This window comes from Melospiza melodia, chromosome 1, assembly GCF_035770615.1.
Source record: "Melospiza melodia melodia isolate bMelMel2 chromosome 1, bMelMel2.pri, whole genome shotgun sequence".
Lineage (NCBI taxonomy): Eukaryota > Metazoa > Chordata > Aves > Passeriformes > Passerellidae > Melospiza > Melospiza melodia.
Genome location: NC_086194.1, coordinates 84,045,112 through 84,189,290, shown reverse-complemented (window position 1 = coordinate 84,189,290; position 144,179 = coordinate 84,045,112). Strand labels below are relative to the sequence as shown.

The 144,179-nt window shown below is 41.7% G+C and overlaps 2 protein-coding genes and 1 long non-coding RNA gene across 3 annotated transcripts; 2 read left to right on the top strand and 1 right to left on the bottom strand.

Annotated features, from left to right (window-relative positions):
* Window positions 1–33,545: 33,545 nt before the first annotated feature.
* LOC134420221 (uncharacterized) lies at window positions 33,546–81,290 on the top strand. Its single transcript, XR_010028281.1, has 3 exons — window positions 33,546–33,818; window positions 77,977–78,109; window positions 81,223–81,290. It is a non-coding gene; the product is annotated as an uncharacterized LOC134420221 (long non-coding RNA).
* CD83 (CD83 molecule) lies at window positions 63,883–78,338 on the bottom strand. Its single transcript, XM_063160140.1, has 5 exons — window positions 78,212–78,338; window positions 77,966–78,096; window positions 67,580–67,796; window positions 67,368–67,471; window positions 63,883–65,607 (listed from the first exon to the last, which is right to left on the bottom strand). Exons 1-5 carry the CDS (start codon window positions 78,252–78,254, stop codon window positions 65,449–65,451), a joined length of 654 nt encoding a protein of 217 aa, XP_063016210.1. The 5' UTR covers window positions 78,255–78,338; the 3' UTR covers window positions 63,883–65,448.
* Window positions 81,291–102,296: 21,006 nt separating the features above from the next.
* Window positions 102,297–136,382, top strand: RNF182 (ring finger protein 182). Its single transcript, XM_063160126.1, has 3 exons — window positions 102,297–102,450; window positions 123,372–123,452; window positions 129,186–136,382. Exon 3 carries the CDS (start codon window positions 129,393–129,395, stop codon window positions 130,128–130,130), a length of 738 nt encoding a protein of 245 aa, XP_063016196.1. The 5' UTR covers window positions 102,297–102,450; window positions 123,372–123,452; window positions 129,186–129,392; the 3' UTR covers window positions 130,131–136,382.
* The last annotated feature ends 7,797 nt before the right edge of the window (window positions 136,383–144,179 follow it).

The following is a 144,179-nucleotide window of genomic DNA, read 5'->3' as shown; positions in this document are numbered from 1 at the left end:
AGATTTCCTTGATTTGGAGGCAGTTTCCTCTTCCCCAGCAACAGTGTGCACAGTCATCCCTCTAATTGCAGCAGGAGCACTGTCATACTCGGCAGACACAGAGCTTGCAAGCTTTCAAAACAGGATGGTGCTCTGGGATCAAAGCTTGCAAGGGTCCTTTTTAATTAGTATCACTTCATTTTTTGTGGGTCTGTCTCCACATCTCTAGCTTTAGCCGGTTGTAAATAAACACCTTGGAAACCTGAATTAGGTGTAAACATGATTATGTGAAACAAAAGGTTTGAGAGGTGTGAACTGCTTTATGCCTCCAGGAGAGGTGAAGCCTGACACTTAAAATAATTATTTTAATGTCAGCATTGTATGGTTCACAGCTGATTTTAGCTGAAAGCTCAGGTAGGGAGCTTCACATTGCCATCCCAGGAGATGCAGCCCCATATTTAATGCCCGCCCTCCAATGTCACAACCCACATCTTCTTCCCAATCACTCCTGTATATACAATCTATCTTGATGCTTGTGGTGCATTAAAATGGCCCTGGCTGTGGCTGTCTCCTGAACTGGGGTCAGATCTGAACCCAGGGCAGGGGACAGAGCCGAGCAATGTTGCCTGCTGCCAAGCCATGGGCAGTGGCTTGTTTGTTTTCAATGGGAGTTTCGTTTTCCTCCTTTGCTCCTTTTTCCTCCTTGTGTTTAGACATTATTTTTCACATGTGCCTCTGTTGAAGCTATATTTAGGGCTTGTTTTCTAATTTGGCACTGTTTAGGTTCTCTCACATAGATCTTCTTGGTTTTTTATTTTTATTTTAAGCGTGTGATACCTTTAAACGTGTAAATATCCGGCCTAATTGGAATGCCTAAACAGTCACTTCCCAAACTGCCAAGATGTTAAAATCTGTTGATGTGTGCAGTCCCGAAGTTACCATGGCAACCACATCCATTGCTAGAGAGACATGCTAGATCCCCTTCAGCTTGTGGAGGGCATCCCTCAGCCCCAAACTTTAGGCAGCATGTTTATTTCCAGCTCCTGAGCAGCTTGCTGGGCTATAGCAGCATCCTGATGGTGAGTGGGAAAGGGGAGGGAGCCATGGCCTGATCCCAGGTGGTGAAAGCCCCTCATATGCCCAAGTTTTGCTGCACAGGAAGCTCAGTCTAAGCAGCCCAAGGGTTGCCCATCATTGTCCATCACCCTGGCTGAGGCAGGACACAAGCAGGACTCTTGTGGGATAATGAGATGTCTGACTTTCTGTGGCAAATGGATGAGAACCACCTCGAGTAACTGAGAAAGTGTGTTAGTGGGTGCTGGCTTACCCTCACTGTGCAATGGTGAGAGTCTCAAATCACAGCCCAGGTGGGTCAGGGCCAATCACCACCATTGCTGCTGGGCAGCTGCCAAGCAGCACAGAGTACACCCACCATGGTGGCCCACCTCCAGTACGGAGGGGTGATCCTCTTAAAACCTGAGTACATTATGGGAGAGGCACAGAGGGACACATTCAATGCTTCTTTATGAAAAACAGCAATCACCTTTTTGTCCTTCAGTTTGTTCTCTGAGGCAACTTCTTCTGGAGCAAATTTCACAAGCTGGTTTTGTTCTTTGCCCAACAAACTACAGTTATATGCTACCATCAAGGTAAGCATGTGGAGTTTGCATTTTTTCCTTTTGTGGTAAAGCATTATGTAAGTAAGATGAAGTTTGCAGTTCCTTTTTCACATCCTTTTGTCCTTCTTTAGTCTAAGGGTTTTTAGCCCTGAAGGGTCCATTAAACTTTTGCCAGAAGACTTTTGAAGGGAGGCTTGAGCATGTGCTGAGTTTCCTGCACTGAGGCTTCCATCAAAAATACACAAGGATAGACTCAATGTTTGCTGCAGCTTCCTGGGTATGAGAACGTGTTTGCATTTTACATTTGAACTAAATTGAAGAAAAACAACGTGGCTGTGCAGAAAGGTTTGCCTTTTGTCTTGCTGCTTCTGTGAAAGCTGCCTGGGCTTTCCATTAGGAGTGAAGAGCTTTTATGATTTCAGTGTCTAACATCGGACAAAATACTTGAGAACTTTGTGCTTTTAATAGATTTGGTATTCCTACCATCTCTGACAATTGCAATCCGTGTAACCATTAGGTTTATTTTTACATCTATAAATATTTATTTATATATATGTGTACATATATGTGCATATATCCCTTCATTTTCACAGCTGGACAGATATAGTATCAGTCATCATGAAAGTATGCTCCTGCAACACTCTGCTCCTGTTTAATAACCTCTCAAGATTGATTTACTCTCATCAGCATTTTCAAAAACCACATCAAAAAGTCTCCTTGAAAACTCATGTCTTGCTTAAAATTAATAAATATATGTTTAGAAAATAAAAAGCAGGCTGGGTTTGAAGTTTGAGTTTGATTTCTGCTATTTAAAAAAAATGCAACTGTACTTTGATCTTTTCAGATTTGCACAAGCCAAGTTTAACTCTGCAAGAATGAGGATTAGAAATTAAAAATTACTGACATTCTTGTGAAAAAGAATTATTCCAGCCACAAGAGCTAGAAGCCATTTGTTTCTGTTCATTGTGGCAGCTCCTGACACAATGTTGAGTTGCCAGTGATCCAGGGTCCAGCTGAACAGGAGAACTGAAACCCCTTCAGCATCTCAGCACGTTGGGGGCTGCTTTCTTCACGTTCCCTGAACAGGGCATTTCTGTTATGCCATGTTTACTACACAAAACTTAACAATGCTCTGCAATAGGTAACTTTTGTTGAGGATTATGTCAGGTCAGGTTCTTAGCAGATGAGCTGTCTTTTACTGTGGCCACATCAATATACACTGGTTGTCTAAGGAGGAGCACTGTCCCTTGCAGCCTGGCCAGCTCTGCTCTGCCTTTGGACTCCTGATCAAGGGAGAAATTTGTACTGCGTTTCACAGAACTTTCTTGGTTGCTGTGAAAGCATTGTCTGAGGTTTATAAGATAAAAGAAAAATAAAGTGGCCACCCCACTACCATGGGGTAGTGGGTTGGCCACTTAATTTTGCCTTCACCTCCAGCAAGCTCCCTTTTGTTTCTGTCTTCTGGGTGATTTATCACTGGGATGTCTTCTCAGGTCCTGTAGCCTTAATAAGCATTAAGCAATATTTAAACAAATATTTTGTTCAAAATTCGCTAAAGATGCTGTGTCAGCTGGGAAATGTAGTGCACTCTTTTCCAAATATGATACCAAAAATTCCACCTGCCCCATGGGATAATGCTTCCAGAGTAACAGGGAGGCCTCAAGGGCAGGACGTGGAATGTTTTATTCCCCTCTAGTCCCAAACACCTGTTCTTACTTTATTCAGGGTCAGACCTGTGGTTCCCAGCTGCTGCAAATCAGAATAGTTTGGAAGACTTTCAGCTAATGAAGGGAAAATAATCAGCTGTAATCCAATTACAGAAGAAAGAGATGAAAAGATCAGGGAGGTTTCCTGCCCCCTACACTAGGAATGATAATTTTAACTATACGTTTAATCCTAAATATTTTAGCAAATGAGCTGCATGAGGTCACCATGCTGCTGACTCTTCCCCATTCCAGTCAGCTTATTGCCTGCACAGCCATGCAAAGCATCCCCCTCTAAAATGGACATCCCTGTTCTGAAAGGAGCTCTTCTTTGTCCTCTGTTTTTCAACTTGATCACCCTGATACAGGCAGCCTGGGAAGAAGAAACTTTACTGCCAGCTGTCTCACTTTTATGAAAAGAAAGAGACATGGCTTCTCCATTCCTTGTGTCTTCTCCTTGAGCTCCATTAGCAAGAAGGATTGCACAGATATCTGAGCCCAAACAAGACTACAGACAGTTTTATTTGTCCACCAATTACTTCCCATTTGTCATTAATTAGGGCAGGGAAGGACAAGCAATTTTATTTTTTATTTTAGCCCTGTTACTTCCCTGAAAATTTTCACTTTGGAGGAGATGGAGCATGTTTTCCCCTGAATACAAGTTTCAAACACAAAAAGGAGAAGAGAGTGCCCTTCAAAACTCTGAGGATATATGTCAGAGATGCTTTGAGGTTACCATACATCCTTTTCAATCCTATGAGGGTTCCAAAAGCCCTGGGGTCCTGCAGTCCCAGGTTAGGTCAAACCTGGTGCATCTCTTTTGAGCAGAGCTGTGCTTGCGCCTCTCTACCACATAAATGGACAACTCTGCCACAGGCGGGTCTGTGGGCAACAGAGTTCTGTGTGACCTAAGGCTCAGTCCTGCCTTTCCTTTTTTGGGTTTCTTCACCCATCTCTTTGGGCTCTGAGCTTCCCAAGGCAGAGGCTCCTCTCCCAAGCCCATGGAGTGCTCTCCACAGAGGTGGCTCAGTACAGAAAGGAAAAATTATTGTAGTGGAGAAGGAGCAACTGCAAGCCCAGTCAGAAAGAAAACTACTTAGTTTCCTTTGGAAAAAAGCCCCACAACATCAAAGGATTTTAATAGTGTTTAAGTAATGCTTTTTTAAATGTGAAGATACTTGTTTTCTCAGTCATTTGTAACAAAACCTATTACATGTACGGCAGTGCAATCCATCATAAACACAATGAAACATGTAAGGTGGGAGGAGGAACTCATGACATGTTTTTAATAGACATTTCTTCCCTTCCCCCTCCAAACTGAAGGTATTTGTTATGACTTTTACTTAAAATGGGGAAAGAGGAGAGGGAGGGGAGAATGTTTTGAATTCACTGGAGAAGAAGGAAGATTTGTTTTATTTTATTTTAGTAGCTCCAGGCTGCCTTTGAGTAACTAGGTATTACAGTCCTGGTGCATCTCTAATTAATAAGATCAACTGCCCCTGAATTTTCTTTTACAAACTAATTTAGATATGTCAAGGCTGCAATTATTTTGAGAAAGATCTGACTCCTTGCTTATTCATCTTTCCTCCTACTCCATGAGAAAATAAAACCATCAGCTTAAATGCCCTTTGAAGTCTGTTTTAGGTACTTGATTGAAAATTAAACACTGCCTTGCCACTGTTAAAAGTGGTGAATGTTCCCATTCTTTTTTCTTTTTCCCTCACTGCCACCCTACAATTTGCAAAGGATAATGAACCTTGGGATCTGGCTTAGCTCCAGATACAGCCTGGGACTGCTGTGGCCATCTGGGCCCCTACCCCCATGTGTGATGGATGTCACGGGTGAGATGGCAGCACCACCGGGGTCAGTGGCGAAGTGCCTGGCGTGGGAAGGGCCTGACCCTGCAAGGTGCTGAGCGTCCTCTGGCTCCAGCTGACTTCTCAACCCCATGCAATCAAGCTCACCCTTAGTCCCAGAGAGCCCTTGGATTTGTGGGGAATGACTCTGAAAACTCATAAAGATCAAACCATTTATTAGGGTGAGTGGTTTACCTTTATTTGGCAGTGTTTGTGGAGCCCAGGCACCGGGCTTGTGTTATAAAAGTTATTGCATGTCAGGTGCCTCCCGAAATCCTGCTCCAATAATCCCTTCTTCTTTCTGGAAGCCTCCAGAAAGAAAAAAAATGAGGCAGGGGAGAAGAGAATGAGGGAGAATTTGAGCTCCCACTTGTTAAATCCTATCAGTCAAGCTTTCATCTCTTGACTGAGGCTGTTCATCTGGAATAGTCCCCTCGGGAAGCTGAAATAAAAGGCTGAAACAACAGGCCCAGCCTGGGCTATGCATTTCTTTCTTGTAGGAATGGTGCAACAAGGCAGAGCAGCAGTTCCCTGACCAATACAAGAACTGGATCCACCAGCAGAAGGAAAAGCTAATCATGCCTGGGTTTTACAAGAATATCTAGTTTTTGTTACAGATGAAGTTGAGCCCTTTTAAATGAAGAAAAGCAGCCTGGTTATGGTTTTGTTTTGGTTTCCTATACAGGCAGCATGACTTCACAGTGACCTCCCTGCCACAGAGGAGAAATGTTTTCCCCCTTCCTCCCTCCCCCTCCTCTTCCCTACCAAATTCAAGCAGGATCAGCAAAAAGCCTGGCAGGAGGGACACTATCAGGCGGGCAATTCTCTGACACCCCATTGAGCATCCTCCACCCTAACCCCTGCATGGTGTGGTTTACAACTTAGACTTTATTATCTGCTGACAAACGAAGACTTTTCTGGAAAGCAAGCTTTATTTTCCCAGCAGCTGACAGAGCCTGACCGGAGCACAGCAAGCTCTCAGCAGCGCTTTAGCCGTGCCAATTCATTTATTCGGAGGTCTCAAGCTAGCATTACATCCTAGGTGATCGTAAATGCCGTCTGTCTGGAGGGGTGAGAGGGGAATTTCTAGCCCAGTCCAGTCTAGACCAGGGTTTGTCATGGAGAGAAAGTCACAAAGGGGACACTATGAAAGTGCTCTACATGATGGTGCCATCGCGGCGGCATTTTGGACATATCTAAAGTGTAAACCTGGCATCTGGCTCTCATTAGGCTTGCTGGAAATAACTGTTCCACTGCCTTTCAGTGGTCTCTGAGAAGCTCATAACCTGAATGCATGTGAGCTTCTGGTAGCCAGATACTAAAAAACACTCAATTTTGGGGTTTTTTCTTAGATCTGAAAGTTTCAAGGCTGCATTAAGGTGAAGAGCAAGGACCTAACTGTAAGAAAAACATTTTTTCTCTTCAGTCCCAGATTGATGTTTTACCTGTGTCCAGCTCCACATAAGAAAGTGGGAGAAATAGATAAGAAATTAATATGATATACATGTATTTTTGCATAGCCATGTATACAATGTGGCATCCATGCCTGTTTGAAACTGAGTTAAATGTCAGATGTGCTGTAAGATGTGTTACCGATGCAGAGGGCACAGTGAGCAGTGTCCTAAACCCTGATCATAGCAATCACTCACTATGTGGAGAAACTTTACATTGAAAGCATGCTGACAGTGCCTGGGAGACCAAAGAGTAAAGCCCTTGTAGGATGCTGTTGCACATTTATCTGTCAAGTCTTTCTGCCATCATCATCATCAACTTTTGCTTGAAATGTTGTCCCTTTGTGCTCCGTATTTTGAACAAATGACATGAGAGTGGTTTTTCTTGATCATGTTTTGTGGTTTTTCATGATCACGTTTTATGGCTGAAACTATTTTAAGTACTAAAGGGGTCAGACTAGGAAAATGTTAGTATGGAATGTGTGAAGACCACCGTCAGGCATCTCTACCCTCCCACTGCATCCTTTCACGCTCTAACTCTAGTCTGGCCTCTTGCAAAGTACTGGAATATCATGTTTCCTCAAAGTCAAAGTTTTGCCAAATGAAACACAAGCCTCTTTAGATCAATTTTCACCAGTATTTGTTTCCAATTATAAAAACATGGCTCCTCTATTGAACATACTCCTTATTGTTGTTTCTCGGTGAAGCTAACAGTTTTAAGGCTGAATGTGAGTAGGAAATGATGACTTATTTATGAACAGTTTTCTGTGGGAAAAATACGGCTAGTCCCTGATATTTTGAAACATTATCTGCCCCCTCCTCCCTCTTTCTGATGATGATTTTAGGAACTTAAACCCTAACAATGTGGCATTTTCCTATCTGTGCATGCGGTGGTTTGTCTGTCAGATGGTTACAGAGCAGGATCTCTCACAAGGACAGACTGCTGACACAGACCTGCCCATGCTAGAACGAAAATGGCCTTGCAGTTTATATTACAGAACATTACTTTCAGTCATCTGAATATTTCTGTAAATATTTTCCATTTTTACAGAAACTTCTCTGTTTTGACCCAAAACATTCTGGGTTTTGCAAAGCCAAGTATTGTAAGCCTGTGCTTGTTTCTCCTTCAAGCAAAAAGTGTGTTCCAAGCCTTGTGCAGAGGGTCCTCATGAACATCACTTTATTTTTACTGAAGAAACACCCCTGCTTGGAGAAGCAAGATATCCATACTTCTTATGTGCCTAAAAATAATCCAGAATTAAATATATATTGGTGCACTTCTGTAATCTGTGTCTTAGGCTGTTATGTATATTATCTTTGTACATCAGACTGCACAAGTTATTTTTAAGTCCAAATTTTCTTCTCTTTATCCCATTCCAAAAACAATAAACAAAGCTCACAAGAAAAAGGAATAATAACATATAACCTCCCTGTAAACACATGGGTATCACTCCAACAGAATTCCTCTACTGCCTAGCAGCCACCCCAGATCTCACCTCCTCTTGCAGGTCACAGCACTCTATCAGATTGGGGGTTTATGCCAGTAGGAACCACTGGGTATTTATAGTGCTGTTCTCCACAACCTTGTACAAGGCTTTCTTTGGATGAAAGCTCATCTCAACCCACTGAGGCACTTTACACCCATGCAGCCCAGCTAAGGTCACAGCCATGCTGCACAGGGTGTCCATACAAAGGATGTGATGTTCCTGCTGCTAGCCCTCAGCTCTCAGAGCTGGTACTGGAAACCCCAGGTGGAGGGGGGTGGGACCTTTCACCTTGAGAAACAAACAAAACATTTCTATCTCTTGCAGTTCTAGGAAAGAAATGGAGGCACACTGCAGGCCCATTGCAGCAGAGGAGCCAAGCACCCAGGAAGAACCCAGCAAGCCACACCACCTTTCCATCTCACCCAGGAAAGGTGCATTTTTGAAGCTGTATTTAGCAGATGTTGGTTACAGCACTGCAGCAAGATGCACACCAGACAAAAATAGCTGCAATCATATTTCCTCCTGTTGGCCTTGTAGGCTGGGGGATGTGGGAAGATTTCTCTCTCTGCTGGGGTCACAGCAGGGCAATATTTGTTGTCTTCTGCCTACTGTCATGTGCCCCATAAAGCCCAAAAGAGGCCTTCTCACTATTGAAAGAAGTACTTGGCGTATTTGGAGCACATGCTGACACCAGTTGCTTTTCAAAGGCTCTGTAAATTCCAGCTCACTCTTCTATCCAATTTTCCATTCAGAGACACAGCAAGGGGCATTTGGCAGACCATGAAATAAAACTGCACGTGCTGTAATCCTTTCCAGGGTGAGGCTCAAGCTCTTGCTCCCTCTCCTCCCTCCCTCCCTCTCCTTTTCATTCCCAGTCTCTTTCTATACAAGTGTGACCAACTACAGGAGCACCTTGCTTGGATTAGACAAGGTCATAGAAAACGCTTGGAAAATCTAGGGCTTGTTATGAACTCAGCAAGCAGTGATACTGACCTTACCAGTTTTAATAGCACAGGGGTTTTATTCCACCCTATGAGCTGTCTTTTGTTTTCTCCCCCTCCTTCTGCTGCTAGCCAAGGTTAACTCTTTGCAGGCTTGGCAAAGGCTGCTTTGTCAGCTATAACAGAGTAATGCAGAGTGCTTAAATCACTTGTACTGTGCTTGTGGACAGGCAAAACTGGCAGTTCTCAGAGGTGTGACTGAGCCCAGAGGGGTGTGCAGTAGATGTGCCAACACCTTCAGTGTACTCCTGGATTAATTTGATAATCCCTTCTTGGCACTGAAGGATCCCTCTGCTCCACTCAGAGTATAAACCACGAGAGTAAAAAGAATGTTCCTCAGCCTCAGTGTCTGTCAGGTCCTACTCTGCAAGGGGACCTTTAGAGTGTACCGGTGCAAAAGTGGTGCAGAACAAGGCAGTGGAAGTGATCCTTAGGAAAATCAAAAGGAGTGGGGGAGAGACTTCATGCCAGTAACTCATGAGCTTTAGGAACCAAACCTATTTAGTTACTTTAAAATGGCTTTGTTCCGTTGACTTGGTTTCTCACTTATGTGTACCTCTGTGTGTTTCCAGATCCTTTAATTTTAGGCCTCTGAGAAAGAAAAAAAAAAAAGAAAAAAAGTCTATCTGATTTCCTGATGTCTGTTTTCCTGAGCAAGATTGCTGTTCCAAGCATCCCATGGGTCAGTACTGCTGGCTGTCACTTTGCTCCCTCTTCTCCTCCTCTCCCCTCCCACCAGCCTCCAGCCACTTGCTCCCATTCCACTTCTCAGTTAAAACAGGCAAATGGGTGCTGAAGGAACGAGCCAGGCAGTGGGAGAAGGGAAGGAGAGGAGGGGTTGGAGAGGGGGAACGGGCTTCCCTCTGTGGTACTGGTTAGGTGTTGTGTTGGGTCATCCCAATGGAGCCATCTCCCGTGATATTAATGACTTATCATTGGAGAATCATTTGGGTTCATTGAGCTTCCCCACTGATGAGGCGGCTCTTGTGAAGTCATGTGTTGCCACAGTGATGAAGAAAGTCCTTTTCCCATAGAACTGGCATCAGGAGATGAGAGGTGGCCAGAGGCTCACTGACAGGTAGAAATCATCTGTGGGAGAAGCAGCTGCCAAGGAATGCACGGTAACATGACTATGGCAGCCAGGAGGTGAAGGCACAGATCAAAAGAAAATGGAGAAATGCCTGTGAGGAAAGGGAAGACTCAGGAGGGAAGGATGAATTATTTACATTAACACTAACCAAGCTGTATTCAAAGGGGCACTTTTATTTTGAGTAAGTAGTTTTCCAGTATATGACTCTGGCATGACTTCCTAGCCTTATTTCTCTTAATTGAATTTTAAAAAATCCATTCTCGATTTGCTTTCAGCAACTTGGAGAGAATTCATATCTAGATGCAAACCTCATGGCTCAGTCCAGTCCTTTCTGCCTTTCTTTTCACTTGTTTAGTTTCCAGTTTAGAGCTTTCAGATGTGGGTAAGGGATAAAGCAAAGTTGTTTTGTTAACCTAGGCCCATTTCAGCTGCCTTCTGGTAGAATAGTCTTCAAATACATATTTGTACATACTTGTATGCCAGTACTGCTTTGGTTTAGAAACTTAGAGAAATAGGTTATCAAATATGAATACATTAATGAATATAAGCTGTATTTCTCCACATACCTCTAGACCAGTCTCTTTGTACTGAGCAGAGATACAGTTTTTAGTTGCCTTGGGTTTTAACTCAGTGACATCAGAGAAGAGGAGAAGCTATAGTGATGGGCCCCAAGGTGTGTTTACTAAATGTCTTTGGAGCTGCTGCAAATCCATGCCTACTACTGTCTCCTGTAAATCAGAGGAGCTGTGTGGAAAGGGAAAGCAAAAACTGCTGATCTCAGCAAATTTGATATAAATTTGGGCAAAGGATCAAAGATTCTGTTTTTATGGAAACCAGTTCATCAATCCTTATCTTTCATGCAGCAGATCTTTTTCTCCCTGCCCCCCTCCTTTTTTCTTCTTCTTCTTTTTCTTTTTTGGTAATTCTTGTTTAAAACATGAAATGGGAAAAAAAAGCTTTATCACTAGCCAGAGACTGACTTCCACCAGCACGTGATGGTTTCTTTGCCTTGGTCTTTTCTAACAACCAGTAAATATCCAAACACATCGCTGTGCCAGATTAAAGAAGAAAGTAATAATGCTGTATAAAATCAGCCTGGGCAGCTAGCTAAGGAGTTGGCTTTAGTTTTTTTTCAGAATTAAAGGAATCAAATCCAGTTCTGTGCTGGTATTTACCGTCAAGTGGCCTACTTCAGATTTTAATGATCTCTTGAGACCCTGGCCTGACCCAAAATGCTGTTACAACGTGGCCCACCCCAGCATAATAAACTAAAATACTGTCACATGGTGCCCCTCATTCAGTAATTAGATATGTCCTAAGAATGGTATTAAGTACTGTGCCTAAAAACAGGCTGAGCAAATGCCAGTTTACAAGGGATTCATGGTCAAGGTGCTGAGTGAATTGCTGGCTGCAAAGGCATGCCTCAAACAAAAAGAAATGAAAAGAAACCTTGCTAAGCTCCCTTAGGGAAAATCGTAGCAGCCTCCCCTCTGCATAATCAACAGCTGCAGAAGCAAAAGTGTTGCTCATCTGTTTTCCTGCCAAGTGGAAAATATATACTATATGCATCATGGAGATGGAGAAGGGTTATAACAACACTATAGATAGAAAACATTTATAAATGGCTAGTTGGATGCTGCTTTTCAGGCAAAGAACCAGAGAAGTAAGAAATTGTTGCAGAAAATGCCAAAATATGCTTTAAAAATGGAGGAGTAATGAATACACTCTCTTGTGCCTATACATTATGAATGCAGGATTAATTTATATTGCATTTCAGCAACGTTATACTCTACTTCACACTTAATTATATTAGATAAATACCTGGAGTGAGGAACACATTGCTGACACTTGCAGCTAAGAAAGTCTTTTGTCATAAAAATAAGGACTCCATTTTTGCAAGGTGGAGACAGCTTTAAGTGTTTTCCTAGTTAACCCAATCTCTACTGCTATTTCTAAGCAGGCTATTAACACCCTATGGTCCCGGAGGCTTTTCTGCTTGAAGACCTTACACATCACCTCATATGAGTGAGATCAACAATTTGCTGCACCATTCTTACCCTGAGCAGCTAAGCCAAGTTCAGGATACTGAAGTGCATCTTCATTTCAGTAGGTTTCTTGGTCTGCCAAGGTGGAGTGATATCCCAGGTAATGTGAAACCTCCAATAACACCATCAGTGGTGCAGCTCTTAGGTGAGAAATGGAGCAGATGCTTTCACAGGGGCCCTTGCATGTCCTCTGACAGTACAGAGTTAACTGCGTTTGCAGTATCTTTAACCCCACTAATTGTCTAACAAAAAAAGCCCCAAATCAAAGTGCCCTCACACAGCTCAAAAGGCACTGGTTCTAAATATATTTATTGAATCTTTACAACTGAGTGGATCAGGAACATATCCTGTCATGCATCTTTATGCCTTATAAAGATGCACAAGGATCATGCATATGCAATTTATTATTCCTTTTTAGGTCATCTCTGGGGGCAAGGGAGGTGGGTCCAGGCATGGCATTCCCTTATGTCTGGGGTTATTGACCTCCAAGAGGACTTGGGGTAGGCTCACAAGTGGGAGGGAAGGAAGCCATTGGAGGAGAAAGGCATTTTTTAGAGATTTCACTGTGTGCTGTCCCCCAGCTCAGTGAGTGATGTGATGCAGGGCAGGGCTGTCACACCTTTCCATCATTCTGCCACTCTGCTTCAGGAGGGAGGAAAAAAGAAGTGTCTGCAAGCCTTGAGCCAGGAGGCCTGGTGCATCTTCTATCAAGGTGAGATGCACATGGCTGCTCCCAAACCCTGTCAGCCTGCCTGGCCACACCACTGTTGTGGAAAACTTGGAAACTGCAGAAATTGTTTCTTTCATTGTCCTGCAAAATGGAGCCCACAGGAAGAGGCTGCTGTTTTCCAAAGTGACCCTATTAGGAGCAATTACCAAAAATGGAAGATAAAATTAGCATGTGATAAGGTTCATGTAAATCTCAGATGACTATTTGGCGATACAACAAAAGAGCTGACCTGATGCATTAAAATATTTTTTTTCCATTAGTAACAGCTAGATTATGGTTTGAATAAAAAACAAAATCACCCTGTGCAAGGCTTTAAGTGTGTAGTAAATAGAAACCAGCTTTCAAACCTGACATGGAAATAATTTTGTTGTGTTTTGAGCTTGTTGTACATCTCTGTCATTCTGGCATTGGTGGGATGGGTTTGATCCCACAGACATGGGCTTAGACACCCGGTTTTCTGGGGCCTCTTGGTGGCAATTTTCAGTGAAGAGTCTCACCAAAGAGCTCAGAAACTGATACAAAGGTGAGCTGGTGGCTGCCTCTGGCAGGATTCTCTGCTGTAGAAATGTTTAGAGCTCAGTTTTGATGTGATTTGATATAAAACATGCCACTTGATTTGGAACTGCTATCTTTTATATTATTCTATGAACGCTCTTAGAATTAATATCCATCAGATTAGTAACTGCCCAGGATAGTACTTAATCCACTTTTAATTTGAATGAGAGGATTAAAAATCTCTAAGTAAATTTTACACTACTGCCCTCTGGGTTTGGTCCCTTTCCCAAGGACATAATTTAGAGTGTTATCAGAAGATAAATAGGTCACTGGTAGGACAGCTCTTGTCCATTGGATGACACTGAGCTGGCAGACAGAGATGCCAGGTTTCAAGGGACTGAAAAGAGGGCAGACACTGATGGAGAATGAATGAATGCATTGAAATCACCCCAGCTCAATCTGCAGCTGCATCTCTCTGTAGCAGGCACCCTCAGGAGTTTGCTTGCAGCTTTATCCAGACATCCTGCTTGAGAAGTCTACAAACTCAGTAGTCTCTTCATGGGGAAACAAGCTCAGATATCTTATTTTGGGATCACCAGAAACCCAGCATGGCTGGAGGATAATCACACTAAGGGAACATGTTTCCTGCCTTTCTCCATACTGCTTCTCTCTCCATTAGCTCCTTGAAAACAGTGGTGTGTGTCTCCAAGTGTAACCACGTGCCATCCTTCTCAGGGAGGAGTTGTTTGCACAAATACTATAGAAGAGAAGTACGGGGTTATTCCTCATGCTTGAATGCTCTAGATTTGGAAAGAGATGCTTCACCATCAGGTGGGTCAGAGGTGTCCCTAGGTCATGGATCCAAATGATAAGGTGGATAGGAAAAGGAAACAGAGGCTTTCACAATACGTGATTTTAATGGATGTTTAGATTGGCTGTAAATCTGCAAGTGCCTGTTTGTTTAGAGTTACCAGGATATGAATCAAAGAAATAAAAATAGCAATGCATTAAGGCTTAGAGAACCTCTTGGGAAGGAGCAAATTACTATTTCTAAATGTAAATATTTTGACCCAACCTATTAATCATGTTCTCATGCTACAGTGGGAGAGAATTGAGTTGGATGTGGAAACTTGTCTTCTGTTTTCTGCAGGAAGAGCACATTGTGCTTCATACACCAGCACCTTGTCTGACTGATTAAGCAGTGCTATTTTCTTCAAACTTTCCTGTGTTATGCCACTGGGTTATTGGTTTTTTTTTTGGTAACAAAAACATTAAATCAAAACTTATTTTCCCCAGCTTTTCTGTTTGTGATGTGTGGCACAGCCAGCAAATTCCAAGTCTTGGCATTTCTTTTAATGTCTTTAGTACTCTGAGAAATTACTGGAGACCTTAAGAATACATCTTAATTAAATCAGTGAATTTCCTCATCCCTTTTTCTCTATTCCTTATCATTCCCATGGTCTTATGTAGCTCAGATTTTTGAACAGGGGTGGTGATGTATAAAATGTTTAATAGATGACTAACAGATGTCAGGACATTAGCAGCATGTTATATATTATTAAGACACATTGTCATTCAAAGATGTCAACATAGTCTTCTGTCAAGTTTTGAGATACTGTATCATTTTATAGCAGTTGATATCTTTCATTACAACATCCTCCTAAGACATTTGCAAATATAAAGCTAATGCTAAATATGTATGTACATATGAAATTTATTTACAATGATTTATCAAGTTGTTAGAAGCAATGATAATTGGAACAATTATCTCTGCTACCAGATGTACATCCAGAAAGATGATAGCAATGACTTTGTTTGGCTATGTCTAGTTTTTCTAAAGAGTGCTGCTAAGCCAGAGGAATCACCTAAGGTTTGTGCAGGGATAGTCCCTAGCCATGGCATTCAAGCACTACAGTTCTGGGGAGAGTGCTGTTAGCAGCTCTGTGCCTGCCTCTGGTGCCCTAGGTAGAATTAAGGTCCAGTCTGAGGGTTGTTTTCTCCTGCTTCATCCTTCTTTTGTGAGTAAGGATTTGTGATGTCTACAGCTCACTTTGGGTAGCACAAGCCTTGAAGCACATTCTTGTGTTTACTTTGTGCTGTTAATTAAAGTCTGTAAAATGAATGCATCAGTGTTTGCAGTGGGCTCCTTATTTCTGTGGAGCAGTCCAGGCTGTGGGTGATGTCTCTGTGACCCATGTTGCTTTGGCAAGAGCTGGAAGTGTTTAGACCAAATCATTATTATCAAATGTATTACAGCTTAGACTTATAATCTGGGTTTGTAAAACAGGCATTACTGTAGTGTGGTGAACCCAATTGCTGGAATTTCCTTTTTCCATTGGTCTGAAAAAAGCAAAGCCCATGCTATGAAACCTTTCTACTTCCTCCATTTCTGCCCTACAGAACAGCTATTGTGAGGAATGCAAAGTTTTCTTCCAAGGAAGTAGTCTAACGAGGTTTATAATACTTGTCAATTTACATTTTTTATATGTCCCCGGAGATGTTGTAAAGAATACATTTTACAAATCCTAAAACAAATAATGGAATTGTGAAAAAAAACTACCCACATTTGCGTGTCAGAGCTATATACTTTGCCAACCTTTGTCTTGAGAAGAAATTCTAGGAGAAATGAAGAAAAGATTCCTTTTCCTGGGCTCACTTCCAGCCATTTGGCATTTTGACTACATATTAAACCAACCTTCTTTCTGAAATTTTTGATTCTTACAGAATTTATAGGCAAGGAATAGCAGTAAACAGGAGAATAACAGTAGCTACTACTGACAATAAAGTGTTACCAAATTTTTCCCCATTTAATGTCTTTAAGGTCTCTCTAATTTATTTATTTCTTAAGTCTTTCTTGGATGCCTGTCAATGTACAGAAAAAAGACAACTTTCTGCATTTACTGAATATCTTGATGGAGTATAAAAGATATTTTATTTTCCTTGTCTATCTCTGACTGGCTGTTAGCTGACTGAGTAACAGTAGACAACTCTGCCTCCTTCTGCCTGTTTTTTACTCTTTATCAGAGATGCACAAAAGTACTTATTTAACTTCGTTTGTGCAACCTTAGTTTATCAGATAAGAGGTTAGTGAATTGTACAATAAAAGTACTGAGACTGAAAACTAGTAAGAGATTCCCATGGATAAAGGATGAGACAGTGGGAGGTCAGGCCGCATCATATGAGAAGACAAGAAAAAACCAAAAAAGTTTCAAAATCGGGCTCCTACGGATCATTATCGACCAGTGCAGGTAGTAAAATGTGTCACTTAGCTCCAGTCACTATATCAAATCACATTAATTTTACCACAGCTCTGAAATCTCCTTCCCAGATTGCCTCTCTCTTATACTGTCCCCTGAAGACTTCCCCTGACTTTGAGGTGACATGCTGATTTCCCACTGGAGTCATAATTCAAATGAAATCACATCATGGTGACACCAGCACAATTAAATCATAAATAAAGGCCATGACATGTATTTCTAAAAGCTATTATGAAATATATATAGAGAGAGACATATAATCTGCATTAGATAGTTACTTGAAAGGCGTTTTTTAAAGCTCAATTCAAGTCAACATAGATTGTACATATTTACTACTCTTCCTTTCTAATCTCAGGGTTTAGCAAACATGAGCCTGTGTCACATCCTCTATTACATAGATAGGAAGACTGAGATATTAAAGGTGACTTTCTCCTGGTCAGAAAGCTGGGGGCATGGGAATTTTTCAACTCTCAGGCTCCTTAACTCCTCTGTCCTTTCCGTTGCGTTGATATGTTTCCGTACTTCCTTTTTTTTAGCTATAGACTAGAAGTGATCCTGGCAATCCTTTATTAAATCTAGAATCCTACTACTTCTATTCCCACTAGGGCTGTTCTTCAGCTTTTATAAGCATCCTTACTGTCCACTGCCTTCCCAAAAGTAACTGGGCTAATTGAAGGTTTTACTGTATCTGAAGAAGATTCTATTAAAATTAGACAGGAAATTGAGTTTGTAGGAATGCAGTTACTGGCATTAATGGGCATTAATTCTGAGGACCTAGAGGCAGCCAAACCACACCCTGTTCCCAGCTCAGTAAAGAGCAGCATATAACAGAAAAAGAAGGGAAAAAGCACTCACACAGTTCTTCCCTGGGGAATTAGGAGTCTGCAAGAGACATCAGCTGGTCCCAGATCCTCAGGAAATGGCTTGAGTGTCACTTGTTGGCATGTAAATAGTGCAGAATAATCGTGTGCCAGATGCCATCTTTTCCTACCACATCTCAAACAGGAGCTGAGATGCATTAGTGCCATTGGAGGACGGATGCCTCTGAAGGAAAAGCCAGCATTTGCACCACCCCACAGGCTAGAGGCACACAGTAAATGTGGCGTCTTGCCATGACGCATGTGACCACATGTGAGTGGAGCACTAACTGATCTCAACATTGGAAAATTTGGTCCCAAGACTTACTGTTTTGAAGCTTGTCCTTTTTTCCTAATCCATGTGACTACGTTTTCAAGAGTATTTCATTTCCTAGGCAAGCATTATTTCCTTTTTTCTCTATTTCTGAACAGTGAACAGAAATCAACCAGATTGAAGTTACCATACAAATAAGGGAAAAAACAACTACCCACGTGGTGATGACCTGGAGATTCAGTTCCTAACTGGCAAAGGCCAAGAGGAATTGAGATTCTGTGTCTACAGGGTCTTAACCAGGGGGAAAGTAGGGATGTAGAGAACAGCATCTGAGACTACACGGGCTCACATGAGCCTGGCACCTGTTGCATGTCAGCAGCACCAATGGATGGCACAGGAATTCAGCCTGTTTTGGCTCCACTCCTGCAAGGGTTTAGGCCTGCACTTAAGATCCACATATGAAGAGTAATAAAGCTTGGAGTATGCAATGTTATGAAAGAGAGGCCTTTTTTCATCCAGAAACAGCCTTTGCTGCTCAATTTTTTTGTGCCTCAGAATATCAAGCAACAGCAGAGTTAAACGGAATCATATTAATAAGCATGGATAATCTCATCATCCTGGGCGGGCTGACAGCAAAGCAGCTCCAAATACATGCAGCTGAGTGAAATGTTCCTGCAATTAATTGGATTTGATTAAATTTCTCCTTTAATGGCTGGAGGAAAAGAAACAGACCAAAGACAGTGAGCAACTTTCTTGCTAACCTGGAGCTTTGAGTAATGGCTGTGGAACACCAGGTTCCCCCCTGCATCCCATGGTTAAAGTGTTGCTCTGGGCATAGGGGCACAAGAACCCAGTTTCTCACAACCTTTCTCTTTGTCCTGACCTTCTCCTTTCCTGAAAGAGAAGAACGAAAATTTTGACTCTGAAATAGCTTTTCTGATGCTGCTATGTTTCCTTTAAAAAAATTTTAACCTTTTAATTTTTGTTCCCAGGAAGGGGGAAAACCAACTTGAAGGCCTTGAAAGCTAAGGGGAAAGAGAGCTCTCAATCTCCAGCTAGCTTTAGATTATGATCTGTGAACTTAGATGGAGGCACAGAGCTACTGATCCCGTCCTTGTCCTTGCTTATATAGGGTTAGGCTCTACTCAGAAACATTGAATCTTGATTAAAATCTCTTACAGCAAGATCCTCAAAAATCCATAGGTAAAACAAGGAGTTGCTTTTACCATCTTGCTAAAATTGTGCCTGACACATGGAGGCTTACATGGATACAGATTGGGCTCGGATTCAGCTTAATTTTTCATTGTATGATCAAATTTTGTTACCTGTTGAAAATTTGATTTATTTTATACAAATGACTTGAGTCCTTTTTAGTGTGACTGTGAATAAAGAACTAAAAAGGGCAAAGGAATTTTCCATGGAAACCCCACAGGATTTTACAATTATCCCAGCTGTGACATATAAAACAGCTTTTTCAAAACTCAGTGAAATTCTTAGTGAGCTTTGTTTTGCATAATTTTCCATCATGGGTAACACCAGTGACATAACAACAGTGGGAATTGACTACATCTTCTAGATCACCTGATTTGCACATCATAGTGTTTAATGTAAGCTTTCTGTCACAGGGATCCTGCTGTCTGTCCAAGAAGTAGCAGTGCTGGATTAAAAATTGGAGTCAACAATCTGAAAGGTTTTTTCCACCTAAAGAGGACCTAAGTGGTCCTCTGAGTCGAGAGAGAAGCAGCATCACAGCTCAGTCTCATGTGCACATACAAACACATGGAGTCAAGTGCATGCACACATGTCTGCACGTACATGTGTGAGCACACCCCACACCACAGTACCTTAACATCAGTACAACTTTTTCTCTGGTTTGTGTCACATATACATGGATCATTTCTAAAACCTAAATCATTGCTGTTATCATTGTAGGATAACAGAACTTGCAAATTACAAAAAAAAAAAAAAACAACCCAGAACCCTTGGGTTCTTAGGTGTGCCAGTAAAGCAAGACCCAAACACCTACAAAGCTGGCCACCCTGCAACTTACAGTGGTGGTTCTTAAAACACTGGTCTAAGTCAACTCCCACAACTGTACATGAGTGAAACTCACAGGGGATCGAGCCACCTGCTTTACCCTTTGCCACAATAACTAATACTCCATTTTGGAAGGTTTCCAGGCCAAAAGGTGATTTGCTCCTGCATTGGCTTAGTGGGGCACTGACAAGCACTCCAGGGATACCCTGGTTACTTCAGCTTCAATCCTCACCATCTCAGCAAGCAGCCCCCAGCTGAGGTCTCCAGAAGAACATGCCCATTCTGTAATCCTGCTAGACCCCTGCTTCATTATTTGTCTTTCCTGTCTGGCTGATTTAATCATTGTCTCAGTACTTTAAGAGTTCACCTTGTTACAACCACCCAGGATGCCAGGCAACATTCAGCCACACCCAGCTGCCTCTAGGCCAAAATCTGGCAACATCTGCTGCCTGCCAGGTGCTGGTTCACTGGTGGGACTGCTCCTCCTGCATGTCCACCCCTAAGTTTGCAGTGAAATAAATGCCTTCTCTGTCCCTCTTGGCAGTAGGTGGGGGCACTTCACCAGTATGGAGATAGATATTATTCTGCCACTGAAATGAACCTAGACTGGAAAGAGCCATGCTGGCAAGGATGTGCCTTTTTTCCCTGTTACATTTTTGGGTAATGCAGCCCATACAGGCAATATACTCTAAAAGCATAGTTTAGTGCTCATCTGTTTGTTTTTCTTAATTGCTGTGTAGCAGCTCCCTGTCCATTACAGAAGACACCATTATCCTTTCTTCACAGCCAGGGATTTACAATGTACGGATTTAGAGAGGAATCCAGGCCATGCTGAAATCCACAGATGAATTCCCAGGCCTGACCTTGGCAGGCCTGGCATTTCACCTAAAATGACTTGTGTTATGTATCATGCAGAAAGGCCGTGGCATATTATGGGATTAAAGACTGGTTTGGGGAAAATAACCTGTTTAAAACATTCCTCTTTTTAAAAAACAGACACACTATACAGAAATAAAAAGCTGTTTGGTCTTATCTTAAATAAGGCGGTGATTTGTCAACATATTTCTTCAAGAAAAACTAATAATAAAGTGGTTGTTTTGTTATATTTTGCTATGAGATTGTTATTTTTTGATTGAACATGTTTTTCTGAAATCTATTACACATTATTGCGAGAAACACCAGAATTCACTCTTGCTTTCCTGAGTGGACAATCGAGTTGAAAAGGTCAGAACAAATATGTGTTACCTCAGCTTTTCAACATGTAATACTCAACTTCAGTTGAGCATCCAAGTGAAATAATTCAGACTTTCTGCACCACAAGAAATTATCAGCATTTCCGTGCTCTTAATTTGGAGGTGATAAAGTACCCAATCATATTTTTTTCACCTTATTCTCCCAAGAAAACATAATTTCTGTTTTTCAGACAGCTCTGTCAGTGTGTGGCTCTGTGTGGTGTTTGAAAGCTTCATCCTTGTTTTGGCATGGGAAGGATGCCCTCCCTATTCTGCGTGGTTACTGGCACTAGATTAATCCCTCAGAAACTGCCTGGCTGGGGCTCGCCCTTTGCAATGACCCACCCACCAAACAGAGTGACAGGGATGTGGGCTGGACTCCTTTGGGTGGCTGGCACGGCCAGGCTTGACTGGAATTAAGGAAGAAAATGCAGCAGGCAGGCCATGTTTCTCGATGAAGAGGTCTGACCATTATTCCTTCAGGGACAAGCCCAGGCTAACAACTTATTTCATATCATTTAGTGCCAATCTGGCATCTGAGGGGCTGTGAGAGCTCTGCTGCTGAGAGCCTGCATCAGATTCAGGCAGCTGACCCTGAGGTGAAAATCTCTCTATCCCATTAAACACCCCCTGAGACATCCAGGCAGGCCCCATCTACTTTTTCTCTGCTCCCTGTCATTTATTTTCATCTCTTGTTTTAATCTCCTTAGCATGTCATGTGTGCCCATCACAGAGATGTGTTCTGTGCAGTCTATCAAGCACACGCATGGGGTTCCTTCCTCTCCACGTCTGGGTACCAGCGGTACTTTTTGGCCACTTGTCAAATATTTCCATAAAGATTATCTTTCAGGGTTTCACATAATCACATTAACAGGGCAGACATTAAATAGAAGTGGGGAACAGGTGCTAAGAGGGAGTGGGGGAAGAGAGAGTAGTTCTAGGAAATGGTTTGGTTCCTTCATTGCAAGGAAAAGGTGACTGGGGCAGAAGATGATTGCTGGACTTGTTTTCACACTAAGGCTGAGAAATAAATAAACTAAGGTAAGGATGAGTGACTTTAGCCCTCTTGAAGCTGGGATGAAAATATTCTGCAGAAATGACCCAGAAATTTTATTTTGCAAGTAAATGGGGGGGAAAAAAGCCCTCAGGATTATGCTACAAGAATGCAGAGCAGCCGGGAAGAATAAACCTTGTCAATATAAAAGGCTTTACTCATTAAGAAAGAATGACCTTCATTTCTGTAGGGCAGACCTTTGTTAGGGCTTTCTGGACTACTGTGGTCCCTAAGTGAGGCTTCTTTCCACATCTGGCTTTGCACAACATGGCCCTGCAGAACACAAGGTGCTCCTGAGGCTGTCAGGGGCAGAAGCCCATGGGGCTGGTTGCAAGGTTCAGCTAAAAGACCCTTTTGTTTGTTTTTTTGTGCCTGAAGGGATCAGTTTTATTCAAGGTGAGGAATGTCAGCTCTTGATTCCTCTTGAATCAATCTGTCCACAACTCATTAGCTTATATGTAAACTTTGGATTTTAAATAAACAGCAGTACACCCTGATTTCGTATCATAGAATGTATCTGAAAATATACATGTTTTTGTTATGAACTGGAATTCACAACATATTAAGGGCAGCTCTGCTTTTTGACACTTACAAATGCCTTCTATTTTTGGTAAGATTCCAGATGTTTTTTTTCTCATGAAATAAGACTTGCATCTGGAACCTCTGATTCTCCAGCTACCTACCCACTTATATTCCTTATGCTAGGAATTACCTTTGCAGGATCTTGCTGTTGTCTCTTGATGCTTTAAGAGGCAGTTCTACACTTTGATGCTTTATTCCAAATACTTTGTCCAGGTAGATGAATGCCAGTATATTCAACACTGCTGGCTGTTCTACTTGCTTAGTTGAGGAGAAGTGAATAAAAGACACCTCTTATAAAAGAAATAAAAGAAATAAAAGAAAGTGGATGGTTTTATTTCTTATAAAAGAAATAAAAGAAAGTGGATTATTTAATATGATTTTTTGCTTGTGCTGTGCAATTTGTGTTGCTGGAAGTTGCTGATAGTACAAAATTTGTTGAGTTCTTGGTTAAATATTAACATGTGGGGGGTGTCTGTAATTTCCATGTGACACTTGATACAACTCCTAAGTATTGTCTGAGGTCTTTTTGACAACTTTTCTGCTCCATGAACTCTTGCATAAACATCTAACTGGAGAATTTACTTGCAGCGTATTTTATCCAGGTGTTTTCAGTGGTGCAGGAAATTAGACAGCTCCTGTACTCTGATGACTCTGCCTACCTGGGGATGCAAAGGGCTTTGACTTTTGCCCTGACTCTGCCCCACAGTGGCTCTGAATGCCAGTCCTTTGCCATTTCCATGAGGTTTGAAGCAGCACTTCATGTACCCCTGGCATTCCACTGCTCGTGGGTTGTACCTAATGATGTCATCTTAAGGAGACTTCCAAACTGCTCTTCTGCCATCTTTCTTCCCTGTTTACAGTAGTTTCTGATTTGGGAAGAGTACTAACTGAGGAGGGGGGTAGGTGGGAATATTGGAGGGTGAGTTTGAGACGGGCAGGCACAAGAAAGATGGGGAGAGTGCTGTTAGCAGAGGCCCGGTAGAAGCTGAACTTTGTGCCTTGGAGCACCACAAACAGGAAGGCAGATAAAAACACCTGAAAAGACAGGAAAAAATATAAAATGCTAGAGGAAATTGATGCTGAAAAGGAGGGGAAGGGCTGCAGTTGGGAGTTCTGCCAAATGACTGCAGTGCAAGTTGCACAGCTGGTGTTGCTCTGAGACCAGCAAGGACCCAGACACACTATGGAGTGCATCCCATCATAGCCTGGAACTATGGAAATGCTGCCACAGCTGCCAGAATTCAAATATTTCACAGTTTGGTATTAATTTTTGTTGTGTGGCTAGATTTTTCTGCCTAGAAAATATGTTTTCTTTAACTAAGCAAGTGTTTTTTGGGTGTTGTCTGATCTGGTTCTTGATGCCAAAGATGTCACAGGATGAATACACCTTTATGTGTATCATGAATCAGGAGAGTAAAGAAGGCAAGGAAATACTGAACAGTCCTAAATCCTGATTGCTCTTCTGCATCATTTCCAAATGGGAAGGCCAGGTTTGGCCCTGGCCCGAGCCTGTAAAGTCTAAGTGAAACATTTTATGATAGAACTCTAAAAAGTATTTTGCAGACTTTCTTAGTAATGGGTTTTGTTTGCTGAGGTTATATTTTTTTTGTTCCCCTCTATTTTTTAATGTGGCCAGCATTGGAAATGTTATATGTCTGAGCACAAAATCACACAAATCAAAGGTAGGATAATGAAAGCCACCCTTTCACCAAGCAAATGAAATAAAACAGTCCAAGGAGGAGCTTGTTAATACAGCCACAGAAGTTTTGACTTGGATATATCCTCAATCATCTGCATGTAGCAAGTCTGAGTTTCATAACTCTGTCTGTGAAGACTAAACATTCTATTTTGTGGAGAACCACAAAAGCCTTTTAACACAGGTTTAATTATGAAGCCCAGAAAAATGGTTTAGCTCTAGAAAGAAAGTAATAAACAGCACTTCAGTTGAAGGAGGTTGTTTCATAGGTGAGAAGAAGCATACACAAAAACTTTTTTATTATGTTAGGAAGAACATTAAAATAATGGATGCTGTTGTTTTTGTGTTGTGCTTTGTGATTAGTACTGGAGAAAGTACTTAGATAAGTTTAGGTCACTTGCAATAAGGAAAGCACTTATGCATATGATATAACTTTATACAGGTATTAAAAGCATCTCTGGTCCCTAAAGGATTTACTGAATTGAATTCAGTATTTATCAGTAAATTGTATTAAAAGCTACTTTCATATACACCCAGCTTGAGTTCTCAAAACCAAATAAGAAATAGAAATATTTCCATGATTTTGCATTTAATTGCATGATAGAGAAAAAAATAACAGTTGTAAAGAGAGGAAAAATAGTTCCCCATAGAACAATTTAAGCTTTTGAGCCCATATAAAGAGCTTATGGGTAATAAATAGAATAGGACAGTATACTTACTACAACAAGAAACAGAAAACCAATAACAAAGGGTAAAAAGTGGGAGTTTTAAACCTTTGTCTTGGGAAGCTTTAGCTGATTATTGGTTTGCTATCTGAAAAGTGTCTTAAATCAGGCTTCTGCCTAACCTTCAATGCACCTTTGTGCATCTTGAAGGGATCCTTGCAGTGCAGCAGTATCCTTTACAACAAAAAAGGACCACTAAAGCCTGGCACTTCAGAAACTCAGATCCCCCTCCCTCCCTCTTGAGCAGTTCTCCATCCTGAGTAACAACCCTCTAAGTGTTGTTTGTAATGAGAGTCAAGGCATTCCTACATACAACTGGATTTCAGTCTTTGCAGCTTCTACTTCAGTTTTCAAGGGAAAACATTAATGTATAAAGACGCCCTCTGACAGATTCAGGGCATGACTCTTCTACATCTCTTGAATCAAGCAGAATAGTACCTGTTATGGCGTTATTCTCAAGAACAGGAATGTCAATATCAACACCAACCAGCCTGGAGGAAAGCAAAAAGCTGGGAATATAGGAAGATATCTAAGCAAAAACAAGTATATGGATTAAATGTTATTTACAAAGCAAAGAGCTCGGACAGCCCATGCTATAAGGCCACCATTTGGGGCAGTAGGTCCAAGCTTTCTTGGTTCCCCCTAAATTTTTCTTCAATTTTGGAAATGTGTCTGCATACACATCTCAATCTTTTAAATCTCCTTGAAAAGGGGAAATTTTGGGTAAAATTTCAAAATTTTACCCAAAAAACAAAAACAGAACAAAACCAACCCCCACCAAATGTTAAGTTAAGTAAAGAAGCAGGTGACCATGTGTGTTTGTGTAGCACTGAGCATGGAGGGTTCACAATTCAGAATGAGACAAGAATAACACAAAGTACAGCCAGAAGAGAGCCAGTGATCAAACTTACACCTGCTTTGCCTGTATGTTTATGTATTTGCTGCAAAAACATACAGCCCATACATACAGAATGCAAAACATTCTTCTCTTGTGCCTATATAGGCATGAGAAGTCTCCATAGTAAACAGAACAATACCAGAGGAAGCAAGGAAACAAACTGGTCTATTTATAATTGTTCTGTTACCAATATATTCCTTCAATAGCTTGCCAAGATTAGACATAATTGTGTATTTATACTCTCTGGGAGAGTGGTTCTGAATAATTTTGTCTCTTTTCAGAAGATGGTTTTATAAATTCTGTATTTGTAACTGGATTCTACGCATCCTATTCCATGGATACTTTAATATTAATTACTTTGACCTCTGTTTGACTACCGTGTAAAGGGAAAGGGGGCTTTTTCCAAAAACATAATCCTTTTAATTTTTCAGGAGAAAATAATTTTGGTTTAATTTTATTTCTCTTCACTTACTGTAACATTTGTCTTGTTCCCAGGGTCCTTTTATAAGAGGAAATTATCTTTCTGTGTGAGCTTTTTTTCCCTTAAAATTTTCTCTCAGACTTTCTACCAACAGAGAGAGTAGAAACTCTGGCACTCTTGAAAACAACAAAAAACTCAGGTTCCTGCAAGTATCCTGCCAGGCTGTGGTCAGGTGCAGACCACCACAGCTGCCTGGCTTTTCCTCGAGGCAGGCAAGGCAAGGATGCTGTGTGGTGCTTCTTTCTGAAGAGGGAGGATTTGACTGCTGCCAGCGTTTATGTGGAGCAGCACCCACGTTAAGTGTGAGATTTGGCAGATTTGGCAGAGGAGGACAGTTCACACTGTGCCAGGAGACAAACTCTCTCCTGCAGCAGGTCAGAGGGGAAGCCACCTTGCTGTGATCCCAGACCTTCCTGGCACTGCTATTCCCTTTTCCACCTTCCTTCTGCCCTGCCTAATTACAGTGTGGGCTCTTCAGGGCAGTCTCTGCTGCCATGTGCCCAGTGCACTGGGGCCCTGATGTGGGTCAGGGCCCTGGGGCACTGAGTGCAGTAGAAGTCATTAATAGGTCAAGAGAGAAATTTTGAAGTATGTGGTAAAGATGGAGAGTGCACAAAACCCTGAAAATTCCCAAATGTTTACTAATCTGAGCTCAGAGCAAAATGTGCTTTGAAATCTTTGAAAGATCTTGGCTTAGTACTTTGATGTTGCTTCTTTTTCCTGACTGAGGATCCTTGGGTTTGGCCAGTCATTGCTTCCCTCTTCTCCTCCCTTCTCTGGTTATTCACTGACAAAAATCCTCTGGTATGGATGGTATGGGGGTTTGGCTGACAGGGGACAGTCTCATCTCCAGTGGAGGAACTGGGTTGTCCCACTTCTCCACTGCCACCCTCTGGAGTCCACCACTCCAGAGGATTACAATGGAGCAGACACTTTACTTTACAGTAAAACAAACATATTGACAATGTCAGCCATTCCCATACTGAATTCAACCATTTAAAGAAAGCCAAAACCAAAAAACCAAAAACAAAGCAAAAAACCACCAAAGCACAGCAAACAAAACCTCCTGTAGCTAAAACCTTTACAATGATGGCTTCAGAGGCTTCTCTCACCTCACTGGAAGAGGGGACAGGGAAGGTGCTGCATCGCAATGAGTGTGTTACGTGCTGCAGCAGCAGGCACTCATCTGCTGGTACCCATGAGGGAGCTAATGTTCCCTCATTTCCCCATCCCTCCAGTGCCAGCTAATCTGTGCCTGCCCGTCTCATTTCCTGGCAACTGTTCTAATGCACAGGCTAATAATGTTTGCAGCAATCCTGGGAGACGCCAGTGTGCAGGCTAACTGTGAGGTTGTGGTCCAAAGGAGGATTAATTAGGGGAAGTGTGGCATCTGGATAGGGGGAGCTTTTGAGAAGCCCTTCATCCAGGTGGTGTGAGCAGTCCAGATAAGCACCCAAATATTTCTGTGAAGAACTGGGATGCCATCCCTAATTGAAGTTCAACCTCTAACTAAGTCCCCTTGATGGTTTCTCCCCCTTTCTTCCTCAGAGTATCTTTTTTGTTGTTGTTTCCAACTATAACTTAATGAAAACACATTTGAAAGTAAAATTAAGGATTTCTCAGGGACTCTGACCCTTAGGGGCAGCCATGGAGATACTGCAGAAGGAGCTGAGTACACAAGCTCCTGTTAATTAGAGCAGAGTGAATGATTCATAGGAAATAATTTATTCAATTAATTTAGCCTCTCTTTCTTTTGCAAATTATCTGTGAAAAGTTTGCAGTTTTATTGCATTCAGCTGCTAGACAGCAAATTATTTCTCTGCGTGTAGTTGACCCCTATGTGGCTTGAAATGCAAGGTCTGGCCTTCAGTTTTTCAGTGGACAGGGGTACTGGAATTAGTGTTCTTCCTTGATTAAACAACTGACTTTTAGTATGTGCCTTGAAAAATGGATGTTCATTTTTACAAATGTAGAGGTGACCTTTATAACGAATGTTATTAACCATGGCATAGACACATCTCTGCCAGTGAACCCATTTAATAGAACAGTGATCTGGAAAGTCTGTCCAGCACTTACCCTCCAGTGTCCGACATGGTGTGTCTTTGTGAGCCTCCCCCTCTGGCATGCTCAGGGAATTTTCACTCTTTCTGCTTCACCAGTCCTGTGCAGAGTCCTTTGCTTAAGCTTCTCTCCACGTGGAGGCAACCTCTCCAGAATATCAATTGTCTGATCAAAGCAGCCATGAAGCACAGTTGTTAAAGTCAAAGTCATAAAATTCATTGCCAATAATCTGATGCCTCTTTGCTGAAGTCCTTGTCAGCAAGGTGGGTATTCATTCACTGAAGAGCATTCATGTTGCTTACCATTTTCCACAATAAAGGTTACAGAATGCTTCACAAGCAGGAGAAAATCCTAAATAGCACCTGCAATGCCCCATCACCACCAAGCAAACAGCCCTGCTCCATAACCTTGCAACATTTCCCTTTGCCTGACTAACACACATAGGATAAACTGAATTGGCACTGACCTTGGGTGTGGGCAGCTGAATGTGCAGGTCTGTCTGTCCTGGTTTGGGGCAGGGCCGTTGTCTCCAGCAGACTTCTGCTGCCCTGGGAAGAGGGATGTGCAGAGAGCCCCACCCACGGCAGGCAGGCTTGTCTGGAGATGCCTCCAAGCATGGGGCTGTGACTCTGAGCTCAAGGTAACACCACTTTCAGTAACAGCTTTTCACACTCCATCAAAAAGCGTTTTTAAAGAACGGTACTGCGTGGAAATTAATGCATGGGAGCATTCTTGTAACAGGTGCATAATATTTCAGTAATAGGCTTGTGGGATGTTTATTCACTAGCCAAATTCATTTATCAGGTATTGGATTCAAAGGATTTCCCAACAGGATATCTGCAGAGATTAGTGAGCTAGGCAAATGTGCTTTGAACAAATGCATCCTTTCATCAGGCAGTCATTTGGATAATTCCAGCATCAACATGCTCGCTGCTGGAATGGGTCTGCTGGTAATTGCATTAACTATTTTTCCTGTGGTCATTCGTATCTGTGCCTTTAGGTCCTACAAGGGCAGAGTTTGGCATGCACACATGCAGTTTTGGCCAACCCAGTCTTGCCCAAAATAACCTTTCTTGCCTGGAAAGACCTGCTGAACCAAAAAAAAAACCAAAAAACACCCAAAACCAAACAGCTTTGCCAGCACAGGTTGACAATACTTTTTTTGAAAAGAAAATGAAGAAAAATTGCTTGCAAGATGTAAGAACATTGTATTTCAAAGTATTTTATAATAAAGCACACTTCATTTTCTTGGGTTTTAGTACATCTTTGATTTCGTTCTTGAAGTTGGAAGTAAAATTAAACTTGGTTTTACCAGGAGAAATTTCTCATCTGACCTTACTCTTGAAAGTTTAAATAGATTGTCATTTTGATGGAGGACAGGAGTCAATACTGAAATAAAAGGAATTACCATGAATTGAAAAATTCAGAAGATCATCTTTAAGATGGCAAGTCATTCAACAGCTATATTGGAACTCACGTTTTATCATCAGATTAATGAAGAAATAGCATAAGTTTTGTTAGTCCTGTTCCAGCAACTAAGTGCCCTGTTTCTTCTCTTATCTGCTGTATCCTGTATTTCTGGTCTTAAACACTGTAGTAACTAATTGTGGAAAAACTAATCAGTTTGACTTATTAAATGGCCAATTACATTTCAATAAATTATTTTTTACTCTTGTTAGATGCCTGGTCTAATATAATGAGTCTGTATTTGAGACAGCTGAAGTAAAGAACCATAATTCTTCCACTGATTTTTGAAAATGTGGGTCACAATATATAATGCACCAAGCTTAAATCCTGTAATGACTTAAGTGTGGGTATTCTGTAGAAGTAGGAACAAAACTGAGGATTTTAGGGTTACCATATCACTTTTCAACTCAAGGTGTGCTTTTTTGTCACATTTTTTGAGCCTTTTAAATTGTGGAGGGCTGAAAGAACATTCAATAAATTTATTTTCAAGTGTACCAGTGCTTCCCTGCCTTATGAAATGAAATCAAGCCTTCAGCATGAAGAGAACCAGGGCCATGGAGACAGCACAAAAGCTGGACTCTGAGAAACAGAAAAGGGGAAAAAGGAGGGTGAAATTGTTTTGGAGATTTGGGATGGTGGTCTAAAATGCTTGTGGTTTTCTTTCTTTTTAATTGTTTTTTTTTCTTTTGATTGTTTTGGGGGGGATTTTTCTTTTGTTTTTTTTTGTTATTTGTAAAGCATAATATTTTGCTGTGAAAGAAAGCAGTGGTACTCTCCCAGCAAGCCCCTTCCCTTCTTTGCATCGCTTAGAGGTCCTAGCTGCTCACACACACTACAGAGCAGACCCTTTCTTGTGCTCATTTTGACAACACAAGAGCAGATGTCTCAGGCTGTGAACCTCAAGCTGAGTTCTGCAGGCCCCAGGAATGGTGAGATGTGATACACATCTGTGTTTTGGGCTTGGCCTGCTCCAAGGATGCGTCAGTTGTGTTTTCCACATCTGACTTCAAGTGCACATTCCCCTGAAAGCTCTGCTGGGAGCTCAGGGTTGTTCCCAACCGCAGGCATTGCGTGTGCCCACCTCAGTGCATTAGGAATGGCATGGGAGGGGGTGACAGCCCTTCACACACAGTTTGCCATGGGGATTGCACAAACAGGTAGGACATCATCACCTCCCCATCTTCCCCTGCCATGATGCCACTGAAGGCATCAGCCAGGCAGCCGTGCGGGCCATGATGGGCCCATACTAGTAGGGCCATGATTTCTTGGCTCATCCCGCCAAGATTTGCCCCAGTGTCCCCAGGCTGGGCTCTCCTGAGGGACCAGGACATTGTGCCCCATGCGCACAACCAGGGCGACTGGTAGGAGGCAGCAGGGGAGGATGCTGGCAGCTGTCACCCTCTCCATCGTGAGCAGGCTCCTCTGGATGTGTCTGGCATGGAAGCAAGAGCATGCAGGAGCTCTTCAGCAGTGAGGAAAGGAAAGCCAGAGCACACTGCTGCTTTCTGTCATGGAGAGGTTAAAAGCAACTTGCCAACTGACAAGCAGCAGCTGCAAGGAAATTTCCCCATCGCTACCATCACCCCTGTTTCTCTCTCTCGCGTGCTCTCTCTCTTCTTTTTTTTTTTTTTTTTTTTTTTTAATGACAGCAACATTTTAATCGTCTTGGGCTGAGCATAAAAGTCTGAGTGGGAGGTAGGAGGAATATCTGGGGAGGGGAGGAGGAGCAGAAGAATGGCTGGCTGCTGGCATATGTCTGAGCTGAGGGATGCTCTCTGCCTAGGAGGACAGTTAACCTACACAAAATGTTCTGGCTTCTTGCCTATATCAGCCACATCATGCTGCTCCATCCTTTCGTGCCAGATCCCTGAGATGGTGACTGTCACTCTGACAGAGGGAGAAAGAAGGAGAAAATATAGAAGAGATGAGGGAGGGAAAAAAGCAAAACAAACTCACAAACTCAGCAAACCTAACACCACCACCCAGTAATAAGCTTACTGTTAAGGCCAGGTAGAGCAGTTGTATTTTTCAGAAACGAGCAGCAGTGGAAAAGTAGCGAGCCAGCTGTTTGCAGAATAAATCGAGGTTGGATGGAAGGCCTTGGAGAGTAAAGTCAGCAAAGCTCCACAGAAATGGCTATGAACATATAGTATTTAATAGGGAGCCTGAACTCATAGAGTCTAGCTGAGAGCAAACCACAACTCAGGCTGGGATCTTTTTTCCCCTTTAAATCCAGGTGGAAGAAATTTACTGATTTCTAGAAGAGAAAAATTAATTGTCAGAAATGCTCTGATAACACCTTTTTTTATATCCACAGACTTTCTTATCCAAGGGATACTATGATAGCCTGTTGACCAAAACTGCCCCTGGTCTTGGGTGAAATTCCCTGATTTCCTTAAGCCAGGACTTCTGTCACCTCCTCCCTTACACACTTCTTAAAATCTTCTATAGAAGGCTGTTATCTGCCACAGATAAGAAGCTGCCTTTCCAAATTATTCCAGAAAGCCAAGTGGCTGCTCTCCACCCCAACACATTGCAAGTGGGAGCTGACAGACCCATGTCATTACCCAGTCCACAAAAAATCTTTTATTATTAGCAACACAAATGCCATTCCCAGCTTACACCACAGCTCTCACAGGCTGCTCCAGCTCCAGTGAATTAGCTGGACACTGCCAGTGCAGAGCAAAAATGTTCTCCTTTGTCCTCAGATGTCTCCTGAGCCTTGTGGCCTGAGTTTGAAGCTGGCAGCTCCCTTGGCAAAGCCCAGAGGAAGGTCTGCCTGCACCCACTGAATGCTGGGGTGAGAGCAAGGGGGCAGAGAAGCTTTTTGAAGCATTGAGGAGATTTACAGCTGATCCAAAAGTGAGTGTTCAGAACTGAAGAGACTGGAAAGTGCATCTTAATAGCTAAAAGCTGTGTGTGACTTCACTTTGAGAGCTGGCTGCTGACCTCATAGCTTGCACTCAAGTTGTGCTTTCAAGCTGTTCTCCAAAAGCACTTACCCACTTCAAAAATATTTTTGATGGAGCCCGAGATTCTCCAGCAGTTTGAGTTCTAAGGGAAAACTCCAAATACAAGATGACTCATGTCAGAATAGCACATTAGTCCAGGATATTTGAAGATGAAGACCTAAGATCATTCAAATGAAAGGATGTGAGGTGGGGAGGCTTGAGCATAATTTCATTTATTTTACTTAGACTCATCACATAAAAGAAGAAAAGCATCTAGGGACCCTTAATGTGACTTTTAAAATCTGTGTAAGCCACAAATCAAGAAATTTGTTGGAAATAAGTAGACAAACGGTTTAAAGTACACATTAGGTGCATATGGACCCACAGCTGCTCTTATTCCAACTGCCACCCAAAGTTCAGGTCTCTCCATGATCCAGCCTGTCACACAAGGACTGTGCCAGATGCCATGCAGAAACCCTCTCAGCACCTCCCTCTCCAGTGCTGGCAGCTTCTGAAGGGCAGAAAGAGAGAGAGAGTGCACAGGGGGTTACAGCAAACACCTTCCAGCTGGTAGGAAACTTCCATTGTCCCCAAATGGATGGTAAGGCTGCTTAAATAAGCTGTGCATTTATAACATATCTCCTCAGAGAATTATAGAAGTGACACTGCTGTATCTCAGTGGAAAGGCAGCAGAAGTTGAAAAAGTAAACAGAAAAGCCTAGTGGATGGATTAATAGAAGGTTCAGACCTTACCGCTTTCTTACTACAGATCCACAATATCTTGCTGCAGGTAAGCAATGCAGTTGTTTTGGTGCCAGCTTAACACCATGCATTATATGGGATGTAAAAGTTGGAGGGAAAAAAATAATTTCTGTGCTTTTTGCCACTTGCTTAGGGTTGACGTGTAAAGAATCATGAAAAATGTTGTTTTCAGGGCTCTATTTTCTTCCCACCTCTCTACTTTTGGCAATATTATCTGTGTCAATTTTGTTGTTCTGCTTCCTCTGGTGGAAAACCTCTTGCAGGCATCAACATCAAAGATCCTTCAAGACTTAACTGGATGTTTTAGCTTTTGAGCAAAGGCTCCTTCGTCTTGTATCTGTTAATAAAAAATACAAGCCCCTGGAGCTTTTAATAACTGTATAGATATTAGGATAAGTGAAAGATGTTAACAGAAGCAGGAGGGTTGCTTGTTGGTGCGTCTTTCACTGTGAGAATGTTACAGGCACCTCACCCAGCAGTCCTCTGTGTCCACCTACACTGAAAAAGACTTCAGCAGGCTGGGGCTCCTTGGGTTGTAGTGCCCAGATGTGCCCTGACAGTGGCCTCTAGCTCTGAAAGCAAAGGTAGAGGGGAGAGTTCTGTAGGAAGATGTTAGCAGTTGGGAGTGGCTTTTACTGCACCCACTCAAACTCCATCAAACTCAATCCATGAGTCAGGCATCAAGACCAAAACTGTGACCATGAGGTCCCTGGAGAGAAGCTGCTCATCCTGATGCAGACACAAGTTCTTCTTGTGTTAAACACCCACCTTACAGTGCTGTGTCCCACTCCCCATAGGTTACCCCCACACTGGGCATTTTCCCGGCCTAATCAGCTAACTCTGACTTAAAACTACACTTTAGGGTAAGTAAAGTTTTCGACAGTAGGATAAATGTCATCTCCGATTTCTGAATAACTAAAGCAATAATCAATTGTTAAATAACGAGTGCTTTGCCACAATGGCCTTCCAGCAAGTCCTGTGGTCAAAGCAGACTCCAGAAATTAGTTTTTTGCCATCTCCCTGACAGAAAAATAGAGTATATCATGTCATTTAATGGATAAAATTGGACATCCAGAGAGAGGTACTGATGTAAAATGAGCTTTGGTCGAATCATCATAATTGGTTCAGCACTTACTGAGTTATTATTCCAGTTAGATACTGGAATAATCTGCATTTTGAGCAGGATGAATTAAAGTGTGGCGTAAGTGTGAATACTCCATAAGGTGGTGCACCTCATTCAGCTGATGAGGGATATAAAATCAGAATTGCCTTCAGAAGTATCCGTAGCCATCCACAGAGCAGCTTTTAGACAAACATCACTTGAGAATGTGTTTCATTGAGACACTAGATGTGTCTGAGGGAGGCTACACGGTACTTGTAAAGCAGAGCAGAGCATAACACTGCCCTCTTTTGTGTGAGACAACACATGGTCACCTGGCATCCTCAACATAATTCCTGGGAAGTGCTGCTTTTATGCAGCAAGTAAGATCAGTCTTACACAGAGATCCTTTCTGCTCTGGGGAAGAGGGAATGATGTATGTACTTTTCAGCCTAAATAAAGGAAGAATTATAAGTTTAATTTTACCTGTGAAAATTACTTGAGAATCAGGTTACACAGGTAGACCCACTGGCACTGGGAGGGCAAGACTATAATTCTCCTATAGCCCTAAAGAATTAAAGTGCTTTGATCAAGAAGGACCCCAAAAAACATGAATGTGTGTCTGCTGACCACACGTGCTGGGTCTCAAGCTCATGTCAAGCAGACCTCTCTGTCACAGGGTAGATTTGGACCTGTTCAGGGGCTTTAGAGAAGGCAGGAACTTCTGTTATGAAATAGGGGTTTCTACTGCTTGTTAGAGAAGTGCCAGCTATGATGTTCCATGTGTGATTTCATGGTCACATTTCATGGTATTAAAGGCCTGTTTCTTGGCAGTCATTACAAAATGAACTGAAGTCTGAGTCTGCTTCTGAGCCCTGAACACCACCAGTAACATCCTGTCAGCTCTCACTGGTTGTGAGGAGAGAGGAGGGATATTTTCATTATCCCTAGTTCAGTCTTCAGCAAGAATGAACAAAATAATTATCAAGATCTTTGGCTCATCCCTTCCAGGTCCACATTATGGATGCACCAGCAATGTTCTTGAGAGGGTCACGTGTTTCCTTTGGATGCTCAAGATGCAGCGACAGGCAGGAGAAATGCTTGCAAGGCAAATGCTTTCTGATGGGCCTGCCCCTGAACTCACCAGTCACAAGCCATTTGTATGGAAATGACACTAAAATTGCTATCCTAGAGCTGCATCCAACCTCAGCTTCTGCCAGCAGAAGATACAGGCTACCAGATGGCAGAAATCCTACCCGAGCACCAAGTGGTTTAAACTGCTCTTTTTGCTAGGAATTTAAATAGTCCATATGCTGAAAGTAAAATGCTCAGCTGCACCCTGGCTGCCTAGTGGAGGCCTCTGCTGCCTGAGCTAAAGGGGATGAGCAATTAGCTGGTAGCAGCTTGGAGCTTGTATCTCCTGTACATCCCAGCATCAGGCTGTGCTACAGTCACACACACACCAAAATGTCTGATCGTGCATCTGGAGGAAGATGGTGGAGTCTGATTGTCAAACTGGGGCTGTCGTGCCAAAGACTCGAGAGGAAAGCAGACTGAGCATGGTCTGGGTATCTGATCTCTTTTTCTCAGCTTCTGGGATCACCTGATGAAGCCCAGGCTGAGGTACACCAGGGGCATAGTTTGTCATGGATTTCAGACCCAAACAGCACAAATAGAGCTCTCTGGGGAATTTGCAGCCTCAGATTTCCAGGTCCTGGTGAGGCACCAAAGCTGCTTTGCAGCATGATGCAGTGCCTGGAGCAGAAGGTCCCCAGCTCTGGTCACAGGTTGTGCTTGCCATTGTGCAGATAGGACAACTCTGCTCTTGGATCCTCTGGGTGATTTCATTTAGCTGCTGCAAAGGGCTTGCTTATCCCTGGGCAGATCCCCTTCTTTATAAGTCATCTTCCAAAAATCTGCCATCAGTCTGGCTAGCTGAGGCTGTACCTGTTTCAGGGCAGTAATGTCCTTTTTTGTGTTGAAAAGCTGACCAAGCAGAGTGTTTCAAATGAAGAAGTGCCCTACCAAATGCAGAAATGTTATCCCTTCTCCTGGTTTATAGTCTTTTCTCTGATTCATCCAGTTTCCCATTGTCTGTTGTGCTGGAGTTGAACTCCAGATGGATGGCTCAGAGGGCTTTGCTAAAGTATTCCCTGGAGAAAATTCCTTTCCTGGCCGGATCACTCTGAATTACTCCTCTGCTTAAAATGGACTCTCACTGCCTCTACATTTATTATGTAACATTTTTCTAATTTAAATTGTTTTCTATTTACTGGCACAGTTGCCTGAAAGTTCTGCTTCATCCTGAACCCAGCTACATTGGTCATTATTCATCTTTTCCCTCTCCAGTTGTGTCATTATCAGCAGCCATTGGTATCTCACATCTGACATCCTTATCTAAATCATTTACGTACATTCATTTAAAGGATAGGGAGGTCAAATGTTTCAAAATCTTGCAAGGTCACTGAAAATAAAGCTAAGATGTCATTTGGGGTTTTTTGCTTGTGCTTTTTATGTGGAAAATTGTATTTTGGTATTCATAAGGAGACTTTTATTAGCAAATGTAAGAGTGCCTTGAAATGGATATTTTAATTATGCATGTAATTTTTTATGATTGTGACTATTAGTATTTAGCATGCTTGTTATCCTTGATTTTTTTTATTCCTAGAGGGTCTCTAGATGAACAAAGCAGCTCGTATTTTAGAAAATTATTCTCTTTGTATCTGTGATTTGCTGACCCTTTTAAAAACATTTTTGCATATATATAAATATAATATACATTTATAAATAAAATAATACAGTGGTCTTTCTAATAAGAAGAGACATCAAGAATTTCCCAATGTAAATTGCTCTCTAGCTGCTCCTTTTAGCCCTATGCCAGAGCTAGATAGCTTCCAAGGGGGCTCCAAATCTGGAACTTCAGGAGGTTCAGCCCCTCCTATTATGTAGGAACTTGTCTGCAGTGTTTTACTGGGCTCCAGGGCAAATTTGTTCATTTCAACAATAATTATGTCTCTTCCCAAATGCAGCAAATTGTAAGGAATCCTTAACAGCAGACATGAATCCATTTTCACAGGTATCAGGTCTTACATCTCAGCAAGTAGACTCCATTTTCACAGAATATGCAGATAAAGGGGTTGAGGTTTGGAAATCTCCAAAGAAAGAATCACATGATGGGGTGATGAAAAACTTTCTCACATACAGCATGCGCTGAGCTGGTGTCTCCACAGCTTGCTTTGCCGTACATCTCCTCACACTAATTATGTCTCTGAAGTGAGAAAGCACTGATATTGTTACTGAATGCATGGGGGTTTGTTTGATGATGGACAGATGGGAAATCTGTAAGAAAGCTAGAAAAAAAATAATTCTAGATTTTACAAGTTGTGGACTAGGAAAAGCAAGTTAGGGAGTTAAAAAGTGCTGTGGATTAGAGAATAAGTGCCCTGAATAGAAGAGGGGAATGTGTTTCATCAGGGATTTATTGCATTTGCTCTTTTTCAGCTTACAGTGGTGAAATAAAAATGTCAACAATTGACCAAGAAATTAAACTGATCCAATATCTATTCACGTAGTATACTCCTCAGGTGGCACTAGTCACAAAATAACCCTTTATTAATATCTGTGCTAAATATCAACAGTAAGTTTCTGTATTTGTCATCAGAGGGCCTTTAATACTGAAGTTATGCATGCACAGAAAAGTAAAAGGAGAAAGTAATGCTTGTAGACAGCAAGAAGAGTAGAGGTGCCATACTAAATACAAAAACAGCCCTTCAGAAAGCCACTCTGGTGACCAGTAAAAGAGAACTATTAGAGACAAAAAAAGCATTAAAATGAGAAAACTAAAAAAGACAAAATTTTGCACGTTAAATGCTAACTGTAAAAATAAATTAAGCAGGAATAATAGATTTTCAGGAGATCTTTTACAAAAATGTAGAAGGTAGCAATGATAAAAATGGCAGCAGAATCAGCAATAACAAAAGCAACCACCTTTAAAACAGAAAATGAGTCAATAAAACCAGCAGATAAGCAAGAAGCAAAAGAAGGATTTAAAAGAAACAAGGTCACTATGGCAAGAAGAAATTAATTATTGGTCTCACTACTTACTACCTGTGAGAACAGATTCTCACACCAGAATTCTATTTGGTGTTGAGTAGCCTAAGAAACTATTTAAAACAGGAGTGTGAATGGAACAGATTGCTGGACAAATCACAAGAACAAGGTCACTGAAGAGTTATAAAAGAAGTCAGATGTGAAATTGTTCAACAACTAATTGTCATGTGTAACCTACCATTTTTTCTTCAGAATAATGTACAGTGACAAATGTGTCACCAGCCTTTAGTAATGGCTGCAGGCTTCACTGGGAACTACAGATCAATAAAACCACTGTCAAACTTGTAGAAACAATCATGAACAGAATTCTCAGACACAAAAACACATACACTGTTCAGAAAGAGCTGTGCAGATTTTGTAGTCTTACTTGGAGACTTGGAGGAGCTGGCAATTACCTGAAAAAATGTGATCCAGCTGATAAGTATTGAACTTATGTTTGACAATGCTTTTGAAAGACCTCTCACCACAAGACTCTAAGGAAAGGAGGTTCTCATGGAGCCCACAGGGCCAGGGACATAGCAGGGAGCAAAGTTCTTGCTCTTGCTCTGTGTATTTGTGTCACTTTCCAGCAAAGCTGGGGAATCTTGAAGTGACAAACTTTGCAGAAAAGATCAAATTACTCAGAATAACAAAATAGGAGACATGTTCTGGGGGAAACCATCAGAAAAAATCATTATTTTGGTCAGTTCCAGACCCATGAGGTACCTAATGAAAACTATGAATTAGCAAGACTGAAATAAACTAAAATCGGTTTTAATAATACATATAAACTCTTATACTGCAGTGCTCATTACCACTGAACATTGCAGGTGCCAAGTAAAAGCATGTTGAAAACCAGATCAGGCAACTCAGAGCTATCAGTGAATACATTTCAGGTCAGATCTAGTGTGGCAGTTTCAAAACCCTGTGGAAAAAAAGTCATGTTGCTGATGGTACAAAATGGTTCTTGCATTAAAGAATTCTTACATGTAAAATGTGTCCTTAGATGGTGAAGTAGCTGTCAGGGTTTGGTTCTTGGCACAGTTGGTCAGAAGAATTGCAGAAAGTCTGTATTGACATCAGAAATCAAAACAGTTTGCAAAAGAGGATTGCTTTCAGTAGATTCCTGGAAGAAAATCACTGAAAAAAGTGCTAACAGTGTAAGGTTGAAACATCCCAACCTATTTTTTACTTTTAAACAATTCTCTGCCTTGATTTTTCTTTTTGTGACTTCGTATTAGCTTTTTTGCTATAACATAATATTAACCTTAAAAAGTCAAAACAGAATGTTTCAGTTTCCATTACAACAAAACCTGTCAATCAACTTGAAATGCATTGAAGTTTGGTTTTTTTTCAAATTCCCCTTTGCAGAGAATTTCAGACTCTGGAGGTTTCATTGCAATTCAGAATAAAGTTAGCTTTTGAAACCTGAAAGATCTGTGAAAATCAGAACTCTCGTTCTTTAAAACTTGGCCAAAATCACTCTATTTTCTTTCTCTTTCAGTTTGCTTATCTGAAAGGTGGCAAGAATGTTGCAGATCCATTTTTGCTAAGCCCTTTCAGACTGAGCATCCAAGAATCCCACGTTTCTGTGTCTGAAACTAAAATTGTATGCTTCCCAAGCACCATCCCAATTCCACCACCTTCAGCTGAGTCTCTCTCTCTCCCTCAGTCATATTTGAGTTCACAAATCTCAATGGTACTTCTTTTTCCCCTCTCCTTTTCTTCCAGTCCCCATCTAACATTTTTGGTTTGCCTTCTTATTTGTGCAAACTGGGAACTGTTCCCTTCTGGGATGGGGGATGAGTTACTTTCCAGAGGGCTGTTGCATTTTGCCCTTGTCCAAGATCTTCTCATGGTTAATGGCTTATTGAGTGGGGCATGCAAACTCCTGAGAGCCCAAGCAGAGCTGAATCAACTTTGGCAGGACAGTATGAGGAAGTTCACAGTGCCGCCACTTGTGCTATAAATACAAAAATAAAAGGAAGAGCTCATCCTCTAAACTATGCACATGACATCCTCAGACTCAAGCATGCTTTGTGCTGTGCTTTGGCCATCTGCACCAGAGGGAATGTCTTCCTTGTTCTGTTCCCAGGACACATGCATCAGGATTGCTACAAGATAGCGTGAGGCAGGGAGAGTTTTCTGGATCCTGGAATGCCAATAAGCACTTCAAACATCTTTCTTGGCTTCTGGAGTCCCTGCATCCAGCACCCTGGAGCGTGATTTCTTTTTATAAAAAGAAAGCCTGTGCTATTTTTCATACCAATCACATGCTGTTCTAAATGGCTTAAAAGTTTCAAGGACTCCAAATGCTGAAAAACAGCTGTATGCTGATGTGAGCAGCATGTGTAAGGATGATTTAAATCTAGTTTTTATCCTATTTAACTCCCAGTGGCTTTTATGTTTTCCATAAATGGATGAGAAAAGTTCTTGGCTGGAAAGAGTCATAAAAACATGCAATAAATTCTTTGTAGTCTCAACATGAGCAATTCATCATATTTTTGTTTGTTTGTTTTCTGAGATTTTGTTTGCTTTCTGTGACTCTGACATGTCTTGGATCTCTGACGAGTCTCTTGTTCCTCACTACATGCTAATCTACTGTGATAAACTGTTCTTCATGTTTTGGTGACAAGGTGGTGACCTGCATCCAGAACAGAACATCCACTGCCTGGGATGGCCACAAGGACAAGGACCACCTCTGTCCTGCTGAAATGTGGGTCTTCCTAAAAATCTCTCCTGTTGGCTAGTTATCTCTCTGTTAAGGGCAGAAGGATTTTAGCTAATTAACTGGTGGAGCTCATTGAGAGGCTGGCTTTAAACTAGGTTTGAAGGGGGAAGGGAATGCAGCTGGGCTGTCTGGAAGCAGGCCCAAGGGTGGTAAGCCTGAGTTAGGGGTGAAATGAGCAGCCCAGCTGAGCTGCATGTATACTATTGCATGCAGCACAGGTAAGAAACAAGAAGAGCTGGGAGCCATGGTGCAGCAAGACAGCTATGATGTAGTCACCATCATGGAAATGTGGTGGGACAACTCACATAGCTGCAGTGCTGCACTGGATGGCTACAGGCTCTTTAGAAAAGACAGGGAAGGGAGAAGAGGTGCAGGGGTGGCCCTTTATATTAGGGAGGCTTTTGATCCCATGGGTATTGAAACTAAAGACAACAAAGTTGAATGCCTATGGGTAAGAATTAAGGGCAAGGCCAACAAGGCTGACATCCTACTGGGAGTCCTATTGTCCACCCAACATGGAAGAAGAGGTGGAAAACTTATTCTATAAGCAGCTGGAGAAACTTTTGGGGTCACCAGTCATTGTTCTTGTAGGTGAATTCTACCTACCAGACATCTGCTGGGAACTTAATACAGCAGAACAGAAAGAGTCCAGGAAGGTTTTGGAGTTTGTGGAGGACAACTTTTAGTGACAACTAGTGAGTGAGCCCACCAGGAGAGGGACTATGTTAGACCTGTTGTTTGCAAGCAGAGATGGGCTGGTGGGAGATGTAGTGGTTGGAGGCCACTTGGGGCACAGTGATCATGAAATTACAGAGTTCTTGCTATTTGGTGAAATCAGGAAGATTTCAATAAGACTTTTACATTGGACTCCCAGATGACAGACTTCAGCCTGTTTAGGAGGCTTATTAAGAGAGTTCCTTGGGAAGCAACCCTTAAAAACAAAGGAGTTCAGGAAAGGTGGGTGTGCTTCAAAACAGAGATCTTGAAGGCACAGGAACAGATTGTCCCTGTGTGCCCAAAGATGAGTCAGTGAGGCAAAGGTCCAGCCTGCATGGGCAATGAGGTTTTGAAGGAAGTTAGGAATAAAAAGAGGATGTATCATCTTTGGAAGGAGGGTCAGGTCTCTCAGGAAGTATTTAGGGGGGTTGCTAGGGCATGTAGGAAAAAAATTAGGGAGGCCAAAGCTCAGTTCAAACTTAATTTGGCACCTTTTGTAAAGGATAATAAAACATGTTTTTACAAATATATTAATGGCAAAAGGAAGGGTAAGACCAGCCTTTGTTCTCCACTGGATGTGGGAGGGAACTCAGTAACTGCAGATGAGGAGAAGGCGGAGGTGCTTAACAGCTTCTTTGCCTCAGCCCTTAGTGGGAAGACAGTTTGTCCTCAGGACAGCTGTCCTTCTGGGTTGGTAGATGGTGTCAGGGAGCAGAATACTCACCCTGCTATCCAGGGGGAGACAGACAGAGAACTGCTGAGCTGCTTGGATGTTCATAAATCCATGGGCCCAGATGGGATCCATCCCAGGGTGATGAAGGAGCTGCCAAATGAGCTTGTGAAGCCACTCCCCATCATCACCAACAGTTCTGGCTCACTGGTGAGGTTCCAGATGACTGGGCCAGTGTGACAGCCATTCACAAAAAGGGTGGGAAGGAGGATCTTTGTAATTATAGGCCAGTTAGCCTGACCTCAGTACCAGGTAAAGCCATGGGACAGTTTATTTTGAGTGTCATCACACAGAACTCACAGAATGGCCAGGATATCAGATCCAGCCAGCATGGGTTTAGGAGGGGTAGGTTCAACCTGGTCTCCTTTTATGACCCGGTGACCCACCTGGTGGATGCAGGAAAGGCTGTGGATGTTGTCTATTTGGATTCTGCAAGGCCTTTGACGCTGTCTCCCACAGCACACTCCTGGAGAAGCTGGCAGCCCGTGGCTTGGACAGGAGCACTCTTTGCTGGGTTGGGAACTGGCTGCATGGCCGGGCCCAGAGAGTGGTGGTGAATGGTGCTGCATCCAGCTGGGCCAGTCACCAGGGGTGTCCCTCAGGGGTCTGTGCTGGGGCCAGTTCTGTTCAATATTTTTATTGATGACATGGATGAGGGTATTGTGTCTTTTATTAGTAAATTTGCAGACAACACTAATGCGGGAGCGTGTGTTCATTTGTTGGAAGGCAGGAGGGCTCTGCAGAGAGACTTGGAAATTTGGATGGATGGGCAGAGTCCAAGAAGATGAAGTTTATTAAGTCTCAGTGCTGAGTCCTGCATTTTGGCCACAGTAACCCCCTGCAGTGTCATAGGCATGCATAGGATGGTGTGGCTGGACAGTGCCCAGGCAGAAGGGGACCTGGGGGTGCTGGTGACAGCAGCTGAACATGAGCCAGCAGTGTGCCCTGGTGGCCAGGAAGGCCAGTGGCATCCTGGCCTGTGTCAGGAACAGTGTGGCCAGCAGGAGGAGGGAGGTGATCCCTTCCCTGCACTGGGCACTGGTGAGGCCACACCTTGAGTGCTGTGTCCAGCTCTGGGCCCTCAGTGTGGGAAGGACATTGAGACCCTGGAGCACGTCCAGAGGAGGCAACAAGGCTGGTGAGGGGCTTGGAACACAAACCCTGTGAGGAACGACTGAGGGAGCTGGGGTGTTTAGCCTGCAGAAAAGGGAGACTCAGAGGTGCCCTTGTCACTCTACAACTCCCTGAAAGGTGGCTGTAGCCAGCTGGGGGTTGGTCTCTTTCTCCAGACAGCAACTGACAGAACCAGAGGACACAGGCTTAAGCTGTGCCAAGAGAAATATAGGTTGGATATTAGGAAAAAGTTTTTTAAGGAAACAGTGATAAAGACTGGAATGGTCTGCCCAGGGATGTGGTGGAGTCACCATCCCTGGATGTGTTTAAAAAAAGACTGGATGTGGCACTCGGTGCCATGGTTTAGTTGAGGTGTTAGGGCAGGGGTTGGACTCAATGATCTTGAAAGTCTCCTCCAACCTATTGATTCTGTGAATTCTGTGATACTCTCAGCATCCCAGAGAGCACAAGAGGCAGTAGGACTCCTTAGCAAGAGCTTGGCAGGTTAGAAGTTTGGGGGTTTGACTGTCCCTTGTTGCTGATTTGAGAAAGCGCTTTGTGGCACCCAACCCGGCCCAGCAGAACTGCTGACAGAGGATTCCAGGCCCTCCTGAACAGATCCTAGTGTGTGTATTCTCATCACATCTCCAGGGTCAGATTTAGTGATAATTTGACTCAAACTAATATCTACATAAGGGGATTTTGCAAATTTATAATTTCCAAAGGGCACATCTGCTAATATTCTATTATAATTTCTGAACTCCATTTCTTTCATTAAGGAGCTAATTTTGTTCCCAAGAGGATCATTAGCTTTTACCCATTTTGATTAATTTAATTCATATTACCAATAGCTACCTAAGGCTTTATGAACTGGATGGGAACTTTTAGCTTTTGCTTTAACGCAGTCTCTCACCATGAGAAATCTTGTCACCTCTAATTGCATTTAGAGGAATTTAAATTAATTTCCTTTGACATTTTTTTTTTCAGATCTATACTAAGTGCATGTTACGCTCTTCACAATGTTCTTATTCTGCCTTCATAAAAATGTTAAGCATGGAGGGCTCTTTGTCCAGGATTATCCCAAAATTATTCTCAGGAGACTTGTTCCCAAGAGATATGGGATTTTCTCAACTCCTAGTGAGTTACAGAGCAGACATAAAGATTTTCTTTTCCTCATATCTCTTTCAACAGAGTTTAGCCTTGGGGTCTTCTCCTCCACAGGTTTCCCTGGGGTTCTTACATCCAAATTTACAGCTGTCTTGGAAGATTTGTGCCGAGGAGAGAGAAAGTGGGCAAGGGAATTACCTTTCACCCATGATGGACATGGGGATGAGGCAATTACAGCAAAGAGAGGACCAGAGGGTGCTTGGTGTGTGGCACTTGGGACAGTATACCAGGTGTAGGCTTTTACAGATGTAGGAACCGATGCTGTTAGTGAGTGGGCCAAACAGGGCTCTCAGACACCTCTGGGGCTGCTGCTCTCTCTGCAGCTCCTGCCAAGCAAAAGCCAGCATGCCTCCTCTTTCCCCACTGTCACATTCAAGCTCCAGGTGATGCCTGGAGAGGCTGAACCTGGAACAGAGACTAGACAGAGCTAAAGGAATAAAGTAGGTATCTATTGAGACCCTAAAGGATACACTTTGGCCAGGGCTATGCCTAAGATAGACCCAAAATGGCCACAAAAATGGATTACGGGTCACAAGGTCTCACACTTTAATAAATTTTGGTCCATTTGCATATTGGAGTTGATTGTCCAATTACAGTTTTAGGTTATGAAATCCCATCCTCTTTGTTTGCTCTTCTTCAGTTCCCCCTTGTTTATACCTTTTGGCCTGGAAGTTGTCCTAGGTCTCAAGCTGGAAAAGGATTGTGTTGTCTACCTACCTTGTGAAGAGAATCTACTAACACTTAATATGAAGCTCAGAGCTACACCCCTAGGCAGCATGGAATCTGAAAAATATGAAAGCTAAAACTTAAAGCATCACAGGCCATGGTTATGATCATATATTTCACCATTATCAGCAATTTCTTCTCAAATCATGATGGCGACTTGATTGCAGAATGTAAGTGCATGTCCCTGTGATCTGCATTTTCTTCCATTTCTACCTGGATTTGCAAAGGCTACAGTGTTGTTCTATTTTCCTTTCGTTTGACTGTAAATGGGAATTCACCCTAGCTGGATGAAAAAAAAAATAATCAGTGTCCTCAGGCTTAAAATGCCACTTTGCATGTTCCTAATAGCTTGTTATTTTTGGATGCTTAGCTTCAGCCATGGGCATTGTAGCTGTTTCTTCAATTCCCTGATATTACTGTTAAAACTGGTGAGTTGTGATCACAGGTAAAACCAGGTGATATATAAAGCAGGCCTTCAAAGCCCATTAGAGTGGCAGCTATAAATGGCAGAAATGCAGTAAATATTCTGCATGGGCAAAGTACAAGCAGAGGCTGCATCCTCCAAATGGCACATCCTTGGAGACCACACAGTTGCTATTTAGAGACCTTGAGCATCCACTCAATCCAGCAGGAGCTGTGGGCACTATAAATAGTCCATGCTGGAGCTGAGGAACAGTGCTGCACAACCCCTGGGATAAAGGAAGGGATGTAAAAAATAGGTGTGTATGAGGATTCTGGCCCATGCCTTTGAAGCTAAGGTAGCCGTACCCACCACTCAGTGAATTCCCTTGCTGTGTGTGTATTTTGCAGTGCACAAGCAGGACGTGGCCTGCTGAACTTTACCTTGTGGAGTGCTGATTGTGAGCTGAAGACAGCCCTGAGCAGAAGCACAGGCAGGAGGGACCTCCTCAAGTGGCCGGCTGCCCTGTGCATGCAGCACAAAGGCAATAAATTCCTTATCTCACCAGCCTATAAATCTTTGTTGACCATCTCTGTGCATGTCTCTAGAAGAATATTTGATCTAATAGCCTTTTTAAAAATTTCCCTTAATTTTCCTGCATAACCCCCCAGTGAATCATTAATGTAACAAGATAAAGATCTCCAGCTAAGGAATTATTCTTATTACAAAGTTCCCAAGTTCTAGTAGCAAACCTCTCCAGGGTATATATTAAGCCAAAAAGGTCCCACACAATCATTTAAATCTACAAAATTCAATTCATTTCTGACTCCCTCCAGGCACTTGTTTTATAGTGATCTAATAAAGGAGAGTTGTGGCTGTTAAATGACAAAGTCTCCAAAGGGGACATGGGAACTCTGCACACTAGTCCCCAACATTTCCTGGGAAGCTTTATTCCTCCATCTCACCTACATCCCTTTTGACAAGGAAACCTTTCAAAGTCTTGCAAAATGAGTAGGCGATTCTGTTTTTAAAGGAAAGCAAAGTAAAAAAAAAAAATCCTTACATGAATATACTGCCCAAGGATATAGGTTACAAAAAGATTAGGCACTTAATTGTTATTAAGAAATTATAAGTGTGTCTTCACTGAATCACTGAAACTAAACATGGAGCAGATGCACATCTGTTCTATTTCCTTGCTGGTGCATACCTGAGATCTTTTTCTGCTACTTCCTCCAGCCTAGTTCTAAATTACCTGTGAAGTTATCAGTGGAGCAATTCTGTTGTGTGATAATGCACAGAGATTCCCTGCAAGACAGTCTCTGATGATTTGGGGATTTTTTCACATAGTCTTGAGAATAGAGAGGTAGAGATAATACAATACTAGCTCTCCTGATTGTATCAAAAGTATGACTGCAGGTATATCAGCATTATCCACTAAACTGCACTCGGGAGGCATTAGATACTTTTTTTTTCAGTTGGAAAATATATTTACATGAAGTTTTGTGTTAGAAAAATAATTCTCTTACATGATGTTAAACACAACTTTTTACCTAATGCAGAGGCAGGGCTAGGTTGAACTTGATACTACAACAGCTAGTTACAGTCCACCTGAGAATCCCCAGCGTTAATGACTATCAGGTAATACAGGTTTTGCAGTATCCATTTCTGTCCATGCAATAAGAGATTATTTATGCTCATTTTTAACTATGTGGTAACCACTGTATTTTGCAACACACAATATTTTCGTTGCAAAGATGAGGCATGAAAGAGAAAAATGGAGCTTCCTTCCAAATTGCAAAAAATAACAATTCTGAGGTGGATTCACAAAGACCAGGGGAGAGCCAGCTTTATTTTCAAGGAAGCCAATTCAATTTGTCCTCCAGTGCCCACACCTTAATGCACTAAGTGTTTTGGGGGTTTCCCACTGGGACTGAATGTATTTTTTTCAGCCAAAGACAGTCTTTGTGAGAATGTTTAAAGAAATCAATATGTGAGGTTTGTCTAAGGTTACATATTTGTTAATGTTTTATTGATTACACTATTGGTTGTGAATTATGTAACTTAATAAAGCTGTGGACTCTTTCTAATAAAGACAAAGACATTATTCCATTAGCTGGCAACTTAAGGCAAAGTAACTTAATAATATAGCACATTATTAGACCACAGCCCAGAGACTGACAAATCCAATTCACTGTGGAAGTGGCTGTGATGTTGCAGACTGGGCTGTGCCCTCACACAATTAGGCTGCGCAGGTCAAGTTTAAAAGAGGGTGAGGTCTGCTCTCTGAGGCTGTGATGTGGCCATAAAAAGCAGAGGAGAACAATGAAGTGGCCTGAAAGGATACACAGAGTAGCTCTGAGTCTCAGGCACCCCACACACAGTTGAGATGGCACGTGTGCCATCGCAGCCTTCTGTCACACGTTCATGTTTTTAGCTGAGACTTCTGTTCAGCGTTAGTTTCCCCAAAACTGCTTCTCACATCTCCTTGGAGATGAACCTGTTTTATTTTATTTTACTTTAAAGAAAGCTCTCAATACCCAGGAGGAAAAAAACCTGAAAATGCTTTAAAAGGAAATGAAATGGTGAATTTCCGACTGACAAAAGATTACCTCTCCACAATACAATTGCATTTCCACAGCTGTGGAGAACAGATACTGCAGCTCCACTCAGGGCAGGAGGGATTGACAAGCAGTTGCTTGCAGAAGTGGGTCTAATGTTTGGCTTGACTGCAGCTGCCAGGCATCAGAGTTGTCTTGAGAGCAGAAAAAAAGCACACCATGTCACTGAGTATGGAGCACCTCCTCCAGCTGCCTTCACAACCTGATGCTTTTTATTTAGCTGGGAACAGAGGCTCCAAATCCAGTTTCCAGAATGATGCCCAGCCCTGGTGACCTCCCATCCCCACCCAGCATTCTCTCAGATCCAGACTCAGTAATCAAGCACAGGCATCAGCAAAGCCACCTGGACCACTCTTGGGGTGCTTGAAGCATCATCAGTCAACAGGGGACATGGCAAGCACACAGATTTCATAGAAACATAGAATCATAAGATGATTTGGGCTGGAAGGGACATCTGTTAAAGAATATCTGTTCCAGCCCCTTGCCCTAGGCAGGGACACCTTCCACTAGACCAGGTTACTCAAAACCCCATCCAGGGGCATCCCACTTTCAGGGATGGGACAGCCACAGCTTCTCTGGGCAACCTGTTCAGTGCCTCACCACCACCCTCACAGTAAATAGTTCCATCCTAGTATGTAATCTAAACCCTGCCATGTTCACTTAAAGCAAATTCCTCTTGTTCTATCCCTACATGCCCTTATTGAAATCCTTCTCCATCTCCTTTGGCAGCCCCCTTTAGGCACTGTAAGGTGGCTCCAAGCAGCCAACCCTCCCTGAAGCTTTCTCTTCTCCAGGCTGAATGACCCTGACTCCTCAGCCTGTCTTCATAGGGAGGGTGCTTCAGTCCCTGATCATCTTCACAGCCTCCTCTGCACTCACTCCTGCAAGTCCACATCCTTCTTATGTCTGGGGCCCCAGAGCTGGACACAGTTAACTTCTAATTAACGCAAGCTATGGACTGTAGGAATGGGTCTGCTAGCCAGAGTGCTCCCCCTCCAGGACAGACAGACCTCCTTCTGCCTGCCAGTCTGTCAGCACAACCATTGCCTGCTAACATGGAAACTGTCTGTCAGAACACACGGGTCTCCCCTGCTAGGAAACACCGGGTGTTGTCGGGTGAAAACACCCGAAATTAAGGTCAATTAATTCAGCCACCTAAAATGGACATGCTCAGGGTCACCTGGTACATTTTGCAAATGAACGGTCTTTCAGCTGCTGCTATTAGAAGCTTTTCAGTTTCTCATCTAGGTAATTACACCCCTTAATTTCACAAGAAATTCAGAGGCTGAGGGCTGGTTCTGCTTGTGGTTACATCTCTGTCAAATCAAGGCAGTTACCAGGTGCTGCATGTGTGGAGCAGGCTCAGTGGATTTGGAGCTGTGAATTAATCCCACAGTTTCCCATTGGAAGACAGATTTGCTTCATTGGGAATTTAAGGGGAACGGCATAACAAAACTGACTCTGTGAATTTGGGCTTTTAAAGTGACAGAGATGTCTCGCCCTCCAGTGTCTGTTGTTACAAATCCACTAACCTTGTAATCAGCATCCTTAACAGAAGTCCATCTCCACAACTAAAACCTTTCCCTTTCACTAAAATCACTGACATCTCAACCCTGGAAGAGTAACAAAAACCTCACAGCCCAAATATTAACTCAGAAATCCTAAAGTTTCAAGAAAACATCAAACTAAACTAAAAAAGAAAAAAATTCCCTTTCATAGAGCCCTGTAGGAAGGAAGAGACCAGGCCACACTAGTATGAGACCATGCAGTGTGTTTTGAATGACCTCCCAGAATGAGCCTGTGTGCCAGCAGCAAATGGAGGTGGTGGTGCATCCTCCCATCACCACCAGGTTTTGTTTTTGAAACTGAGCAGTGAATGAAGTGATGGACTGGCAGTGCTCTGCAGGGCACAGAATTAGCTCCAAAACATGCGATCTGATCCACAGAACAGCAAATTATTCTGACTTGACCATGAGCCACTGGTAATGAAGATAATGAGCTAATGAGGTGCTGCCAGCCCAGCCTGGGTCTTGAGTGGGAGATGTTGGCCTGAACGAATTCCCACTGCAGCAATGACAAGTTCCTGATCTGTTAGCAAATGAGCAGCTTCAAATCCTTCATTTGTCTGGTTGGGAGCTCAGTTTTGTGGGGGGTAAAATAGTGGTGCAAAGCAATGATTAAACAGCTTAAGTAAGATGATTAAGGTCGTCATTGCAAGCTGAATTTCTACTGTAAGAAAGTAAATTTCCCAGCTGGTGGTGGTTTTAGCCACACTGCCATTACTCCATGCTGCTGCCAGTTTAACACTGATACCAGTCCCCACCCCACTGTTCCTGGCTCTCTCTGGGCCTCTGGTTTTTGACTCCAAGCAAGCTGGAAAGGACAAAAAAGGGAAACCAGAAAAGCTGCTATACCACCCAGGTGAGCTGTACTCAATTGTTACATTTTTTCACCTTTCTTTTGTCTTGCAATTTGTCATGTTCACATCTAATTATGATCTGACAGTGCCAATACTTGGTATTATTTTAATATTTATGCCTGTGAATAACCCCTCTAAAATGAAAGGATTAGTGCTTGTATGATCAAAGCCACTGTAAACTCTGTGTTCTCTGTGGTGGCAAGTGTGTTTTATATTTGCTTCCTAAGCTGCTTTGAACACTGTGGCCACTGCAAAAATAGTGCATAACAATGAGTTTTCAATAGCAATACTTAACAATTCTTCAGCTGGTGAGAAGGGAAAATGTCCGATTCAATCATAATTGTGTTACGGTGCTGGTGGGTCCTTTCTTTACGAGATCGTTAAATAAGCATGAATGAGGTACAGTATCCTGGATTTTATTGGAGGCATAAGCATCAGAGTCATTCACAAAATGTTCCCCATTATCACGTGTAATTGAAAAACAAAAGAAAATAGTCTCTTTGGGAGTTTAACATATACGATTTCTTTTAAAGACCTAATGCTGAGGGAGATAGGCAGCATTAACTCTGTACATGTTCTTTCATACTTGCATTATTTTTTTATTCCTTTCAACAACTCAAGACCCAATGTTCCTAGTTAAATGTGCTCTTGGTTTTTTCCTCCTTTTTAATTAATGCTTACAGTTCAATGTCAGTTCACTTTCTATATGCTTGACTTAGATACTTAACTTTTTTCTCATTGATTTATGTTATGGGGGACCCAGCACTGTCAATCATCAATCATTGAGCTGCTGTACAGACTTCAGACAAAGATGATGATCAAATCTACATGATCAGAAACAACATTTGGGCAAAAGCAATAATCAGCAGCTCCTGGGCAAGGGGAGGGTGGGGGCATGTGGGAAGGTAGACAAGGCAAGAGAACAAGTTCAGATGTTATTGTGGAATTGTACAGAAACCACTACCCCACTTTCCCAACATGCCTTGTCCTTGTCTGTTGCATGCAGCTTCTTAAAAACACAAATCACTAAAAAGAAATAGATAAACAAATCTAACATCAGAGAAGGTGGTGAAGTACAAAGCAGGATCTTGACGGGAATTGTATTCATTATACAGCCTGCGGTAGGAAAACATTAGGAAATTAGTCTTGAGACTTCTGTTATGGTTCAGTATTTTGTCTCTGGGAAAGGTTGTCTCTCTGCTCTTCCTCATCACATTGACTCAAAGGAGAAATATGTGCTGAGATAGCATCTGGGCACAGAATGATGGCTGAGGCATGGAGAGGCTGCAGTGCAAGGGGTCAATGCAAACGTACAGGGAAGGTCTTTCCTGTGTCCACAGGGGGTGCTGATGGTGACATTTTCTCCACGTCTCAGGATAGAGTAGTTCTCATCCCCAGCCCCAATGAAGCCAGGGAAGTTTCTCGCTGCCAGCCTCACAGCATACTCAGGTATGGCACAGAGCAGCAAAAGTTTGGGAGGAGAGTAAAGATGTTATTGAAGATCACAGATCAGGTACAGCAAAACTCTTTAAACTTACCCTAATTTTGTCTACTTAGCATTTCATCAAAATGCATCTGTGTTTTAAACAACTCTCCAAAGCCTATCTCTCCAGTGAAGCCCATTACATTTTGTGCTGCACAACTTTGATCTTGCAGAACAGTCTCTTTGTATTAAGTAATAAGGCATCATTTGGTTTGCATTTCATCCATTCTTTATCACATCTACATTCAGGTAATTGCTTCCACATGCTCTTTAGTAAAAGAAAAACTCAACTGCAGTTCAAGCGTGTTTACGTTTATGGATGGATTGAGTATGTCAAGTGTTGACACTTTATTTTTTTTTCTCCAAGACAACCAATCCTCACAGACCATTTAAAGGGGGGAGGAGAAAAAAAGTCAGTAATTTATGTTTCAAAAATTTCCAAAATTGCTCCCAACTGAGATGTTTTTCAAAGCTCTAATTTACCATAGACAAAGTTTTAACGCTTGCCATGCCATTGTGTTTATATCAGGGTAGGCCTCCCATGTGTTTGGTTATGTTGCTATTTAATGTGGTAAAAGCCTTAACTCTTTCTATACTACAAGATATTAATAAGGTAACCTGTGACTGTTTCTTCAAAGTGGAACAAAGCTGTATTTTGTCTTTCCTAGGAATTTGTAGTTAGTAGCTCCACTTGCCCCTTGTGCTGCTAGCAGAAAGAGAAATAGTTTGCCAACTACAGCATGAATTGTGAAGCCTGAGAGAATAGCAGTGTGAACATAGCAATGCTACAATACAGTGATTTTAATTTTAATTCTTTTTTGCATGAAGGCTGTTGTTGAGAAGGAATAGAAAGAAAGTACAGGCTGTTCTGGAAGATGTAGAACAGATCCATGTTCTGCATGCTATATAAAGATTAATCTTCATACACTGATAGTTGTTGTCAGCTGAGCTGGCTTTTTTTCCCTTTTGCTAAATGTTAATAGAAATGTACTAGCACAATTTACCAGAGACACTTACAGCTGTTAAGATGGAGTGAAATGGAAAGAAGCTGTGTGAAGACAAACCCAGGAGATCTGACACTTGCTTAGGTGACAAGAAGCATGAACTGAGGGGAGAATCTCTTATTCTAGGGTCATTGCTAAGATCACTAAATTTGGTTGTTTAGGAGCTGTAGGAGTGTCACTTGTCTTGTTTTACTGATGTTGGGTGCATTTTGGGGGGAGTAGCATGGGAGAGTAGTTTCTTTTTCTTTCCCAAGGGAAGTCCTTTTAAGTAGAAAGCAGTGAACCAGTGACAATGGCCTGGATCTTGATTCACTTGACTGTATTTATGTAGTAAGTAGGACAGAGGGCCTGGCAACCTGATTTGCCTGTAGATACTGCACTATGCACTTTACAAAACAGCTCCTACTGTATACAAATCTCTCATTTCTTCTTGGGCACCAGGTGTCCTCCCAAAAGTCCCACAGATAAATAATAAACAGATCATCTGTTTATTCTGGGCACTTACTGTAATGTAAGGGCACTTCATAGTTGTTAAAATAGGCTTGCTACTATCCCTAGGAAATAAGACAGCAATAAGGAGTTTCTGGGTAACTTAGGTCCTGAGAAATGCACATTTAAAAGAGCTTAGCTAAGAGATGTAGCCTCAGGACCAGTGTTTTTCATCCTAGGTCCCAGCATGTGATCTGAGATCTCAGCTTTTGGCAAATTAAGGGCACAGTTACATTACAAGCCCAAGAATGGGATCTGAGTGAGACAGTGGGGAGAAGGGGAAGCTGCTTCCCCCAGCCAGGAAAGTGGACTTGCAGCTCCCTCAGCAGTGAACCCCCTGCTGAACTGCTGCACAAGGTAGCAGTTCCCAAGACCTGATGTCTGCAATGATAAAGGCTGTGTAAACATGAGGCTGGCTCTTTTTCTACAGTGTGACACAGGTTAGGAATTTATTTTGGTTGTTTTCATCCATATGTAAAACCCAGTATGGTTAAATACTGCACAGAACAAACAACTATGAAACCATTCCTTGAGCCCTGGTGTGTGCGTGTGCTGTCACAGAGACACATCCCTGAGACTCAGGGATGACAAAAACTGTCGCTATTAAATATCACATTTTATGAACACTTTGAAAATTCAAATACAAGATGTGCTGGGGACTGTGAATTCCTGCAAGGGCCACCATCAGTTCTATTTCATCTTGAGAAAGGCCAGAACACAGAGAAATTTCTCTGGTAGCATCCCATGTATCCTTGTGTGTTTGCCCTTGGGTGAAGAAGTAAAGTTTAAATAATCAAGTTTGTTTCCTTTTTATTTGCATTCTAATTCTTCTGAGGCATAATTGTCCATTGTTGGGTTTTTTTTTCTTTTATCCCACAGCTACTTTTCATACTGTGTTCTAAAAATTTTGTCTGAGATATTTTTGGTTATTACTGGCAGAGAGCAGATGTCTTGGAGTAGTCCATTCATAGTGCAATGAACTTGAAGAGTAGTAATAAATAAATGTTCTCTGACATTGAAAAAGTGTAGATTTATGGGATAATTGAGGTGTGAAGGGACTTCAGGAAGTCTCTACTCCAACCTCCTGCTCAAAGCAAGGTAACCTGTGGGATCAGACCAAATTGCTTTATTCAGTTAGGTCTTAAAAACCTTTTAGGATGCAGACTCAACAGCCTCTGTGAAAACCTGTTTCACTGCTTGGCTGTTCTCTAAGGGAAAACAATGTTCCTCTCTGAACTACTCTTGTTCAATTTATGCTCATTCCCTTTCATCTTCCCACCATGCACCACTGTAAAAGGCCTGGCTCTTTCTTCTTGATACCTGCCTCATATTTACTGGGGTACTGCTTTTAAGGCCTCCCCTACCCCATCTCTTCTCCAGGCTGAGCAAGCCCCATTTGCTCAGCCTCTCCTCACAGGACTAGCACTGTAGCCCTGACTTAGGGGCAGTTTTGGGAGTTTGGAAGTGGATGATGGAGCTCAGTGTGGCCTGAGAGGCTGAGCTGAGGAGGTGGGGATGCTTGATGTGCTGGCTGTGCTGCTGTTCACAGGGCCCCAGAAGCTGCTGCACCTCCAGACCTCTCATACCAGCCAGGCTATTCTGGCAGTGATGTGCTCAGCACATGCTCCACAGCCCCACTGACCCTGCAGCCCACCCAAACACCAGAAGCTGCATGTCAGGAGAGGTGTGCTAGCTGGTGCTAATGAAGAGAAGGGGTTAATTTGTCCTGGCTTCTGCATAGTCCTACACTTCCAGCTCAGTAGATGGAAGGAATGTGATTAAGTCGGTGTTGATACCAAGTCTGAGAACAGATGTGAGAATAAATTGGCAGAGCTGGAATTCACATGGGACAAAAATAGCAAAAGGGAGTGGGTGGGAACAGTCACACATTTGTGTTACAGGTGCTCGGTCTAGACCCCAACATTTACAGAGACTCCTGAATTTTTCTTCTTACTAATTCTTATTACTCCAGTTTCTCTTGTCAGCAGGGCCTTTTTCCCTTAACAGTAATGTCCAGCAGCTCAAACTTGCTGTTCTCTACCCTAAAGGACAACTTGGGCAAAAAGTTCTTTTCAGCTCCAAGCAGAAAAGTTGGAAACATTGCCAGTTCCCCTGCCTCTCATACAGGGTAACACTTGAATCAAATTGCTCCCATTTATAGATATGGAAACTAAGGCTCACAGTGCAAATATTTTTTAAAGCAAACACATAGCAAACCCCAACCACTAAGGTTGTTCTTATTCCCTTCACAGAAGCAACTGAAAGACACTGCAGAGAGCAAAACCTGTGTTTGTGCTGGACTTGTGCAAGCTACTTTCCCTCCCTAGGATGTCTCTTCTCTCAGTTGTTGCCCCTTGCCTTCAATCTGTCCATGGGGTTGGTTTGTGGCTTTGTTAGGGTTTTTTTTTTTTTTTTTGTCTTGTAACAGAGCAAACACTTAGAGTCAGCCCAGGCTGTCCATTGGCAGTGTAACAGATGCACTTGAAAGTCAGCTACAAGGACAATAGCATGCTTTTCCATCAAAGGGTTTGAAGACTCATCAAAGGGTGGGACATAAGATGAAGCCTTCAAAGGACACACCACTCCTTGCAGCAATCTGTCGGTCTTGCCACCGCCCATTCCCTTGGTGGATTTTTCAGGATTTGCGTCACTGCTCCAGAGAGTTAACAGCACTTCTTGCAGCCTGATGAAGAAGTAATATCAGCTGTAGCCAGTGAAAAGCAGAGAACTGCAAACACAGGTCTTGGCAGCAGAGTGAAGAGAGAACAGACTATCACCAAAAACTTTCATATTGCTTTTTCTTGTAACTTTTTAATCCCCCCAAGCAATTTCTTCCACAAAAGACTACGAATCAGTTTCACTAACATTTACTTAAAGAAGAACCGTGGGGAAAGCACTTACAATTTACCTATCTGTGTAGCTGTAACGTAGTGTAGAAGCATTGTCTTCACAAGGAGAAATGAAGAAAAATCAATAGTAATTCCCAAAAGGCAGATGTATTGGTAGAGAAGGTCACAAAATACTTGCAGTTGTTCTGTAGACTTGGAAGAAGATCCCCTCTGCACTACCTCACTGCTCAGCTTCACATGGAAAGAGGGAAGAAAGGGGACTCATGCTCTAGGGAAAAGCTCTTTATGCTCCTCAAATAGGTCTTATCAAGGCCAGAAGAAAGAAGGGAGGGAGGCATTTGTCATGCCCAAAGGGCTGTATTCTGTTTGTATCAATGACAGGCACATAACCAAGGATTACTTTGGTCCACGATGCTGCACACAAGCGTGCTTGTAGCTCCCACTCAGGAGAAATGGGCTGAAAGCTGTGCAGCCTTTACAGAAAATATTACAGCTGCAGTGCTGTCAAGGTCACTGTCAGCCTGGGTTATCTGCTGTGTAAGTACTAGCCTCACAAATCAGGCTTAGCTAAGGGCTGTAATTCATACACTCAGCATTTTGTGGATTATGTCCTTTAGCTTTCCCTCATTGCCGTTTTGGATATTCATTTTGCTCCAGTGTGTGGCTTCTGTGATTTCTCTTTGGGGTAATTACCCCATGCGATGCAGTGTTTCCCTGTATATTTCTCAATCACAAGTGCACAAACTCACTCTGTATGAATAATTTTATATAACATGCTTATTATTATCTTTGAACACAGATAGTTCACTGTTAGATAAAACAGTAGAAAGATGCAGACCACGGGGGGCGGGGGGGGGCGAATCAATGGAAAAGGTACAAAACCCACAAGAAATAATAACAAGAAAGTTCCTGTAATTAAGGCACCCACAGGAGAGTCAGGAAAACTCATCTCCCTCATTGTGATCTAAACTTTTGCAGGAGATTTCTGTTTTCCAGATGTCCAGCTTTTATTCATAAAAGAAAGATTATGTGTTTTCCCACCTCATGGATTTATCAACATGAACTGAATTTCTCAGTCTAAAAAGTATTGTAAGAAAATACCATCAAGATCAGTTCAGACACACACTTATGCTATTACAGTATTTTACAAAACTGGGGACTTAGATAATAAGAAGAGTGGTAGAAAATAAAACAAATATTTTTGTCCAACAGAGCAATTACCCTGTGTAATCAAAACAGGCCTTAGATTGTGCAATACAGAAACATGTTCCCTTCAATAATGGAGTGTTAAAGTCTAAAGAATGTGTGTATGTGCTCATCTCCTCTGTGCTGGGCTAGCTGTGGCAGTACTTTTGGACCAGGTTACTTAGATCCACAGATCTATATTGCAAGGAAAGCATTCTCTTTTGAGAAACTATGCTAAAAAACATGTGTATCTCATTCTGCAAGATTGTCGGGCAATATATGATTTTTAAAAAAATTTGTTCCTGCTAGTACTGGAGTCATTGTAGTATATATACTTATAGCCTTCTTTCTGATTCATAACAATTCCAGTTAAGGTTAGTTTTTGTCCTGTAATGCCACAAAAGTTTCTTCATGTCCTTTACTTCCCAGATGTGCAGGCACCTTCATTGCTTTAGGAAGTTGCCTGTTTCTCTCTAGTTCTGTGATTCAGTGAAGCATCTTGGCATAAGACTTTCTCTCTGCTTTACTTCTTCTAAACAATTTAACACATTTAAGTGGCCTTGAACATGATCACTTCTACTGCACAGCTGGGCCTACAGCGAATCCCCAGAATCAACCAGCCTGAAACTTCTAAGCCTGAAATTTGACTCACAGTGTTGATGCCTCAGGCCCAGTCTTCTGTATTGCAGACAGTTTGGCTCAGGAAAAAAATAATGGGCATCATTTTTTGCACAAAATCCCTTTCTTTTTTTCATTCTGTTCTATCTGATCTGATCCTATTTATCCTTCTGAAGAAATAATTTTAGAAGCATTTCAGCTTTTGCTGCTAACTGTCAACTTCTTTCAAGTGAATTTTCCCATCCTTCCTCTTCTCTGTGCTCCTAAAAACATGATTTAAAATTATTTTAAAAATATAAAAAGATAGTGCAGAGGCATCCCAGATACTCCAGCCAGCAAGCTGGAGTCTTTATCCAGGGCCTAGCTCAAATGCCTCTACACAAACACATGGTGTATGGGGAACAAATAAAAGAGCTAGAGATGTGCAAACATCTGCTTGGGGATGGCAACATCAGCATCACAGGGATATGGTGGGATGGCTCCTGTGACTAGGGCTTTGGAATGAAGAGTTTCAGGCTTTTTAGGAAGGACAGGCTAGAGAGACAAGATGGGAATGTGGCCCTGATGTCAGTGACCAGCTGGAGAGTCTGGAACTCTGCCTGGGAAAGGATGAGGAGCCCACTGAGAGCTGGTGGGTGAAGATTAAGGGGCACACCAGGGACAGGGGATGTTATAGTGGGAGTCTGCTACAGGCTGCCCAATCAGGAGAATGGTGTGGATGAAGCTCTCTGTAGGCAGATTGTGCCTGAACACTCTTAATCCCTGGTCCTTGTGGGGGATTTCAACCTCCTTGATGTCTGCCAGAGGGGCAACATGGCAGGGCAAAAGAAATCCCAGAGGTTCCTCAAATGTGCCAAAGCAACTTCCTTACACAAATGACTGAGGAGCCAACAAGGAGAGGTGCCGTGCTGGACCTTGTGCTCAAAGAGGAGCTGGTGGGGAGTGCAGTGCTCAAAGGCACTGTAAGTGACACAGGATGGTGGAGATAAAGATCCTCAGGGCAGTGAGAAGGGCACACAGCAAAATCACTGCCCCAGACATCAGAAGGGCAGACCTTTGGCCTCTTCAAGGACCTGCTCCATACAGTCTGGAAAGCAGAGAGGCCCAAGAATGCTAGCTGAATTTCAAGGATCACTTCCTCCAGGCTCAGGATCAATGGATTCCAGCAAGAGGAAAATCAGGAAAAAATGCCAAGAGGCCTTCATGGATGGACAAGGAGATGCTGAGCAAGCTCAGAGAGGAAAACAAAGCTTTCAGGAAGGGGAATCAAGAACAGGCGATCCAGGAGGAATACAGGGAAATTGTATGGCAAGCTAGGGACAAGGCTCAGTTAGAATTGAATTTGTCCAGGGATATAAAGGATAACAGAAAGGGTTTCTATAGATATGTTGCAAGCAAAAGAAAACCAGGGATAATGTGAGCTCTCTCCAGAAGGAAACAGGAGACCTGGCTACCCTGGACAAAGAGAAAGCTGCGGTTCTCAATGACTTCTTTGCCTCATTCTTCAACAGTAAGTGTTCCAGCAACACCGCCCAAGTCAAGAAAGACAGAGAAAATGAAATGATCCTGAGCCCTTTCAGGTTTGAGGCCATCTAAGAAACTTGAATATGCACAAGTCCATGGGACTCAAAAAGAATCATCTACAAGTCCTGGGAACTGGCAAAATTTCAAAGCCACCATTTTTGAGAAATTGTGGCAGCCAGGTAAAGCCCTCAATCACTGGAAAAAGAGAGATATAACCCCCATTTTTTAAAAAGCTGTCAGAATTTGACACTGGCCCAACACCAGGCACCCACAAGAGTTACTCACTCACCCTCCCCTGTTACAGATAGGCAGCGGAGAGGGGAAAATGTTAACAAATGCTTCATGAGTGAGATAAGGACTGGGAGAAACACTTCAAGGGCAAAACTGGCTCAACTAACATTGCAAAGTGAATTTTATTACTAACAGGATCAGAGAAGGATAATGAGAAGTAAAATAAGCCTGTAAAATAAAACACCATTTTCCCCTCGGCCTGTCCCTCCTTCCCACCAACAGTGCAGGGAAAAGGGGCATGGTGGGGGGGGCTTTGGGCAGTTCATCACCAAGATTTTCTTCCACTGCTCCGGAAGAAGAGTCCTTCCCCTGTGAGACTGTGGGGTCTCTCCCACAGGAGACAGCTCTCCATGAACTTTCCCAGTGTGGGTCCGCTCTCATGAGCAGCAGCCCAACCACACCTGCTGCAAACGTGAGTCCCTCCCACAGGCAGACAGCCCTCCCAAAACTGCTGCAACGTGGGCCTCTCTTTCCATGGGATGCAGTCCTCCAAGGACAGGCTGCTCCCTGGAAGCAGGGATTCCTTCTTTCCACTGGGTCTCCCACTGGACCACAGCCTCCTCCAAGCATCCACCTGCTCTGGCATGGGCGCCTCCCCACGGGCTGTGGGTGGATCTCTGCATCCCCTGTGGATCCCCATGGGCTGCAGGGGCACAGCTGCTTCACCATGGTCTCACCATGGCCTGCAGAGCAGTCTCAGCTCTGACACCTGGAGCGCCTCCTGCCCTCCTTCTCCACTGACCTTGGTGTCTCCATGTTGTTTCCCTCACATAGTCTCACCTCCTCCTCTTCTCTGACTAGAAGCAAAACTCATGACTTTGTTTTGATTTCTTTCTTAAATATGTCATCACAGAGGCATTATCATAATTTCTAATTGGCCCAGCCTTGGCCAGTAGCATGTCTGTCTTCAGAGCCATCAAGGATTGGCTCTGCTGGACATGGTGGAAGCTTCCAGCAGCTTCCCACAGGAGCCCTCTTTGTGGCCCCACTGCTACCAAAAACCAGGCTGTGCAAAATCCATACAAAAAGGAAAGCAGAAGACCCGGGGAACTACAGACCAGTCAGTGTTACCTCTGTGCCAGGCAAGATCATGGAGCAGATTCTCCTGGAAAATATGCTAAGGCACATGGAAAACAAAGAGGTGATTGATAACAGCCAACATGGCTTTACAAAGGAGAAATTGTGCCTGACAAATTTGGTGACCTTCTGTGGTGGGGCTACAGTGTTGGTGGACAGGGGCAGAGCAACTGACATTGTCCGCCTCAGCTTAGGCAAAGCATTTTATACTGTCCCACACAACATCCTCATCTCCAAATTGGAGAGGCATGGATTTGATGGATGGACACTCAGCGGATCAAAAACTGTCTGGATGGCCACACACAAAGAGTTGTGGCCAGCTGTTCATTGTCCAGTGACAAGTGGTGTCCCTCAGGGGTCAGTACTGAGCTGATGAGGTTCACCATCTTTGTTGGTGACATGGCCAGTGGAATAGAGCGTGGACCATCAGAAAGTTTGCTGACAACACCAAGCAGTGTGGTGTGTTAGACATGCTGGAGGGAAGTGATGGATCCAGAGGGACACAGACAGGCTTGAGAGGTGAGGCTGTGCAAACCTCATGAAGTGCAGCAAAGCAAAGTGCAAGGCCCTGTACCTGGATCGTGGCAATCTCAGACACACCCCCAGGATGGGCAGAGAATTGAAAGCAGCCCTGAAGAGAAGTTAAGTATCACTTGAGGGTGATACTTAACAAAAAACTCACATGAGTGCAGTGTGTGCTCATAGCCCAGAAACCCAATGGAATCCGGGTCTGGATCCAAAGGAGACGGGCCAGCAGGGTGAGGGAGGGGATTCTGCCCCTCTGCTCTGCTCTGGTGAGACCCCACCTGGATCCACCTGGAGTCCCCCCATAGGACCTGGACATGGAAGGACATGGAACCACTGAACTAAGTCCAGAGGAGATCCACAAAGTTGACAAGAGGACTGGAGCTCATCTCCTACAAAGACAGGCTAAGAAAATTAGGACTGTTCAGCCTGGAGAAGAGAAGGCTTTGTGGACACCTCATAGCAACTCTCCATTATCTGAGGGGAGCCTTCAGGGAAGCCAAATAGGGACTCTTTATCAGGAGTTATAGGACAGGACTAATGGGTACAAATTGAATGAGGGGAAATTTAGACTAGAGATTAGGAAGAAATATTTTGAGGGTGGTGAGACCCTGGAACAGGTTGCCCAGGGAGGCTGTGGATTCCCCATCCTGGCAGCGTTCAAAGCCAGGCACCATAAGGCCTTGGGCAACCCGGTGTAGTGGGAGGTGCCCGTGCCCATGGCAGGGGGGCTGGGACTAGATGATCTTTAAGATCCATTCCAACCTCTTAGCATTCTATGACAATAAACCCCAGCAAACTATGACTGTTGGGGATTAAGCCCTTCTGACCAAATGGAGAAACACATACACCTTCATTTCATCTTTTTTGCCCCCCTAATACAGATCACCCAGGATGGTGGGCCATGTTTAAAAGTAACTGTGAGCAGACTGAAACACTTTTGTGTTTTCCCCAATAACTTGCCTTTGGAAGGGAACAGGTGTTTTATAATGTACTTTGGACAGAAAGTAAAATTTTGATGAAAATTAAATGGTGCTACATCCTCACAAGTGCATAAAATTATCCATTGCTTAATCAGTTATACACACATACATGTTTTTTTTCCTGCAGAAGAGGCTGAATCACATCTCTACTTTATTTGATGTAATTATGCTAGTTGTAAAATAAAATGCAATTGATACAGAGTTTTCCGGGGTTTATTTGCCAAATGTAGCACACAAAACCAAATGGTAGGTTATCTCTGAATTTTTATTTCAAGTATCTTGCACACATTTAAATGTAAAAATTGCAGAAAAAAAAGGCAATGTGGAATTACTTTACTATGTTTTAGGCAATTTGCGTATCCCTTGTAACTATAAGTCATTCTGGTCAGGAGCCTCTTGGACTCCAGCAATGCAGACATCTACCCTGCTCCCAGAGCCAGTGCTGAGTAATGTACAGCTTTCTTCCCATCAACACTTCAAAATTAGTCAAAGGATTACAGAAAGATCTTTTTGTCTACCTGGACAGTCTGGAATTCCAAACTGCATTAAAAATTCTAATTTTGCTGGTCAGTTCTTGAAGTATTTTTTTAAGACTGTGCTCCTCAGGGTGTGCAAGTTGTGATGCTTGGGCTCAATTCTGACATTATGGCATGAACCACAGTCACTTTAGATCCTCTTCCTTCACCTTCCGCACTAGCAATCCAATAGAGGAAGGTTCCTTGGATTCAGAGCCTAGGATCACTTGCAGTTTGGCCCAAAAGAACAAATCTTCTCTCCTCTTCATGGTGTGCCCAAGTTCAGCTTTTCTCATGCCCTTTTTTCGCATACATACACTGCCAACACCAAAAGCTCATATGTCCCATCTTCCATTCCTGTATTTCATAGCTAACTTAGTACATCCCAAAGACATGGTTGGTTGACTTCTTCCAAGTCATGGCTTTGGTCCTCACTCGTGTAACTTGACTGACATAAATGTTGCTTGTGTTTGGCTCCATGTTCTGTAAACCACATAATAAATCATCTTTACATGTCCTTAATATCACAGTCTTCTTCATTCTTATTTGATATTAACAGTCTCATTAAAGCTTCTTATAGATTAATCTGAAAAATACATCCCTATTTTTCCTGCTGAAATAAAAAGTCCATTCAGTCCAGAAAGATTTCGAGAAAATCTTCCTTTTCAGTCTGTCTGTCACTCTAAGATTTAAGAGTGAATGTTGCTTTGATCCTTCCAGTGCAAGTGCATGAAGTTACCTCTTCAGCCTACTTGAACATCACATGATGCATTACATCTCATTTGCAGCAAAAGAACTCCATCCAGGATCATGCTCAGATCAGAGACAGGCCTGCACACGTTTCTTTTCATACCACAGCACCTGCTGTGTTTGCTTCAGAAAGGTGGGAGATATCAGTCCAGTGAAGAGCTTCATCCGCTGGCTTTGCACAGCCATGGCCTCCCTACAACTCAGTCTTCATGTTAGAAGCATATTCTTGCTCAGAAAAGGAGGGCTTCACAGCAGAGTGAAATAAAGTTGATGCAAACCTCATAACAGCATTGTAACGTGTTGTGTAGCTGTAAAGGTATTTTTTAGCTGACTAACTCTCAAAAGTTACCGTAGTGCATAAGTGATTGTCGAAGGCTTGTCCAGCACAAGCAGATCACTGACAAGGTACCTGTACTTTCAGGCTGTTGTGAAGAGACCATATTATCATCATATAATCTCTGAAGAGACCATAAATATTATAATTTATTTCCTCTCCATACCACTCAGCCATCCAGCTTGTGTTTACTGATGAGTCCACAGTGCCATCAACTTCAGCTTAGACAGAACTTGAAGTAAACTCATTTTTGCAAGTGCTGTCGCTGTTTAAATGCTGGAAAGTTGTTATTTCACGTACATTGATGAGGGTAAGCATGTGCTTCATATCTGGTCTGGTTTTTTGGTAATTGGGAGACATACTCTCTTTTCTTAGACATGTCTAAAAGAGAAAACACAAAGGAAAGCTTAAAACTGAGAATTCCTATGAAAGGCAATTAGAAAAAAAACTTTTGAAGATTTTCCTTTTTCTCTTTGCTAACCCTAGCTGATTACACCTTTCCCATTTGTTTGTCACTGGAAGCACCCAGTACCAATAAAAGCTGCTGTTTCTTGCTAAATCAATTAACTTTATAGGACAAAAGCCTCAGTCAAAAAAGAAACTTTATATTTGATTCACATTTTCATCTCAACAGGCCTTGCATCAAGCTATTGCAAGTGTGCTTCCACCTGCCTTCAATGCAAGCCAGTGCCTGAAATATTTTCATCAAATTGTCAAAGTAAAGCCCCAGTCCTGCCAACCAGTTCTAAAGTGAATGCTGCTGTTGAGTTTGGTGGAGATAAGGCACAATCTTCACTAAAGAAGAGGACAAGGCAGGCTGTAAGAACTTAACAAGCATTTTAAATAATGCACCTCACTTGTGAGATCAGGTCAATATTAAATTTTGATGAAAGCTAGGTTGATATCTGAGACGGGGCCTCACCCAAAAGTAAGATACACGTAATTCCACCAGAGCGAGAGTTATCTTCACTACACAGCCCTGCTTTTTATAACTGCACCACCAAAACTGGGACTGGTTATTTTTTGTAAGGGGAGGAGAGATTTCTGTAGAGATCTGAAATTCTTTCAGGACACTGAGAAGAACATGAGGCATCTGTCTCTTCTGAGTGATATCCTTGCTTTCATGCTTCCATCCTAACAAATTCCTACAAGATTTATCTCATCAAACTTTCGTCTGAATGGCACAAATTACTGACAGAATTGTCAATCTAAAAAAGAGACAGGCATAAATTTAATTGCTCCCTGAAGATACATGGAAAGCTACATTTAGCACAGCTAATTAGATACACTCTGATCAACAGTTATGATTCATCTGCTGAGGAGCAAAACAAGGAGGCAAGTCTGAAACAGGCAGCAAAAGTTAAATCTGACCTCCCAAAATTCTGGGGCTGGTTCTGGTTTTGTTTTTATTACAAATGCAGCCAGTGATGCACTGTACTGGTGCCCAAGATTCCTGCTACCTCTGAGCCAGGTGACTTCACTGCCACTGCACCCAAAGCATAGTTTTTCTTCTGTGGAGTGAGCTTCCCAAGTACCTTCTCTCCCTTCCTTTCCCAGAACTACCATCCAGCAGTAAAGGTGTGGATAAACTCCCCAATTAGATTTTTCTCCATGTATTTTAAAGTGTCTGTTCAACAAGAAAGACATGACTTCACAAAAATGCTCATCTGAAATGGGGTTGACACCAATTTACCAGTGTGGAAACTGAGGCAAAAAGCAATTTGGATTTGGCAAAAAGGATTTGGACATGTCCATCATGCCACCATACAAAGTAATTCCACAGGTGGGGAAGGGCTTGTCTGTGCCTCCATCTTGGACAAATGCTGTTCCCAGGTACTAAACCAGAAAACCTATTGCCATACCCTTAAACTGATAAGTAGTTTACACAGAGTAACTGGAAGCAGAAATAAGCAGTGAGAGTGCAGGAAAATAATTGATAGTTTGAGTTTAAACCGAGTTAGATCAGAGTGCAGTTTGCTCTCTTTGGAACTCCATCCTTGTGTAGCTGAGTTTAACAATAAATTAAGTACAGACACCAACTTCAGACCAGCTGTTCTTTGCTCATCTTTCTAGCAAAGAAAATGAGTGAGGGTATTTTGGTTGGTATTGTTGCTTTGCTTATGAGAAAGATAATTACTTACACAAGTAAAGAAGATGAGCAGCAAATAAAAAATCCCAAGGCAAGTCAGCATGAAGAGCTCGCTTTTGTATTTTTTTAGTTTGTCCTCTTCTATTCCAGGGCAACCTAAAATGTAAAGCAATATGGGTTATATTGATCTGGTGTTTGTAAAATATTTTAAAACTGTTACCTTCTTGCCATGGAGCATGGGACAGTCAAAGCTGTGCACTGTACCTGTTACTTTTAACGTGACTGTGCTGCTCAGATTGCGTTCTCCGTTCTGCTCCCCCAGAGTGCACTTGTACGTCCCGCTGCTTTGGCCGGTCGCATTTCTGATCCTCAGTGAAAAGGAGGTGTCATTGGAGAGCTCCAAGGACCCCCCAGCTTCTTGTGGAAAATGAGATTCCATATCAAGGACTTCCCATGCTATTCCTTCGCTGTCTCCAGCCATCTGGAAAACACAAATGTATTTCTCTTCTTGAGCAACACTGTCATCCTCAGTTTTAGGGTAAAGAAAATTTTAAAGACGGCTTATGGCTGAAAATGCAGAGCCTGAAGAGAGGCAGGAGGAAGCACAACCACAAATCCATTTAATATGTTCATGCTTGCAATCCAACAGTATACGGGGTTTTGCTTAAATGGACTCTATCTATAAATAGGAATTACGGAACTATTCTGTAATAACTTCTTAAGCTGCCTCACCTGTGTGGAAACCCAGGGAACCGGGAATATTTCTCTGTCTGCTCTGGAGTGCACTGACTTTGACCCTTATTCATGGAGAAACTTTCCTAGACTTCAAGATTAACTAGAACCCACAAAAGTGTGAAATAGATTATAGAGAGTAGTGTAGGTGTGTCACTTGGTGAGAAATGTAGGTTTTGGGATTTTTAGTATGTTGAGGATGGAAGCAAGATGGAAGGCACAGGGTGTTCTCCTGGGTTTCTTCTTCATGCTTCTTCCTTCCTCTTCGTGGGTTTGGGTGGCATTTTGTAATTGGACAGAAAAGTCTGCATTGCATGATTTCAGGGTTCAGTTATTGGGTTAAAAGGGAAAATAATCTAGGTGTCAATTCTTAATTGGATAATTTAGTCTTAAAAGACCTTGTAACAAGAGACTGTTAGCCATTTTGTGCCTTGCTAATGAAAAGCTGCCAAACTCACAGTAATGAGACTGTTTTACTGATAAGAAATAATAAACACTTGAGTCCAAACATGAATTACTGTCTCAAGTGCCTTCAATCCAGACCCAGAAAAACCAGCGGCTGGTACCCCCTCACACCTGGACAGCAACATGACAGAAGGCAGAGCCTGCTCTCAGTGGGCCCATACAGAGGCCCCAGGGGAGTTCAGACCGAGGGACACAGTCCATGGGGATGGAGCAGAGGCAGCAAACGCAGCCCTACCCCGGTGCTTAGCAGTGGTCCTGCCCAGGCGAGCACGGCAGCAGGCAGGGAGGCTCCACTGCTGCCAGCACACCTTCTGCCATGCCGTGGTGACAATTAAACCTGCTGACCCAGCAAGTGTGCCACTGCACGAGGGCTCTGCCAAGCACTGGCATCCTCCCAGTGGCTCCGCAGCCCAGAGCTCCCTGTGGGAACGCAGCCGTGGAAACTGCACTTTCCTGTGCCAGTTTTTATGTAGCTGACCCCTGAAACCATGCTGCCTCTCTGGAGGAATGGAGGTTTCCCCCAACCCCGCTTCCCTCCCTTCCTCTCGTGACTGGAACCAAGGAACAAAAAATTGCTTTGACTCCTTCAGATTCAGTTGTGTGAAGGTCACAAGCAGGTTCTGGTGCACTTGGGGAGCATTTGTGTGTTGAATTTCTTAATTGTAACCAGAAGAGCTACATTCCTTGGCATTGCTGAGAGGCTGCTGGAGGAATGAAGTGTATTCCCAGAACAGTTCGTACTGCAGGGCGATAGGATGCACTGAAAATGACAATTGGCTGGGAACCACAAAGAAGAGAGAAATCACTAAGTTGATTTGAAAGGTGGAAGAAGGGTTTGAATTAGCCTGTGTCCATTCTTATTCATCCAAGTTGCTCCCTGGGATTCGAGGCAGCATGCCCTCCATAAAGGCTTCCCAAGTAATGAATTCAATCTTTCTGTGGACCAGCAGAGCCAGAGCCAGCTCATGAGTCCAAGGCTCAGCATTTCAGCCAAATGTATAACTAATGTAAGCCAAGGCTTTTTATTATTATTATTTTAATAGACACATTTTTGGGTCATATGTTGGTGCTTACTTTCTATCAGCATAGCTACTGCATTGGGGTATAACAGTTACACTGTAAGCTATTAAAATTAACACAACTTTCTCATACTGAGGCTAGGAGTATCTGGTTTCCCTTTCATGTCTTTGCAGGAGGAAAGCACACTCGGGAGTCTGGAGAGAAGTAAGGGTCTGATACTCCCTTCAACATTGCTATTTTTGTAGCCTAAAGTGGTGCAAAACAAGCTGCAAATTGGGGAACTTTTCAGGAACTGAGGAATGAGACTAAAGCACAAAATTTCCTTAATTGTAAAGATTCTTTCTCAGAAAGGTTTTGGGTTTTTCAGTGCTTCAACTGAAACACAGAGCAGTAATTTCCTGGGGCTTTCCACACTTTACCCAGAAAGAGGGAAGAATCTTCCTCTTAATCCCCTAGTAAATTTACTCCAGCTTCTCTTTCTTACTACACTCCTCCCAAAGCAGCGACAAGACAAGCAGTATGTATGGTGGTTTTCAGGCCCCAGGTACTTCACAGTGCTACAGGGATTTAGGTATTTTCAGGCCTTGCACATTGTCAGAGATGTGGCCAGAGAATTCCAATACCCAGGCTGGGCTCAGCTCGGATTACAACTAGGTCAATAGCAGCTAAGTGGATATAGTTGACCTCCCTCAGATCTAATTTTTGCCACTCTCCCTTCCCTTACCACCCCCTTCCTCAGTGAAATGTAAAACTGCCCACAGGGCAATAAAAGGAACCAGCCTGACTACCCTTTGCATTGCCCTAAATTGCAGATAGGAGGTCTGAGCTATGCACAAAAAATTAGATTTGTTTAGGGATTTTTGGTTTTGTTTCTTCCTTTCATTTACTGGCAGCATAAATAACTGGTGTCCTGGGCGGTAAATGGTGGTGTGATTCTTGTGGCTGAGATCTGGGAATGAGAAAACACTTTGATCTTTCTGTATGCAATTGCAATCAGCACTGCTCCTAAAAGGGAGAACTCAATTAAGTCCATGCCTGACCGTGCACTTATTCCAAGTGAGATTTTGGGTAAATGATTGAACTTTCCTATTTCATGGGAACAGTGAGGGCTAGGATTGATTATTGCCTCCAAAGCTTTTTAAGGTGCTTGGCTGCAGCTGCAAGCACAATGATGGCGACACTGCAGACAGGACTGTCAGAATTTTGCCCTAGACATGCTCTGTGTAAGGCAAAGTGGTGTCATGAAACTGCACTAACAACATGTTTTTCCCCAAAACAAGAAGAAAAAGTTACTTTGTGGCCTAATCTGGCTCCCTCACTTGCTGTGAAACCACTGGCGACCCACATGGGGGTTGTGATCCTTGAGTTTGGGGAGGAGGAGGAGGAGGAAGGGGTCATGTGTGGGTTTAATTCAGGGTTTGCACGCCGTTCTTCCTCCATTAAATCTCCTCTTTACTGAAGGGCGAGGGCAGGCAAGGCAGTCTGCAGGCGTGCTGTGTGCCCAGCAGCATCCCAACATTTTTTAGGCTGCAGAGACATCTGGTGGCATTTTTCCAGCCTGTGCAGGCAGTGCATCTGCCCCTACTCAGAGGTCACAGCAACCTTTTCTCTGATGCCTGAACCAAGCCTTTTTCCACAGCAATCTTATCTCCTGTTATCTTATAGAAAACAAAACAAAACAAAACAAAACAAAACAAAACGCCCCCTCCCTTTTTAAATTCTCTACATAGCAAGTAAACATCTGAGCAAATTTGCAGAGTGCATCCTCATATCCCAGCTGTATAAAAGGAAGTCCATGAGATGTTCAGTAAGGTCATTGTTCTGCCTCTTGCTCTATTCAAGATAACCTCTTTCCCACCCCAAACCTAACTAAAATTACAAAAATGCCACTTTGCTTGCCACCTCCTGTGAATTACTTGGCAGACTCTCTCACTGGACACATCATTTTGCAGCTCAAGCTTCTATGATAAACCAGCTCTAATTCGTGCCAAGTGTCCTCCAGGTGATACCACAGCCCAAGGTAAATGCTGGGGGTTTTACCTAATTAATTCCACACAAGCTTAGCAGGATCAAAGCAAGCACTGCCAGAGACAGCAATCCACTTGTGTAGGGACCATCCTCTGCTTTAATCAGTGAAAAAAAATCTTTTCTTCTCACGTTTCATTTGTGTTTCATGTCCCTTGCACCTCACTGCTGAACAAAATGCATCATACCAGCTTCCCCTGCTCCCCATCTCCAAATGGAGGAGAAAAGGAGCATATTCCTGCTCCCATGTTTGCTGCTAATGGATTTACCAAAATTCAAAAGGCAAATGATGACTTGTGTGGGGACAGGTAGAAAATTCTACTAAATCTATTTTCACAAAAATGGCCTTGTTGGCATGCAGTCTGCTGGGGGTTAATTCCCCCAGAATTTTGCTGAGGGACTTTATGGCAAAGTAATTCTGCCTATCTGCATAAAATTAGGCATTAAGAAAATTTTTAAAAAGAAGAAATGTGAGTTTATATTTAATGTACTGTCCTTCAGCAATGTCTGTGGCAGACTCAAAGATCACCTGGCAGAATATCTTCAGCAGAGCCTGAAGTGAGGTGGTCCTTAGCCTCTGTTCAGTCCCTGCTGAGACACATCCTGGAGTGCTGGGCTCAGTGCTGGGCCCCCAGGGCAAGACAGATCCGAGGGAGTCCAGTGAAGGGGCACAAAGATGGATAATATCTTGGAGAACCTGACACGAGCAAAAGGTGGAAGAGATGGTTCAGCCTGGAAGAGACCAGGCTCAGGATCATCTTATCAGTATTGATTCAACCTGATTAACAGGGGGCTAGAGAAACTGAAGGCAGACTCTTCTCAGTGGCCTTCAGAGGCAAGAAAAGAGGTAATGGGCACGGGCTGAAATTCAGGAAATTCCACTTAAGCAAAAGAAAACCCCTTTTTACTGTAGGGGTGGTTGAACACTGGAATGGGCTGCCCAGAGAGGGTGTGGAATTTCCAGCCTTTGAGATATTCAAGACTAAACTGGACAAAGCCTTGAGGAGCTCTAGTTGTCAGGTTTTAGTGAGTTTAATTGAAAATTATTCTACTTCTCAAAATCCTAGAAACATGTGTTCTAAAGAGGTTGTGATTTACCCATAGGTACTCTCTAGTCAATTGACTGACTCCTATTAAGTTTCTCCTAGCCTGGAGCTTTTTGGTAAGAACAGTGGATATTAAAATGGGATATGTTTGATTGAAAATACAACTGAGCTGATATATTTCTGTTCTCTGACTGTATGAATTATGGAAAATAGGTAGAATAATTAGGACCCCAAAATTCAAGTGCCCTTCAGCAAATGTTTCTTTTTCAGAGAACTAAAAACAAGGTGATGGAATGAGGAGGAGCATTTTGCTGAGTTCTAGCTGGCTAGGTTTTAGCTATTGTTTTGAAAACTGCTTCAGCATTACATGGCAATACCCTAAAAATGGCAATTCACCCCTGCTGTAGTGCTTGCACCCAACTAATCAATTAATATTTAATTTTATCATGAACACGCGCAGGCGAGCAGTTCTCACATTAACTCATGTTCTCTGCTCTCATTAAATAACTTTTCTCATCAAACTTTTCCCACACTAAAGTGGTGCACTGTCTTCCAGGTAAATCAAAGTGCCAATATAAACTGCTTTTCCAATAAAAGAAAATTTTTATTTCAGCAAAAATTTTTGAGTTCCAAAACTGATGTCAGTTTAAAGGTGGAACATATTAACATCCAATTATTTTCTGGTGAGGGTGAGATAATTGCAAAAATGGTTTTGTTTAAAATCATACCAGGCAAAATGGCCAAGTTGAAATTTCTGACTGCTATAGAGAGCTAAAAATCTACATTAGGCCAGAAGGAATTTATTTTCTGAAGCAAAATATATAGAATTCTGGCAATGCCCAATAGCCAACATATAATGAAACACAACTGAGCTGAAACTGCTTAATAGGTGTATTTTTCAGCACAAAAAAATGCTTCCACATTTGATTAGTGCTAATGGTGCATCCATATGGTTCCTATACAGTGTCATGTAGAGATACCAAAGTTAAATTTGAAAATAACAGACATAAAAATTGTGGGCACATGTGAGTGAACTTTGAGCGTGCTGTAAAAAGGCGGGGGGGAACAGAGGGGAGATGAGGAAAGAAAATCCAAAACCCAACCCCAAAACAACAGTGAAGGAACTATGTGTGACACATGAGCCAGCTGGAAAAGCCCTTTGACTCACTCACACAGACTAAACACTAAACTATTGTTTAGTTGATTTGGCCGTAGTTTGATTTTCTTTTTTTTAGCTAAGGGCATCCAGCCTTAGCTCATGTCAGACAAAAGAATTGTTTTGGTCATGAAATCATTTCCACTGGTCCCTTCCTGTCTAAATCATTGATGTGAAGAAGCTACTTGGGGATGAATAGATGTCTGAGAAGCATTGGACTGCATTTCTTTGCGTAGGTTAGAAATTCGGCTGAAGTAATTTAGCAAATATTTACCTAAGCTAATATATCACAGCTATGCACTTTTAGCAAAAGTAGTTTCCTTTGAAGGAAGGTGCAGTCAATATGATATGGCTAAACTGTTTATTCTTGTTTTGTAATATGAGTTCCCCCTCTTATTCTGCCATGATATTATATTTTTTAAGGAAGTGCTATAAAGTTAACAGATTTCTCTCCACTGAAGCACAAATTTCTTTTCTTATCCTCAAGATTTATTTTAGATTAGGATTCTTCTGGCTATCACATGAAGAAAATAGTGTAATAACTACTGGGACTTCATTTGTGTGTGTTTAAACTTGATTTTCAAACTGGATATAAAGTGATAATTATGAGGGTCTATGAAGTGGTTCTCATTTTCAATGCACTTCACAAAGAGAAACTATTCAGCAATCAATAGCCCTACGAGGCAGAAAGGTAAGTAAAGTTTTATTACTCAGATTCTTGTCCAGTAGGTGGGCTGTAGAGATTCAAATTGTCTATTTCCATAGACAATTCCCAGTGCTTAGGCAAAAAAGACCTAGTTTTCAGTTCTCAGCTGGCAAACTTCCACACTGCTCATATATGGGTTTATGGCATGGAGGCTACCCAGCACTCCTAAAAACATACCACACTTTAAGACTGTCATAATTACAAATTCTTTTCCATGGCCTCATATTGAATGGAAGGAGAGCTGCACCAGGCTGGAAGAGGACTTGGTGCTCTACATTCTCCCCAGTGTGTTCAGCCAGCTTACTTCATATAGTTTTGAGTAAAAATCATTTTGTCTGAGCTGACTGACTGTGGTCCTGATTCTGCACAGATCTACTTACACAGGTGACTTCCTGCATGAGGATAATTAGCTCCAATAATCTTTGATGCACAGCAGGTCAAACACATCCATGCCTTTTTTTTGCAGTATGAGACATTAGCAAAAGCAAAGGAATTGAATGCAAACCTTTTTTTACACCCAGTTGGATTTTGACACCAGAATATTAACTCCATTATAAAATTACTTCTCTATACAGCAAATACTTTTAAATTATAACCTTTTTTTTTTAGCAGATTGTAACAAACTGGCCCTTCTTTGGTCTGAGCACACAGAGGTGCCCGTGGGAGGGAGTGGTTTGCTCACATAATATCCACCCTGTGCAAACAGCTGCACAAGCAGCACCATAACATTGCCACCATCATTTTTTAAAGCAGCAGAAGCAAAGGTTAATTGCTTGCATTTACTTCACAGTTCAAAGTGACCTCATACAAAAGATTTCACCTAACAGCTGCTTGAACTTTACAGCCTGAAATTTCATACAATTTGTTGGAATTACCTTTTAATTAGTCCTTTGGGGTTATATGTGGTGTTTATTGATTAATCCTTCAGTAGTTGTTTTTAAATAACAGAGTAATTACCTGTGTTGGGTAGCCCAGCCACACTCCACCATTCCCTCACCCTCCTTTGCAGTGTTGAGTGGGGACAGCAGCACGGAGCCAAAGTGTAGAGAGGGGAGGAGAAATATCTCCAAGCTGCTGCTGATTTAGCCAGCCCCATAAGCAGAGGTGTTGCTTGTTCAGCACAACACACTGAGCCTAGATTGCTTTTCCCCATGGAGAGTCAGGCTTTTTGGATTTGGAGCTCTGCTTTTCCTAATATGGCTGCGACTGTGGCTTGGGCTGGCGTCACCTCCTGCCTGCCCCCACTTCCCATCTCTCTCATGGGACAAGCAGACAGAGGACTGCCATCCACACATGGCTGGTGCCATCAGCCCCTGAGGACTGTGCCAAGAGCTGACAATAGCCAGACTTTTGCTACTTTTTGTGTCAGCAGAGAAAATAAGTGCGAGGTTCTGTCATGCTGGACACTGGAAAACCAGTCTTTTCCTGAGCCAAGCAGCTGAAGCAGGAAGAGCACGGAGAGCATGGAGGGAGTGAGGGATATAGGGACAGGGCAGGGGACATGCAGTGGTAGTCTAGACTGTGACAGCATGACTGCTGCAAGGGGAAGCAGCACCAGAGAGGGCCCCCACAAAAGGCATCATCAAATACCATCCTCCTGTGTATGTGCAGTCATTTTGTGTCCAGGTGGAACTGCAAAGAGCTACGAGGCAACACAGAATTGGGTTTATAGGCTTTCCTTGTACTTCTTCATCAGGGAATGGCTTTTGGCTTCTGTTTACTGCTTGGCTCTCCCAGGTCCCACTGAACTTGGAGAAGCACATGCTTCTGGAGTATCCCCACACTTCAGCCTGTTTTTGTTTTTGTTAACTTCCAACACTGCTATGGGGGAGACTATTCTGGGGTCCAGTCAGCCTCTCTGTTTATTCCTCCCGACCCCCTATCACTTCTCAACTCCTCCAGGTCCACCAGATGGCATGGTTTGCCTTCCATGGCTCTCTGCCCTTCCCAGACACTGGGAGAAAGGGAGCCTTCAATAATTAGCACATATCTGGATGGAAAATATATATCCTTATCGAGTTTTTGAGGCAGAAAACAAAAAATTAATAAGTTGACTCATATTCCAAATCCCATAGTAAAATTCAACCGAAAGCATTATTCCCTCCTCTCTGTTTACCACCTGTGCTTTGTTCAACAGTTTGGAAGAAGATGCTGCACTTGGTGGGTTGGCAGTCAGATGTTCACAACAGCTCCTGTGAGGTGCAGTTGCCATCTGGTCTGTAGGCAGATGCTCACTGTTGTACCAGCAATGAAAGTCAGGTGCATTGCAAGTTTCAACCTCAGAAGCTGTATCTAATGGCAAACACTGTTTGTTGGTTACTGTAGGAAATGAGTTTAAAACTGAATCTGACTGAACTGCTGAGAAGCCAAGGCTGTGGCTTCAGGTTCCGGCAGAGATAAATTAACGGTTTTCAACACCCATAAATAAGGTTTTTTCCTCTTCCCTTCCATTGCTCTACCATCACATGGGAAAGTAATTCAACTCTGTAACCCACAAAATGTTTATTCACAGTTTGATTTTCCACTATTATAACAATCAACCGAGAGCTGACTTAACAGGCAACAAGAGGTAACAACACTCCCAGCCATACACTCCTGCTGCTTAGCATGGAACCACCAGGAGTGGCCCATGATAAGCAGCAGGAGTGTATGGCTGGGAGGGGGGAATGGAGGAGAACAAAACCTTCCCTTTTTTCCCCGTTAATTTGGCTCACGCCATAAGCTGAAGCTCTGCACTGAGGTGCAAATTTACGGTGCTGTACAGTCAACAGCCACCTCCTCCACCACTGGGCAATTCTACCTCTCTTAGAAATTTCATCTTGGTAATGTTGAGTGGGACTTTTCTACCCATTAGCTGATTGATTCCTGTAACCCCTCTTGTACACAGCAGGGCTCTCCTGCTCTGGAGACAGAAACTCTGAATCAGAGCAGTCAAGATGCAATTTTTACTTCATGACTGCAAAGAGATAACTCAGAATTTCTAGCTCTCCATCTGCCTTCTGCTCACACTCTGCCCTTATGCCCACCCCACTAGTCAAATCTTCCTAAAGAATAGCGAGTACTTTTTCAGTTCTTCTATTTCAAAGAAAAAATCCTCTCCTGTTTTCAGGGGATTAAACAAGAGCAACATCACTGATGTTGAGAGGCTTAAATGCCATTTTTTTGCTTTGAAAAAAATCCTGGAAGACTCCTCTTTGGAGTAGTATTTGGCAGGTTGTACATGGGGCATCACCTGAATTTTGATCCACAGAAGCCAGCAATAATTAGATAGAAAAGCAGGCCAAGAGCAATTCAGGGAATCATGCTCAAATAGCCCATTTCCAGTGACACAGAAAAGGCCTGTTCCCCATGGTCAGCTCAAAGATTTGCAGTGCTGCCTTCTCTCTGCTGCACTAATGGGAGGATTCCTCTGCAGAAAACAACTCATTTTGTACAAGACAAGCCAGTATCAGGTAGGAAAGCAAAGCAGACTGCTCAAGTAACTTAGACATTTTTCTTACTTTATACCAAGACGCTGTCTGGTAGGAGATTGAGGAGTCCTGAAGAGCTTTACAGGGCAGCACCACGTCCTCAGCACACCTCACAGCAACATCTGGGATCATCACAGAAGTCCCACGGATCAAGCACCAAACTGCAAAGCACAGGTACACATCACCTTTAAAAGAGATTGCTTACACAATCCTTCCCCAAAAATATCCCTTCAAAACAAAGATGAAAGAAGGAAAATTGCAGAGCTGCCCACTTACCATTGCACAGGATGATGAGCAGAGCAGAGACTCCCAAAGACATGGCTTTTGTGCTTCAGATGACAGAGCAGCAACAGCGTGCCTCTCTGCAGGATGGGCTGTGAGAGCAGAGTGAAGCTGGGGCTGCTTCTAGAGTGATATTTCTGGAGGCAGACTGGGGAATCCCCCAGACTTATCTTGAGGATTTCGTCATAGGGAAAATCCCTGCAAGTATGAGCCAAGGCTCCTCCCCCTAAATCTGTGAGGTCACTCCCATTTCTGCAAGCACTTGCAGTGGTAGGAACTCATCTCCCTTTTTTCACTTTTTCTCCCCCTCTGTACTGATCTGAACAGAGTTAGGTCTGACCGAGGGGCGCTGTGGGTTGGTGTGAAGGCCATCAAAACCAGCACTCAGTGAATCTCTCTTGAGTGACAAAATGTCAGGGGAAAGGGCTTGCCAGCTCAAAATCCCCTCTCAGCCTTCTCTCTGCAGTTCTAACAGCACAGGTTAGAATTGTTTGCAAAGGTTGGCCTCATGATGTGACATTTCTGAAACCACATTTAAGACCTCAGGTCACAGCACCACGGGAACACTTCAACTTGGGGCAAAACAGGAATTATCAGCATGGCTGAGCCAAACAAACTGTGTTTCGGTAGAGTTACACATTTAACTCTGCAGGTAGGCACACATGAGGTAGAACTTTATCTCTTCTCGGCATATTTTGTCATTTTCAAGACAAAAAAAAGGCATCTGGAGTGACATAACTTTACAAATTATATGCTGGAAAATTTCATCTTGGAAAAAGTCAAGGCAGCTCCCAGAAGAGGAACCATTTGGACATCCCCTCTAGATATCTGGAGGGGGAGGGGAAATCCTTTCCCTGTGATCTGTGAGAGCTGTTTACCCCTTGAGAATTCTTGAGGAAGTCCAAGGTCGATTACAGAAGCATTTACAAATCCTGAAACCGAAAGTTGCTGATGTTATTTTTGGAAAACGCTTGTGGCTGCTGTCTTTAGGCTACTGAGATCATGATGGAGAGAAGCTATTTAGGAGAAGGGGGTTAAGATTTGATGGGTGGAGAATGGATGGTCAGCCCCTTTTGAAAACCAGGGTTATGGAAGCCACTCCAGTCTGGGCATCCTAAATCCAAATCACCTCTAGAAAACTTTGTGAGGAGAAGTCAGTTTGACAAGTCCTCACCATGCTAAAGTCCTACTCAGAGTCCTACTCAGATGAGTAAATGCTGTGGGTGGGAAACACTTTTGGAAACTCCACTCTGGTTCTGTGAAGAAAGTCAAACAGCAATTTCATGGGGGCCTCACTGTTGAAATAGCCCACTTATTTTTAAAGCTTTTTGTTTCTATCTTCATTGACCATAATGGTAAATATAATCGGCTCTAAGCTTTATTTTTCTCTTTAAGTTTTCTGGTTTCAAGGACCAGGACCTCAATCAATTACTGAGAAAGTACAAGTGAAATATAAAACCCAGTGGATCTCTTGAGAGTGAGAGAAAATCACTTTTTCCTGTGTGAAATAATAGAGTCCTTGAGAAGATAGAAGGGGAGGGGGCTGCTGAAGGAAATCTTAGAGAGAAGAGGGCTCCAGTTAATATATTTCACATCTGTTCTTCACTAAAATGATGACTTTTCTGCCCCCACAAGTCAGTCACACATCAAGCCCATCTCCAAGAAGGGCACTCAGCTTTCACCCAAGGGCCTCTTTCTGTGAGTCCTGCAGAGCTACGTGTTTACCCTTCAGAAACCCATCAAGAGGCACAACCTTTCTCTGTCTCCCTTTTCATCATGAGGAAACCCCATGAGCAAACCACAGCAAGCTCCTGCCCCTGCTGTGGGCCAGCCCTTCCCCTGGTGGCCTGGCCAGCAGCAGCCAGGGTGGCTGTGGCAAGCCTGAGCCTGGGGTCACAAGTTTGCCCACACAGAAGTGCAATGAAGGTAATCCTAAAGGGCCAGGCTGCAGCACTGGGAAATGTACATGCCACACACACACTTGCCAAGGTGATGTTGAGCAACATTCTTCCTCAGTTAGTTAAAATACTGGACTTAAAAACACATGGGTTTTCCCTCCAGGACAGGCATAACTTCAAGCAAAACAGCCCTTTTCCTCCAGAAGTATTTGCAAGCTCAGCTGCTGTTCCAGGGCACGCTGCGTGAAGCAGGGGAGCAAGATGTGAAAAACAAAAGCTGAAACTCCCTTTGCTAGGGAAGGAGAAATAATTTGGTTTCTAAATTTTCCCTGGCAGGGATTTTTTTCTTTAGGGAAACTTTGAACTGGGCTGTACTTTCCATCCTAACTTTTAATATCCTTTCTATGGTTTCAAAGATCAAATCTATTGTCTCCAGAGCCCTAGAACCTGCTTTGAGTTTCACTGAGCAGTGGAAGCAATGGGAGCTCTGTGGCACGGGTCTGGGGGTGGGAGTGAAGAGGGAGTGATTGTCTGTCAGCCTTCTCCATGAGAAACACATCCACATCTTTGAGGGCCCTCAGCAACTGCAGGAGCTGTGCAGTTACGTGAATAAATGGAAGTTTATCATTAAATGTGTTGTTCTGTGGGCCTAGTGAGACCTGCCTTTGTGCAGTGTGTCCTGTTGCCTTTTGCTCTCCTCCCCTGACCTGCAGCACTCACCACAGCAGCCCTGAGCCCTTGATCTCACTGAGGAAGGAGCAGCATCTGCTGAGTGCAGAGCTGCACACGTGATGACTGACATTAGCAAGCAGTGTGTAAAACTGCTGCCTCCTGCCCACCTTTCCCTTAGCAAGGGCGCTCATTTGGATCCTCATCTTTGACCCAGCTGCTGATTTTCGTGAATTTCATAGGCACTTAATTCTCTTTGAGCCTTGATCCCTCTGTCAGTTTGATAGAAAGCAGGTTCAGAACATACTGGCTGATAGACAGCCAGATGGCATGATCACAGAAATTTCATTCTCTGTGGGAAATGAGGCTAGAAGCACAAGGATGTGGGATGGATTCATAGGATAAGGTTAAAAAGTCAAGACTGTATATTTTTTTCAGTGTTGACAGAGCCTTGGAAATGCTTGGAATCATATCCTGTTTCCTCAAACCAGGTAGGTACTACATCCCTCATCCCTAGTGTAGTGTAGTTTTCCTGATTTCTCACTCCAGTGTGTGCAAAATATTCTCACTCCAGGCTGCAAAATATACAAGAATGCTTATTTCATGTGTTTTCTCCAGGGTGCTTTATCAGGAAGCACAGCATTTAAGAAACCAGAACCTTAGGTCTCTACAAGGAATACAGAGCTCTCCACAATGAAGGCTTAAAGGTTAAGACAAAGGTGTCAAAACAGCATTTAACATTTTTCTCAAGGCACAGATTTTTCTGTATTTGGGATATGATTATCAAATATCATTTTTCCCACCTCATTTAAGCTCCTGCTGTGAATAAGGTCCATCCACGTGCTTCATGTCTGTTGTAAAGTCTCTGGTGAAGGGGGTTGTTTATTTATTATTATTATTAATCTCCTGTGCAGCAATAAAAATTGTCTGCTTCAATTCAGCTAGCAAAACTGGAAGCCTTTTGCTATACGTTTTAGCAGACAACTGTTTTTTAAAATAATATACTGTGTGTAACATTGCAATGTCAGCTAAGGAGAGTGACAGAAGAATCCACAGCCACAAAAGCAGAGCAGTCCTGTACTTTTAGGGGCCCAGCAGAGCTGCAGCCACAGTGTTTATTTTCCTGTCATGCCCTGATCTTGATGCTGCCCACACCAGCAAGTAAAAGCAACTGAGACTTCCTAGGCTGCTGCTAATGAGAGGTATGTAGATTACTCACAAACTGGAGTCAGGAAAGTTTAAGGACAAGTTCTCTTCTCTGCCCCTTTATGGCAGATGTTGGGTCAGGGACCGCCTTTGCTATTTAAACAGTAATGATCCAGCAATACTGAGAAACCAAAACACTGGAGCTGTGACCTGGTGGGGAGCACAGAGCTTTGTACTACAGACTGTCTGCTGCTGCCAGCTCAATAAATAACACCCAATTAATTATACACAAACAGGCAGTCCTCTGAAATGCCTGGACTTTGGAGTGAGCCATTTGAGATGTGCCAGCCCTGTTTGTCAAAGTAGGAATTAAGCATACTCAAGTGGAAATTGAAGTGCGACCGAAAGAACAGATCCAAAATGGAGGCATCCAAAATCAGAAACCTCTTTAGATAGTGTTGACCTGGGAGTTTAGGAGTTGCCTTTAGGCAAGAAGGGAGCAAGAGATTATCACAAGTCTATACACAAGACTGTAAGAATCAGGATAAGGCTGTACTGAAGCTGCACCTAGCCCAGCATCTTTGCTGTTTGCAGCAGCAGGCAGTGAGCTGTCAGGTAGCCAAGCAGCCCAAGGTGCTGTATTCAAACTTCAGTATCCACTGGAGATACACATTGAAATCTCTTTTTTAACAGAGATCCCTGGATCCTATTTTTTCATCAGTTTCATCAGTTTGGTAGATGGTGCTTGTCTCACCAGCCCTGGGGACATCTTGGAGAAAAATCTGCAAATTTCAATGTACTCTACATTGCTTGCCCTTCATGTGGGGTCATCCCTGCTGCTTCTCCAGAAGGTAAAGAGCAGATAATTGTTCCTGACATTTCTACTCAGTTTTGCAACAGTAGTTTCCATATAGTCCCTACATTGTAGAGGTCCTTCTTGGATCCTGCATCTCCTTGCTACACCGAGCTGGGCATTGTTTTACTAGAGGTCTAAAGTTCAGCGTGTCTGCCCCCAAATCATGCTGTGGAAATGTGTACTCCTCCTGGAGCTCCTCTCTCTATTCTCTTGCCTGTACAACTTCCCTAGACACATTCTATGGGACCTCTTACCCTGGAAGAACTTAGGGATCCCAGTAGATCACCTTGTACTCCTAGTTGATTCCATGTCCTACAGGAAATGCAAGTCAGGAGCTACTCCTGGGAGCAGCCTGTGCTGACAGCAAGCCTCACAGGATGCCCTGACCATTGTGTGCCATCCAGGGACCCAGCCATGTACACACACCAACTGTGCCCCTCTCCTGGCGTCTTCCAGACTTCTTGTTTGGGTTTTTTTTATACCTTCCCCATCCGTGGTCCCACTGAGTCATGGGATTTCCTGATCAACTTCCCCCACCATCGCCAGCAGAAGAAAGAGGAAGCCTCATGAAGAGTGCTGGTGACCATGGTGCCTGTATTCACTCCCTTTTCCTCTGAAGTCTGCCAGCACAGCATCAGTGACAACTGTCCGCCGGCTCCTCCTCTGGTTCCCTATCTGTACATTCCTGACCTTTTGATATGGATCTGCCTTTCTTCCCTCCTTTGATGTCTCTCATGGTCATTGGGCTTTCTCCGGGCCTTTCGAAGAGCATGAGATGAGTGCAGACATGGGCTGACACCTCAAAAGAATTCTCGTCTAGCCTGAAATGAGTTAAGGCGACTCGCCCCTACTATGTGTGGTAACTTTGTGCCTTCACCAAATTGTCTTCTCACCATATGCCCTCTTTTCCAGTTCATTTATAAATAGGTTAAACAGCAGGAGCCCAAGAACAAAGCCCCCTCAAGCATCTCTAGAGACCTCCCTCAAATGTGGACGATGGCCATTTACCATCCTTTTTTAATAGTTTATTTAATATGAAGGCTTCTTCTGTTGTCCCATGGTACCTTAATTTCTTTCAGACTACTTACTGATGGACCCTCATATCTTCAGAAATTGTTGCTGGGTTTCTATATGGATGACCTTGTGGTTTTCGTTTAACTTGCCAGAGTTTATGATCCTTTCTATTTTCTGTTTTTGGACACAACTTCTATTTTGTGAAGAAAGTCTTCTGCTTCTAATAAATTCCTTTATCCTGCTGTTAACTGTGTCAGCTTTTCTTTTCCAAAGTCTTTGTCCATACACGGAGGAGAGAAAAAATGTATTCCTACACACTCTGTTTAAATAGCCACCGGGCAAACTTTTTAGCCTTTAGGCATCCATTTTAGCTTATTTCTAACAAAGTTCCTTGTTCTTACATAATTCTATTGTAGTCTGGGCTTTTTTTTTTGTTTTGTTTTGTTCCCTAAGTATGTTAAGCAGGGGCATTTTGAACCAGGTTCTGCATGTTGCTCTGGGCTAATATAAAAGTTCCTTATTTTGTATGCCCTTTCATGCAGAAACAATATTTTCATTTTATGCAGCATCAATCCCCTGTGTGACATTTATCCAATATACAAGTAGGAAATTGATACCTGCTGCTATTGTTTAATTTCTTGCTTTGTCAGCAACTCCAATCTCCCTCAGCATGTAATAGATACAGACATTTGATTTAATGTTAATATGATATGGCATATTTCTGACTTAGGCCAGAAATGTCAGGCTATTTAGGTTTTGAGCTGCTTGTAAACAAAATTAGCATGTTACTTTGATTTGGCACAAAGGTTTCTCTAATATATGTTACCACTTCTCTACTGCTTCTGCCTCCTCTGTCTGTATTTTTATGCCTTGTACCCCAATTCTAAAGCATCTGATCAATTGTCTTCTTCTCATTAAGTTTCTGTTTAAAGTAATCTTGTTTGTTAGACCTCTAGCTTTCATAAAAAATGCATATTTTCTTTTTCTTTTGCTATACTATGAGATTCTTCTTGTTTGGTTATTCTTTGTTTTCCCTTTTAAAGTTTCACCAAGTTATTCAGCAGAGGATAAGGTTTTCCTGACTACTTGCTCTGAATATGTGCCATCCTGAATCATGTTTTAGCACTTGCCAGCTTCTCCCTTCCTTCACTCTAAAAAAAAAATCTCCTAATATATTTTAAGTGTCACCACTGGTTTTATTTTAGTTTACCTGAATCTGACTCATGCATAATGAAAGTTTTCCCTTTTTCTAACAAGTTCAAATCCTTTGTGTTCAGCTGGTTTGTAGCCAGGCATTGACAGCTTGTCTCTGTTTCTGCCAGTTCAGCTCTGCTCATGGTATTGGAGGCATTTCAGATGAAGCTACTGTGGAACTCCTGGCCTCCAAATTACCATCTGACTGCACCCATTTTGCTCCCAAAACTGTCTCCTTCCTTCTTGAGGCCTTTGCTCCATACACTGTGTCTGGGGATTTTCTCAAACCTCCTCCAAAAGCCTGCCCCAATTTTCCACATCATCCAGCAAGCACGTATGACATCCAGCAGTCTAATCACCATGGAGTTCTTTTTGGTATCACAAAACCACATGGATGTATGCCTGACAGAGCATCATGGGTCATCTACTGCTATATCTTCCTCAAAACTCACTGCAAAAGTGAATGTGGCCTCAGGATATGAGATCATTTCTGTCCCTCCCTGATGAGACTGGCACTCACAGAGCCTTTCCCCACCTCAGCAGCTTGGGATCAGCTTGGAGATTGGTCTGTTGAGTGATGATCCCAAAGAGATTGTCCGTGCATCTGTGTGTTACCCTGACATCTTGTAGTTCAGGTGTCATGGCCTAAAGGTCTGGGATGTTGGGCTAATTGCACTGGATGCACATTGCCTTGCCTATGCACAGAAATGATTCACATGGTCAGTGGAGCAAACTGAGAACTCCTTGACCACTTATTCTGTAAACAGCCTCTGCTGATTCACATTAGAAGGGGTCTGATGGGCTCTGTACCCAGCTCCAGGCACAGATCCCTGAGGGAGGAGCCATTCAAATGCCTAAACAAAGGGGACAGGCAAAACTCCTCCTCTGGCAGATCTCCTTTTATGTCACCCAGCACCAATGGTCTGGACTTGCTCTGATCCCGTGGTGAGTCTTTGGTTTCTCTCTTATTCCTTGTCACTGACATCCAGAGAGGGATGCTGGAGTATACTGCTACATTGCTTTGTCCTCTGGTACATTTTGGATCTTCATTTTTTTAAAGAACATTCTTACAAATACTTTCATTCAACTGCCCTGGGCAGAGGCATTCCAAAGGAGTTAGAAATGGTGACTTGGAAACAAGGGACCTTATACTATAAACACTGCTGTGGTTGAATTCCATTAATATGTTCATTCCTTTTGGTTACATTTCTTCTGTGTACTGACAGTTGCTCCTTCATTCTGTTTTAGCTTTCAAAGAAAAGACCTACTGCCTGAGAGCTCCACACTCATGGAAGAAAACAAGACCCAGCAAAATGGAGAGCAGCAACACCCAACAAAGACTGTGAAGCACCATGTGTGTAGCTGCCACTGGAACAGCAGCTCCGTGGGAGGTAGCCTAGAATGGAGCCTAGCTTGCCTGGAGGGGAGGGACAAGGACATCCAAACAAGGGAGCACACTCATGAGAGTTCCCATAAAGTCTCTGGGAACCACTTGCTTCAAAACAGTAGGACACTCTCCCAGACACTCAGCTCCTACAGACTCCCTCATTCCTTGAGGCTAGGGCTCTGCTCACAAGCTGTCATCAGCAAAACTTTTGCAACCCTGCTGATGCACAGAAGGAATGGAAAGGGGAACCACTGTTTCTTGAGGGGGAGGCTGAGGAAACAGGTGACGATGTGTCGTGGGAGGATGAGCAATGAGAAATGGAGAAATGAAAAATGGAAAGTTTTCACTAGAGCTGTGACAAGTGCAACTCCTCTAATAGAACTAGACAGCAGAGTGGGCAGAGACAACCTGACGGCCTTTTAGAAGAGGAAGGAGTGACAAATGTGTGAAGCTACCAAAGTGACCTGTGTCCTGGGAGCCCTGACTCTCAGGCTCTGGGGGTTCATGCTGAGGTGATTTAAGAAGCTCCCTGTCCAAATTGCTCACCCATTACCATATGTTGTTGCCCTGTCACTGACTTGTCACAAGTAGTGATGTGCCCACACCATGGGAACCAGATTGATATATTGACATAACTGAGGTGTCTGTGGCTAATTCAGTTTACTAGGAGGTGGACTGTGGTGGCCAAGGCATCTTCTTCTTGATCCCTGTCAGGTTTAGTTGAATAGGTGACCAGCTGAGGTCAGAAACCTCCCAAAACACCAGAGCCTAACCAGACAAGCACCAAAAGTGGCCAAGAGATCACCAGGAGAGCCTTGACACTAATTTATCCAATTTTCTTGTCTTTACACAACCTTCTCTCTGCTTTTCACTAACTCCTTTGTTGCCCCATAGCTTGCAGAAGGCATTGGAGAAGGTTTTCAGAAGCCCTGTAAGCTTGTCCTTGTGATGTCTCTGTTCCTCTAGGGAGCTGAACACCAGACTGAGTGGTACAGGTGGGTAGTGATCCCATGGCATGGTTCAGAGAAGAGCACTGGCAGCTTTACAGAGTAGCCATCAGGGTGCAACAAGGGGTGGGTAGGGACAAATCCCAGGGTGGCAGCAGCAGGGTAGCCTGAGGAGAGGCAGCCCCAGCCCCAGGCAGCCCCAGCCCTGGCCCCAGGCATCCAGCATCTCCATGGAGATGGAAATGGGCCTGTGGCCAGGCAGGGCAGAGCTGTGGGGAGACTGGAGACTGGTGCTGCTGTGACATTTCTGGGGCAGAGATTGACAGTTCAGGGTCCTGCTCCCTGGTCATGGTGGGGTAGAGCCCTGGAGGAGTTGCAATGAGGTTCTGGCCCCTGGTCAGAGTTGGGGGAGCCCAGGGCAGTTGGAGCACAAGCAGGGCTGGTGGTGCCCTTGGGATCCTGACAATGTCATTGGCCAAGTCTGAGACTTTTGATCATCTCTGCTATGCATATTATAGAACTGGAGAAAAACCTACTCCAGCAAATGAGTTGCAAAACTAAGCTTAATTCCCTGTAATCAAATTCCTTGTTGTTACCATGGTCATGTTCTCTTAATATCCACGGAGCAAATGACAACTGCAGAGCATAAAAAGATGCCAGCCTTACACCTGGTGCCAGCTTTGGACTGCTTCTGGAAATTTGCTTTTCCTCTGACTACAGCAATCCCTTCATGTGCTAAGAGGAGCAGCTAATAAATGGCAAATAGTCCCTTGAGAATCACAACTAATGGCTGCTGCTCACTGAGATAATCACCCATTTAATAAAGGGTGAGCTTCTACCTCTGCACTTCCATGGGGAGCATTAATGCATTCTTTTCCCCTCCTTAGCCACTTATTTCCACAAAACCGGTAGGAACTTGATATTTTTGAAACCACTCTTCCTCTATTAATGTTGGCTGAAATTGCCCAATGGATTCAGAAGTTATTAGGAATAGCTAGTTGGTTGTGTGAATGTTGACAGAGACAGACACAAAGCATTATCCTATTAAGAAAGCACTTGAGTTTATAAAAACACAGATTTTTAAATCATGTTAAAATCAGGGAAATGGGTAACATCATGAGGCTTGTGTTTCATTTCTGCACAAGTTTGCCTCACTAACAGCCTGAGAAGGTAAAGGAGCTCAGAAGGAAGTTGCCATTGCTTAGACTTCATGCCTTGATGCTCTTCTCTGGGAAGGAGTGATAGAAGGGTCAGGATTTGGCAGGAGGGCTTACATAAATATTCTTTAGAGACTAAGGGTTTTGCTTTGCAAGCAAGTCAAATTCTAGATCTTTCAAAGTTGCAATTATCACGTTTCTCTTCTCCAACTTTTTATAAATTAAATTCCCTCTCATTCTGTCCCTTTTTCCCTTCTTTGAGACTTGAATGTGCAGAGTTGCTACTCTTATTCATGTTGAGTTTCTCAATAGCAAAAGCCCCTTATTGTTTGATGAAAGTATTTGTTTCTCCGGCAAGTTCAAGGTTTAGATATAAACATTTGTGAGTAATTTCTCCTTAGGACTATTTAAACTGTAATGAGATCTACATTTTATATTGATTTGAGTTTTGGTTTACTTGTTCATGCATTTTTGAGAAAGAACAGATGCTGCTTGAATGTTTCCTATTGGGCAGATTAAATACATTCTAGAGAGCACACCTGAGCCAAAGGTCAATCTTCCTCAGCAAACCAGTCAAACTGCTCTGTGAGTCCTCAGTTTTGGTAATGAAGGCTTAAAAAATGAACTGTAAAGAAGTTATACTTATTTTTATTTAAATTTTGCAAACTACTGAAATGCAAGTTTTGAAAAATTTTGCTTTGGTGTCCTCTGGAGGATAGCAGCTGGTTTTCTACATACACTATGGCATAATTTGGAAAATTCGAAGGCTTCCAATAAATTGGTCTGGTAGCTTTCAATGCAGAGTTACAAGTTGAGTGGTTTTCACTACCAGCCATGCCGACAGTTCTGCCCTCCTAAGAAGTACATTTCTCACAAGACTTAAGATTCTTGCCAATTAAAGTCTGAAATGGCATTGCCATATCTGTGGGTCACCATACTCTTATTGTAAAACACCTCATCTAACTAATCTCATTGCCATTGGTTTTAAAATTAGGGTGATCATGACAAGGACAAGAACTCTCTTTCTTCCTTGGGAGGCTTGGTTGCCTCAGGGAGTTGTGCCAATTATGTCAGTAAAAAATCCTCCCTTCGTAATGGTCCATGCAGGCCCTGAGCAGAGTAGTAAAAACAGATCAATGAAATAAAATCTGTGCTCTGTCGCTGTGTATGGCCAGGAGGAATTGCTGAAAAGCTCCTTGTGTTCCCTCCTCACCCTCTGAATTGGTCTGGGTATTGCAGTTTACTCTGTGTATTTCAAAAGCAGAAGAGAAACCAATGAGTCACAAACTTTCAAAATGACAAAGCCACCCTAACAAGCAGTGGATGTGTTATTTGTTTGTGATGATCTCTCCTTACAGATTATTCCAAAAACTGTATCCTAAACTAAAAATTCCACTTTGCTTATTTTCAGAAAGGGAATGGGCAGTTTAAGGGGGGATGAAGGGAGGAAGAAAATTAAATCCTTTTTTATCAGGAAGAGTTTTATTGCTATTCAACTAAAGATTGAGCAACAGTTAGGTAGTCAGTGAGTGGTTTTCTTAAATGGACATGGGGAATTACAAGTCATAGGAAGCCTGGCCATATTTCCAGGAGAAAACAGAATATTTGTCTACAGTGGTTGGTGAAAATGTCAACTTCCCTCCGCGAAAAAGCAGAATTACATGAATTTAAAAATGTCAAACCTGTTTCAATACATAGCTACATATGCCATGATTGAGACATTTCTTACTGGTGGTGGAAGCAGAATATTTATATTATCAATCATTCTTGATGGTTCTGAGTGATAAATGTCAATAAAAAGTGATCTCAGCTGGCAGAATTCTAAATCTGCTCTGAAAAGCATATTCAGCCTGAAGAAATCAATTGAAACAATATTTTTCATAAGCCCTTGGTTTTCTACTTTTATATACAGTTTCTCAATACAGAACTGTAATATTTTTTACCACACATTTAGAAAATGTGAATTTCTACTGACATGACTTCCTAACTTTTTCCACTACCACTTCACCTTCATTACTTATCTGTCCTGATATTTTACCTTTCTAAAGTTTTGAGTCAAGGAGTTATCTTTGTGAAATGTCTAGTCAAGCACTTATGTGTTACAAAAGCTCATGTTTGGAGCTCTTTTTCTAGTAAAGATTATTAAAAATGGACACAAGAGAGAGCAGTGAGAATAATATTGGGATCTTTGTCAAAATTCTGTTCAATTTGTGTTTTCCAACTAGTCTGGGAATTAATCTGAATAAAATAAAGAAGCTAATAAACTGATTTTGATTCAGAAGTAAAAGTTTAATCATCCAGTGTAGAAGTAGATACTCTATGTACATAAGAGTTGTGAATGTGAACCTGTTGTTGAACCTTCAATGAGTCTTTATTTTCCACATCATTCCAGTTTTCATCTCCACATTTCATTTCCTTCCTGACCCTGTGTATCTCTGTGTGACCAAAACCAATGACATGTGAGCTGTTTGATTTGAAGAGAAAGAAGGGGAGAGGGATGGGATGGGATGGGATGGGATGGGATGGGATGGGATGGGATGGGATGGGATGGGATGGGATGGGATGGGATGGGATGGGATGGGATGGGATGGGATGGGATGGGATGGGATGGGATGGGATGGGATGGGATGGGATGGGATGGGATGGGATGGGATGGGACGGGATGGGATGGGATGGGATGGGATGAAGGTCCTAACTACTGAATATCCACCAGCAAAGCAGGCCAGCAGCTCCACATTTAGCCTTGGCACAGCATCCCCTGCACTTGTCACTCCTGAGTTAGTTGGTTTTGGTTTAGTCCTGGTTAATGAAAAGGCCAGAGCTGTCCTTCCATCTTCAAAGGACAAGATCGTTGAGAGGTGCAAGGGGTCTCTCTGCAGACCTTGATGAAAGTAAGGCTACAGGCTGCCCTGCATTCTCCATGAATCCACACAGAGGTAGACAACTTGTTGGAAACACACCTCTATGGTTTTTAGATTTTGAATTTGGGGTTTTTCTGGGTGGTAGGTTTTTTGTACTGGAAAGAAAACAGGGCTAAGTGAATGGTGATGAGAGGTATCTGGGCATCTTGGAGGGTTCCTTCTGCTTTAAGCAGAGAGGAAAAAAAGACATGCAGAACTTCTGTTTTGATGAACTGACTCTAGGTGGCAACAACACCCTATGTAGCCTTACTAGAGGCTAGTCAGGCAAAGACTAATGCTGCTTACAGAGGAAAAAAAATTATAGCGTTTTCAGTACTGCTTCTAGAAAATTTTACAGCTGATCACACCAGCTGCTCATTGCTAGAAACATTTCCAGATTCTGCCAGTTTTCATTGTAATAGAGGACTTGGTTTTCAACACGTATTTTGAATAAGAAGCTGCATGTTTCATTTTGTAGCCATAATACTGCAGGTGTGCAGAGGAAAATTAGCAAATTATTCTCTTTTGGTTATCTTGCTTGGATGGGCAATCTCAGGAAGGGTATGTATCATCCTGATTTGTAATGATGCCTGTAAAAAGTGCACAGATGGATATGTACAACTGCAGTTCTGTAGCATTCACTGAGGATGTTCCTGAAATGCCACTTCACCACCTCGTCAAGAAAACAGCCACAGAGATACCTATGAAATGCTTGACACATATTCTGCGTAAAACACTGTGTTATCTGCCAAGAGATTTGTAATGCCCTGTGTCATTCCATCTTCACTACATATCCCGTCTCCTGGGCTTTGGAGTAGCTAAGCAAACACTTGAACTATGTAAAAATTCTTACAAGTATGATGGCCTGCAGCATTATCACGTTTTTCTCCTAAGTCAGCTTAACTCCACTGACCTTGAAATATTTAAATGTGTTATTGATGTGTTCACAGGCAAAGGGAGTAAGCAGAGAAAAAGATAGAGCTCTGATTATCCCTTGTAGAAAAAAACCTCTCAATGTAACCATTCTATATACTAATAATGACCGTAGAAAATCTTTCTAGTGCAATTACAACGTGCTTGTAGCAGGCCAAAGGGTCTGATGGCACCTACAGGATATGATACACTTCTTTTTTTACTCTGTCAAAGTGACAAAGCTGTAAACCCCTCTGATTAAATCAGTTTGTTTGTGTAATTGACCCATTCACCTGCATGTTGTCAATTAATCTCCTCTGGACCTTCCTCCAGTATTTCAATCCTCTAAGCTGGTTTCAAAAATTGGAACTGTCCTTTAAAATGTTAAAATGCATGTCCTGAAAGCAATTTCTTCCTTTATTACCAAAGTGTGGAATTTCCCTTAAATAATACTGAATCAGATCTCCAGATTCACAGTATTCTAAATAAATATAATACTCTATAACCCTGTAGGCTGATTTTTTAATAAATACTTATAAATTAGTCAGGATTTATTCCTACTAAGAATATATATATATATATATATATATATATATATATCTTATCCTATCTAGCTATCTAGGATAAGAGTGCCCTAAAAAGGAAAACCAGAATTCACTATCCCTTTTAGGTACTTTATGTCAAGGTTGTGTAATGCCTGTTTTTATTAGTATTTCTTCCTTTCAATTAAGTAGTAATTTTATTATACGTTTTTCAAAAAGTCAGGACATGATGGCAAAAGTGGTGGAAATGCAATTAGAAAAATTGGCTATGTCTATGACATATTGTCCCTCTTCCTGTTTCTTCTTTCTCCTTCAAGATGTTAGCATTTTGAACAGACCTGACTTTTATACTTTACATAAGACCAAAATAAAAAGAGTGGTGTACTGGGAGTAACACATTTTTCTGCCAACAGCTAGGGTCTCTGGAAGCTTAGGAAGTGAATTGTCAATGCCAACTATCCCTACAGCAAAAAATGGGGAATATGCTTGCTGAGAGCCCAGTGGGTTTCCAGCTGCAGCAGGGTAGGACATTTGCCACAGTCTCAGCCAGTATTGATACAGGCAAAATCAATGTGACTGCAGACAGTGAGAATTCAAGTGTAGGAACTGATAGGTATGAAATCATGTGTTCTCTAACTCTTCAGTATAAAATTGTGCAGGGATGTGTTTCACCATTCCTTTACCCTGTGGGCATCCCTCCACCTTGGGTGTCATCCACAGCAGTGAAACTTTCCCAGTGATGATTAAAATGTTCCCTGAAACTTGCAAACCAGTACAGTCATCAAAGCTTATCATCCACCTAAGCTAAAAGTGCCATGCATGAAGTCATAAAAAATAACCTTGTCTCTCCAACCAGCCAGTGAAACATCAAACCCATAAGTGACATGTCAGATGCCATACTATGTTTTAAGATGAGACATCCTACAATAAATAGTTCTCAGAAGTTTCTGTTGTTTGTTGTAGTTTGTTGGCTTTTTTTCTCAAATAGGGTAAGACGTTACTTTGTATAAATTAAAGTGTTCTATTTTCTAAATTAAATTCTTTCATGTTTACAATGCAACAGTTTGGGTGCAATATGGAATGTCATTCTCTATTGACATTCCATATTGCACAGTTTCAGAGAATCCACAGGGGAAAAAGATAAGGTTCAAAACAGAATGTCCCATAAGTGCAGATTTCTTATTTTCTTATTTTTGATTCACCTAAAGGAAGCCACTCCATTCCCTGTTTATTCTTAACAGCTGTATCCATTTCAAAATAAGTTTTGTTTGGCAAAAGAGTATCACCTTTTCAGGAGTTTGCCTTCCACCAGGTTTACCCAAACTTTATTTGGTAGAGCATCACCAGCATGGAATAGAATAGCTGTCCGTGGCAATGGCACAAGTCCTAGGAGATATTTGGCTGTTTGCCTGTGGTTCTATTTCAAAAAGCTACTCTCTTCTTACTTCCACATTACAAGTCTCCATTGTGGCGTACAATCCTAAATACAACCCTCATTACTGGAGTTGGAAAGTAAAGCCACTCTATGACTGATCTATACTAAGCTCTCACCACAAGCTGTAGAAGAGTGAAGACCTAAACCACTCTTAGACTTTTTGATTAGAGAAATAAAAACAGATTTTATGTTTTGTGCTTATCGGGTAAATTGGAGTGAAGCAAACCTCCAAATTAAATTTACATTGCACCAGTTGACTTCTTTCAATAAAAACCTATCTTTTTTAATTGCTTCCCTGTTACTCAAGTTTCCTTCAAATCCTGGAGTCACTTTCTCATAAAAAAATTTTATTCTGTTTTCATTTTTCACTTTGGCTCTCCAATTGACTTTTACCATAATTTAAGGTTTGGGTTTTGGAGCTTTTCTACAAGGCAAGCAACATTTCATGTAAGATCTATATTTATTGTACAAAAATTGGTTTTAGGACAGTAATCATTAATGGTAAATCATTGATTCAGATATTGAAGTTACTATTAAGGCTTACAGATCGTAGTGATGCAGGAACATTAATTCAGCCTATTCTGCCTGCAGTGGCCTTCTTACTATATGCATCATTAATTCCTTTGTGTGAAAGGAATATAGAAAATAATATATTCAAAGTAAGGAGGAAGTTGAAAGGAAAAGCTGTAGTGTCTTTGGCTTCTCTATTTTTGGGACTTTAAACCTAGAAGCTGCAGTGTTTAGTTTTCTTGGTTTGTTTTTCTTGGTTTGATTTTTTCAAACTTTACAGAATCAAAGAATCAACAAGGTTGGAAAAGAGCTTTGAGATCATCGAGTCCAACCTGGGACCTACCATAATGTGAATGCTATCACTGTCATGCCACTGGTAGACACAGAATCACATCCCAGAGAAAGCTGAGCTACTACTAGATTGCCATTTTCCTCCTTACTGTTGCCTGGGGCAGGGGTAGGGTATGTAGTTATTCATCAACATTTTAATGAAAATTCATCCTGACTCTAAAAAACAACAACAACAACAAAGAACAAAACATTATACAGATAGTGTTGGTGGCAAAAGACTACTGAAATGCAATTGTTACCATTTTCTGTGGTTGCTTTGGCTGTGCCATCACATTTTGTGATGTGGATGGGAAATGTGAAGGGTAACAGCCATTGCTGGTACCAAATTGCTGCACAGACTCCATCTGTGAACCACCAGTTGGGTATTTCATGTAAGGCAAGAAAAGATGGGCACAATTTTAGTCTGTTGAAATGTAGTACAGTTTGTTGAATCTACTTGAACAATTCAGACTGGTCTAACACACAAATAAGGATTTAAAAAACTGTGATTCCCATGTACTAAGCAAAGAGCTTGAGCCTGAGGATTTGTTTGGGTGATGTAGCTTATAAAAGAGTGAGAAGGTGTTGCGGTTTAGGAATGCATTCTCCAATTTAGTATTCCCACTAAAACAACGCTGCCACTCACTCCCCCTTCCCCTGCCTCTGAATGAAAAAATGAAAGGGAAAGATCATGGGTTGAGGTAAGGACAATTTACTGGAAACAAGAAATTGAAATGAAATAAGAAAACAAACAGTAACAGCAACAATATTAATAACAAGAGTTATAAGGCAAAGAAACTATTTACATGGAAAACCACAATAAATACGGACGAGCTCTTCCCGACCATGTTTCTCACCCAACCAGAAAAGGATGCCTTTCTCCTTGGAATCACAAGAGATTCCCTTTCCCTAGTCCCTGGAAATGATGTGAGGAGGTACCAAATAATATTAGGGTCTGGCCATGCCCCCCTCCAGGTTATCGAAAAACTTAACCCTGTCCTGGCTGAAACTAGTTCAGAATGTCACAGGTGTAGTAGAGCTCTGTACTGCATCATAATTCACTATCAAATTTAAGCATAATTCAGGTTTATATATAAGTAAAATCTCTGTTAGGTAGAAGTAGTTTTCAGTTGGCAGAACATCTTGGGATATGAGTGTTCTTGTCACATTGTCATCTTTCCCAAGATATATGAAGTCCCTACTCTTTTTGCCAGGCACATTTAGCATGTTGTTGTACTGAATATGAAAAATACATATCTAAAATGGGTGAATCTATATTATTATGGGAAAAAAAACTCTCTTAATGTCTCCAGTTGGGAGTTTTGTGTTACTAATGGCTGCAAGGCTTGAAGTGAAAATTTTGTTGTCTGGGGATTGTAAGATTTTTTTTTTAATGGAAACATTCTGTCTCTGAAGAACCTAGCTTCTGTTGGCTTTCACCTAGTAAGTTTGCATCTGTTTGAAGAAACACTAATTGGTCACTTATTCAGTGTACCCCTGAGCTGGGTTGAGTATGAACACACAACAAGTTACTAGCACCAGTAATCAAGAGGTTTTCAAACTGGAATGGGAGGGTGCTTAGCAGGATTTCTTAGATCATGGATCATACAAATACAGATCTGCACTTGCCATGTGGATGTGTCTTTCAATACCTGAGTCCCTGAAGGGAATAAGTTTAATGCAAATGAGTTTCAAAAGAACATTTTGCGGTTTCCCAGCAGCGTTGTCCTTGGCAAACTGTGGAAAAAGAAATAGCCGAGTGTGCAGTTGGAGAAGATGTTCACTCAGGCACAAATGGGTGACTGTGGCTGTGGGACATTAGCCCTTCCTGTATAAAAAAAACTAATCTGCATCTTAAATGAGAGATAACAACTAGTATCATTTGTTGTCATAGCTTCTCCCTTTAACCATCAGCAGTAAATGCTTCAGAAACTTCAAGAAATTCAATAATTTGCCTAAAGATGAGTTTCTGTTAATGATTCTTTCCCTGTCCCTCTGGCTTTATGACAGGCTTATGCATTGAAATATTAACATTTTTATCCCTTTACACGTTTTACACAATCTAGTCCTTTCTCCAAATTTAATCTCATGTAACAGTGAATGCTTTTACTTTAATAGCTAGTATTTCCTTTCATCCCTTTCAAATTTATATCTTTTTAATTCCGCTGGATGAACTCTTGTTCTTAAATTATGAAAAAAAAGTGCCTAGAAATGTAGGATTTATCTTCTTTGTGCCATTCATTATTTTCTATAAAGCTCTATCATGTCCTTTCTTCATGCCACCCAGATACAAAATTTTATCTCTCAGCCTCTAGTCGTTTGCATTGCCTGTCTCCAGATGATCTCTGTATCTTCTGTATCTATTCTGCCGCTGAGTTCTGAGAACTGAACAAAGTACTCATGCCGTACCAAATAACCAACCTTCGGGAATTACAGTATTTCCAGACTGATTTTTATTTTCCGACTAGCATTTTGTTCAACAGTGATGCCCACTGAGATTTCCACAGTAATGCCAGGACTTTTTTTCTTAGCAGTTCTTCTAGATTATGGCCCCACTAAGTTATATGAGTGACCCAAAATATGCCATCCAGTGTCATGCTAACCCAGCATTAATCCCTTTGTCTGCCTGGGTGTTTATTCAGCTCCTTAGGTTGGGCTTCCCTTTACTGTCTCTGAGGCTTTTCAACAGTAAGCAAAATTTAATAACAGTGTGAATTCTGTATGTTGCCACATCATTCTACCCCTTTCTGGATCAAAAATATTAACTAGCCCTTTTAATTTAGGTGTTCCCTCGAGATGGCATGTAGTCACAGGAGGCCACTAGGAGTTTAGATTTGGGATGCATCTGCACTGCCCCACACAGTGAACACAAACACATTGGGGCATGTCTGTAATGGCCCAGCCCAGGGATTGTCTGTTTCCCAGCAGGATCCCTCCCTGCTTTGTTTTCAGTGGCTGTGGTATCTCAGCACAGCAGTGCAGGGTGAAGGACGGCCATGAGCCTAGCCATGTTGGAAGTCAACCCCATCGTAGCCATATTTGCTTTCTGACAGTTTTGAATGCTCAACAGTACTTTCACTCCCACCACAAATTTGGGTAGAAGCCCTTATAAACCTCTGATAGTTATTTTGTTAAATGGTCAGCTGCAAGTCTGGATATACGTATACATACTTGATTTTCCTTACACCAGCACCTGCGCAGTGTGGTTAAAATATATATATATATAGAAATAGGAAGATTGTGAATCTCAGCACGCCCCAGATACCATAGACCTGCTAACTACAGTGCTCCCTCTCAAGCCCTCCTCAGCTCAAAAAACTTTTGGCGTCCCTCATCCCTGAAAGCCACTTTGAGCCAGTGCTGCTGCCACAGCGGCTCTGCCCATCTGGAGCTGCCTCTGAGAAGCAGCCAGCAGAGCTGGGAAAGGCCTGTGTCCTTTTGGCACTGCAGCCCTTCTGTACTGCTGCAGCCTTGTCTCCTCAGGACAGCCAGAAATCTCAAGCAATGGTTTAAAATATGCATTTCTTCCCAAGGTGAAGAAAAAAATTGCTCTGGAGAAAGCATATTTTCCTTTTACAAAAGACACAGTCTGCAAGTTCATCCCCTATTTTAGCATATTCATGTTTTATTGCTTCCTTCAATTATCACTTCAGCTTATTTTCCATGTACCAAAGTCCCTAATTTCCAAAAGGACTGCTAGCCTATAGACACAGAAAAATGGTTTTGCACTGTCTCCTGTCAGAACAATTATTACAATTATTACATTATTTAAAATTTATATTACACATATCTAAAAGGCTGCAATTAAATTAGGTCCCTTTGCACTTGCCACAACCCAAATGTGTAACTAATGGCATTTGAGACCCTCAGGAAAAACATTTAATTTTAAGGTAAACTCCTCAGGGCTGAAATTACCCACATTTTTGTTCTGTGGGAAAACAGTGCCTGGTGTTGGTGCAGCCTAGGCTGCAACACAATCCTAATAATAATAGTAATGATAATTACTGTTAGTATTAAATTATGTTACTTCAGTTTTATCACTGCTTACTCCTATCTTTTGTTTACATATGATGTGATAAGAATGTGTGTCATTCCTTCAGCTGAAGAATTCTTTATGCAAGGTTTTGGTGCTGGTTAAGGATACTCTGCTTCCAGGGAACAAATAGGCCAATAGAATGTGTTTGGTGGGATGAATGGTGTTCAGAATAAGGACAAATGGTGAAAGACAGGAGACACTATCAAGGCTGTTCTGCTCCATGTGAGTGTTAACACTTGTCCAATGTCCCAGGATGAATTCCTTCAGTACACTGAGTTACTGGAAAAACCCACTGCACTGACAAAGACACACGTTACTGCTGAGTCAGGAGATGGCCACGGTCACACCAGCACACATTCTTTTCAGTGTTTGGTTTTGGGAGGTTTGTCACCCTACCCCAAAGAAGTAGATGCTCCTTAAAAATTGCTGCCAGAAGGAATTCCAGATGTAGATTTTAAACATATTGTCCTTAAGCCAAACTGGGAGATACGGGGACAAAATGTCAAAATGCAAAGGCAGGATAGCTTAGCGTTAAAATGTTACAAACTGCAATTGCTGATTTAGTACTGATTTATTACTGCAATGCAAGGGTTTAATATTTGTATGTTTCATTCCCCTCTCTGTAAGTGTAGAATTATTGTGACTGCCAAGCAACAACTTGGCAGGGTTGCAGTTAGTGCCCTACTCTGTAAATGCTATTGCAAAAGTTAGGTTCCAAATGACATTAAGCCAGTTAAAAATTCAAGCAGAGTTTAAAAAAAAAAAAAAAAAAAAAAAAAAAAACAAAAAAAACACCAAAAAAAGCCCCACACAGTAAAACACTTTGCAAGCACTAGAACAGTGACCTGGCTAAAGTTTTGTCCTAAAGATACAGGTGATATCCATCTACAAAAATGGCTTATCTCTGTGAGTAAAATATCACTGCAACCTCGATAGGAAAAGTAATCTAGATGGCCCGGATACCTGAAAAATGTCCAATTAAGTTTTCCTGTAAATCCTTTAAAATATCACCCAATTGTCTCAACTGCCCCTTCTGGAAATGCTATTCTTTACCTTCAGCCTGGAGAGGGAAGTGTTTAAAAGCCTGTGTGTAAAACTGGATCACATAAAAGGATATCAGTACCCAAGTGCTTTGTATTTGTGAAGATGAGATAGTAAGCATGCCTTTCCTATCATTTTTCTGTCCCTTCCTGTGTTTCCACCTGGGAGAAAGTGCTATGAATTTATTTTGTAAGAAAAATGAATAGGCATTATAGCAACAGCCTTGCTTTCTCGTTGTCAAAATAATGACCATTTCTTTCAGCAATGTTTTCATTGCTCAGCTTTCTTTTCTAAATGTATCTTAAGTCAAAAAGCATTCCACACTCTTCCAAAAGAGTTTAGATTATGAAATGCTTTCCAGTTTTTAGAGGGATTTTGGAGTTTTAGGTTTTTTTAAGATTATATCTATTACGAATATTGATATTCCATTTGATTAAAATGATGTGAACATCCTTTTATATCAAATAAAATAGGCAGAATTTCTCCTATGCTATGAGATCCAGGATGCTGCAGATCTTTCACTTCTCTAATGTTACTCTTTCCTCCTCAAAGCAAGCAAATTCACTGTAAGGTAGAATAAACAAACAAACAAACAAAAAAAAAAAACTCAAAAGCTCTGCTCTGCCCTGGCTGGATTTATATTACTTTTTTCCTTCTTTTTTAACTCTTGAATTGGTATTTAGCATGCAAATTAGGTAGATAAATGTGTGGTGAGCCCCTGTCTTTCATAGCCAACCTTCTCTCTCCCCCATTTGTGCCACCATTGTCATTTGGCTGTGTGATGGCCTGCCAGCAGCTCTGCTGTAAGCTGGGCTGCTTTGTGAAGAGCTCCTGTGGGGGTCTTTCTTGTCTTTGGCAAACTCCTCACAAAGAGTATTTTCTGCAGTGTGCCAGCAGCTCTTGGCACGAATTCGTCAGCTCACAGTGACTTGCAGAGCGGATACTTAATAGTCATCCCCTGTAGCTTGGCAGTAGCTGAGATGGATAATGCAGCCTCCAAGTTGCTCCTTGCATGTTAGGCTTCTTCTGCGTGGCAAACTCAGAAAGTCCAATTTAATCAGCATAAACCAGGGAAAGAGAAAATGGGAGATCCGTCTTGCACTTCGAAGGATGTTTTGTCAACTTTACTACTATTGAGAGAATAAGAATGTTGCAGGCAGAGAAATTAGGAGAGGATAGATCCAACAAGCCGATACCACTGAGCCTTCAGTGCAGGAGGAGGAAAGGAAGAAGAACGGAGGAACTGCCTCAGCTTTTGTCAGTCATGTCAAGCAGGGAGAAGGATGTGAAGATGCGCGTCCCTGACATGCCATAGGCTGTTGCTGTAGGAAAACATGCCACTCCCCAGACTCAGGATAACCCTAAATCTCAAACATGTCAGGACACAACGACGTCCCCCACATACCGGGCTACTTTACCCTAATCCATTTTCAGCCTTTCCCTCCTCTTCCTTCCAATCACCCATGCTTCCCCTCCTGTTTGCAGCACACAGGACAAGTGCTTCAGCTCCTCAACCCTTAGGGCCTGCTGCATAATACTGAATGCTCTGCAGAAAAGCCCCGTGGCACCCTTGGATCATGAGCCGCTGTCCGGAGGGGTCCCAGAAGCAAGTTCCCACACAAAAGGAGTTCATCACCTGAGGATGTGGAGCTAAACCACTTTCACGAAATGAAAAACTGGTGTTAAAAATTTGGTCCGGACTTTGTGGGGTTTTTGTGGTGATGTTCTGGGACCAAACTGCAAGGGCAGGAGGGCAGCAGCGAGAGTGCAGGTGAGCTCCCATGGTTATTTCGTGTCATGGGTGCTCCATGGGTCCCTGCTGCCGTGGGATCCCTTCTCGGGGTGAGAGTGTACCTCTGCGTATGTTTTGGGGACAAGTCTCCCAGAGGAGGCGGAGAGCCGGCACGGGGATGCTCTGAGCCGAGACACCACATCCCAGTCCGAGGACGCAGCCGAGGTGAGGACGGCGAGGCGCCCTCCCAACCTCCGGCCGGGCTGGGCGGTGCCGGGGGCCGGCTGCAGGCGGAGGAGGAGGAGGAAAAGGCCAGGATATTCCTGAATGAACGGCTCGCTCCTCACCCCACACCTCCGCCCGGCTCCCGCCTCCCTCCCGCCACTCGCCGGTGTCTCTCCGAGGCGCAGCCAGTTTCTATAGCGACGGCGCTGAGCCGCGGCTCTTCCGAGTAGTAACAAAGCCGGCCGGGGCTCCGCGCCGGGGCTGCGGGGGGAAGCGCTGCCGCTGCCGAGGACGCCCGACAGGTACGGAGCGAGGGTGCCCGCCCCGGCCCGGCCCGCCGGGCGCTGCTGCCGCCGGGGGGCGGCTGCGCGAGGGACAGCGGCTCCCCCGGGTCCAGCGGCGGGGAAAGGGGGCCACGTCCGTCCGTCCGTCCGTCCGTCCTTCCGTGCGCTGGCGCCTGTGGCAGCCGAGGGACAGCGGGAGGGGCTGCCGCAGGTGCGCCCCGGGTGCGCCTTCCCGCGGGCACCGGGACGGGGCAGCTGCCCCCGGGTACCCCCCTGCCTGTCCCCGGGTACCCCCTGCCTGCCCCGGGTATCCCCTGCCTGTCCCCGGGTATCCCCTGCCTGTCCCCGCGTTCCCTCTGCCTGCCCCGGGTATCCCCTGCCTGCCCCGGGTATCCCCTGCCTGCCCCCGGTACCCCCCGCCTGTCCCCGGGTACCCCCTGCCTGTCCCCGGGTACCCCCTGCCTGCCCCGGGTACCCCCTGCCTGTCCCCGCGTTCCCCCTGCCTGCCCCGGGTATCCCCCGCCTGTCCCCGGTACCCCCCGCCTGTCCCCGGTACCCCCCGCCTGCCCCCGGTAACCCCCGCTTGCCCCCGGTACCCCCCCGCCTGCCCTGGGTACCCCCGGCTGCCCCCGCGTTCCCCCCGCTTGCCCCCGGTACTCCCTGCCTGCCCCGGTACTCCCTGCCCGCCGGGGAGGCGCCGGCACGGGCGGGCTCCGCGCCCCGGGTGGCAACCGGTGTGCTCGGCTCGGCTCGGCTCGGCTCGCCCCTCTCCGCCGGGGACAGCGCTGCTCTTCGTCCTTACGGTTACCCCTTCGTAGTAATACTGATAATTTCGCTGCTGTTGGTGGTGGTGTTGTTGTAAAAAATATGACCTCCCCCTCCCCTGGAAATTTGGGGGTTACGGAGTTTCGTTTCTTCAGGTTTATAAAGTAATGATGAATAGGGTAATAGGCTTAAAATGCGCTACTGAGTTAAAAACAAAAACAAAAACCAACAAAGATGTAAAGGATTGGTGTTGTGGAGTAAACAAGACAATTACTGCTTGTTTTTAGGAGTAAGTGTACGGAAAGGTTTTAGGTAAAATGAGTCTGTAGCTTTCCGAGTCAGAAGGCTGAGATGGTAGAGGTGACAAACGTTTGCTTATCTCGGGCGGCCAAGGTTAGGCACGAACAAGCGTCTTCACCTCCTGCGATACCAACGTCAGAGTGAATGGGAAGGTCATTAGCAGGTCATTAGCCTGAGCAGTGCTTGTGGTGAGTGTAATCGATAACATCCGAATGGTAGTGGCTGTGTGAATAGACACGGGTCTCTGCAGAAGTTTAAAATTCAAAGGAACTTCCTGATGATGAGAGAAGGCTGACCCCGCATGATGAGGTCCTAGGGAGCAGTCGTTGTTCATTGCTGAGTGATTTAGGAAATAAAAGAGATCCTGGGCCGAAGCAGAATTGTGCTGTGACATGTATGCAGCCAGCAGCACGTTCAAGATGGGAATCTTCCCGGCTGTGAACAAGGGGAAAAAGGGAAATAGTACATGAGATGAGGACACGGTGACTGAGGACGTAGTTATTGAGTAGGTGGACAAGAACTGACATTTTAGGTAAAATGTAATGTAAATATCAGATTATTTGAGATTGAAAACACTATACATAATGTAATATCAGGGTATCAAACCTCAAAGGCTAAGAATTGACTGGAAGAAGTTTGAGAAGTGTATAAATGAAATGCTGAGTGAAAAGTGGAGCTACCTGTACCATTAGGTAAATGATGTGAAAACAGTGGAAAGAGAAGATACAGTTCATCAGCAATCATGAATACAAGTAGAAAAGAAAATGGAGACAGACTTGTCTTGCAAGAGATGTATAAATAAAATGAAGTTTTAAATGAGTGTTGATCAAGTTTAAACTTCCCTCAATATAACATTTAAGTCAGTATTATTGTAATAATATGTGGACTGGAATTCTAAGGGTTTTTTTAGAAACATTAGTCACAAAAAAAAAAGTGAAATTTCTTAGATATGTTGATTGCAGTGGTTTGCCCAGTGTTTATAAGTGGCTGTCCTTCTCTTCTTTCAACAGTGTCACAACAGTTGTTTTGCTGAGTTATAACCTTCTGAATGACCTCTGTTTTTCATGCAGCACTGGAAAGCAAACTCTTGAGTTCATAAAATGTGTAAAAATGTAGACCTCGGATTTAGTTTAGCATGATGGAAAATAGCATTTCAAGACCACACTGTGGACTACCTGAAATTGAATGCACTTTTTTTGCAGGAAATTGAATGCACTTTTATTGCAGGAAATAAAAGGTCAGCTGTGCATAATAAGGACCTGGACACTTCTACCCCCATAACTGCATGGCAGAGAATGAGAACCATCAGAACTCAATATCTTGCCTTAAAGTGAAAGGGATAAGCAAAATATTATGGTTTTGCTGCCTTGTGACATTTCAGTCCCAAAATTGTTCCTTGTGGAACAATTGCAAACTCTACTAGACAATGTTTATCAGTGGAAAAAATGTAGTAGTTGAGGCAGTACCAGGAAAGAATGCAGTAGTTCAGTACAGATAATACACCCCATAAAATAGCCTGACATGCATAAGGGCTTCTAGTGGTCAACAGTTCTAGCCATTAGATCACAGTCCCTCAGACTGTCATTTCACATCTTTCTGGTGCTCCTCAGTCTAGACTAGGTTTATAGGAAGCCTGTTGTCAAATTTTCTTGAAAAGCATCATCTAAGGCTGTGCACTCTGTGCCTTGGTATAAGGCCACTGCAGGAGTCTGCTTGCCACTATTCCTCTTGCTGTCTTCAGTCTTAATATTTTTATCTATATCCTCGTTTGCTGTTAAATATTTTTTCTGGAGAGATGTACATGTGCTTGCTGTAGCCAGCAGCCCTTTCAAGTGTGCAGGGACACTTATCACCTGCTGCCTGGAGGCTGTGATTTCAGTCCTCCCAGCAAGGTTGCTAAGGAGTACTAGGGATCCTTGGAGAGCAAAGCTCAGGAAATTCTCCTGTGGCCTTTGCACACATTGTGTGCTGAAGCAGTGCCTGTCCAATATAAACTACTGTTCTGACAGTAATATGGTATGACCAGATTTGTACCTTATGTATCACACTGTAACAGAAGATAATTGTGACTTTCTAGTAAAAACAAAACATCTGTGAGTGTGAAAATGCTATGATAAGCTGCAAAGAGGTCAGGCCTCTTCAAAATGTACCTTAGGTTTAAAATTCATTTGCAAAGACAAATCAAGAAGTACAAGATGTGCAGCTTTTAACCTACTACAGCTCTACACTTTTTAAAACCAAATCCTGTGTGTTTCATTCAGAATGTTTTTTTCCTGCAGAGATGATGCAGCACAGCATTTTAGGCACAATAAATGCAGTAATTCAACACCTTTCCTTTTCCCATTTTATTTTTTCCAATGAGTGGGCACTTCAGTAGAAGTTGAAATAACTCAGCAGCACTTTAAGTTTAGTCCAGATAGCACGAAAAGATGGGATATTCCACCATCTCTAAAGCATTGAGCAGAGACCTGAAATCCATTTATGTTCTGTCTGATCTCTCTTGCTATTTCCAAGAAATTTAGCCAAAGTGTTACAAAGCTGTGTTTCTCTGAAAGACTCAGGTTCACAACTGTTTTGTATATATTGCATTTTGAAAGTAACATCTATAAAGATTACCACCACTAGTGGTGATTCAGAAATTGGAGAAAGGAATAGGGACAGACTGTCTCATCTCTTAGCTTTTCTACTTCAACTTGGAATTGCTCAAGTTATTTGCAGAGAGGTGGCCTTGTAGAAAAGAGAGAAGTGTGACAATCTGGTTTTGAGAATAACTGTAAGGAAACCTGATGGTGTGTGGGGCTGTAGTGAGGAAGAAGGAGGGGGCTGATGTGCAGCCCATGATGCAGACTTGGCCCTGGAGTCAACAGGCATGGTGGGAGAGTTACCTGGGACTGGGATGAGGAGTCAGGTTGAGACATGACTCAGACTGGGACAGGAAAATCTGGTGTTAGACTGTGTGCATCAGTTCCTCCCAGCAGATGGCCCAGCTCAGGGCTGAAGGCTTCTTTTAGGCCCCCCGTTTGTAAGCCTTCAAGGCTGTGTTGGCCATGTCCACGGCAGAAGGTGTTGGTAAGGAAACCCAAACCTTTCCATAATAGTTTCAGGGCAGGTGTTGTTCCAGGCAGGGGAACTGATCTTGGCAGGCAGCGCATGGCAAAGAAAGAAAACTCCCATTTCAGATGGATAGCCAGTCTGTACTCAGGCAGGAGATGTTCTCCTGTGAACAGAAAGAAAATATTCCCCCCTTGGTGACTCACCTGATCAGACTCTGCTTGAAAAAGCATCTGACCTTGAAGCTGCTGCTGTGGAATAGCTTTATGTGGAGGTATGACTTGACCACTGAGGAGCTACACTGCAGGTGTTTACCAAGAACTTGCAGATGCCATTTGCCTCTCAATACATGATGGGAAGACCTGGAGTATTTCCACAGAATACTTCCACAGAAGTATTCTCTGTTAAAAACCAACATGCTCAAAACTCAAGCTGATACTGGCTTTCCACTCTTTAAACAATTCCTACAAGTAATTCTCAAAAAAAGCTTTAAAAGGCTTACCAGTGTTTCTACCAATATTGAAAATATTTAGTTTATTCAGCTAGAATTTTATAAATATCTTAAGCAGAAATTTTGAGTAGTGTTTGAATTACCAGGTGGAGTGTTGTATAACGTGTGTGTAATGAGGGCTTTTATCTTCCTGTATCTTTCAGTTCACTGAATTACACTTCTATGCTGTTAAAGTGACAGCTAAATGAAAGTTAAAAAAATAAACAGTGCTGTGTTTGGTGCTAGGTTCAAATGGTATAATGAGTGAATTGCAGGGCAACAAATTATACAATGAGAATAAACCAAAAACAATAACTGCCGACTATACTGCAAACTCAGTGAAGCTTCCTGTGGAAGAAAATGATGAGTTATTTTATGACTAAAACTGTATTGTAAAATATGTATTCAGTGCAATGCTGATGTTTTGTAATGCTCTAGTACTTGGGTTTGCTTTCAGTATATTACAGATATTTTACTGTGTCCACTGAATCAAAGAGCACTTTTGTAGCTGATGCTTATTCCTGTAATCAAGTTGCCTCTCATTCTCTGACAAACTAAACAGATTGAGCTCTTTTAAGCTTTCCCTTGAAGGAGATTTATTCAGCTCCTGAATATTTTTTTTTGTGACTGTCTCACTGTTCCTGTGAGAAACTGTCCAAACTGCTCATAATCCTATAAAGATTGTGAACATTGTCACTGTGCAAAATACCTTAGTTTGACTCCCACCACAGCCAAAAAGGTAAAGGTATCTCAGCTGTGTTTCCCTCCCATGTTGCTAAATTCGTGTTGCAGAGATCTCACACTCAGAGCATTTGTCTCTGTGGCTTCTCTATGTCTCTGCTCATTACAGGGGGGTTGGACTAGATGACCTTTAAAGGTACATTCCAACCAAAACTGTTCCTATCTGTGATTCTGTATTCACAGTGTGAATTAGGTATGCAGCTTACCTGAATAGCCGAAGCTTTTTCTACAGTAATCTCATACACTTATAATGCAGCTAGCAAGTACTTAAATGTTAAAGAGAAGAGCTTTTTTTGTGTATTCATGCCTCATTTTATTTGTATCACTTGAGCAAAGTTGTTAGGGGGAAGTGCTCTCTGTGCTTTTCAAGATTCTAATGTGGTTCTCCTTTCTTCTCTGCCATCACCACAGCAGACCTAAAGTTGTCTTTTCCTTCTAATGGGCCTCTGAGATAAGTCCCCGATGTTTGTGCTATTAAATTCAAGGTCAACACCTTGAATAACACTTGTTAAGGAAATGGAAATTTAATATTATCTTACTAGTCAGATCTATCTAAAAAGACCAAAAAGGGAAAGCATCTTGGGACATTATTTACGCTCAGGATGATGGGCATGGGTACCTGCTCATTTAAAGATCAGTTAACAATGAAAAAATTAATTTCTGGCCCTCTCTGTGTTGTAAAAATTAGAAACAAGTATCTATCCAGTAATATAAAAACTGCCCTCTTTATATTGTAAGTTTGTCTTAGCCTGAAATATCAACTTTAATCTTAAAATGCCATGTCTTCCATAGGGTAAAGAGAGAACAGAAAGCATACCAACAATGAATCATCTGTTTTTGTTATCAGTCATTCAGACCCTTTGGTGATGGATGGGTGAATAGATTGAGCCTAGAGCTCTAAGCCAGCTTGGCAGCTGGCAGGTAAGTCCCTGGAAGCTCACCAAAATGCTTTCTGAAGCACCACACTTCTGGTTTACTTGTTGTATTTAGCAAAATCATATCCTAGAATATAAAGTATCCTCTTAAGACAATAGGATCACACTTAACCATACATCTACTATCAGTGGAACTTAAGCATACAGAGATTGTACATGTGCTCTGGTAGGGATCTGAAGAAGGATAGATGGATGCTTTTTTTGTTGTTTTTTTGAGTTTTTTTGGATGGGGAAATAGAGAAACAGCTCTTACAAGACTAGAAAAGAGCAAGTCAGAACTGAAAACAAATGATGTGTGTGCGGATGATGTGAGGGTGAAGTAATAATACTGCATATTGATAAATCCCACAAAAATCCCAAGTAAACCGAGTTTCCAGTAAATTTTGTATTATTTGTTTCTTAAGGATTAATGAAACTTTCTCACACGACTGCTCTGCTCAACTATGCCACCTGACAGGCAAGTTAAAAGCATTTTGTTAGCCTGGAATGGAGAAGCAGTGGGTGCAGTGGTATCTCCCTTCCTTCCCCTGGTATACCTCCCAAGACAGCTTGTTCCAAAGTAGTGTCCCGTGCTAATGGCAGCATTTAAGATTCTTTTTATGAATTTATTGTAACATGGCCAACACATCTGCTTCATGTTGAAGTATGGTTTTTAGACTCTAAGGACAGTTCTCTGTGTGTTCATCAGTGTAAATGTAAGGCTTCACTAATGCATATTGACACAGATTTATTAAAATCTGAATTCTCGTTGACTTTGGGACTGAGGGGAGGGAGGAATGGGAAAAAAAAAAACGCACAGAAAGAAACTTTCTGGGGTGGCTCATTTAGAGTGCAGTTTTGGTATTCAGGTATGGCTATGAATAGATTGAAGAGCCTTCTGAACTTTATGCCCTTTTAAAAATTAAGTGGCCTGCCTATTTTCTGTTTCAGTAAAGCAAAATTATTCATGAGGAGAAATGTCAGTTGTACCAGTCTTATAATTAATTTTCAGTTTAATAACATTAACAGGATGCTTCACTCACTGTTTGTCATTTTACAGATAGCTCATGTAGTGCATGTGTGGGCATTTGAAATTCTGTAGGTATCTTGAGAGAGAAACAGCTTTTCTCTAGTTCTAGCACACACACACACACACACTCGCATGCACACACATTTATACGTGGTACCTTCTCAAGACAGCTAGAGTATTTTAAATTATGCATATATGGACATGTATATTTATATTTGCCAGACAGACCAAGGGTATAAATTGTCATCATAGATACAGGTGTGGAAATTTTCTGCATCCAGTGATGCAGATTACTTTACACACCCATTCATCCCTGTAACCTTTTGTCTGCCTTTTGCTCAAGGAAGAGAAACAATTTCACACAGTATGATCAGTAAAGTGCAACTGTGGACATAATTCTATGCAGGTGTCCAAACCAGAATTATCTATCCACTCACTGTAAAATAGGAACTTGTAATAAACAATCCTGCTGCATACTTGATGCCTCCTCCTTTTTACTGTTTTACTCTGCAATTCTTTCATTAACAGTGTTATATCTTAATGTTTAGCTTTTTCCCTCTTTTATTTTGCTTACAGTCTTGTCTGTCTGTGTGCAAAAGAGCCAGCCTCATTGAAACAGATTTTTTTTAAAGAGTTAAAGATGTTGTTTTTTGAAAGAGTTAAGATCTCTTTTTAAAGAGGTTTTTTTGTTTCAAAGAGTTACCCTTTGTGTTTTAGTTTGCTGCTCATGCGTTAGCTATGTCAACTGGAGCACAGATAAAGAGTAAAAAGAGGCATGAAATAAAGCTATGAGAAATAGTAAATACTGGGAAATAAAATATATGCAATGATCAGCATGTGGCTGTCTGTATTGAAAAGTAAAGCTCATATCACTCCATTACTGCTGGTCCAGAGCTCCTTTGATCATGTTTGAAGAGTTGCTTTTGTCTGGGAATGTTCGGAGAGTTGATACAGGTCGACTTCAATGAACACTTGCTTTTATGTTTGTATATTCATAAAATTTAAAATTCAAATGCAATGCACATAGATTTGTGTGTGTTATAGCAATGTGTGTGTTATAGCAATGCACATAGCTGATGGATTGGGTTCATTATTTGCTGTTAAAATATTAGCAATAGCTTTCGTGAACAAGACACAGTAACACAGATTTTGCTGCACAAAATATAGTGCCTAAACAGATGACAGTGCAACAAGTAGGGTATGTCAGAAAATTCCAAGGAAGGAGATAATAGTATTTGGCATCGGTTTTGAGTCTCAATGGATTTGGAGTGGTTTGATGTGTTTTGCGGGGGTTTTTGTTTGTTTTGGCTTGTGCTTTTTTATGGTGGGGAAGATGGATGATAGGGGACTTCCAGGAAGAAATATTAATTACAAGTGGAATTTCTGCACTGGCATGTGTACGAGAAGAAATTTCTGCTCTGGCAGTATGCCTGTTAAAATACCTAATTTTGCACTACCAGACACACTGCAATGCTTGTATCAAATTTTCTAGAGAATACACTGAAGGCGTGCAGAGCGCTCAGACAATGGGCAAAGCCTGAAAAAAAAAAAAAGGCAAACTGAACCCATATATTGGAAGACATTATTGTTCTGAGAGAAGAAACAAATCTTGGGAAGGCAATTTCATCAGCATTCATAGCACTAAGCAGTGGCCCAGTTCCTGTGCTGCCAGCTCCAGAACTGACGTCACCTGTCCACCATGACATACTGGACCACTCAGACTGTACACAAATACTGAGCAGCTGCCTCACACAAATCCAGTTGCATATCTCAAGCAAAAGAAAGACTCTAGTCAGAGATATGAATGGTTATTCATCCATTTGCAAAAAGAAATGCAGTGTGCTAGGCAGCAAACAGCAAGCATCATACATTCACTGATGAGCAAAGTGATAATGGGGAAACCACAGGGAATTATGTTGATAGGAAGTGGGTAAATATCGGGGGTCTGTTCAGCTCAACCCACTGGTTCCAGGGAGGACACTTGACAAAGCTCGCATCTTGCATACAGCCATACAGCTCCAGATGTCCATGAAACTTGGTTTGTTTTTTTTTTTTTTTTCTCTGATTTTTGTCTGCTGCGAGTCTGAGAGAAAGGGAACTGAGTCCTAGTTCTCTGCTGTGCCTCTCCAGAGTGCCAGCTGCACTGGAAAGACTGAAGTTAAGTTGTTGTGTTCCTGCAGCTGGCTTTTAGGCACTGGGATATGACAAGGAAGATATGCACAGGTCACACCAATTTTTGGGTTTCTTTCAGTTACACTGGAACCAAAAAGGGCCATTGTTAAGGAATAGACAGTATAGAAACTTATTTGATCCCCTGCCTAGACTGTGTGAGTTAGCTAAATGGTGAATATCTCACATTGTGCTATCATTATTGTTCATCATTGTGACAGGCTGGAAAGAGCAAACATAATAATTAATACTCGGCATTGTGATAATGCCATTGTGCCCCAGCTTTAAATTGTTTAAACAAAGCTTCTCTTTTATTTAAGTAACTCCCTGATAATTCTGTTAAATCTTTCTTTTCTTCAGTCTTGAATCAACTCTTCAATAGAGACATCTTGTATTTAAGTGGGCTTAAAGGCGGGGAATGTCTGTGTTTGTATGTGTGTGTCACTTCCTTTCAAGTAGAGAACAGCTATGACTGAATTACTTTCTTCAAATATCAGATAAAATTATCCAGCTAAACATTATTATGCACATACATATCGTATATGTACTATGTATTCTATATTGTATATATGTAGATTAAAGAATTAATGTATTTATGTAATGTTTAAAGAAATACATTGAGCTACTTTTCATGGAATCATAGAACATTTTGGTTTGGAGGAAACTTCAGAGATCATCTAGTTCCAACCCTCCTGCCAAGGTCGGGGACATTGTCCACTAGACCAGGTCGTTCAAAGCCCCATCCAACCTGGCCTTGGATTTCCACTTTCTTTTTTTTCTTTTTTTTTCCACTTCTTTTTTTTCTTTCTTTTCATTTTCAGAAATGCAGTGTTTTATTCCATTTGAACAGCATCACTAGCAACAATATTCTATCTGATGTGGTTTCTTTTATGAAGAGATACTAGTGCTCATTTTCAGTGTGAAAATTGCAGTTTCAGCTTTTATCTATGCATTTTACTGAATATATAGTAATGGATTAATAAATGTGGAAGCATAGTGTGTAAAACAACACTCTCCCTCCTTTGTAATACTTGCTGGAAAATGCACTGTGTGTTAGACCTGCTTTTGAAAATCAGAATAATCAAAGATGAAATATATTATAAAGAAAAATATCTGGAAATGTGAGTGTTCCTGTTAAAATGTATACATATAAATTTTATCTTTATTTGATAGTGCAGTTCATGGGTGGTTGAAATAAAACTGCATTCCTCACTGAGAGTCAGTGCCCAGGGGCTTTGTGAACCCTCCAGCATCAGGAGGGTTCATTATGCTCAGATGGACCTTCAGACCTGTCTCTGCTTTTGCTGCAAATGGTAGTGGGCACCTTGGTGAGAATGGGATTGAAGGGGTGTAGGTGCCCCAAAGTGACCAGGGGAGAAGGACGGTGAGGATGGCACCCAGATGAGGTTGTGGAGATAACAGCCACATCTCAGTGACCTTCCAAGGACACCCACTTCAGGAGACAGTGAGTGAAGCCTGATGACTCACAGAAGTGGGTGGGAAGAATAGATTGTTTGCTGTTGTCTGAAGACAACAGAAACGCACATCCAGCAGCAGCACGTGTTTGCCAGCATAAAAATGAGGATGAGGCATGTCCTGTTCGCCACGTCACTCCATTATCAATGGTGTCATTGGTACCATTGTATCTTCATTATCAATGCTGAACAGACTTTGGTTACCTGTGTCTGGGTGCTTTGTGAGTGGGTGGTTTGGTGTGTGATCAGCACCCTCCCATTCTGTAAGATTTCACACTGAGCTCTTCTAAGTTCTTGGTACACGGTACTGCAATATTGTCTTTTGGACTTTTCAGGATGTGAGGTTCAAACCAGATGATTTCCAGAGGTTCCTTCCAATGTAAATTGTTCTGTAATTCTGTCACTTGAAAGCAGCAGTATGTTCCATGAACTTCACTGCATAGGTCATAAGATTAGTATAATATAAGTTTATGGTAATTTCTTAAATCTTATACTTTTATCTTCATTGGTTTGAACTACCCATGCTTTGTTTTTTAAAAATGGTTTTAAGTGACCTAGGTACAAAAAAAAAAAAAAAGAAAAAAGAAAAAAAAAGGCATTTCTGAGCATAAAATTAGTTTGAAATAATCTTGCACTAGAAAAAAATTCATTCAGTGTATCTTTCTGATCAGAAGGCTGTAAACCTCTGAACTTCAGGGACTTGGGGTTGAAGCACCATCTCAGTTGTTGGCTGAGACAGGATCAATCACAAACAATGAGGATTATGTATCCACTTAAAAAAAAAATACAGTGCCCAGACTGAACTGTGCAATTTGCAGACCTCATCTTGTCGCATTCTTTATGGTGCTAAGCTGATTGTGTGAGGCTGGAGCCACAAGTAATCTCTCTTATTCAGCTCTGCTGCAATATTGTTGGACATACAGAATGAAGACTAGTTACTCAAAATCAGGCACATCTGTCAGCTCTAGCACAGACCAGGAGTTGTGCTTTCAGTTTGCTACTTGTCTGACAAAATACAGTTTCTTTAAAAACACTGAAGGATCTTCGGTGAACCCCACCAGCCTTTACCCTTAGTAGAATTCTCTGTAAATGAATCGAGCCATTCCTCATGGTGGTGGTCTGACAATTCAAGGAGTAAATGTACAACTAAATAAAGCAGCTTTCTCCTGAACTTTGCTATTTCACTGTAGCTATTTTACTGGTATTTTCAGTATCAAATGAGTGCTACAATTTGATCCCAAATACCTTTGTGTTCTATCAGTCTGTTGCTATTTATTCCTATTCATTCTCATCAGTGTGGTGGGCAGCAGAAAGTATATTTCATTACTCCATTTCTTTTTATATTCAGATTACTGTATCATCTATTCTTGTATAACACACATTTTCCTCACCTCTCACCACTCTCTGTGCCTTAAAACTTTTAAAATTTGATTCCTGTCACTTGTAACATACACCTTGTAACCTACACTTTCCTAGCTGACTTGACACTTCCATTTCTTCCCTTCCCCCTTAACCCCCTTGTGCCTTTTTTTGGCCATTTCTCTAAAGTGTATAATTCTGTTTCTTTGAAATCCCCCCCCCAAATTCACCTTGTGTATCAAACTTGGTTTTATTCCACTCAGTCCTTCTCCCCCTGTACATGCTGTGTTTCCTTAGCATGCTGATTTAGAAAGCTTTTTCCTAAATTTTCTTCTCTTGCACTTAGCCCTCTCTGCCCACTCCCTACAGCAAAGTCTCTCCAAGTCATCATACTGCTAATCTCTTTTCTCTGATTCACTACTCTCCTCTGTAAGGATCCCAAGACTTCCAGGTAACAATTGTATAAATTGTGTTCTGTGATCAGTTGCACTCAGGCTACAAAAGTAACACAATGTGATTGAGCCTGGTGGCTTTGCACAAGTATAAGAGAGAAAAGATAGTGAGCATTTACTTTGAAGGTCCTTTATTTGCCCCATTTAGATCTTTTGCTTAATGATGTGGTTATTAAGGTGTTGCTGTAAGATGCCTTATAGGCTTTAAAGGCTAATGTGCAGTGCTTTAGTTCGTTTCTCTTGAGTAGCTGAGTTAAAATCTTACTGTGTGAAATGGTTAAGGATTGCTGTGGATGGTGAGTGGGATCTCCAGTTCTTTCATAACCACTGGTGTAATAAGCCAGTGGTTCCACCTGGTGTGTTCAGAGAATATGAGACACATCTGAGGCTGCAGTGTCTCCTTTGGACGTGATGCTGAGTCTGTGTGAGTGCATCAAATACTTCATTCACATAATGTTCAATCTGTGAGTCCTTCAGACTTGATATCCTGCCAATGGGGCTGCCACAATTCGTGTATTCATAAACAGTGTCCTTGAGATCTTGTCTGCTCCTTTCTGCATAACCCAGTGTATTAAAAGGACTTTATCTTTCTGGGGAAGGGAACAGTATCCTGTGGTTTTTATGAATGACTAGATGCCATCATAGTTGTTTACTGATGATGTTCCCTGGTTGGAGTTATATATTATAGCACAGTTGTTTCCAAGATTTAATAATGTGACAATTAAATTTATTTTCTTTTTTGGTAGCAGAGCCAAGGAGAAATTGATGGTTGTTTGTGTCAGTTTTCTAGTCAATTCAGTATGACTTTTGCCTTAGCAGGGGTTACAGATTTAGGAACTGAATAAGTGAGACAGTAACAAATTTTAGAAACATCAAAAAGGTATCCTATGAAATAGCAATCAGAAAAGCAAACAGTAGTAGTTTAATTCTACCAGCCTTCTCCCTGTTACCCAATAAATAAGCATTTTGCCTGAGAAAGGCTTGCACATGCATCCTAAGAAAATGTTTGCATCCAAGATTTAATTCCTGCTGTCATTTTACAAGGTAAACTCAGTGACAAGTTTTGACAAACAAATCCCTCAAGTAAAGTTTTTCTTAGCACATCTTTAGAGCTACAGGCTACCATAAGGAAAGCAAGAGGAAAACTACTTTTTATCTCAAACAAGGGATTTTTAAGAGAAGCCAGTGTGCTTTGTTGACATATTTATAAGCATTGCAACTTGTTTGGTTGAATCGCTCTTGATTTACACAAGAGGTTTTTTGTCTAATGAATTATCCATATGCTGTGTTGCCATTTTTCTTGCCAAAAGACTTGTGACTACACTGACAAAAAAGGAGAGAATGCTTTTATTGCTGTAGGATATTTTACAGAATTTTACAGCTTTTGATTTTACAGAATTCAGTGGGATCCTTGAAAGCTAGAGATTTGGGCATAGACAGTATGATATACTATCACCTTTTGCTGTGGACAAGGAATGCTTCATTAATAAAACAAAATGGGCACGGTCTAGTGAGTATACTTAACATAAAATTCACTATTGAAGCAGCTGCTTCTCCCCGAATCCCCTTCTGTCTTATGATCTATCCTTATAGTAATGTTATGTGAAGCCCACTCAGAAGCCGGGGTGCCTGGGAGAAACTCAGAAAAATCATTTTTCTCCCTGTTTTTCAGGGAGAAAAATCATGAAAATTAAGTTTCTCAGACCTTCTACTGCAAGTCTTGTCACTACATATACACAAGGTGTTTATGTGCAGGAAAAAACTTTGGAAGGTATCTGTGTGGAGGAGCACTGACAGACATTGTGTGAATAGCAACATTTGCATAAACTTTTTAGTAAGTAGAGATGAAAGTCTCCATTTTCCATGGTTACTGATCCTCAGATATCCAGTTCAAACAGACATATCTGAGAATGAAAGGTACAACTTCTGCTGTCCTTTAGGGTATCTCCTATCACATTTCAAAGTGCAGTCTGCTGTGGCTTAACACTCTACAGTGATGACTTACAGATAGGCAAGATATATTGGCACAGGTTGTAGACAAAGCTCAGCATATTAGCACAGGATCATAGTGTGGGAAATGGTACATGAGGCTGGCTGATTCTCCTGCAAGCCAGATTAATTTAGCTCATCCAGAAGTACATGTTATTATGGCTAGGTTGGTTCCACTATGAATCCTGCTCAGTTATATCAACTCTGCACTGCAGTTTAAAGTGTAGATGTACTCACTGTTGCAAAATATATCCACCACAATTACTGAGAAATGCTCCTCAGGGTGCACTTTCTTTGGGTGCACTTTCTGAAAGAGTCCTCCAGAAGCAGAGAGGGACAAATAAGAGCTCAGAAGCTCTCAAGTAATATTGCAATCATTTGACTCTGGAGCAGAATTGGATTTTAATCAATTTCACGGAGAGTTCTTTCTGTCAAGAAACCAAGCCCAAGGGAAAAGGTCTATTTTAACTTGCTGCAAATTATGTGGCTGGTGTTTGCAGAGATGTAAAAAAGTCAGATTCACAGTGGATGCTGCCTTTTGCAGTGATTACTAGTGCAATAGTTGTTAACTTTCATAAACTTTGGTTTAGTAGGCTAACAAACAGCAGTGTGCTATCCTGGTGCTTCAAACATGGATCTGTCCATGAAAAAGTTATAGCATAAATAAAGGATAATGCCTCTTAGCTTTTGAATAGATAATATATCTATATAGGATTTTTTCCCTAGATCTTCAGTCTTTGCAGATTATACACATTCAGCACACCGGAAATGAAAAACAGTGAAATATGTCTTATCCCCCAATGTCTAGTTAATTAGTTCATTTCCTAGCATATCTTTCTAGTATCACTTTTTGGAAAAGAAACTTACACAGTGGAACATTCAGAAGCCTTATATTCACTTGCTTAAGTGAAAGCAGAGCAGAGGAGATTCATTATTTAAAATAGTTTAAAGAAAGCTGTCATTTAAAACATCTGGTGTTTTAAAATGTTCCTGGTTATGTTTCTATCAAAAAAATATTTTTTTACTTAGTGGAAGGCAAGAAATGTTTTTAATTTCCTACTTTACTCCATAAGCCTTAGCCAAGCTGCTCATTTGTGATATTGTATAGAAAACCTGATATCCTTGGGAATACTTGCTGAAGAGCTGCTGTGATGATGTTGGGATTTTTATTATACTAAGTGACATTCATAACCTGTTATGTCCTTTTTTCTAGTCTTGAAGTACATGTTGCAAAACACTTAAAACTAAAATCCCCATGATTATTACCAGTTTAAAAAATACCAATACCTGGTCTCAGTTATTAATTTACACTAAATTAAATTTGTAGGTTAATAGGAAAGTGTAATGGCTCTCTGTGGACTGTGTTGCTTTTTAAACCTTTAGAATCCCATTTTAGGTACCTTCTCTCTGTTTTGTGTGTTGATTGGGGTTTGGTTTTTTTTTAATTAGTTTAATATACAATCTGAATATGCCTTGATTACTTCCAAAATTTCTGAAGCGATGCTTTCCTCTCATGCACTTTGTATTTTGAATATGATTGGCTGGCAGACTTCAGACGTTCATTTCATTTAACCTTTCAACCACTGTAGTTGCAAATGACATCAAAATGCTGTAGCTCTGCTCAAAGAAAAGACAGTTTCATACCCTTCATTGAGTTTGTGAGACTTAACCAGTGTAACTCTTTTGAATGATGGAAAATTAGTAAAGTCCAGGCTGCCCTTGTCCCAGAATAGAATTATGCAGCTCTTTCTGAAGCACATTTCCTAAGTGCAGATTTGCTGATTTTTTGCAGGGTGTTATTGATCCGATTTAGACCTGATTGGATTATCTGCTGCTGTGGCAGTATATTTCTATCACAAGCACATGGGAGGGAGATACACTGCATTCTTAACTGGATTCTGATACATCCTATGAATAAATTGCAACTTCTTTCTGCTCCTCTTATCCAGCCCAAAGGGCAGTGTATATAGAGTCTCAGCCCATAAGGATTCTGCCCTTTGCTTGAAATAGTCCATCTAGTTGCACTTCAACTCTGTCACTGACAGTTCAGAATGAGTAAAAAAACCAGCACATTTCACTGCTAAATAACATGTTGATGCTGAGCAATTCATGTCAGTCCCCCAGAAGTTTAATTACTTTATAAGCATTAATCTGAGCTAAGCAAGTCTCACCAGCAGAACACTCCAGCAATTCCGACATGGTGGCGTAGCAATTTATGGAGCTCTGACACTCCCAGATCATCCCCAGTAGCTACAAAGATACTACCAGACTAGTACTTAAAGCTGCTCTTGTTTCACATGATTCCTGTATTCCTTAAAGTAATAGAATAAAAGCTCTGCCTGTCATTTGACACAAATTAATTTCCCTGCTCCCATCCGCTTTTTCAGTGCCTGCAATTTTATTTCGCATACCTGTGTCTAGAATGGTGGGTGTGCATGCAGTAGCTGTTTTTTGCATATTGTGTACAAATCAGACCAAATGGAATTTTTCTACAAGCCTGTTGTAAAAGGGCAGTACATGTTGCTGTCAAAGTCAATGTCTCCCTACTGACACTTGTCTGTTAGGTTTGTTCATTTCCCAGGAACGCTGTTGAAGACATACAACTTTACTGCATGTCAACCAGATCTACTAATAGTTGTGCTTTTTGTAGCATCTGAGGGGTTTGTGTTTGCTCTTTTTTCAATACATCAATAAGATTTTTTAAAAAAAATTCTTAGTTACATTGAAATTCTAGTGATGATAATTATGTTATAATAATAATAGATATAAGAATGTTGATTGAGAGGTTATATGCCAACTTTGGTGTATTGCTAAAATAAGAATAATCTTTATCCCAGAAATAAGTATTTTTAGGTGCGTGCTTTAGGGGAACTAAAGGATATATTAGAATTGCACTTTACTGGATCCAGGTTAGAGTGTTGTTTCCTCAGACCCCTCACTTCTCAAGCTGTTGGGGCTATGTGCAGCATCAGCTGGATCAGACTTTATTTGCCAGTGTTTCAAATAGGACACAATGATAGAAGAACAGGTCTGAAAATGTTGCTTGTAGGTGGAATCTGTATTGGATTTGGATTATTTTGATGTAGAGTTTTCAATATTCTTGTGACTGAATGAACTGCAGTTGTTTTTTACCATTTCCTTTCTGCACAAGATCAAATGCAAATTCTGAGCAGTACTTAAAGCAGAAAACCTTGCTACCAAATTTATGTAAAGAATACATAAAATCCAGTATCAGTACTGCCCTGTATAATGTCCATGCTTTTTATTTCCTGTTTGCACTATCAACATAAAATAGACAATATAGTAAAATCTTTGTATATAGTCATATCAAAAATGCCTGAAACAGAATATACAAATTTAAACATCCTTGTATTAAGTGGATTTTTCTTAAGGACAATAGAAAAAGCAAGAAGTACAACTTCTTTTCTAGCCTATTCTGCAATTGTTTTCAGCTCCATTAGGACAAAGTTAATGCCACACTTACTTTCTATTAAATCTTACTTTGAAGGTTAATTGGAACTTACTGTAACCCATTAAAATTGTTCCCCTGTGTGGAGAGGAATTTCTCACCGAATGATGTAATCAAGATAAATTTTTTGTCATTTTGCCTCACCTAGTCTCTCCCAAATTATCTAACAGAAAATATGTCCAAAGAGAGAGAATTCTGTTATATTTTGGCGATGTTACATTTTGAGTATGTTACTTAATATCTTCTATTAGAAGTAATTTGTATTTGAAAAGCAGAAGTTATTTTCTTGCATTTCTAGACCTATTTGAATTACTTACATTCAAGCACACAGTAGCAAGCTGAGCAAGGATGTAAAATTCTATGGTGCTCTCATCATGTGTTCTGAAACCTAATACAAAATCATATTGGCTTTTAATAGTGTCTAATATAAAGATAAATGCTAGACATATCTGTAGGCCAAATGATTAAATATTTATGCCTATATTAAGCAATACTTGGAAGCTTTTTATTTATTTATAATTTTGTATCTTTTCAAGTCATATTCTAGAACCAATGTCCTACAGTCTGTTCAGCTCTCAAAAGAGCTCCTAAAGGGCACAAGCACTAAAGCAGAGATGCAGAACTCTATTTTATTTGATAAAGCTACCGAAACCCACCCCTACCACCAAAGAGAAGAATGTCTAACCTTTCCCTGAAACAGTATAAGGTCTTGAGTTCTGCTGTGCAGTATATATAAACTGGAGTAGGTTGCTTACTGGTCTCAGAGTCCTAAAGGAAAAGCCACTGGCAGTGAGAAAACTGTGCAAGAGAAAATGCCTAAATAGCCCATTAAGCAGGTTGTGAAAGAATTAAAAACAATTTTAAAGGAATTAATTCTTTTTAACTAGCATATTTCCAAAGTTAAATGTTACCATTTTAGGTACAAATTTAAAACCATCTCTTTTTACTTATCTATTTAATCTAATTAAGCCAGTTTAAATCAAGAGAGCTAATAGAAGCTCAGATCCTTTGTCCTTTATTAGTTTTATTCTTAAACAGCTACAAAGCAACCCACAACCCTGTGTCACATTGAGTAGTCACTTGGCATATTACTACATAAATAACTCATGAATTCTATATGAGGGAAAATTTCTTCTTAAGAAATATTGGAAGAGGTTTTGGTTTTGCGTACAAACCTAAATAATAAAACATTTTTTTCTACACCACAGTTGCAGGATTCATATAAATACTGTAGTAGCCTGTAGCTAGAAAGTAAGTAATTGAGAATAGTAGGGTTTCAATAAGGGATTTACTGTATATCCATACCATTTTCCACTACTACCTGACACATAATGTGAGTTATTGGAATAACAAAAAAAGTATTGCAAATTATATTGTTAATAGGAAATTGAGTCGATGATATTGAATACGTACAGGCAAAGGAGGTAAAAAGTACCCTAAGAGCCTGTGTGAAACACTGAATTAAGTGAAGCCTGTTACATTAAAATCTCCCTGATTACTTAACAGGATGGGGAGGAGGAATAATAATTTTTTAAAAAGACTGTTTATTTTTTTTCTTTTAGCATGAGATGGCACATTAATATTACATGACTTCCCATACTAAATAGTTAGAGACTCATGAATTCCAATTCAAATATGAAAAACTATAATTTTCAGCGTTTTGCATTTTTGTGACATTATTGTAAAGGATTGAGAGAGATCAAGGAAAGACTCTAAACATTGTAACAGTAACTTCTGATAAGAATGTTTCTCTTTTATATTAGTCTCAGCAGTTAATAATACACAACTTTTTTGCTGTATATGTTGTGGGGTTTCTCTTTCAAGCATAGTTATTGGAGGAATAACCTCATTACCTGTGCTGTTGGAAACTAAGCTTTTGTGAAAAGAATGGAGGCATTTTTCATAGCAGTTTACAGAGCTGACCATAAGCCAAGCATGGATCAGTACATCACATTCTGTAACTCCTGTGCAAATTCTCCCATTGATTGGAGTTGACAGGGAAATGCCCATTGTTAAAACCCATCCACTGTTAGCAGAAATGTGGCATGAGACAGGTTGAACATGTGATGGCTGCTGGCACTTTGAACGTTGTCTATTCAAATGTGAGATTAGTAAAGCAGTTTGGGGTGGGGTTTTTTGCATTGTGCTTAGCACAAGCTGGAAAAATCTAGTGCGATGGTCATTTCCTGCTGAGTCAGAATGCAGCAAAGCTCCTCCATGCAACATGAATGCAGTGGCCCGCAGGAGATGGTTACTTTCTGGTCTGTGCTGGAGAAGAGACTGCACTGTGTTTGGGAAAATAGAAACTATCAAAGAGCTTCTCTGACATTTGTGAAGGAAAGTATTTCAATATGTTTTAACAACTCTTCTTTCAGAGCACAGTTTATCTCTTTGGATGCTCTGCCTTTAGGTTGGGTTTTTTTTTTAGTGAATTGCTAACATTTGTGAATATGTGGTTGCTAGAAGAGATAGCACTTCAGAGTGTTTAGCACATAATATTGAAAGAGGCTTAAAATCAACAACAGATCTGTAAAGATAACTGGATTATGTTACAGAAATAATTTTAGTAAATGAGATTTACCCAATATATTTCTCTAAACAGAAATCTCAACATATGGCAGTTTCTATCCAAACTAGAGAAGTTGGACTCCTTCCTCTCTTTCAGACAAAATAGACTGAGAAGTCTCCCAGCTGTATTCCTGCTCCACTAATTTTGTTTCCCTCCTTTCTACCAGTTTTTGCCCATGTGGAGAAGAAAAGGCATTTCTTGTGTTCCGTGCAAGTGAACCTTTCCAAGGAGTTCTTTTTCATGGAAAGTAAGTTTCTCTCTATTTATTTATCTATCTATATTTTTTTCCTTCTCTTCTTTCCTAAATATGCTCAGCTTGTATTTAAAAGCAACTTTTAAAACCTTTGAAAATATCACATGTTGAGTAGGTCCATGGTTGATGTCTAATGGAAGTTGCTGAGCTGATATATTCATTTTAGGTTATGTGTGAAATACTGGCAAATTCCCTTCACAGAAAAAAAAAAAAAAAAGTGTGAGAGATGAATGATAAAACATTGGTTTGATGAACTGGGCAAAGATGATCTTCCATTAGAGAAAAGAGGCACAAGTATCCCATCTACTTTGCCCTGTCAGCATGACTGAGCTCCAACATTGAGAGTTTCATCTACAAGTAATTTCTTCTGGCCTCTCATAAGAACACTTTGTCTACACAGTGTTTGATAGATGAGTGCAAAGAAGGACCATATCATGTTGCACAGCCCATTCACCTTTCTTTCCATGTCTGGGAAGAAAGTCTGGCCATGTGTGGGGTCATACATAAGAGCTTGCTGTTATTGATTCAGTCTGGTCCTGTGGGTCACGTCGTCTTGCCCACAAGGGAGATTATTCGTTCTGATTCTGGGTCTGCCCTCCAGCAGTCACATGGAGCACTGTATAGTCTGCTTCTACCATGCATAAAATGCCTCTCTGTCTTCAGCTTTTCTCCCTTTTCAGTAAAACTTTCAAGTAGAGGAGTTGATAATGTACAGGATGGGTGGCACAGGGATGGAAAGAGAGGGAGTCAGAGCTTGAGCAGCAACAGGAATGATGGATTCACTCCTACAGTGCTTAGTCAGGGCTCTTACAAAAGGCAAGTGCTTGTCACAGGATAACAGATGTGCTTGTTCTTGAATAAACTGCAGAGGATGCTGTCACCATTGGATGTTCAGTAGTTTATATTGGTGTCTAGTAGTTTATAGTGGTGTCTAGTAGTTTATATTTTGTTCAGAAAGCTGCTGTGTGCTACATAATACTCACGGGAATAAAATGTTCTGCAATTGCATTGTGTTGACCCCATCAGATAGATTCTGTGGAAAGCTAGCAGAAGGACTCTAGGTTTTGTAAAAATTAATTCATATGTTAAATGAAAGAATTACTATCTAGGAGAGTTGTTTATCTACATAAACAATTGCCAGTCTGATTCTTTATTCATTAAGAGATAAAGCTTTTCAAACACATCACAGAGTGAGTTCAGGATAGCAAAACACTGAATCATAGAATAATTTGTTTTAGAAAGAATCTCCAGGAAAATCCAGTTCCCTTTGCTCAAAGCAGGGCTCAGTTCCAAGGCAGAGTGGTCTGACCAGAGCTTTATCCAGTCAAGGATATCTGTAAGGTTACAGATTTCATTTGCATCTGTCTTGACATGTGTTCAGTGTTTGAATACCTTGTGTACTTTTTTTTCCTAATCTGTAATTGAAATTTCCCTAATTATAACTTGTGTCTCTTGGTATCAAACAAGCAGATGAGATAAGTCTAGGTTCAGGTGAAAAGCTGGACATAAGAAGCAGTTTAAAATCATGACAAATACCAGAATTAATAAAAATACACACAATGCTTTAAAATCAGACATGGGGCTTCACTTTGTTCTCCAGTGACTACAAATTTTGTACTTGATGTGAAAAAGGTTAGATTTATCATGACTACCCCTGGATTTCAAGGTCAGAAAGAACATGCAGGTTGCAGCTCAATATTCAAAATAGCCCAAATATTAATGGAGCACATAATAGGCACATGCCTTCTTGTGGCATCATAAAAAAAAGTGTCTCGAAGAGGAGGAAAAAACATGACCATATAGACACTATCTCTTTTTTTTCCCATGCATAATATTGCTTTTAACATCAACAAGTAGATGTATGTGAATTGTGACATTTTTGGTGAGGGAGTAGGATTCAGAGGGGCAATAGTTAACCTCTTCCTTTCTTTAATTCCTTATTCTGCCTGCTTCAGTAAATACTCAACCTGGGAAGCATGCAAAAGACCAACTAGAAAATCTTTGATGTAGAGCAGAATTTGCTTGGAGGAGTAGCTAGCCATATTTCTCAAGAAAGGCTTCATTTTCTCAAGAAATAGGAATTATTTGAAGACAAATTTCTTTAAGCCTCGGTTTCCATATTTTTTTAATAAGTCTCTGATTAGAGAACTTTTTAGTGTATGTGATGTATATAATAGTAGGGCAGCATTAATTAAACACAAAAAGGTGGCAGTTCCCAGGAGAGAAAAACAAAGATCAGGAAAGTGGATATTGAGAAGGAAAAATTTCCATAAGAAATCAGGAAAGCAAAAACAAGAGAGGAAGCATTAAAACCCCCATAGAGCTGAGAGGGTAAAAAATGCATGAAAAGCATTAATAGGAAATAATGATTAAATTTTAATTTTCAAAGGAAAAGACATATAAATAACAAATAGTAATAAGCAGTATTCGTACTAAAACATGTAAGGAGAAATCCAATATCTAAAGTTAGCTGAAGAAAAAACAATCAATAATGTTTTATTACAGACATTATTTTAGAGACACTGTGAAGTGAGAAAGATGATGAAAGCCGCTCTTTCTTGTACAGTACATTATATTAAAAAAAGAGTTTGAAAAAAATTGTAGAAGAGCTCATGACACAAACTACAATAGGAGGATCACTGTGCTCTGGAAATTGAGCTAATGATCCCAGTTTAGCAACTGGGACATTGCCAGTCCCAGAGACTTGTTATTCCTTGTATTAATGTCAAAAATTAGCATTTAAAGGTGGAAAAATCAGCAAAACACATTCAGTTTGAAACCTGTTTCAGGGAGAGGTGATCAATGTCCAAATAGAATTGATTGAAAAGGGGATTGGGTTTTTTGAAAAGCCTGGAAATAATTAATTAGAAGGATAAACACTAAAATATCACGGTCTTTTGAGTTGGAAGTTTTGCAAGAAAGGTCATAATTTTCCATGAGAAGCAGACACATATTTTAGAAGATTTTTGGTTAATCAGGAATCTAGTTTTGTGTTGTAGGACAACGTTTGCCAGCAGATCACTAACAGTACCTTGTTGGCAACCCTGATTCCCCACAGGTACAGGATTTAAATGATACCCAAGATGTGAAAGTCCAAAACCATTGCTTTTTTGTTTGGCTTCTTAATTTTACAGCAGTTTTGCCTTCCTGTAGGCTGGCATTTCACTTTTTTTGGTCCATTTTGTGGTTTGTTCATCCTTTGGAAAGTTAGCATCTCGTAACATTTATATCTACCTAAAAGTCATCTAGAAGATGATATTTGGAATGAAATAAAAGGAGTAGTAGAAATTAATAAGTTAGCACACAGTGTAACAGAAAATAAATGATAAATTGTAAGTTCTGTAAAAGATGTCCTTTTTGTGTCATAGAAGATGTCTAGCTTGTGCTCTTTGAAAATTGTGGATGGTCTAATGTATGTTTTGCCTGATGCAAGCCTGATGCAACCACCACAGTACAAATAATAAAAACAACAGTAAGCCAGAGATGAAAACCTTTAGAGCACTATAGACAAAAACTGGAAGAGGCAGGAAAGGAGTTATTGAAGCAATTGAATGGGAAGGGGGCCATATCTGTAACAATTTTTAGAGAAATATGTATGTTTTTTTCACTATGTTGTCATGGTTTTTTCATTACTACATTGTCTGGTGTTTACATCTTTGTTTTACAATCTTGGAGGTGAGTTTTACAAATTATGTTGCTTATATCCACTTCTCTCATATCTCTCCATCTTCTGCTGGATGTACAGAAATGGAAAATACTTAAAGTACAGTAAGAACAAGAGGCTCATGAAGGAGGCTTCACTGATGGTTGGCAGATAAAATGTATTGACAGAGGGAGCAGTTGCTTAAAAGAGTTGCTTCCTGCCTCAAAAAAAAAAAAAAACTGAATTCTAGGAGTGAGTAATAACTTCCCAATGGAAAGGGAAAGAAAACACATATTTACTAAAACAAATAGTCAATAAATAAGTTTCTTTAAATAGGCCACTTTTTCATATTCCGTGTGCCTGATACTTACTGATAATGCAAGAGGCAGCTGGACACAAGTGCTGACTTTGCCCATCATTTGATTGTGGCCAATTCCTTGCTAGTCTAGCAATGAAGGGATGAGTTTGAAAACCTGTTGCAGACATCTTTTATGAAAATTCCTTTCCTTAGGATTTTTCCTCCTGAGAAGCTGAGAGGCCTCAGGAACAAAATGTAAACATTCATTATCTGCTGCTGTGGAATGCAACAGGTGGATCTTTGATTGGCCCATCTTGGATGTTTTTAATTAATGGCCAGTCACAGCACAGCTGGCTCGGACAGAGAGCCAAGCCACAAACCTTTGTTATCATTCCTTCCTATTCTATTCTTAGCTAGCCTTCTAAGGAAATCCTTTCTTCTATTCTTTTAGTATGGTTTTAATGTAATATATATAATAAAATAGTAAATCAAGCCTTCTGAAACATGGAGTCAGATCCTCGTCTCTTCCCTCACCCAAAAACCCCTGTGAACAAAGTCACAAAAACCTGCAAAATGCAGTTCTGCCCTCGTTTCTTTGAGCAAGCATGTGCCAGAATCTGGATGAAGTTTTTGTCTTCTGGCAGATAAGACTGGTTTTGTAAATGCTGGTGATTATTAATCCCCAGAGCACGTACTCTGGGTTAATGCCTTGTTTATAATACATGTACTGTTTCCTGAAGTCATGTTAGAAAATATGACGTTTGTTTAGGTGAGGCAGATGTGTCTGGCGGCAAAACTGCTGCACAGAATGGCAGTGCAGCAGGGCAAGCATGCCACAGACCTCTCCTTAGCTGAGGTGTGAAACAGCTGCCACAGCCATGGCACTCTTGAAAACCAGAGCATCTGGTGAATGCCCTTGGAAGACACATTAGCCTTCATCCCAGCGGCCACATATTGAAGGAGACACTTGTTGCAAGCTAAAGAACACTTATTTTTGTAATTGTATGTCCAGCAGCTGGGTGGAGAAAATAAATGGGCTGCTCTTAACAAAGCCTAATCCAGATTTGACCTAGGTCCCCACATAACTCTTTGCAATAACCGTGGACCTCTTTCATACCCGTTCCACTCCCCCAAACTTTTTATTTCCCCAGAGTATCACCAGCTTCCCCCTGGTTGCCCTCCTCTCTGGCTGAGCTACAAGCAGCATGCTGCCCATTCAGAGCAGAGGTTGGGGTGTGCTGACCACCCATTGCCCAGGATAAATGGTGCTTCTTGAAAATATCTCCCCTCTACCCACTTGCCAGTGCTCATTTCTTTTATCAACTTAATTATCCTCAGTACTGTGGCCCTTCTGCTGATTTGTTTGAAATTGGACAGCAGATTCACAAGTTACTGGGAAAGACCAAAAGCTCCAGGTGTCAAGTCTCATTTCCTTGGGAAACCAGAGTTTAAATAAATGGTCACAGGTCAGTGATTAGATTGCAGCTTCTGCTGAGAACTTCATGGACTGAACCACTCAGAGCTTCAACTCTAAAATAAATCCATGCAGTATGATGCTAAGTTTCATCATCATGACTATTATATAGGCCTCGTGTGCCACAGAAAGAAGCTACCTTAGAGGTAGTTTTAGCAAAGGAAGCTGAGCTTGTAAAAAGTAGAACTTGCATATTTCATTTGCTAAAGATTTCCCTCTCTGTTTTCCTCTCTTCCCTTCTCTTTGCTTTTCCCCTTTTCTTTCCTGTTTTTGCCTTTCCTTTCAACAAAAATTCCCCTTTGGCTTTTTCAGATGGACGCCTGGCTCAGAGTAAAGGACGTGCAGTGCACAATCCCTAGCAGAAGCTGAAAATGGATGATGTCTACTGATGCTTTTCAATGACGTCATCTCCTCTTTTTCTGTTTGAGATGGGTGATAGGAAAATATTCTAAAATAAGACTTAGTGACCTCTTCATCCCTTGACTTCTCTTTCCACGAGCCTGAAAACTGCCTGAAGAAATGACCACTCAGCTACCAGAGGAGTCTGTGGAGACCCAGAGCTCAGATGAGCTCGAGTGCAAGATCTGTTACAACCGCTATAACCTGCGGCAGAGAAAGCCAAAAGTGCTGGAGTGCTGTCACAGAGTGTGTGCCAAATGCCTTTGCAAGATCATAGACTTTGGGGATTCCCCACAAGGAGTCATAGTGTGCCCGTTCTGCAGGTTTGAAACGTGCCTGCCGGACGATGAGGTCAGTAGTCTTCCCGATGACAACAACATCCTTCTGAATTTAGCTTGTGGGGGAAAGGGAAAGAAGTGCCTACCAGACAACCCAACAGAACTGCTGTTGACTCCCAAAAGGCTGGCATCTCTGGTTAGCCCTTCTCACACCTCTTCTAATTGCCTGGTTATAACAATCATGGAAGTACAAAGAGAAAGTCCCCAGACTCTGAACTCAACGCCCGTGGTGGAATTTTACAGGCCTACAAGTTTTGACTCTGTTGCAACTGTGTCCCACAACTGGACAGTGTGGAACTGCACATCTTTGCTCTTCCAGACCTCGATTCGGGTGCTAGTGTGGTTGCTAGGGCTGCTGTACTTTAGCTCCTTGCCTTTAGGGATTTATTTACTGGTATCCAAGAAAGTCACCCTTGGGGTTGTCTTTGTGAGCCTTGTTCCTTCGAGCCTTGTTATTCTCATGATTTACGGCTTTTGCCAGTGTGTTTGCCATGAAGTTCTAGACTGCATGTCGTCTTGATAACAAATACAGTAAAAAAAGGTGTATTACCAGATGTGTAGCATAGTTGATCTATCCTGTTTTTGTATTCTTTGTATTCTTATTTATTCTTATTGTCCATCCCACTAAATGGAAGCAGTTACATGGTCCCTTTTTTCCCAACTGAATCTGACGCCCCTCACCCCAAGCATTTTTTGAGCTAAGAACTGGAAATAAAAATTGCATGTTGATTTTGAAGGGCTGAATTTTAGAAAGGAATAAAGCCAAATCACCAAACTTGGTGCCTGCTGCTGCTGCCACTGTTCAAATGAGTAGGACTTTGCTTTGTATTGGACTGATCAAGTTAGTTCATGCTGTGGGATTCACCCGAGAAAAAATTACTGCGGCAGACAGCTTCCAGATGCAAGTACTGCATCTCTTCACCCAAAGCATCTCATGCTCTGAGATACCTGTTATTTATAATCCATCATCATTTATAGCAAATTAAATCACTCTATTAGTTAATAGTCTAAGAAAAATAAAACAAACTACCAATTTTTTTTACTTCTTGCTACAGCAAAAATACTTGTGGGAGGCCAATATTTTTTTTTTGAATGTTAAAAAACTTGTCTCCAGAACACTTTCCCCAAAGAGAAGCCCATTTTTCCTTGTCATACAGTTGCAGCTCACTGTGAAATATTCCTGCTAATGAGTACTTCTGGGGACCCAGCCCTGTCCTTGGTGTTCTCCAGGTGCACTTATTTTAGTGTACACAGCTTAGGCTTCCTTTTGAGGGCTCAGAGCTGTGCAGATTTCTCTAGCTATGTTCTGTTATGCTTACCCTTCCCCTCAGCATTTCCTCCACCACCACATTTCAAGCCACCAGTCCTTCCTAATGGAGACAACCAACCTCATGCACATGTACTCTGTGGTAGCTGTGCTGGAGAATTTGGCTTATGTGACTTTAGCTCTCAAGACAGACTTTTATTCCCAACCATTAGGAAATAGATCTTCAATCAGTAATAGAAATTCAAGGAAAAAAATCTGAAATGGTTAACTGGGGTTTTATTTGGTTGGTTTTTTTTTGGTTTGTCGGTTTGTTTGTTTTTGTTCTGAGTTCACAGAATGAGCACTGTAAGGAGATAATGTGACTTTGGGAAGATTTTTGTTTAAGGCATAGTCCTTTAAAATGTTTTAATACTCTGAACTCCCCCTGTCACCACTGTGAGTTGATGGCAATCCAGATGTGGCAATTAGCATGTTTCCATTAGTGGAGCTCAGAGGAATTACTGATACTTTACCATTCCACAAATAGAACCAGGCCCTGTAAGGCTTGCTTGTATTTTGCATGGTTTAGGCTATTTTTTGAACTACGGGAAGAACACAAAAATAAGTAATATTTAATGTTTATGTGTATAACTAGGTCTAGCAACACCGCAGCTGCAAACTGGTTTTCTTGTGCACAGCAGAGTGGAGTTGAGCAGTGCAAGCCTGGTTTTTGGGTTTGGCACAAGACTTAGTCATTTCAGGGCAGTGTAAAAGGGAGAGGGGTTTGTTGCATGAAAATTGAATGTATGGCCTAGCAATATACTCTTAGAGCAAACAGACTTTGGTAAGAATGAAAAAATGACAGTGGGAAAAGCAGAGCCTGTCAAGAGGATTTGAAGTTAAGGTGGTTCTGTTTTTGTAGACAGCACAAGTGGTATCTGCAGTTTTATTCCTATTGCAAACAGAGAAAATGTGGAAACGTAAAGGTCCTGCTTTTCTTGACCCTCATTTTCTAATAGTGCGTATATATGTGTGTGTATGTACGTATAGACACATATGTGAGAAGAAAACTTACAGCCAAATCATAGTTTTCAAGTGTATGGAGTTATGGAGCTATGTATTGAATGATTAAAGGAAATGTTTCAGACTTTTCTGTAATGACAATAATTATACCTAAAATATTTTCAGAATTCCTAGAAAATGCTGTTCCTAAGTAGTTGTTTTTAATGTTTGTGGTAAAGCACATGTAGTTAGAAGAGGAATCGTCTCCAGTCGAGGTTTAACTCATCTATGAACTCATCAATTTTAAGTATCCAACAATAATCATGTCAAAAAGAAAGAAAAATAAAAACCTATGTGGTTTTATAGAACTTCATGACTTTTGGAAAGATGTATTTGTAGTGTTAGGGGTTTATATGTTTTAGGATTTGTTCAATTTGTCTGAATATAGTGTCTCTAATAAAGGGCTAACAGAGGATATAGGTTTTGCAAATGTGTGATATATATGAATTACCTCTGCATGACATGCTCTACAGTGCTACCTGTTGTTTTTTCCTTTTGATTTTCAGCTGATTATCTGAGCTCCAGCACCAGGTATTTTGTACTCTGTTTTAAAACAGCCTAATTGTAGCAAAATTACAGCGGTATCAGTTACACATCACAGCACAAATTAATACACCTATTGTTATACTTCTCTACTTTTCAGATTGCCAGCCCATTAAATTTATGCTGTTCTTCCAGGCTGTGCTGCATTTCTAACCCATTCAAAGATGCAAGCCTGCAAAAGCATATTGATTGTACAGCTATGCTGCCACTCAGCCAGAGCATGCTATTGCAACTTTGGGGTCATAAAATACCTATATGACTTACAATATGGCCATTGAGAATTGCTGGGAGATAAATCTCAATTATTTGTGGAGAAGAATTTTTGCTGTGTGACTGACCAGAAGAACTTCAGATATTACTCTTTCCTTATTTTTATTCTCTACCATCCTTTAGACTTTGAACTGAAAGCTCTTGTGTCCTCTGCAGTGGAATAACTGTGCTGAAATCAATGTAAATGGGGCTAAAATCAAGACTAGCTTACTTCTCTGCCTGGTTTTCCTTCCTTTTCTCTGGCTGTTTTTCTCTTCTTGGAAAGTAATGGCTCCTGAGGTTGTAAAATACTGCCTGCACACTAAGGCAATTTCCTTTCAGTGGGATTTATTCCTGCTATGCCCAGACATGACTCAACCAAGTACAAAGTGCTAGAAATTCATTACTACAGGATTAATTTAGACCAAATGAGATTTTTTGTCTTGTTTTGTTTTTAATTCCTGCTTATCCTATGGATGCAGGCTCTATCCTTGCCAGCTGCCCATGCACAGTATGATATTGTGGTATCCCCTGAGGGCTGGGGCAGGGTGGTGCAGGAGCAGCTGCTGGGCACAGCTTAGGAAGGATGTGCTGAGCTGGGCCATCCTGTGAGCAGGATGAAGGTGAGGGAGGAAGCTCTGCAGGTGTGGCTTGAGCCCAGAGCCCAAAGGGTAATTAAGAGAGCGTGGGTCAACAGAGTCTGTGGGCTCTTACATAGAAAGTGGGGCTGGGCTGGGCTGACTGAGAAGCTGAGCAAAGCAGAGAGGGGAGGTTTGTCTATGCCTGGGACAAAGGGGCTGTTTTGGATAAATATTTTGGGGTAGAGCTGCTGCAAACAGTTTAATGTTTTCCATACCGACCCTTCTGGGGTTTAAAATTAATTAAATTAATTCCCTGCTGTTATTACAGTTGAGTACATTTACTTTCCAAATGGCAAAGCATTGAACTTCATTCTCATTTAAATGGATTCTTAGATTTGGGCATAATCCCACTGTTATATTAACTATTTAAAGCTACAGGACTGGCCAAAGTAAGGGCTGATGTCTTTGATTTAGCTGCATTGTGAGCTTTGGTGGGTCCTGCCATATTGATTATAGGCCCACTAAACTGTATATGCTAATATGAAACACTTAAAATAGGCAAACTCTTGTCCTGATAACATTATTGGCAAACTTCAGGGTTGCCAGTATTTAACAATGTACCCAAAAATAGACCCTTCCAAACAGACTTGATTACCTGAAGGTACAGATAAGTTGGTCAGAGCATGATGCTGATAACACCAAGGTCACGTCTTTGATCCCTGTATGGACCATTCACTTGAAAGTTGGACCCCATGATCCTTGTGGGTCCCTTCCAACTCAGAGAATTCTCTGCTTCTGTGGAGTCCAGCAGCACACAGCCAGATAGACAAGCACAGAACAGGAAAACACAGCTTTCCACCTAAGTGGCTACACTTTAACCTGAGGAAGAGGAACTGAGGAGGTTCACAGGATGGTAGATGATGTTTTTGAGGGAGTTCCTTGTTATTGGGTACAGGGCTGTTGTTTTTCTTAATTTTGACCAGTTCTAGTGGTAGATTCAACTCACTACTCCTCTTACTTTTCTGCCCCCTCTCATGAACCAAGTCTACATGAGCTGTGGATAAATAGTGTTTTGTAATAAAGCAATCTTTCTTTTCTACTACACTGAGTTTGCAGCCCAGTGCGGTAGGGCAAGGCTAATACTGAAAATATGGCAAATTGGAGCCAGGATGTGAGAGTGAACAGCGTGCAGAGGGTAAACAGCAGCATGCTCTTGAAACAGTTTTGATGTCAAAGCAAGGAAAACATGGGGCTGTATCCTGCCTTGTCTTGGCTGGTTCAGAATTACTGAGAGGGTGTCCCAAGCCTGAGCACCTGAGCTGTCCCAAGCATGGCTCAGCAGCCACCCCTGCATTACCTCTGGGACAGTTCACTTCAGCTGTGCATCTTGATTTCTTGCACAGGAGTTCTACATCATGATTTCATCTTCCTGCATGGATAGCAGGCAGAGTGAAAGATCCTCAGTGTTAAATTTTTAAACATTTTGACTATCCTAAGGTTTCTCAGGGTTGGGGTTTTTTTTTCTTTCATTTCTTCATATTTATTTCTACAAAGCAAGACAGTGAACTTTTAGTGCCCTCAAGGATTAAAAAAAAAAAAGGAGAGAAAAATAAAAAATGAGAACTGAGAATTTTGAAATAATTTTAAGATATTCAAAGTAGAAAGAGACCAAGTGTCTTTTTACTTTCATACTAGCAGACTAGATATTATCCTTTGAGTGACATCAGTAAATATTTAGTGCTGGAGATTTCTGAGGGAGATGATAAGTCTGCTAGACCTTAAGCACAGACCCCATACTCCACTACATTTCTGTAAAGCACCATTCTTCTTTTGCATCAACAACCTCTGTCAAAGTTGAAGCAGCACAGTTCACAGAGAGTTCTGGCACAAAGAATAAATCCCCAGTCTGGGGACAATAAATCGTCTTTTTAGAGACACATGTGACAGTAGCAAAGCTTTCAGTGTTAGACCTTAAACAAAGAGAAGTCATCTTGCAGTCTGAATTGCTAGCATAAATTTAATTTTAAATCAAGTTCCATTGTGCCGGGCAGCATTACAACTAGAAAACGTTTTTTTTTTTTGTTTTTCTGCCTTTTGCTATCCAAATGTGGTTTGCATTTTAAAAAATGTATTAAATTGTAGAAATCAGAGACGGATAGGAAGAAGCCTAATAAGTAATTTTATCCATTTCCTTCACCCCTGTAGAGATGAATGCTTTGTCTAGTCTGGTTTTAAATATCTAAAGTGATGAGGCCTCCACCTCTTCCCACAAGGGACTTCTCAGCCGTTTAACAGGCTTCTTTGTTAGGAAATACTTGCCTCATACTGATCCCGTTTTTTTTTCTTCTGCATAATGTAGTCCCTTTCTTCTGTGCCCACTATTTTAACTTTTATGAAATCTGGGAAATGTATCATATTTATCCATTTCATACTGTAGCTGAATAATTCATTATCCTTGTTATTCAAGTAACAAAAGATATAAGCAAGCAGTAGCTGAGCAGCTAATACTTCACTGAGATGGTGTACCATGTACCAGTGGGTATATTTCCTGGCAAGTCCTGGCTGACACTGCTTTCTGCATTAGGGAGTGAAAAATGTCAAGAATGTCAAGTGAAACTGAAGAAATGCATCTTCTCAAGTGCATGCATGGCAATATTACTGAAATTTCAAGAGGTGCTGAGGCAAATAGCCTACTTCTTTGGATAGAGCTTTTCTTTCTAAAAGTGGATGATTTTATTAAAAGTACTCTTTCAAAAAGCATTTGAATTTTCTTTTCATAAGAAAACCTCTAAGATGAGAATCACACTATGTCAAAACTCTTTAACTTGTTGAGAGACAAGGCTGGATTGATTGCCACTCACTGCTAAGCAGTTTTTGCTGACAGCTTAGCTCAGAAGAAAAAATGAATCCAGTGTTTGAAAAGATGCCTTTGCAACTGTGTCACTGGAATCAGATCTGTGCATGAAAAAATGACTCATGTTTTGACAACAGTAACTGCATTTCTGATTTAATTACAATATATTAGATAATCCTCATTCAAAGGACAAGAAGGAGCAGTGTGACTAAGAAAATCCTAGGTGGACATCTAGATTTTATGCATTCATAAGCTACTTACTTCAAAAAAGCAGTGCTATGCTTTATGCTGACCCTGGGCCAGGTGGGAGGTCTGCTGGGTTTCTCTAACCTGAGAGCTGTAGTGGATGCACATAAAAAAGGTATATGAACAGCCCACATGATGTAGAGCTCCTCATATACCTCCTAACATATGGCAATCCGCAGTTGGAGATCTATTGAGATGGAGGTTGTGCCTGTGGGTTTCATCCTTGCCTATGGACTTCTTTGGATTCCTTTAAATGTTGTGTTTAACTCACTTATAGGTGCCCACTAGGCACCTATAAATTCCCACAGCATAGGGTCCCACAATTTCATTCTATACTTGGCGGAAAAGGTCTGCTTGTCTTAAAAACCCCTGAGATACTTCTGCCCTACTTATTCCAATAAGGAAAGCAGTTCTGAGGTACGATGGCATTGTTTCCTCTACACCTCAGAACTTCATCTATCCTTGGAGATGTTCACATCAGGGTTTTATCCCTCAGCTGCCTTCTGTCCAGCCTGTTTGATCTCTCCTTAGGCAGCAGGCTTTCCATGCTCACCACCAGCCACTGCACTTGCCTGAACCTTTTCTACTGCTTCCTCTTTCTTTGAGGTGGGATGAAGCGATTAGAAATAGATTCTGCTTAGTGCCATTTATTGATAAGCCATGTGACCACATAAGGTACCTGTACTCCTACATCCATGGAAATGACTTTGTCATTTTTATTGGTCCTGACAGCACATCTGAGGCGTTACATTTGATTATTGTTATTTTATATGTTATATGGATGTGCATTGATAAACCGACTAATATATGAGTTTATGCTGTGCATTCTTATATCCCTGTTAAAATTGTCTGGTTCACATGGGTGCAGGAGATGGTAAATTCCAGAGAATATTTAATTTAATCTTGGCATAGACTGTATGGATTTTAGCTCTATTAAGCACATGGCCTGACACTGCTGGACTGAGCAGCCACTCATCATCTCTCCCTGCCGTAGTGGTGGCATCTACCTCACCCACTTGCTGCAGCCATCCCAAACTACAGCCTAGAGCCTTTTTTATTGCACGAATATGTTTTTCTTTTAAACACCTTTTACTGAATCTTTTATTTCCTTAAACCCTGTGGCCTTTTTCATGTCCCTCTTTCTTCATTCCGAGAAGAGGAGGTGCTCTCAGATAAAATTATTAATAATGATGCTGTTTAGACAGTAAGCCATTACATTGGGTTCTTCATATTGCCTAGTAGGGCAAAGCTTTGGGGTCTCTTCCTTCAGAATTCCTGCCAGATATAAGCAGGGACCTCAGCATTTTGCTGTCCTGGGCCTCACAGAAGGCTGCTGTCAGCCCCTGGGGATCTGCATGCTGATGCTCTTTACATCAGTGTCCCATCTTTTGGTTAGAAAAACTGAGTCACACTAAGGAAACATTATTATTGCATTAAAACTAGATATAGCTTATTTTCTTTCAGCAAAGAATGAAATTATGAGGCTGAAACTTTTTGGGGCACTTCCAGGGTCAGCTGCAAATCTCTAACAACTTTTTTGTTTATTTTAGTAATTAAACACAATAATAAAGCCAGGTCAATGAGGCTGCATGAATCATGCAGGTAGTTAATGAAGTTTCACAAGTAGGTGCTGAAAATGTTGGGGGAGAAAAGGGATTTTAAAAAAAAAGGAAATGGAGGAAAAGGCTTGCTCACACAATAGGGCTTGGGTGGAGAGGGCAAGCAGCTGTAGATCCTCTACAAGAGATTGCAGAAATAATGCACAAAGACAGGTAGAATGTGCAAAATGTGTGTGTGCGCTCCAGTGAATTATGGACACATTATAGAGTGAAATTGTCAATCCAACAAACTTGGAAAAAGGAAGTTTTAAACATATATTGCTTTACTTTTTACTTTGTCACAAAAATCCATAGGTTTTAAATTCCAGGTCAAGTTGAGGCTTACCAAATGTAAAATGAGTTTTATGAGAGGAGTTTGGCTGATGTAACTTTGCCTTCTATAACTGTCTTTTTTAGAATAATGAGGAAAAGTCATAATGTGGGAACTTCTTTTTGTTTGTGTTTATTTCATGAGTGGAACGATGAAATCTACCATAATCTTGCAGACAAGGAAACTATGACATGGAAGCAAATGGCAAAAATATAACCATTCCTATCTGAAATAATGAAGTACTAATGTAAAACCAATTGTTTCACTCAATAAAACTTTAATTTTTCAGTAAAGATTTGTCATGATAAGCATATTTCTTACTGTCTGGTTTTGAAGGTCTTTTAGATTTTATTCCTGTTATTCATTGGAACAGTTTAAAAAATAGACTGAAGGGGAGTATGTGATAGTATTTCACAGTTTTTTAACCAAATAGACAAAATATTTTTGTTTACTGCACAAGTATGTAAAGTGTTTTGTGCAAAGGAAGACTGCAAGAAAACTGAATTAAATCTAGACAAATTTCTGGATGATCGCTCAACCATGTATTTTTAAAATAAAATGACAGCGCGTATGAGGGAACATTCCAGGTAGCAGCCAGCAAGTAGTTTGCAGCATCTATTTTGCATTAGAGTCCTACATTTTCTGGCCTTGCCAACTGGTTATTAAAAACACAGGGCTGAATTCCTGGTTTAGAGAAGGATGTTCTTGCCTGAAAATCCTTAGTGCAGGCACCTCTAAAGCCCAAGTCTACATGTGTTTGCTGCTTTTGGAGGCAGCCAGCTGCAGGTTGGGTTGTCCCTGGCATTGTCAGAGAGGTGTTGGTGGAGCCCGGTCTCAGGGACTCGGATGGGATTGGCACACACGTGCACAGGGAAATGGAACTGCTCAGCCAACACACGCTCCCCTGGCATGAATTATTCCTTCTTTTAGCAGGACTGCAAGAAGTAAGAGTGTTGTGTAATTCTGCTGGCTTCAGGTGCAGCCAGACCACAAAAGTGTAACTTACAGAGGTGCGGTATGTGATCTTGTAGAAGTGGGTAGAATAGGAATATTTATTCACATTTACCAGTATGTGGCCACTGGGGTAATTTGCATTTTGAATGGATGAGACTTTGGTTTAGTGATGGCTAGATATAAAACTCATGCAGTGCTTCTTTATTTTTTAAATTACAAAACCTTCCCTGCCATGCTTTGCTTCCTTCTTCTCTGTTAAGCTGGGATGGCCCAGAACTGATCAGCTTTCTGATACCCAGATCTCATGAGCCTCTAAGCTTGCAGATCTTTGAACCCTGGATTGTAGGCCAAACCCACTCTGAGCTGAAAGCAACCCATCCTTGGAAAAAGGTGGATGTGTGTGGCAATTACATATCCTCTGAACAGAGGATTTTCCTGGGAAGCTGTGAGAAGCTGCAAGAAAGCTCAGAGAAAGAATTAAAACTATTATTACCTCAATCTCTGCCCCTGGCAGGCAATCTCTGTTTGTCAAAGATGTTTACAAGAAGGAGTTCTCCCTTCTTGACCAATAGGTGAGAGAAGATTCCTCAGACTACAAGAAAAACTCCCTCAGACCTCCTTGCATGTTGGTCAATGGTGGTACTAGGGAAGTGTAGGGTAGCATCCATGGGGAAGCAAAGGGAAGTGGGGGAGCAGGAGTGGGGGCCCCCAGAGGGGACAGTTGTCACCGTGATATTTTCTGAAAAATCCCTTTGCCAGAATTTTTCTCCTGAGAAGCCTCAGAAAATAAATGTAAACAATAATTATCTGATTGCTTTGGAATGTGGTCTGGAGGTTGTTTACCAACAGGAGCGTCTTTGATTGGTTCCATGTGAATTGTTTTTAATTAATGACCAATCACCATCACCTGTGTCAGACTTTGAGGGGTCAGTCACGAGCTTCATTATCATTCTTTTCTAGCCTTCTGATGTATCCTTTCTCTAGAATAGAATAGAATAGAATAGAATAGAATAGAATAGAATAGAATAGAATAGAATAGAATAGAATAGAATAGAATAGAATAGAATAGAATAGAATAGTAAACCAGCCTTCTGGGAACTTGGAGTCAAATGCTCATCTCTCACCTTGTCCTGGGGACCTCACAACACAACAGAGAGTGATGTGTAATGAGTAGGGAAGGCCGTGTGGTGAGGAGGTGAAACCGGGAGGTGGAGGCTATTGAAAACTCATACCCCATCCTGAACTGAAAAACCTTCTGTAAAGACTCTTTATGCATCAGTCTTCCTTAAGGAAAATTTGTCTGTGAGCAAATGGCTCGTAAAATTAATACCAGTGACAGGTAAAATTGGGCAAGAAAAAGTGAGACCATCACTGGTTAGCTTGGAGGCTCTCCAGTCAGGCATGTCAGATGAGTTTTTCCTAGGCTAAAGATTCTGCTAAAGCTGCCTCAGACCTATCACTGGTCCTCTTCAAAAATTCAAGAAGGATATAAGAAATATCAGGAAGAAGGGAAAAGACAGGTGTGTTTATATTTTTCAAAGAGGATTGGGTAGGAGCAGGGAATTAGTGACTGATCAGCTCTCTGCAGCTCTCTGTGGTTCCCCTGTTATACTTGAAGGCAGATGCAGGACTACCCATTGCTCCTGCTATGATTGTGTCTCTGAATGATTGAAAAATTTCATATTTGTTATGGTAAAGGAAAAATCCAAGGTGAAGGTAAAAGCATTAAGGAGAAAAATCTACTATAAAAAAATACGCTGTAGGAGTTGCATGCCTCTGAATCACCTAGGATTCATTTAATAACCAATTGTTCCAGTAAAACTGTAGTAAAAGAAATTTCCTATTGACAAGGGTTTACTTCAACAGCTGCCAAGCACAAGTCAAGGAATGTTTACTTTGGTGCCTTTGTCTGACAGAGAAGGATTGTTTCTGGCAAGCACTTTATATTGTATTAAGATATCAGTCAAAACAAACAAGAATGTGAAAATTGCATTTCAAAAGTAATCTAAAGCCACCATGCAGAGTCTCAAACATTAAAGGACACAGCGAGGGTAGGTGTGTTGGCATATTCAAAGAATGGCAATATAATTGCCTCTTTTATATTCTTGATGCGAGTGAAACTCTTCTTGATCCATGGATCTATTCTTTTAGCACAGACAATAGTGCTCAGACTTTACAATGGCATTGACTGTTGTTCCTTGCACCAAGATATCCCAACCACCAATGTGTTTGTGCAAAAAATTTGAGCAGTTAATTTAGTTCCAGGCAAGTCACAAGTAACTCCTGTATTTCCACCATCCAGTACCAGAAGGGCTAGAGAATAGGGAATACAGCAGATCAAAGCAGTGTCATTAATATATTTAAAATCCTTTCCAGTAAACAATTTATATGCTGCATCTAGCAAATAGCAAGTTCAAAATACTTCAGCTATGTAATTTCTTCTTTCAGCTTTACATGGTTTTCTTAATGTATGACTGTTGAAAGAGATTTTCACGAGTGTTTTTTTTTCCAGTTGCTTTGCTGTACGACTTCACCTTTAAATTCTTCAAGCTGACAAAACTTTCAGTAGCTCAGTATACCAGAAGCTCCTGCTGTTAGTCCCACTGCAGCACCTTAATTGCAAACCAGAGATGATAGCTCATGTTCAAAGAGCACAGACAGAGGTAGGACCAGTGATCTATCTGAGCTCTGTTACAGTGTGAAGCCTTTCTGGGAATGCTGCAGGCTAACAGAGAGAGAACAAAAATTTTAAATGATGTATCAAGAGTGCTCCCCAAACCAAGAGAAGGCCACACAGCTTCCTCAGGTGTGAAAAGCTGTACACTCCATCTATCCTCAGGCACAGCATCACACCAAGATGTGCCTGTATGTGAAGGATCTGATGTTTCTGAAGTCACTGATGGGGTTTTCTCCTTCCTTTTCTGTGGGTACGGGAATGAATGTATAGGATGCCTCCTACATGTAGTGGATGACAATGAAACCCACCAGCATGCTTTAAAAACATAAACATATATGATTTTCATCATGTTAAAGGTGACACAGTCAAAGAAATTATTCTTGCAGCTGCAGCAGCAAAGGGTGAAGAATGAAGATGGAGAATGGCAAAGTGTGTTCCCAGAGCAGCTTGTTAGATCCCAGCAGCAGATGCAAGGGAAGCTCTGCCTGCCACACAGGTGAGTCCTGCTCCTACCTGAAACTTCCATGGTGCTGGAAAAGGAACCTCAACAAACTGGTCTTGGGTAAACTTCCAGTTACCATAAACCGTGGGGTGCATGAATGGTAAAACGAGAAATCCAACACTCAGGAAAGTACCTTAGAGCAGGCAGCAGAGAGGTAATTTAGATTTGCTGAGGGGACCTGCTGTTGTAGCATGATGACCTAAGGAGGTTTCTCAACCTGGAAATCTCTGATGTCTGCCTCCCCACCTGTACCAGGCAGCTACAGCTCAATGGATACCAGGATGATTGGCTGAAGCTATGTCATTGCTCACCAGAATGGGGCCATCCCTGAGCCAGAGGTGGTGGAAAACAGGAAGCTCAAAAGCTGCAGGATGATGCGGCAACACACACGTACAAATGCTGCCTTGCAAAGTGATGCAATATAGGATCAGAGACTTGTACTCTAGAGGCTGAGGCAGTAAATCAGTGAGGGCAGCACTGTAACAGCATGATCTTCTCTGAAAGCTTCCCACTGCAGTCTCATGAGATCCATTTGACACATGTATTCCTCTTTCCTCATCCAATCCCACGGATAAGAGCTGGACCTTAGTACTAATGGGGATCCTTGAGTCTGTGCTGTCCAACCAGCTCACCCTGAAACTGCAAAGAGAAATGGAAAAGAGGTGGAGACAGATTTGAGTCCTGTGAGTCTTCACAGGTGAGTCCTCCTGCATCGAGGATGGTTCCCGTGAAGCACTGAGGTTTCTTATCTTTCTAAGTTACTTTGCTAAAGGTCCACGTTCCCTGCCACTTCCCTTGGGCAAATGGTGCCCTGAATGGTCAGCAGTATTAAAGGCCCACAGCAGAATCTAGAAAGGTGTCAGGGTTAGCACTTCCTTGTGGAGTTCTTATTTGAATTTTGGGTTTGCACAGTCTACTACATTAGGTAATCCTGCCATTGCCCTCCAGCTGTCTTTACTTTGATGAGCTCCTCTTATGCTTCTGATTTGATATAATCAATAACTTCCTGTTAAGATTGATATCCCTTGCCATCTTTCTAAAATAGAGTTAGAAGGTCCATAAAAGGCAGGGAATTCACAATTTTATGGAACAAGATCAGCCCTGAGTCTTCACATTAGTCTCTACATAGGGCCTGACTGCATGTGAATAAAACTGATTTCCTTTTATTGGATTTGTTTTTGAGAGAAGTGTGGTTTACCTTACAAGATTCCTGTCAGTGAGGTGACTCTGAATTTGCCTCACTCAGAAGGTGTTTAAAATGAAGATGGTATCCTTGTGGCTCTAAGTCAGGAAAATATTCAAGTGTGTGCTGCTGTAAGACATGGGGTCTTAGCACACTCTATTGTCAAGGAAATTTATTTTTAGACAGAGGTGAATTTAAACAGAATATTAAAACCTGTCTTGAACTGGGACACAGTAGACAGCATTAACCTGGCTGGATTTCCCTACTGGCATTCAGTTTACCTAAGTCATTTGAACCACTAGCAAAAAGAAAAAAAACATATGGTCGAAACTTTGCTAGCAATGGTGTTTGTGTATACTGTAAATGTGTCATCAGTTGCCTTTTGATAGTGTTTGTAACACTGAACTGTTAATTACAGTCTTGTGTAATCTTGAATTAGTAATTACAGTTTGGTGTAATCTAATGCCTTAAAATGGTTTTTTTTATTTGTATTTTTGTTATACTAAATTCACTGGTGTTGCATAAGCTTTGCATTAGTACTGG

What these genes read in the sequence shown, in the direction of transcription:
- CD83 (XM_063160140.1), bottom strand. Translation starts at nt 78,254, where the DNA reads ATGTCTTTGGGAGTCTCTGCTCTGCTCATCATCCTGTGCAATG. An exon ending in GCTCATCATCCTGTGCAATG is followed by an intron (nt 78,097 to 78,211) that starts GTAAGTGGGCAG and finishes TGTGCTTTGCAG; the next exon opens with TTTGGTGCTTGATCCGTGGG. An exon ending in TGCTCATCTTCTTTACTTGT is followed by an intron (nt 65,608 to 67,367) that starts GTAAGTAATTAT and finishes TTTCTCTTTTAG; the next exon opens with ACATGTCTAAGAAAAGAGAG.
- RNF182 (XM_063160126.1), top strand. Translation starts at nt 129,393, where the DNA reads ATGACCACTCAGCTACCAGAGGAGTCTGTGGAGACCCAGAGCTCAGAT.